Here is a 141,201-nt window from a genome sequence, read left to right as displayed (position 1 = left end):
GTGTACTGTGTGAGAAAGAGCCAGTCAGTGCTGAAATATCAGACCCAGGTACAGGTGATGTTACAGGTGAGGTGTATGAGATCCGGGGGTGCGGTGTACTGAGTGAGAAAGAGCCAGTCAGTGCTGAAATATCAGACCCAGGTACCGGTGCTGCTACAGGTGAGGTGTCTGAGATCAGGGGTGCGGTGTACTGTGTGAGAAAGAGCCAGCCGGTGCTGAAATATCAGACCCAGGTACCGGTGCTGCTACAGGTGAGGTGTCTGAGATCGGGGTGCGGTGTACTGTGTGAGAAAGAGCCAGTCAGTGCTGAAATATCAGACCCAGGTACAGGTGATGTTACAGGTGAGGTGTATGAGATCCGGGGGTGCGGTGTACTGAGTGAGAAAGAGCCAGTCAGGGCTGAAATATCAGACCCAGGTACCGGCGCTGCTACAGGTGAGGTGTCTGAGATCGGGGTGTGGTGTACTGTGTGAGAAAGAGCCAGCCGGTGCTGAAATATCAGACCCAGGTACAGGTGCTGTGACAGGTGAGGTGTCTGAGATCAGGGGTGCGGAGTACTGAGTGAGAAAGAGCCAGTCAGTGCTGAAATATCAGACTCAGGTACCGGTGCTGCTACAGGTGAGGTGTCTGAGATCAGGGGTGCGGTGTACTGTGTGAGAAAGAGCCAGTCAGTGCTGAAATATCAGACCCAGGTACCGTTGATGCTACAGGTGAGGTGTCTGAGTTCAGGGTTGCTGAGTACTGTGTGAGAAAGAGCCAGTCAGTGCTGAAATATCAGACCCAGGTACCGGTGATGCTACAGGTGAGGTGTCTGAGATCAGAGGGTGCGGTGTACTGTGTGAGAAAGAGCTAGTCAGTGCTGAAATATCAGACCCAGTTAACGGTGATGCTACAGGTGAGGTGTCTGAGATCAGGGGTGCTGAGTACTGTGTGAGAAAGAGCCAGTCAGTGCTGAAATATCAGACCCAGGTACAGGTTATGTTACAGGTGAGGTGTATGAGATCCGGGGGAGCGGTGTACTGAGAGAGAAAGAGCCAGTCAGTGCTGAAATATCAGACCCAGGTACAGGTGCTGCTACAGGTGAGGTGTCTCAGATCATGGGTGCGGTGTACTGTGTGAGAAAGAGCCAGTCAGTGCTGAAATATCAGACCCAGGTACCAGCGCTGCTACAGGTGAGGTGTCTGAGATCGGGGTGTGGTGTACTGTGTGAGAAAGAGCCAGCCGGTGCTGAAATATCAGACCCAGGTACAGGTGCTGTGACTGGTGAGGTGTCTGAGATCCGGGGTGCAGAGTACTGAGTAAGAAAGAACCTGTCAGTGCTGAAATATCAGACCCAGGTACCGGTGCTGCTACAGATGAGGTGTCTGAGATCAGGGGTGCGGTGTACTGTGTGAGAAAGAGCCAGTCAGTGCTGAAATATCAGACCCAGGTACAGGTGCTGCCACAGGTGAGGTGTCTGAGATCCAGGGGTGCGGTGTACTGTGTGAGAAAGAGCCAGTCAGTACTGAAATATCAGACCCAGGTACCGGTGATGCTACAGGTGAGGTGTCTGAGATCAGGGGTGCTGAGTACTGTGTGAGAAAGTGGCAGTCAGTGCTGAAATATCAGACCCAGGTACCGGCGCTGCTACAGGTGAGGTGTCTGAGATCGGGGTGTGGTGTAATGTGTGAGAAAGAGCCAGCCGGGGCTGAAATATCATACCCTGGTACCGGTGCTGCTACAGGTGAGGTGTCTTAGATCGGGGTGCGGTGTACTGTGTGAGAAAGAGCCAGTCAGTGCTGAAATATCAGACCCAGGTACCGGCGCTGCTACAGGTGAGGTGTCTGAGATCGGGGTGTGGTGTACTGTGTGAGAAAGAGCCAGCCGGTGCTGAAATATCAGACCCAGGTACAGGTGTTGTGACAGGTGAGGTTTCTTAGATCGGGGTGCGGAGTACTGAGTGAGAAAGAACCAGTCAGTGCTGAAGTATCAGACCCAGGTACCGGTGCTGCTACAGGTGAGGTGTCTGAGATCGAGGTGCGGTGTACTGTGTGAGAAAGAGCCAGTCAGTGCTGAAATATCAGACCCAGGTACAGGTGATGTTACAGGTGAGGTGTATGAGATCCGGGGGTGCGGTGTACTGAGTGAGAAAGAGCCAGTCAGTGCTGAAATATCAGACCCAGGTACCGGTGCTGCTACAGGTGAGGTGTCTGAGATCAGGGGTGCGGTGTACTGTGTGAGAAAGAGCCAGCCGGTGCTGAAATATTAGACCCAGGTACCCGTGCTGCTACAGGTAAGGTGTCTGAGATCGGGGTGCGGTGTACTGTATGAGAAAGAGCCAGTCAGTGCTGAAATATCAGACCCAGGTACCGGTGCTGCTACAGGTGAGGTGTCTGAGATCAGGGGTGCGGTGTACTGTGTGAGAAAGAGCCAGTCAATGCTGAAATATCAGACCCAGGTACCGGTGCTGCTACAGGTGAGGTGTCTGAGATCGGGGTGCGGTGTACTGTGTGAGAATCAGCCAGTCAGTGCTGAAATATCAGACCCAGGTACAGGTGATGTTACAGGTGAGGTGTATGAGATCCGGGGGTGCGGTGTACTGAGTGAGAAAGAGCCAGTCAGTGCTGAAATATCAGACCCAGGTACCGGCGCTGCTACAGGTGAGGTGTCTGAGATCGGGGTGTGGTGTAATGTGTGAGAAAGAGCCAGCCGGTGCTGAAATATCATACCCTGGTACCGGTGCTGCTACAGGTGAGGTGTCTTAGATCGGGGTGCGGTGTACTGTGTGAGAAAGAGCCAGTCAGTGCTGAAATATCAGACCCTGGTACCGGTGCTGCTACAGGTGAGGTGTCTTAGATCGGGGTGCGGTGTACTGTGTGAGAAAGAGCCAGTCAGTGCTGAAATATCAGACCCAGGTACCGGCGCTGCTACAGGTGAGGTGTCTGAGATCGGGGTGTGGTGTACTGTGTGAGAAAGAGCCAGCCGGTGCTGAAATATCAGACCCAGGTACAGGTGCTGTGACAGGTGAGGTTTCTTAGATCGGGGGTGTGGAGTACTGAGTGAGAAAGAACCAGTCAGTGCTGAAGTATGAGACCCAGGTACCGGTGCTGCTACAGGTGAGGTGTCTGAGATCGAGGTGCGGTGTACTGTGTGAGAAAGAGCCAGTCAGTGCTGAAATATCAGACCCAGGTACAGGTGATGTTACAGGTGAGGTGTATGAGATCCGGGGGTGCGGTGTACTGAGTGAGAAAGAGCCAGTCAGTGCTGAAATATCAGACCCAGGTACCGGTGCTGCTACAGGTGAGGTGTCTGAGATCAGGGGTGCGGTGTACTGTGTGAGAAAGAGCCAGCAGGTGCTGAAATATCAGACCCAGGTACCGGTGCTGCTACAGGTGAGGTGTCTGAGATCGGGGTGCGGTGTACTGTGTGAGAAAGAGCCAGTCAGTGCTGAAATATCAGACCCAGGTACAGGTGATGTTACAGGTGAGGTGTATGAGATCCGGGGGTGCGGTGTACTGAGTGAGAAAGAGCCAGTCAGGGCTGAAATATCAGACCCAGGTACCGGCGCTGCTACAGGTGAGGTGTCTGAGATCGGGGTGTGGTGTACTGTGTGAGAAAGAGCCAGCCGGTGCTGAAATATCAGACCCAGGTACAGGTGCTGTGACAGGTGAGGTGTCTGAGATCAGGGGTGCGGAGTACTGAGTGAGAAAGAGCCAGTCAGTGCTGAAATATCAGACTCAGGTACCGGTGCTGCTACAGGTGAGGTGTCTGAGATCAGGGGTGCGGTGTACTGTGTGAGAAAGAGCCAGTCAGTGCTGAAATATCAGACCCAGGTACCGTTGATGCTACAGGTGAGGTGTCTGAGATCAGGGGTGCTGAGTACTGTGTGAGAAAGAGCCAGTCAGTGCTGAAATATCAGACCCAGGTACCGGTGATGCTACAGGTGAGGTGTCTGAGATCAGAGGGTGCGGTGTACTGTGTGAGAAAGAGCTAGTCAGTGCTGAAATATCAGACCCAGTTAACGGTGATGCTACAGGTGAGGTGTCTGAGATCAGGGGTGATGAGTACTGTGTGAGAAAGAGCCAGTCAGTGCTGAAATTTCAGACCCAGGTACAGGTTATGTTACAGGTGAGGTGTATGAGATCCGGGGGTGCGGTGTACTGAGTGAGAAAGAGCCAGTCAGTGCTGAAATATCAGACCCAGGTACAGGTGCTGCTACAGGTGAGGTGTCTCAGATCATGGGTGCGGTGTACTGTGTGAGAAAGAGCCAGTCAGTGCTGAAATATCAGACCCAGGTACCAGCGCTGCTACAGGTGAGGTGTCTGAGATCGGGGTGTGGTGTACTGTGTGAGAAAGAGCCAGCCGGTGCTGAAATATCAGACCCAGGTACAGGTGCTGTGACTGGTGAGGTGTCTGAGATCCGGGGTGCAGAGTACTGAGTAAGAAAGAGCCAGTCAGTGCTGAAATATCAGACCCAGGTACCGGTGCTGCTACAGATGAGGTGTCTGAGATCAGGGGTGCGGTGTACTGTGTGAGAAAGAGTCAGTCAGTGCTGAAATATCAGACCCAGGTACAGGTGCTGCCACAGGTGAGGTGTCTGAGATCCAGGGGTGCAGTGTACTGTGTGAGAAAGAGCCAGTCAGTACTGAAATATCAGACCCAGGTACCGGTGATGCTACAGGTGAGGTGTCTGAGATCAGGGGTGCTGAGTACTGTGTGAGAAAGTGGCAGTCAGTGCTGAAATATCAGACCCAGGTACCGGCGCTGCTACAGGTGAGGTGTCTGAGATCGGGGTGTGGTGTAATGTGTGAGAAAGAGCCAGCCGGTGCTGAAATATCATACCCTGGTACCGGTGCTGCTACAGGTGAGGTGTCTTAGATCGGGGTGCGGTGTACTGTGTGAGAAAGAGCCAGTCAGTGCTGAAATATCAGACCCAGGTACCGGCGCTGCTACAGGTGAGGTGTCTGAGATCGGGGTGTGGTGTACTGTGTGAGAAAGAGCCAGCCGGTGCTGAAATATCAGACCCAGGTACAGGTGCTGTGACAGGTGAGGTTTCTTAGATCGGGGGTGCGGAGTACTGAGTGAGAAAGAACCAGTCAGTGCTGAAGTATCAGACCCAGGTACCGGTGCTGCTACAGGTGAGGTGTCTGAGATCGAGGTGCGGTGTACTGTGTGAGAAAGAGCCAGTCAGTGCTGAAATATCAGACCCAGGTACCGGTGCTGCTACAGGTGAGGTGTATGAGATCCGGGGGTGCGGTGTACTGAGTGAGAAAGAGCCAGTCAGGGCTGAAATATCAGACCCAGATACCGGCGCTGCTACAGGTGAGGTGTCTGAGATCGGTGTGTGGTGTACTGTGTGAGAAAGAGCCAGCCGGTGCTGAAATATCAGACCCAGGTACAGGTGCTGTGACAGGTGAGGTGTCTGAGATCAGGGGTGCGGAGTACTGAGTGAGAAAGAGCCAGTCAGTGCTGAAATATCAGACTCAGGTACCGGTGCTGCTACAGGTGAGGTGTCTGAGATCAGGGGTGCGGTGTACTGTGTGAGAAAGAGCCAGTCAGTGCTGAAATATCAGACCCAGGTACCGTTGATGCTACAGGTGAGGTGTCTGAGATCAGGGGTGCTGAGTACTGTGTGAGAAAGAGCCAGTCAGTGCTGAAATATCAGACCCAGGTACCGGTGATGCTACAGGTGAGGTGTCTGAGATCAGAGGGTGCGGTGTACTGTGTGAGAAAGAGCTAGTCAGTGCTGAAATATCAGACCCAGTTACCGGTGATGCTACAGGTGAGGTGTCTGATATCAGGGGTGCTGAGTACTGTGTGAGAAAGAGCCAGTCAGTGCTGAAATATCAGACCCAGGTACAGGTTATGTTACAGGTGAGGTGTATGAGATCCGGGGGTGCGGTGTACTGAGTGAGAAAGAGCCAGTCAGTGCTGAAATATCAGACCCAGGTACAGGTGCTGCTACAGGTGAGGTGTCTCAGATCATGGGTGCGGTGTACTGTGTGAGAAAGAGCCAGTTAGTGCTGAAATATCAGACCCAGGTACCAGCGCTGCTACAGGTGAGGTGTCTGAGATCGGGGTGTGGTGTTCTGTGTGAGAAAGAGCCAGCCGGTGCTGAAATATCAGACCCAGGTACAGGTGCTGTGACTGGTGAGGTGTCTGAGATCCGGGGTGCAGAGTACTGAGTAAGAAAGAGCCAGTCAGTGCTGAAATATCAGACCCAGGTACCGGTGCTGCTACAGATGAGGTGTCTGAGATCAGGGGTGCGGTGTACTGTGTGAGAAAGAGCCAGTCAGTGCTGAAATATCAGACCCAGGTACAGGTGCTGCCACAGGTGAGGTGTCTGAGATCCAGGGGTGCGGTGTACTGTGTGAGAAAGAGCCAGTCAGTGCTGAAATATCAGACCCAGGTACCGGTGATGCTACAGGTGAGGTGTCTGAGATCAGGGGTGCTGAGTACTGTGTGAGAAAGAGGCAGTCAGTGCTGAAATATCAGACTCAGGTACAGGTGCTGCTACAGGTGAGGTGTCTGAGATCCGGGGGAGCAGTGTACTGTGTGAGAAAGAGCCAGTCAGTGCTGAAATATCAGACCCAGGTACTGGTGCTGCTACAGGTGAGGTGTCTGAGATCGGGGGGGTGTACTGTGTGAGAAAGAGCCAGTCAGTGCTGAAATATCAGACCCAGGTACCTGTGATGCTACAGGTGAGGTGTCTGAGATCAGGGGGTGCGGTGTACTGTGTGAGAAAGAGCTAGTGAGTGCTGAAATATCAGACCCAGGTACAGGTGCTGCCACAGGTGAGGTGTCTGAGATCCAGGGTGCGGTATACTGTGTGAGAAAGAGCCAGTCAGTGCTGAAATATCAGACCCAGGTACTGGTGCTGCTACAGGTGAGGTGTCTGAGATCCAGGGGTGCGGAGTACTGTCTGACAAAGAGCCAATCACTGCTGAAATATCAGACCCAGGTACAGGTGCTGTGACAGGTGAGGTGTCTGAAATCGGGGTGCGGAGTACTGTGTGAGAAAGAGCCAGTCAGTGCTGAAATATCAGACCCAGGTACCGGTGCTGCTACAGGTGAGGTGTCTGAGATCGGGGTGCGGTGTACTGTGTGAGAAAGAGCCAGTCAGTGCTGAAATATCAGACCCAGGTACAGGTGATGTTACAGGTGAGGTGTATGGGATCCGGGGGTGCGGTGAACTGAGTGAGAAAGAGCCAGTCAGTGCTGAAATATCAGACCCAGGTACCGGTGCTGCTACAGGTGAGGTGTCTGAGATCAGGGGTGAAGATGCGTGAAACGGCGCTCACCCGAAGTCGCACAAAGGAGTCCCACTTCGCCGGAGGACAACTTAGGAAGTCGTGCAATGCAGGTTAGAGTGCCGTGGACCCAGGCTGGACTGTGCACAAAGGATTTCCGCCGGAAGTGCACGGAGGCCGGAGTAGCTGCAAAAGTCGCGGTTCCCAGCAATGCAGTCTGGCGTGGGAAGGCAAGGACTTACCTCCACCAAACTTGGACTGAAGAGTCACTGGACTGTGGGAGTCACTTGGACAGAGTTGCTGGATTCAAGGGACCTCGCTCGTCGTGCTGAGAGGAGACCCAGGGTACCGGTGATGCAGTTCTTTGGTGCCTGCGGTTGCAGGGGGACGATTCCGTCGACCCACGGGAGATTTATTCGGAGCTTCTAGTGCAGAGAGGAGGCAGACTACCCCCACAGCATGCACCACCAGGAAAGCAGTCGAGAAGACGGCAGGATCAGCATTACAGAGTTGCAGTAGTCGTCTTTGCTACTTTGTTGCAGTTTTGCAGGCTTCCAGCGCGGTCAGCAGTCGATTCCTTGGCAGAAGGTGAAGAGAGAGATGCAGAGGAACTCGGATGAGCTCTTGCATTCGTTATCTAAGGAATCCCCAGAGACAGAGACCCTAAATAGCCAGAAAAGAGGGTTTGGCTACCTAGGAGAGAGGATAGGCTAGCAACACCTGAAGGAGCCTATCAGAAGGAGTCTCTGACGTCACCTGGTGGCACTGGCCACTCAGAGCAGTCCAGTGTGCCAGCAGCACCACTGTTTCCAAGATGGCAGAGGTCTGGAGCACACTGGAGGAGCTCTGGACACCTCCCAGGGGAGGTGCAGGTCAGGGGAGTGGTCACTCCCCTTTCCTTTGTCCAGTTTCACGCCAGAGCAGGGCTAAGGGGTCCCTGAACCAGTGTAGACTGGCTTATGCAGAAATGGGCACCATGTGTGCCCATGAAAGCATTTCCAGAGGCTGGGGGAGGCTACTCCTCCCCTGCCTTCACACCATTTTCCAAAGGGAGAGGGTGTAACACCCTCTCTCAGAGGAAGTCCTTTGTTCTGCCATCCTGGGCCAAGCCTGGCTGGACCCCAGGAGGGCAGAAACCTGTCTGAGGGGTTGGCAGCAGCAGCAGCTGCAGTGAAACCCCAGGAAAGGCAGTTTGGCAGTACCAGGGTCTGTGCTACAGACCACTGGGATCATGGGATTGTGCCAACTATGCCAGGATGGCATAGAGGGGGCAATTCCATGATCATAGACATGTTACATGGCCATATTCGGAGTTACCATTGTGAAGCTACATATAGGTAGTGACCTATATGTAGTGCACGCGTGTAATGGTGTCCCCGCACTCACAAAGTCCGGGGAATTGGCCCTGAACAATGTGGGGGCACCTTGGCTAGTGCCAGGGTGGTGCCCTCACACTAAGTAACTTTGCACCTAACCTTTACCAGGTAAAGGTTAGACATATAGGTGACTTATAAGTTACTTAAGTGCAGTGTAAAATGGCTGTGAAATAACGTGGACGTTATTTCACTCAGGCTGCAGTGGCAGGCCTGTGTAAGAATTGTCAGAGCTCCCTATGGGTGGCAAAAGAAATGCTGCAGCCTATAGGGATCTCCTGGAGCCCCAATACCCTGGGTACCTCAGTACCATATACTAGGGAATTATAAGGGTGTTCCAGAAAGCCAATGTAAATTAGTAAAATTGGTCACTAGCCTGTTAGTGACAATTTGAAAGAAATGAGAGGGCATAACCACTGAGGTTCTGGATAGCAGAGTCTCAGTGAGACAGTTAGTCATAACACAGGTAACTCATTCAGGCACACTTATGAGTACTGGGGCCCTGGCTGGCAGGGTCCCAGTGACACATACAACTAAAACAACATATATACAGTGAAAAATGGGGGTAACATGCCAGAGAAGATGGTACTTTCCTACAGTGCTGAAATATCAGACCCCGGTACAGGTGCTGCTACAGGTGAGGTGTCTGAGATCCAGGGGTGCGGTGTACTGTGTGAGAAAGAGCCAGTCAGTGCTGAAATATCAGACCCAGGTAAAGGTGCTGTGACAGGTGAGGTGTCTGAGATCGGGGGAGCGAAGTACTGTGTGAGAAAGAGCCAGTCAGTGCTGAAATATCAGACCCAGGTACAGGTGCTGCTACAGGTGAGGTGTCTGAGATCCGGGAGTTTGCGGTGTACTGTGTGAGAAAGAGCCAGTCAGTGCTGAAATATCAGACCCAGGTACCGGTGCTGCTACAGGTGAGGTGTCTGAGATCACGGGTGCGGTGTACTGTGTGAGAAAGAGCCAGTCAGTGCTGAAATATCAGACCCAGGTACCGACGCTGCTACAGGTGAGGTGTCTGAGATCGGGGTGTGGTGTACTGTGTGAGAAAGAGCCAGCCGGTCCTGAAATATCAGACTCAGGTACAGGTGCTGTGACAGGTGAGGTGTCTGAGATCAGGGGTGCGGAGTACTGGGTGAGAAAGAGCCAGTCAGTGCTGAAATATCAGACCCAGGTACCGGTCCTGCTACAGGTGAGGTGTTTGAGATCAGGGGTGCGGTGTACTGTGTGAGAAAGAGCCAGTCAGTGCTGAAATATCAGACCCATGTAAAGGTGCTGTGACAGGTGAGGTGTCTGAGATCGGGGGAGCGAAGTATTGTGTGAGAAAGAGCCAGTCAGTGCTGAAATATCAGACCCAGGTACAGGTGCTGCTACAGGTGAGGTGTCTGAGATCCGGGAGTTTGCGGTGTACTGTGTGAGAAAGAGCCAGTCAGTGCTGAAATATCAGACCCAGGTACCAGTGCTGCTACAGGTGAGGTGTCTGAGATCAGGGGTGCGGTGTACTGTGTGAGAAAGAGCCAGTCAGTGCTGAAATATCAGACCCAGGTACCGGCGCTGCTACAGGTGAGGTGTCTGAGATCGGGGTGTGGTGTACTGTGTGAGAAAGAGCCAGCTGGTGCAGAAATATCAGACCCAGGTACAGGTGCTGTGACAGGTGAGGTGTCTGAGATCAGGGGTGCGGAGTACAGAGTGAGAAAGAGCCAGTCAGTGCTGAAATATCAGACCCAGGTACCGGGCCTGCTACAGGTGAGGTGTCTGAGATCAGGGGTGCTGTGTACTGTGTGAGAAAGAGCCAGTCAGTGCTGAAATATCAGACCCAGGTACAGGTGCTGCCACAGGTGAGGTGTCTGAGATCCAGGGGTGTGGTGTACTGTGTGAGAAAGAGCCAGTCAGTGCTGAAATATCAGACCCACGTACCGGTGATGCTAGAGGTGAGGTGTCTGTGATCAGGGTGCTGAGTACTATGTGAGAAAGAGGCAGTCAGTGCTGAAATATCAGACTCAGGTACAGGTGCTGCTACAGGTGAGGTGTCTGAGATCCGGGGGTGCTGTGTACTGTGTGAGAAAGAGCCAGTCAGTGCTGAAATATCAGACCCAGGTACCGGTGCTGCTACAGGTGAGGTGTCTGAGATCGGGGGGGGTGCGGTGTACTGTGTGAGAAAGAGCCAGTCAGTGCTGAAATATCAGACCCAGGTACCGGTGATGCTACAGGTGAGGTGTCTGAGATCCGGGGGTGCGGTGTACTGTGTGAGAAAGAGCCAGTCAGTGCTGAAATATCAGACCCAGGTACGGGTGCTGCTACAGGTGAGGTGTCTGAGATCCAGGGGTGCGGAGTACTATCTGAGAAAGAGCCAATCACTGCTGAAATATCAGACCCAGGTACAGGTGAGGTGTCTGAAATCGGGGTGCGGAGAACTGTGTGAGAAAGAGCCAGTCAGTGCTGAAATATCAGATCCAGGTACTGGTGCTGCTACAGGTGAGGTGTCTGAGATCGGGGTGCGGTGTACTGTGTGAGAAAGAGCCAGTCTGTGCTGAAATATCAGACCCAGGTACAGGTGATGTTACAGGTGAGGTGTATGAGATCCGGGGGTGCGGTGTACTGAGTGAGAAAGAGCCAGTCAGTGCTGAAATATCAGACCAAGGTACCGGTGCTGCTACAGGTGAGGTGTCTGAGATCAGGGGTGTGGTGTACTGTGTGAGAAAGAGCCAGTCAGTGCTGAAATATCAGACCAAGGTACCGGCGCTGCTACAGGTGAGGTGTCTGAGATCGGGGTGTGGTGTACTGTGTGAGAAAGAGCCAGCCGGTGCTGAAATATCAGACCCAGGTACAGGTGCTGTGACAGGTGAGGTGTCTGAGATCGGGGGTGCGGAGTACTGAGTGAGAAAGAGCCAGTCAGTGCTGAAATATCAGACCCAGGTACCGACGCTGCTACAGGTGAGGTGTCTGAGATCGGGGTGTGGTGTACTGTGTGAGAAAGAGCCAGCCGGTCCTGAAATATCAGACCCAGGTACAGGTGCTGCCACAGGTGAGGTGTCTGAGATCCAGGGGTTCGGTGTACTGTGTGAGAAAGAGCCAATCAGTGCTGAAATATCAGACCCAGGTACCGGTGATGCTACAGGTGAGGTGTCTGAGATCCAGGGGTGCTGTGTACTGTGTGAGAAAGAGCCAGTCAGTGTTGAAATATCAGACCCAGGTACAGGTGATGCTACAGGTGAGGTGTCTGAGATCCAGGGGGTGCGGTGTACTGTGTGAGAAAAAGCCAGTCAGTGCTGAAATATCAGACCCAGGTACAGGTGCTGCCACAGGTGAGGTGTCTGAGATCCAGGGGTTCGGTGTACTGTGTGAGAAAGAGCCAGTCAGTGCTGAAATATCAGACCCAGGTACCGGTGCTGCTACAGGTGAGGTGTCTAAGATCAGGGGGTGCGCTGTACTGTGTGAGAAAGAGCTAGTCAGTGCAGAAATATCAGACCCAGGTACAGGTGCTGCCACAGGTGAGGTGTCTGAGATCCAGGGTGCGGTGTACTGTGTGGGAAAGAGCCAGTCAGTGCTGAAATATCAGACTCTGGTACAGGTGCTGCTACAGGTGAGGTGTCTGAGATCCGGGGGTGCGGTGTACTGTGTGAGAAAGAGACAGTCAGTGCTGAAATATCAGACCCAGGTACCGGTGCTGCTACAGGTGAGGTGTCTGAGATCGGGGGGGGGGGTGCGGTGTACGGTGTGAGAAAGAGCCAGTCAGTGCTGAAATATCAGACCCAGGTACCGGTGATGCTACAGGTGAGGTGTCTGAGATCCAGGGGTGCTGTGTACTGTGTGAGAAAGAGCCAGTCAGTGTTGAAATATCAGACCCAGGTACAGGTGATGCTACAGGTGAGGTGTCTGAGATCCACGGGGTGCGGTGTACTGTGTGAGAAAAAGCCAGTCAGTGCTGAAATATCAGACCCAGGTACAGGTGCTGCCACAGGTGAGGTGTCTGAGATCCAGGGGTGTGGTGTACTGTGTGAGAAAGAGCCAGTCAGTGCTGAAATATCAGACCCAGGTACCGGTGATGCTACAGGTGAGGTGTTTGAGATAAGGGGTGCTGAGTACTGTGTGAGAAAGAGCCAGTCAGTGCTGAAATATCAGACCCAGGTACCGGTGCTGCTACAGGTGAGGTGTCTGAGATCGGTGGGGATGCGGTGTAGTGTACTGTGTGAGAAAGAGCCAGTCAGTGCTGAAATATCAGACCCAGGTACCGGTGATGCTACAGGTGAGGTGTCTGAGATCCGGGGGTGCTGTGTACTGTGTGAGAAAGAGCCAGTCAGTGTTGAAATATCAGACCCAGGTACAGGTGATGCTACAGGTGAGGTGTCTGAGATCAGGGGTGCGGTGTACTGTGTGAGAAAGAGCCAGTCAGTGCTGAAATATCAGACCCAGGTACAGGTCCTGCCACAGGTGAGGTGTCTGAGATCCAGGGGTGCGGTGTACTGTGTGAGAAAGAGCCAGTCAGTGCTGAAATATCAGACCCAGGTACCGGTGATGCTACAGGTGAGGTGTCTGAGATCAGGGGTGCTGAGTACTGTGTGAGAAAGAGGCAGTCAGTGCTGAAATATCAGACTCTGGTACAGGTGCTGCTACAGGTGAGGTGTCTGAGATCCGGGGGTGCGGTGTACTGTGAGAGAAAGAGACAGTCAGTGCTGAAATATCAGACCCAGGTACCGGTGCTGCTACAGGTGAGGTGTCTGAGATCGGGGGGGGTGCGGTGTACTGTGTGAGAAAGAGCCAGTCAGTGCTGAAATATCAGACCCAGGTACCGGTGATGCTACAGGTGAGGTGTCTGAGAACCAGGGGTGCTGTGTACTGTGTGAGAAAGAGCCAGTCAGTGTTGAAATATCAGACCCAGGTACAGGTGATGCTACAGGTGAGGGGTCTGAGATCCAGGGGGTGCGGTGTACTGTGTGAGAAGAAGCCAGTCAGTGCTGAAATATCAGACCCAGGTACAGGTGCTGCCACAGGTGAGGTGTCTGAGATCCAGGGGTGCGGTGTACTGTGTGAGAAAGAGCCAGTCAGTGCTGAAATATCAGACCCAGGTACCGATGATGCTACAGGTGAGGTGTCTAAGATCAGGGGGTGCGCTGTACTGTGTGAGAAAGAGCTAGTCAGTGCTGAAATATCAGACCCAGGTACAGGTGCTGCCACAGTTGAGGTGTCTGAGATCCAGGGTGCGGTGTACTGTGTGAGAAAGAGCCAGTCAGTGCTGAAATATCAGACTCCGGTACAGGTGCTGCTACAGGTGAGGTGTCTGAGATCAGGGGTGTGGTGTACTGTGTGAGAAAGAGCCAGTCAGTGCTGAAATATCAGACCAAGGTACCGGCGCTGCTACAGGTGAGGTGTCTGAGATCGGGGTGTGGTGTACTGTGTGAGAAAGAGCCAGCCGGTGCTGAAATATCAGACCCAGGTACAGGTGCTGTGACAGGTGAGGTGTCTGAGATCGGGGGTGCGGAGTACTGAGTGAGAAAGAGCCAGTCAGTGCTGAAATATCATACTCCGGTACAGGTGCTGCTACAGGTGAGGTGTCTGAGATCAGGGGTGTGGTGTACTGTGTGAGAAAGAGCCAGTCAGTGCTGAAATATCAGACCAAGGTACCGGCGCTGCTACAGGTGAGGTGTCTGAGATCGGGGTGTGGTGTACTGTGTGAGAAAGAGCCAGCCGGTGCTGAAATATCAGACCCAGGTACAGGTGCTGTGACAGGTGATGTGTCTGAGATCAGGGGTGCGGTGTACTGTGTGAGAAAGAGCCAGTCAGTGCTGAAATATCAGACCCAGGAACCGGTGCTGCCACAGGTGAGGTGTCTAAGATCAGGGGGTGCGCTGTACTGTGTGGGAAAGAGCTAGTCAGTGCTGAACTATCAGACCCAGGTACCGGTGATGCTACAGGTGAGGTGTCTGAGATCAGGGGTGCTGAGTACTGTGTGAGAAAGAGGCAGTCAGTGCTGAAATATCAGACTCTGGTACAGGTGCTGCTACAGGTGAGGTGTCTGAGATCCGGGGGTGCGGTGTACTGTGTGAGAAAGAGACAGTCAGTGCTGAAATATCAGACCCAGGTACCGGTGCTGCTACAGGTGAGGTGTCTGAGATCGGGGGGGGGTGCGGTGTACTGTGTGAGAAAGAGCCAGTCAGTGCTGAAATATCAGACCCAGGTACCGGTGCTGCTACAGGTGAGGTGTCTGAGATCAGGGGTGCGGTGTACTGTGTGAGAAAGAGCCAGTCAGTGTTAAAATATCAGACCCAGGTACAGGTGATGCTACAGGTGAGGTGTCTCAGATCCAGGGGGTGCGGTGTACTGTGTGAGAAAAAGCCAGTCAGTGCTGAAATATCAGACCCAGGTACAGGTGCTGCCACAGGTGAGGTGTCTGAGATCCAGGGGTGTGGTGTACTGTGTGAGAAAGAGCCAGTCAGTGCTGAAATATCAGACCCAGGTACCGGTGATGCTACAGGTGAGGTGTCTGAGATCAGGGGTGCTGAGTACTGTGTGAGAAAGAGGCAGTCAGTGCTGAAATATCAGACTCTGGTACAGGTGCTGCTACAGGTGAGGTGTCTGAGATCCGGGGGTGCGGTGTACTGTGTGAGAAAGAGACAGTCAGTGCTGAAATATCAGACCCAGGTACCGGTGCTGCTACAGGTGAGGTGTCTGAGATCGGGGGGGGGTGCGGTGTACTGTGTGAGAAAGAGCCAGTCAGTGCTGAAATATCAGACCCAGGTACCGGTGCTGCTACAGGTGAGGTGTCTGAGATCAGGGGTGCGGTGTACTGTGTGAGAAAGAGCCAGTCAGTGTTAAAATATCAGACCCAGGTACAGGTGATGCTACAGGTGAGGTGTCTCAGATCCAGGGGGTGCGGTGTACTGTGTGAGAAAAAGCCAGTCAGTGCTGAAATATCAGACCCAGGTACAGGTGCTGCCACAGGTGAGGTGTCTGAGATCCAGGGGTGTGGTGTACTGTGTGAGAAAGAGCCAGTCAGTGTTGAAATATCAGACCCAGGTACAGGTGATGCTACAGGTGAGGTGTCTGAGATCCAGGGGTTGCGCTGTACTGTTTGAGAAAAAGCCAGTCAGTGCTGAAATATCAGACCCAGGTACCGGCGCTGCTACAGGTGAGGTGTCTGAGATCGTGCTGCGGTGTACTGTGTGAGAAAGAGCCAGTCGGTGCTGAAATATCAGACCCAGGTACAGGTGCTGTGACAGGTGAGGTGTCTGAAATCGGGGTGCGGAGTACTGTGTGAGAAAGAGCCAGTCAGTGCTGAAATATCAGACCCAGGTACAGGTGCTGCCACAGGTGAGGTGTCTGAGATCAAGGGTGCAGTGTACTGTGTGAGAAAGAGCCAGTCAGTGCTGAAATATCAGACCCAGGTACGGGTGCTGCTACAGGTGAGGTGTCTGAGATCCAGGGGTGCGGAGTACTATCTGAGAAAGAGCCAATCACTGCTGAAATATCTGACCCAGGTACAGGTGCTGTCACAGGTGAGGTGTCTGAAATCGGGGTGCGGAGTACTGTGTGAGAAAGAGCCAGTCAGTGCTGAAATATCAGATCCAGGTACTGGTGCTGCTACAGGTGAGGTGTCTGAGATCGGGGTGCGGTGTACTGTGTGAGAAAGAGCCAGTCTGTGCTGAAATATCAGACCCAGGTACAGGTGATGTTACAGGTGAGGTGTATGAGATCCGGGGGTGCGGTGTACTGAGTGAGAAAGAGCCAGTCAGTGCTGAAATATCAGACCAAGGTACCGGTGCTGCTACAGGTGAGGTGTCTGAGATCAGGGGTGTGGTGTACTGTGTGAGAAAGAGCCAGTCAGTGCTGAAATATCAGACCAAGGTACCGGCGCTGCTACAGGTGAGGTGTCTGAGATCGGGGTGTGGTGTACTGTGTGAGAAAGAGCCAGCCGGTGCTGAAATATCAGACCCAGGTACAGGTGCTGTGACAGGTGAGGTGTCTGAGATCGGGGGTGCGGAGTACTGAGTGAGAAAGAGCCAGTCAGTGCTGAAATATCAGACTCAGGTACCAGTGCTGCTACAGGTGAGGTGTCTGAGATCAGGGGTGCGGTGTACTGTGTGAGAAAGAGCCAGTCAGTGCTGAAATATCAGACCCAGGTACAGGTGCTGCCACAGGTGAGGTGTCTGAGATCCAGGGGTGCGGTGTACTGTGTGAGAAAGAGCCAGTCAGTGCTGAAATATCAGACCCAGGTACCAGTGATGCTACAGGTGAGGTGTCTGAGATCAGGGGTGCTGAGTACTGTGTGAGAAAGAGGCAGTCAGTGCTGAAATATCAGACTCTGGTACAGGTGCTGCTACAGATGAGGTGTCTGAGATCCGGGGGTGCGGTGTACTGTGTGAGAAAGAGACAGTCAGTGCTGAAATATCAGACCCAGGTACCGGTGATGCTACAGGTGAGGTGTCTGAGATCCAGGGGTGCTGTGTACTGTGTGAGAAAGAGCCAGTCAGTGTTGAAATATCAGACACAGGTACAGGTGATGCTACAGGTGAGGTGTCTGAGATCCAGGGGGTGCGGTGTACTGTGTGAGAAAAAGACAGTCAGTGCTGAAATATCAGACCCAGGTACCGGTGATGCTACAGGTGAGGTGTCTAAGATCAGGGGGTGCGCTGTACTGTGTGAGAAAGAGCTAGTCAGTGCTGAAATATCAGACCCAGGTACAGGTGATGCTACAGGTGAGGTGTCTAAGATCAGGGGGTGCGCTGTACTGTGTGAGAAAGAGCTAGTCAGTGCTGAAATATCAGACCCAGGTACAGGTGCTGCCACAGGTGAGGTGTCTGAGATCCAGGGTGCTGTGTACTGTGTGAGAAAGAGCCAGTCAGTGCTGAAATATCAGACTCTGGTACAGATGCTGCTACAGGTGAGGTGTCTGAGATCCGGGGGTGCGGTGTACTGTGTGAGAAAGAGACAGTCAGTGCTGAAATATCAGACCCAGGTACCGGTGCTGCTACAGGTGAGGTGTCTGAGATCGGGGGGTGCGGTGTACTGTGTGAGAAAGAGCCAGTCAGTGCTGAAATATCAGACCCAGGTACCGGTGATGCTACAGGTGAGGTGTCTGAGATCCAGGGGTGCTGTGTACTGTGTGAGAAAGAGCCAGTCAGTGTTGAAATATCAGACCCAGGTACAGGTGATGCTACAGGTGAGGTGTCTGAGATCCAGGGGGTGCGGTGTACTGTGTGAGAAAAAGCCAGTCAGTGCTGAAATATCAGACCCAGGTACAGGTGCTGCCACAGGTGAGGTGTCTGAGATCCAGGGGTGTGGTGTACTGTGTGAGAAAGAGCCAGTCAGTGCTGAAATATCAGACCCAGGTACCGGTGATGCTACAGGTGAGGTGTCTGAGATCAGGGGTGCTGAGTACTGTGTGAGAAAGAGCCAGTCAGTGCTGAAATATCAGACCCAGGTACCGGTGCTGCTACAGGTGAGGTGTCTGAGATCGGGGGGGTGCGGTGTAGTGTACTGTGTGAGAAAGAGCCAGTCAGTGCTGAAATATCAGACCCAGGTACCGGTGATGCTACAGGTGAGGTGTCTGAGATCCGGGGGTGCTGTGTACTGTGTGAGAAAGAGCCAGTCAGTGTTGAAATATCAGACCCAGGTACCGGTGATGCTACAGGTGAGGTGTCTGAGATCCGGGGGTGCTGTGTACTGTGTGAGAAAGAGCCAGTCAGTGTTGAAATATCAGACCCAGGTACAGGTGATGCTACAGGTGAGGTGTCTAAGATCAGGGGGTGCGCTGTACTGTGTGAGAAAGAGCCAGTCAGTGCTGAAATATCAGACCCAGGTACCGGTGATGCTACAGGTGAGGTGTCTAAGATCAGGGGGTGCGCTGTACTGTGTGAGAAAGAGCTAGTCAGTGCTGAAATATCAGACCCAGGTACAGGTGCTGCCACAGGTGAGGTGTCTGAGATCCAGGGTGCAGTGTACTGTGTGAGAAAGAGCCAGTCAGTGCTGAAATATCAGACTCTGGTACAGATGCTGCTACAGGTGAGGTGTCTGAGATCCGGGGGTGCGGTGTACTGTGTGAGAAAGAGACAGTCAGTGCTGAAATATCAGACCCAGGTACCGGTGCTGCTACAGGTGAGGTGTCTGAGATCGGGGGGTGCGGTGTACTGTGTGAGAAAGAGCCAGTCAGTGCTGAAATATCAGACCCAGGTACCGGTGATGCTACAGGTGAGGTGTCTGAGATCCAGGGGTGCTGTGTACTGTGTGAGAAAGAGCCAGTCAGTGTTGAAATATCAGACCCAGGTACAGGTGATGCTACAGGTGAGGTGTCTGAGATCCAGGGGGTGCGGTGTACTGTGTGAGAAAAAGCCAGTCAGTGCTGAAATATCAGACCCAGGTTCAGGTGCTGCCACAGGTGAGGTGTCTGAGATCCAGGGGTGTGGTGTACTGTGTGAGAAAGAGCCAGTCAGTGCTGAAATATCAGACCCAGGTACCGGTGATGCTACAGGTGAGGTGTCTGAGATCAGGGGTGCTGAGTACTGTGTGAGAAAGAGCCAGTCAGTGCTGAAATATCAGACCCAGGTACCGGTGCTGCTACAGGTGAGGTGTCTGAGATCGGGGGGTGCGGTGTAGTGTACTGTGTGAGAAAGAGCCAGTCAGTGCTGAAATATCAGACCCAGGTACCGGTGATGCTACAGGTGAGGTGTCTGAGATCCGGGGGTGCTGTGTACTGTGTGAGAAAGAGCCAGTCAGTGTTGAAATATCAGACCCAGGTACAGGTGATGCTACAGGTGAGGTGTCTGAGATCAGGGGTGCGGTGTACTGTGTGAGAAAGAGCCAGTCAGTGCTGAAATATCAGACCCAGGTACAGGTGCTGCCACAGGTGAGGTGTCTGAGATCCAGGGATGCGGTGTACTGTGTGAGAAAGAGCCAGTCAGTGCTGAAATATCAGACCCAGGTACCGGTGATGCTACAGGTGAGGTGTCTGAGATCAGGGGTGCGGTGTACAGTGTGAGAAAGAGACAGTCAGTGCTGAAATATCAGACCCAGGTACCGGTGCTGCTACAGGTGAGGTGTCTGAGATCGGGGGGGGGTGCGTTGTACTGTGTGAGAAAGAGCCAGTCAGTGCTGAAATATCAGACCCAGGTACCGGTGATGCTACAGGTGAGGTGTCTGAGATCCAGGGGTGCTGTGTACTGTGTGAGAAAGAGCCAGTCAGTGTTGAAATATCAGACCCAGGTACAGGTGATGCTACAGGTGAGGTGTCTGAGATCCAGGGGGTGCGGTGTACTGTGTGAGAAGAAGCCAGTCAGTGCTGAAATATCAGACCCAGGTACAGGTGCTGCCACAGGTGAGGTGTCTGAGATCCAGGGGTGCGGTGTACTGTGTGAGAAAGAGCCAGTCAGTGCTGAAATATCAGACCCAGGTACCAGTGATGCTACAGGTGAGGTGTCTAAGATCAGGGGGTGCGCTGTACTGTGTGAGAAAGAGCTAGTCAGTGTTGAAATATCAGACCCAGGTACCGGTGCTGCTACAGGTGAGGTGTCTGAGATCGGGGGGGGTGCGGTGTACTGTGTGAGAAAGAGCCAGTCAGTGCTGAAATATAAGACCCAGGTACCGGTGATGCTACAGGTGAGGTGTCTGAGATCCAGGGGTGCTGTGTACTGTGTGAGAAAGAGCCAGTAGGTGTTGAAATATCAGACCCAGGTACAGGTGATGCTACAGGTGAGGTGTCTCAGATCCAGGGGGTGCGGTATACTGTGTGAGAAAAAGCCAGTCAGTGCTGAAATATCAGACCCAGGAACAGGTGCTGCCACAGGTGAGGTGTCTGAGATCCAGGGGTGTGGTGTACTGTGTGAGAAAGAGCCAGTCAGTGCTGAAATATCAGACCCAGGTACCGGTGATGCTACAGGTGAGGTGTCTGAGATCAGGGGTGCTGAGTACTGTGTGAGAAAGAGCCAGTCAGTGCTGAAATATCAGACCCAGGTACCGGTGCTGCTACAGGTGAGGGGTCTGAGATCGGGGGGGGGTGCGGTGTAGTGTACTGTGTGAGAAAGAGCCAGTCAGTGCTGAAATATCAGACCCAGGTACCGGTGATGCTACAGGTGAGGTGTCTGAGATTCGGGGGTGCTGTCTACTGTGTGAGAAAGAGCCAGTCAGTGTTCAAATATCAGACCCAGGTACAGGTGATGCTACAGGTGAGGTGTCTGAGATCCAGGGGGTGCGGTGTACTGTTTGAGAAAAAGCCAGTCAGTGCTGAAATATCAGACCCAGGTACCGGCGCTGCTACAGGTGATGTGTCTGAGATCGTGCTGCGGTGTACTGTGTGAGAAAGAGCCAGTCGGTGCTGAAATATCAGACCCAGGTACAGGTGCTGTGACAGGTGAGGTGTCTAAAATCGGGGTGCGGAGTACTGTGTGAGAAAGAGCCAGTCAGTGCTGAAATATCAGACCCAGGTACCGGTGCTGCTACAGGTGAGGTGTCTGAGATCGGGGTGCGGTGTACTGTGTGAGAAAGAGCCAGTCAGTGCTGAAATATCAGACCCAGGTACAGGTGCTGTGACCAGTGAGGTGTCTGAGATCGGGGGAGCGGAGTACTGTGTGAGAAAGAGCCAGTCAGTGCTTAAATATCAGACCCAGGTACCGGCGCTGCTACAGGTGAGGTGTCTGAGATCCAAGGGTGCGGTGTACTGTGTGAGAAGGAGCCAGTCAGTGCTGAAATATCAGACCCAGGTAAAGGTGCTGTGACAGGTGAGGTGTCTGAGATCGGGGGAGCGAAGTACTGTGTGAGAAAGAGCCAGTCAGTGCTGAAATATCAGACCCAGGTACCGGTGCTGCTACAGGTGAGCTGTCTGAGATCCAGGGGGTGCTGTGTACTGTGTGAGAAAGAGCCAGTCAGTGCTGAAATATCAGACCCAGGTACAGGTACTGCTACAGGTGTGGTGTCTGAGATCCAGGGGTGCAGTGTATTGTGTGAGAAAGATACAGTCAGTGCTGAAATATCAGACCCAGGTGCGGGTGCTGCTACATGTGAGGTGTCTGAGATCAGGGGTGCAGTATACGGTGTGAGAAAGAGCCAGTCAGTGCTGAAATATCAGACCCAGGTACAGGTGCTTACACAGGTGAGGTGTCTGAGATCCGGGGGTGCGGTGTACTGTGTGAGAAAGAGCCAGTCAGTGCTGAAATATCAGACCCAGGTACCGGTGCTGCTACAGGTGAGGTGTCTGAGATCGGGGGGGTGCGGTGTACTGTGTGAGAAAGAGCCAGTCAGTGCTGAAATATCAGACCCAGGTACCGGTGATGCTACAGGTGAGGTGTCTGAGATCAGGGGGTGCGGTGTACTGTGTGAGAAGGAGCTAGTCAGTGCTGAGATATCAGACCCAGGTACAGGTGCTGCCACAGATGAGGTGTCTGAGATCCAGGGTGCAGTGTACTGTGTGAGAAAGAGCGAGTCAGTGCTGAAATATCAGACCCAGGTACAGGTGCTGCCACAGGTGAGGTGTCTGAGATCCAGGGGTGCGGTGTACTGTGTGAGAAAGAGCCAGTCAGTGCTGAAATATCAGACCCAGGTACCGGTTATGCTACAGGTGAGGTGTCTGAGATCAGGGGTGCTGAGTACTGTGTGAGAAAGAGGCAGTCAGTGCTGAAATATCAGACTCAGGTACAGGTGCTGCTACAGGTGAGGTGTCTGAGATCCGGGGGTGCGGTGTACTGTGTGAGAAAGAGCCAGTCAGTGCTGAAATATCAGACCCAGGTACAGGTGCTGCTACAGGTGAGGTGTCTGAGATCGTGCTGCAGTGTACCGTGTGAGAAAGAGATAGTCGGTGCTGAAATATCAGACCCAGGTACAGGTGCTGTGACAGGTGAGGTGTCTGAAATCGGGGTGCGGAGTACTGTGTGAGAAAGAGCCAGTCAGTGCTGAAATATCAGACCCAGGTACCGGTGCTGCTACAGGTGAGGTGTCTGAGATCGGGCTGCAGTGTACTGTGTGAGAAAGAGCCAGTCAATGCTGAAATATCAGACCCAGATACAGGTGCTGTGACCAGTGAGGAGTCTGAGATCGGGGGTCCGGAGTACTGTGTGAGAAAGAGCCAGTCAGTGCTGAAATATCAGACCCAGGTACAGGTGCTGCTACAGGTGAGGTGTCCGAGATCCAGGGGGTGCGGTGTACTGTTTGAGAAAAAGCCAGTCAGTGCTGAAATATCAGACCCAGGTACCGGCGATGCTACAGGTGAGGTGTCTGAGATCGTGCTGCGGTGTACTGTGTGAGAAAGAGCCAGTCGGTGATGAAATATCAGACCCAGGTACAGGTGCTGTGACAGGTGAGGTGTCTGAAATCGGGGTGCGGAGTACTGTGTGAGAAAGAGCCAGTCAGTGCTGAAATATCAGACCCAGGTACCGGTGCTGCTACAGGTGAGGTGTCTGAGATCGGGGTGCGGTGTACTGTGTGAGAAAGAGCCAGTCAGTGCTGAAATATCAGACCCAGGTACAGGTGCTGTGACCAGTGAGGTGTCTGAGATCGGGGGTGCGGAGTACTGTGTGAGAAAGAGCCAGTCAGTGCTTAAATATCAGACCCACGTACCAGCGCTGCTACAGGTGAGGTGTCTGAGATCCAAGGGTGCGGTGTACTGTGTGAGAAGGAGCCAGTCAGTGCTGAAATATCAGACCCAGGTAAAGGTGCTGTGACAGGTGAGGTGTCTGAGATCGGGGGAGCGAAGTACTGTGTGAGAAAGAGCCAGTCAGTGCTGAAATATCAGACCCAGGTACCGGTGCTGCTACAGGTGAGCTGTCTGAGATCCAGGGGGTGCTGTGTACTGTGTGAGAAAGAGCCAGTCAGTGCTGAAATATCAGACCCAGGTACAGGTGCTGCTACAGGTGTGGTGTCTGAGATCCAGGGGTGCAGTGTATTGTGTGAGAAAGATACAGTCAGTGCTGAAATATCAGACCCAGGTGCCGGTGCTGCTACATGTGAGGTGTCTGAGATCAGGGGTGCAGTGTACGGTGTGAGAAAGAGCCAGTCAGTGCTGAAATATCAGACCCAGGTACAGGTGCTTCCACAGGTGAGGTGTCTGAGATCCGGGGGTGCGGTGTACTGTGTGAGAAAGAGCCAGTCAGTGCTGAAATATCAGACCCAGGTACCGGTGCTGCTACAGGTGAGGTGTCTGAGATCGGGGGGGTGCGGTGTACTGTGTGAGAAAGAGCCAGTCAGTGCTGAAATATCAGACCCAGGTACCGGTGATGCTACAGGTGAGGTGTCTGAGATCAGGGGGTGCGGTGTACTGTGTGAGAAGGAGCTAGTCAGTGCTGAGATATCAGACCCAGGTACAGGTGCTGCCACAGATGAGGTGTCTGAGATCCAGGGTGCAGTGTACTGTGTGAGAAAGAGCGAGTCAGTGCTGAAATATCAGACCCATGTACAGGTGCTGCCACAGGTGAGGTGTCTGAGATCCAGGGGTGCGGTGTACTGTGTGAGAAAGAGCCAGTCAGTGCTGAAATATCAGACCCAGGTACCGGTTATGCTACAGGTGAGGTGTCTGAGATCAGGGGTGCTGAGTACTGTGTGAGAAAGAGGCAGTCAGTGCTGAAATATCAGACCCAGGTACCGGCGCTGCTACAGGTGATGTGTCTGAGATCGTGCTGCGGTGTACTGTGTGAGAAAGAGCCAGTCGGTGCTGAAATATCAGACCCAGGTTCAGGTGCTGTGACAGGTGAGGTGTCTGAAATCGGGGTGCGGAGTACTGTGTGAGAAAGAGCCAGTCAGTGCTGAAATATCAGACCCAGGTACCGGTGCTGCTACAGGTGAGGTGTCTGAGATCGGGGTGCGGTGTACTGTGTGAGAAAGAGCCAGTCAGTGCTGAAATATCAGACCCAGGTACAGGTGCTGTGACCAGTGAGGTGTCTGAGATCGGGGGAGCGGAGTACTGTGTGAGAAAGAGCCAGTCAGTGCTTAAATATCAGACCCAGGTACCGGCGCTGCTACAGGTGAGGTGTCTGAGATCCAAGGGTGCGGTGTACTGTGTGAGAAGGAGCCAGTCAGTGCTGAAATATCAGACCCAGGTAAAGGTGCTGTGACAGGTGAGGTGTCTGAGATCGGGGGAGCGAAGTACTGTGTGAGAAAGAGCCAGTCAGTGCTGAAATATCAGACCCAGGTACTGGTGCTGCTACAGGTGAGCTGTCTGAGATCCAGGGGGTGCTGTGTACTGTGTGAGAAAGAGCCAGTCAGTGCTGAAATATCAGACCCAGGTACAGGTGCTGCTACAGGTGTGGTGTCTGAGATCCAGGGGTGCAGTGTATTGTGTGAGAAAGATACAGTCAGAGCTGAAATATCAGACCCAGGTGCGGGTGCTGCTACATGTGAGGTGTCTGAGATCAGGGGTGCAGTATACGGTGTGAGAAAGAGCCAGTCAGTGCTGAAATATCAGACCCAGGTACAGGTGCTTACACAGGTGAGGTGTCTGAGATCCGGGGGTGCGGTGTACTGTGTGAGAAAGAGCCAGTCAGTGCTGAAATATCAGACCCAGGTACCGGTGCTGCTACAGGTGAGGTGTCTGAGATCGGGGGGGTGCGGTGTACTGTGTGAGAAAGAGCCAGTCAGTGCTGAAATATCAGACCCAGGTACCGGTGATGCTACAGGTGAGGTGTCTGAGATCAGGGGGTGCGGTGTACTGTGTGAGAAGGAGCTAGTCAGTGCTGAGATATCAGACCCAGGTACAGGTGCTGCCACAGATGAGGTGTCTGAGATCCAGGGTGCAGTGTACTGTGTGAGAAAGAGCGAGTCAGTGCTGAAATATCAGACCCAGGTACAGGTGCTGCCACAGGTGAGGTGTCTGAGATCCAGGGGTGCGGTGTACTGTGTGAGAAAGAGCCAGTCAGTGCTGAAATATCAGACCCAGGTACCGGTTATGCTACAGGTGAGGTGTCTGAGATCAGGGGTGCTGAGTACTGTGTGAGAAAGAGGCAGTCAGTGCTGAAATATCAGACTCAGGTACAGGTGCTGCTACAGGTGAGGTGTCTGAGATCCGGGGGTGCGGTGTACTGTGTGAGAAAGAGCCAGTCAGTGCTGAAATATCAGCCCCAGGTACAGGTGCTGCTACAGGTGAGGTGTCTGAGATCGTGCTGCAGTGTACCGTGTGAGAAAGAGATAGTCGGTGCTGAAATATCAGACCCAGGTACAGGTGCTGTGACAGGTGAGGTGTCTGAAATCGGGGTGCGGAGTACTGTGTGAGAAAGAGCCAGTCAGTGCTGAAATATCAGACCCAGGTACCGGTGCTGCTACAGGTGAGGTGTCTGAGATCGGGCTGCAGTGTACTGTGTGAGAAAGAGCCAGTCAATGCTGAAATATCAGATCCAGATACAGGTGCTGTGACCAGTGAGGTGTCTGAGATCGGGGGTGCGGAGTACTGTGTGAGAAAGAGCCAGTCAGTGCTGAAATATCAGACCCAGGTACAGGTGCTGCTACAGGTGAGGTGTCCGAGATCCAGGGGGTGCGGTGTACTGTTTGAGAAAAAGCCAGTCAGTGCTGAAATATCAGACCCAGGTACCGGCGCTGCTACATGTGAGGTGTCTGAGATCGTGCTGCGGTGTACTGTGTGAGAAAGAGCGAGTCGGTGCTGAAATATCAGACCCAGGTACAGGTGCTGTGACAGGTGAGGTGTCTGAAATCGGGGTGCGGAGTACTGTGTGAGAAAGAGCCAGTCAGTGCTGAAATATCAGACCCAGGTACCGGTGCTGCTACAGGTGAGGTGTCTGAGATCGGGGTGCGGTGTACTGTGTGAGAAAGAGCCAGTCAGTGCTGAAATATCAGACCCAGGTAAAGGTGCTGTGACCAGTGAGGTGTCTGAGATCGGGGGTGCGGAGTACTGTGTGAGAAAGAGCCAGTCAGTGCTTAAATATCAGACCCACGTACCGGCGCTGCTACAGGTGAGGTGTCTGAGATCCAAGGGTGCGGTGTACTGTGTGAGAAGGAGCCAGTCAGTGCTGAAATATCAGACCCAGGTAAAGGTGCTGTGACAGGTGAGGTGTCTGAGATCGGGGGAGCGAAGTACTGTGTGAGAAAGAGCCAGTCAGTGCTGAAATATCAGACCCAGGTACCGGTGCTGCTACAGGTGAGCTGTCTGAGATCCAGGGGGTGCTGTGTACTGTGTGAGAAAGAGCCAGTCAGTGCTGAAATATCAGACCCAGGTACAGGTGCTGCTACAGGTGTGGTGTCTGAGATCCAGGGGTGCAGTGTATTGTGTGAGAAAGATACAGTCAGTGCTGAAATATCAGACCCAGGTGCCGGTGCTGCTACATGTGAGGTGTCTGAGATCAGGGGTGCAGTGTACGGTGTGAGAAAGAGCCAGTCAGTGCTGAAATATCAGACCCAGGTACAGGTGCTTCCACAGGTGAGGTGTCTGAGATCCGGGGGTGCGGTGTACTGTGTGAAAGAAAGAGCCAGTCAGTGCTGAAATATCAGACCCAGGTACCGGTGATGCTACAGGTGAGGTGTCTGAGATCGGGGGGGTGCGGTGTACTGTGTGAGAAAGAGCCAGTCAGTGCTGAAATATCAGACCCAGGTACCGGTGATGCTACAGGTGAGGTGTCTGAGATCAGGGGGTGCGGTGTACTGTGTGAGAAGGAGCTAGTCAGTGCTGAGATATCAGACCCAGGTACAGGTGCTGCCACAGATGAGGTGTCTGAGATCCAGGGTGCAGTGTACTGTGTGAGAAAGAGCGAGTCAGTGCTGAAATATCAGACCCATGTACAGGTGCTGCCACAGGTGAGGTGTCTGAGATCCAGGGGTGCGGTGTACTGTGTGAGAAAGAGCCAGTCAGTGCTGAAATATCAGACCCAGGTACCGGTTATGCTACAGGTGAGGTGTCTGAGATCAGGGGTGCTAAGTACTGTGTGAGAAAGAGGCAGTCAGTGCTGAAATATCAGACCCAGGTACAGGTGCTGCTACAGGTGAGGTGTCTGAGATCCGGGGGTGCGGTGTACTGTGTGAGAAAGAGCCAGTCAGTGCTGAAATATCAGACCCAGGTACAGGTGCTGCTACAGGTGAGGTGTCTGAGATCGTGCTGCAGTGTACCGTGTGAGAAAGAGATAGTCGGTGCTGAAATATCAGACCCAGGTACAGGTGCTGTGACAGGTGAGGTGTCTGAAATCGGGGTGCGGAGTACTGTGTGAGAAAGAGCCAGTCAGTGCTGAAATATCAGACCCAGGTACCGGTGCTGCTACAGGTGAGGTGTCTGAGATCGGGCTGCAGTGTACTGTGTGAGAAAGAGCCAGTCAATGCTGAAATATCAGACCCAGAAACAGGTGCTGTGACCAGTGAGGTGTCTGAGATCGTGGGTGCGGAGTACTGTGTGAGAAAGAGCCAGTCAGGGCTGAAATATCAGACCCAGGTACAGGTGCTGCTACAGGTGAGGTGTCCGAGATCCGGGAGTTTGCGGTGTACTGTGTGAGAAAGAGCCAGTCAGTGCTGAAATATCAGACCTAGGTACCGGTGCTGCTACAGGTGAGGTGTCTGTGATCCAGGGGGTGCTGTGTACTGTGTGAGAAAGAGCCAGTCAGTGCTGAAATATCAGACCCAGGTACAGGTGCTGCTACAGGGGTGGTGTCTCAGATCCAGGGGTGCGGTGTATTGTGTGAGAAAGATACAGCCAGTGCTGAAATATCAGACCCAGGTGCCGGTGCTGCTACATGTGAAGTGTCTGAGATCAGGGGTGCAGTGTACGGTGTGAGAAAGAGCCAGTCAGTGCTGAAATATCAGACCCAGGTACAGGTGCTTCCACAGGTGAGGTGTCTGAGATCCAGGGGTGCGGTGTACTGTGTGAGAAAGAGCAAGTCAGCGCTGAAATATCAGACCCAGGTACAGGTGCTGCCACAGGTGAGGTGTCTGAGATCCAGGGTGCGGTGTACTGTGTGAGAAAGAGCCAGTCAGTGCTGAAATATCCGACCCAGGTACGGGTGCTGCTACAGGTGAGGTGTCTGAGATCCAGGGGTGCGGAGTGCTGTCTGAGAAAGAGCCAATCACTGGTGAAATATCAGACCCAGGTACAGGTGCTGTCACAGGTGAGGTGTCTGAGATCCGATGTGCAGTGTACTGTGTGAGAAAGAGCCAGTCAGTGCTGAAATATCAGACTCAGGTACCGGTGCTGCTAGAGGTGAGGTGTCTGAGATCCAGGGGTGCGGAGTACTGTGCATGAAAGAGCCAATCACTGCTGAAATATCAGACCCAGGTACCGGTGCTTCTACAGGTGAGGTGTCTGAGATCGTTGGGGTGCGGTGTACTGTGTGAGAAAGAGCCAGTCAGTGTTGAAATATCACACCCAGGTAGAGGTGCTGCTACAGGTGAGGTGTCTGAGATGCAGGGGGGGTGGAGTACTGTGTGAGAAAGAACCAGTCAGTGCTGAAATATCAGACCCAGGTACCGGTGATGCTACAGGTGAGGTGTCTGAGATCAGGGGTGCTGAGTACTGTGTGAGAAAGAGCCAGTCAGTGTTGAAATATCAGACCCAGGTACAGGTGATGCTACAGGTGAGGTGTCTGAGATCCAGGGGGTGCGGTGTACTGTGTGAGAAAGAGACAGTCAGTGCTGAAATATCAGACCCAGGTACCGGCGCTGCTACAGGTGAGGTGTCTGAGATCGTGCTGCGGTGTACTGTGTGAGAAAGAGCCAGTCGGTGCTGAAATATCAGACCCAGGTACAGGTGCTGTGACAGGTGAGGTGTCTGAGATCGGGGTGCGGAGTACTGTGGGAGAAAGAGCCAGTCAGTGCTGAAATATCAGACCCAGGTGCCGGTGCTGCTACAGGTGAGGTGTCTGAGATCGGGGTGCGGTGTACTGTGTGAGAAAGAGCCAGTCAGTGCTGAAATATCAGACCCAGGTACACGTGCTGCCACAGGTGAGGTGTCTGAGATCCAGGGTGCAGTGTACTGTGTGAGAAAGAGCGAGTCAGTGCTGAAATATCAGACCCAGGTACAGGTGCTGCCACAGGTGAGGTGTCTGAGATCCAGGGGTGCAGTGCACTGTGTGAGAAAGAGCCAGTCAGTGCTGAAATATCAGACCCAGGTACCGGTGCTGCTACAGGTGAGGTGTCTGAGATCAGGGGTGCGGTGTACTGTGTGAGAAAGAGCCAGTCAGTGCTGAAATATCAGACCCAGGTACCGGCGCTGCTACAGGTGAGGTGTCTGAGATCGGGGTGTGGTGTACTGTGTGAGAAAGAGCCAGCTGGTGCAGAAACATCAGACCCAAGTACAGGTGCTGTGACAGGTGAGGTGTCTGAGATCAGGGGTGCGGAGTACTGAGTGAGAAAGAGCCAGTCAGTGCTGAAATATCAGACCCAGGTACCTGCCTGCTACAGGTGAGGTGTCTGAGATCAGGGGTGCTGTGTACTGTGTGAGAAAGAGCCAGTCAGTGCTGAAATATCAGACCCAGGTACAGGTGCTGCCACAGGTGAGGTGTCTGAGATCCAGGGGTGTGGTGTACTGAGTGAGAAAGAGCCAGTCAGTGCTGAAATATCAGACCCACGTACCAGTGATGCTACAGGTGAGGTGTCTGTGATCAGGGTGCTGAGTACTATGTGAGAAAGAGGCAGTCAGTGCTGAAATATCAGACTCAGGTACAGGTGCTGCTACAGGTGAGGTGTCTGAGATCCGGGGGTGCTGTGTACTGTGTGAGAAAGAGCCAGTCAGTGCTGAAATATCAGACCCAGGTACCGGTGCTGCTACAGGTGAGGTGTCTGAGATCGGGGGGGGTGCGGTGTACTGTGTGAGAAAGAGCCAGTCAGTGATGAAATATCAGACCCAGGTACCGGTGATGCTACAGGTGAGGTGTCTGAGATCAGGGGGTGCGGTGTACTGTGTGAAAAAGAGCCAGTCAGTGCTGAAATATCAGACCCAGGTACGGGTGCTGCTACAGGTGAGGTGTCTGAGATCCAGGGGTGCGGAGTACTATCTGAGAAAGAGCCAATCACTGCTGAAATATCAGACCCAGGTGCTGTCACAGGTGAGGTGTCTGAAATCGGGGTGCGGAGTACTGTGTGAGAAAGAGCCAGTCAGTGCTGAACTATCAGATCCAGGTACTGGTGCTGCTACAGGTGAGGTGTCTGAGATCGGGGTGCGGTGTACTGTGTGAGAAAGAGCCAGTCTGTGCTGAAATATCAGACCCAGGTACAGGTGATGTTACAGGTGAGGTGAATGAGATCCGGGGGTGCGGTGTACTGAGTGAGAAAGAGCCAGTCAGTGCTGAAATATCAGACCAAGGTACCGGTGCTGCTACAGGTGAGGTGTCTGAGATCAGGGGTGTGGTGTACTGTGTGAGAAAGAGCCAGTCAGTGCTGAAATATCAGACCAAGGTACCGGCGCTGCTACAGGTGAGGTGTCTGAGATCGGGGTGTGGTGTACTGTGTGAGAAAGAGCCAGCCGGTGCTGAAATATCAGACCCAGGTACAGGTGCTGTGACAGCTGAGGTGTCTGAGATCGGGGGTGCGGAGTACTGAGTGAGAAAGAGCCAGTCAGTGCTGAAATATCAGACCCAGGTACCGGTGCTGCTACAGGTGAGGTGTCTGAGATCAGGGGTGCGGTGTACTGTGTGAGAAAGAGCCAGTCAGTGCTGAAATATCAGACCCAGGTACAGGTGCTGCCTCAGGTGAGGTGTCTGAGATCCAGGGGTGCGGTGTACTGTGTGAGAAAGAGCCAGTCAGTGCTGAACTATCAGACCCAGGTACCGGTGATGCTACAGGTGAGGTGTCTGAGATCAGGGGTGCTGAGTACTGTGTGAGAAAGAGGCAGTCTGTGCTGAAATATCAGACTCTGGTACAGGAGCTGCTATAGGTGAGGTGTCTGAGATCCGGGGGTGCGGTGTACTGTGTGAGAAAGAGACAGTCAGTGCTGAAATATGAGACCCAGGTACCGGTGCTGCTACAGGTGAGGTGTCTGAGATCGGGGGGGGGGTGAGGTGTACTGTGTGAGAAAGAGCCAGTCAGTGCTGAAATATCAGACCCAGGTACCGTTGATGCTACAGGTGAGGTGTCTGAGATCCAGGGGTGCTGTGTACTGTGTGAGAAAGAGCCAGTCAGTGCTGAAATATCAGACCCAGGTACCGGTGATGCTACAGGTGAGGTGTCTGAGATCCAGGGGGTGCGGTGTACTGTGTGAGAAAAAGCCAGTCAGTGCTGAAATATCAGACCCAGGTACAGGTGCTGCCACAGGTGAGGTGTCTGAGATCCAGGGGTGCGGTGTACTGTGTGAGAAAGAACCAGTCAGTGCTGAAATATCAGACCCAGGTACCGGTGATGCTACAGGTGAGGTGTCTAAGATCAGGGGGTGCGCTGTACTGTGTGAGAAAGAGCTAGTCAGTGCTGAAATATCAGACCCAGGTACAGGTGCTGCCACAGGTGAGGTGTCTGAGATCCAGGGTGCGGTGTACTGTGTGAGAAAGAGCCAGTCAGTGCTGAAATATCAGACTCTGGTACAGGTGCTGCTACAGGTGAGGTGTCTGAGATACGGGGGTGCGGTGTACTGTGTGAGAAAGAGACAGTCAGTGCTGAAATATCAGACCCAGGAACCGGTGCTGCTACAGGTGAGGTGTCTGAGATCGGGGGGGGGTGCGGTGTACTGTGTGAGAAAGAGCCAGTCAGTGCTGAAATATCAGACCCAGGTACCGGTGATGCTACAGGTGAGGTGTCTGAGATCCAGGGGTGCTGTGTACTGTGTGAGAAAGAGCCAGTCAGTGTTGAAATATCAGACCCAGGTACAGGTGATGCTACAGGTGAGGTGTCTGAGATCCAGGGGGTGCGGTGTACTGTGTGAGAAAAAGCCAGTCAGTGCTGAAATATCAGACCCAGGTACAGGTGCTGCCACAGGTGAGGTGTCTGAGATCCAGGGGTGTGGTGTACTGTGTGAGAAAGAGCCAGTCAGTGCTGAAATATCAGACCCAGGTACCGGTGATGCTACAGGTGAGGTGTTTGAGATCAGGGGTGCTGAGTACTGTGTGAGAAAGAGCCAGTCAGTGCTGAAATATCAGACCAAGGTACCGGTGCTGCTACAGGTGAGGTGTCTGAGATCGGGGGGGGTGCGGTGTAGTGTACTGTGTGAGAAAGAGCCAGTCAGTGCTGAAATATCAGACTCTGGTACAGGTGCTGCTACAGGTGAGGTGTCTGAGATCCGGGGGTGCGGTGTACTGTGTGAGAAAGAGACAGTCAGTGCTGAAATATCAGACCCATGTACCGGTGCTGCTACAGGTGAGGTGTCTGAGATCCAGGGGGTGCGGTGTACTGTGTGAGAAAGAGCCAGTCAGTGCTGAAATATCAGACCCAGGTACAGGTGCTGCTACAGGTGAGGTGTCTGAGATCCGGGGGTGCGGTGTACTGTGTGAGAAAGAGACAGTCAGTGCTGAAATATCAGACCCAGGTACCGGTGCTGCTACAGGTGAGGTGTCTGAGATCGGGGGGGGGTGCGGTGTACTGTGTGAGAAAGAGCCAGTCAGTGCTGAAATATCAGACCCAGGTACCGGTGATGCTACAGGTGAGGTGTCTGAGATCCAGGGGTGCTGTGTACTGTGTGAGAAAGAGCCAGTCAGTGTTGAAATATCAGACCCAGGTACAGGTGATGCTACAGGTGAGGTGTCTGAGATCCAGGGGGTGCGGTGTACTGTGTGAGAAAAAGCCAGTCAGTGCTGAAATATCAGACCCAGGTACAGGTGCTGCCACAGGTGAGGTGTCTGAGATCCAGGGGTGTGGTGTACTGTGTGAGAAAGAGCCAGTCAGTGCTGAAATATCAGACCCAGGTACCGGTGATGCTACAGGTGAGGTGTTTGAGATCAGGGGTGCTGAGTACTGTGTGAGAAAGAGCCAGTCAGTGCTGAAATATCAGACCAAGGTACCGGTGCTGCTACAGGTGAGGTGTCTGAGATCGGGGGGGGTGCGGTGTAGTGTACTGTGTGAGAAAGAGCCAGTCAGTGCTGAAATATCAGACCCAGGTACCGGTGATGCTACAGGTGAGGTGTCTGAGATCCGGGGGTGCTGTGTACTGTGTGAGAAACAGATAGTCGGTGCTGAAATATCAGACCCAGGTACAGGTGCTGTGACAGGTGAGGTGTCTGAGATCGTGCTGCAGTGTACTGTGTGAGAAACAGATAGTCGGTGCTGAAATATCAGACCCAGGTACAGGTGCTGTGACAGGTGAGGTGTCTGAAATCGGGGTGCGGAGTACTGTGTGAGAAAGAGCCAGTCAGTGCTGAAATATCAGACTCTGGTACAGGTGCTGCTACAGGTGAGGTGTCTGAGATCCGGGGGTGCGGTGTACTGTGTGAGAAAGAGACAGTCAGTGCTGAAATATCAGACCCAGGTACCGGTGCTGCTACAGGTGAGGTGTCTGAGATCCAGGGGGTGCGGTGTACTGTGTGAGAAAGAGCCAGTCAGTGCTGAAATATCAGACCTAGGTACAGGTGCTGCTACAGGTGAGGTGTCTGAGATCGTGCTGCAGTGTACTGTGTGAGAAACAGATAGTCGGTGCTGAAATATCAGACCCAGGTACAGGTGCTGTGACAGGTGAGGTGTCTGAAATCGGGGTGCGGAGTACTGTGTGAGAAAGAGCCAGTCAGTGCTGAAATATCAGACCCAGGTACCGGTGCTGCTACATTTGAGGTGTCTGAGATCAGGCTGCAGTGTACTGTGTGAGAAAGAGCCAGTCAATGCTGAAATATCAGACCCAGATACAGGTGCTGTTACCAGTGAGGTGTCTGAGATCGGGGGTGCGGAGTACTGTGTGAGAAAGAGCCAGTCAGTGCTGAAATATCAGACCCAGGTACAGGTGCTGCTACAGGTGAGGTGTCCGAGATCCGGGAGTTTGCGGTGTACTGTGTGAGAAAGAGCCAGTCAGTGCTGAAATATCAGACCCAGGTACCGGTGCTGCTACAGGTGAGGTGTCTGTGATCCAGGGGGTGCTGTGTACTGTATGAGAAAGAGCCAGTCAGTGCTGAAATATCAGACCCAGGTACAGGTGCTGCTACAGGTGTGGTGTCTCAGATCCAGGGGTGCGGTGTATTGTGTGAGAAAGATACAGCCAGTGCTGAAATATCAGACCCAGGTGCCGGTGCTGCTACATGTGAGGTGTCTGAGATCTGGGGTGCAGTGTACGGTGTTAGAAAGAGCCAGTCAGTGCTGAAATATCAGACCCAGGTACAGGTGCTTCCACAGGTGAGGTGTCTGAGATCCAGGGGTGCGGTGTACTGTGTGAGAAAGAGCAAGTCAGTGCTGAAATATCAGACCCAGGTACAGGTGCTGCCACAGGTGAGGTGTCTGAGATCCAGGGTGCGGTGTACTGTGTGAGAAAGAGCCAGTCAGTGCTGAAATATCAGACCCAGGTACGGGTGCTGCTACAGGTGAGGTGTCTGAGATCCAGGGGTGCGGAGTGCTGTCTGAGAAAGAGCCAATCACTGGTGAAATATCAGACCCAGGTACAGGTGCTGTCACAGGTGAGGTGTCTGAGATCCGATGTGCAGTGTACTGTGTGAGAAAGAGCCAGTCAGTGCTGAAATATCAGACTCAGGTACCGGTGCTGCTAGAGGTGAGGTGTCTGAGATCCAGGGGTGCGGAGTACTGTGTATGAAAGAGCCAATCACTGCTGAAATATCAGACCCAGGTACTGGTGCTTCTACAGGTGAGGTGTCTGAGATCGGTGGGGTGCGGTGTACTGTGTGAGAAAGAGCCAGTCAGTGTGGAAATATCAGACCCAGGTAGAGGCGCTGCTACAGGTGAGGTGTCTGAGATGCAGGGGGGGTGGAGTACTGTGTGAGAAAGAACCAGTCAGTGCTGAAATATCAGACCCAGGTACCGGTGATGCTACAGGTGAGGTGTCTGAGATCAGGGGTGCTGAGTACTGTGTGAGAAAGAGCCAGTCAGTGTTGAAATATCAGACCCAGGTACAGGTGATGCTACAGGTGAGGTGTCTGAGATCCAGGGGGTGCGGTGTACTGTGTGAGAAAGAGCCAGTCAGTGCTGAAATATCAGACCCAGGTACCGGCGCTGCTACAGGTGAGGTGTCTGAGATCGTGCTGCGGTGTACTGTGTGAGAAAGAGCCAGTCGGTGCTGAAATATCAGACCCAGGTACAGGTGCTGTGACAGGTGAGGTGTCTGAGATCGGGGTGCGGAGTACTGTGTGAGAAAGAGCCAGTCAGTGCTGAAATATCAGACCCAGGTACCGGTGCTGCTACAGGTGAGGTGTCTGAGATCGGGGTGCGGTGTACTGTGTGAGAAAGAGCCAGTCAGTGCTGAAATATCAGACCCAGGTACAGGTGCTGCCACAGGTGAGGTGTCTGAGATCCAGGGTGCAGTGTACTGTGTGAGAAAGAGCGAGTCAGTGCTGAAATATCAGACCCAGGTACAGGTGCTGCCACAGGTGAGGTGTCTGAGATCCAGGGGTGCGGTGCACTGTGTGAGAAAGAGCCAGTCAGTGCTGAAATATCAGACCCAGGTACCGGTGCTGCTACAGGTGAGGTGTCTGAGATCAGGGGTGCGGTGTACTGTGTGAGAAAGAGCCAGTCCGTGCTGAAATATCAGACCCAGGTACCGGCGCTGCTACAGGTGAGGTGTCTGAGATCGGGGTGTGGTGTACTGTGTGAGAAAGAGCCAGCTGGTGCAGAAATATCAGACCCAGGTACAGGTGCTGTGACAGGTGAGGTGTCTGAGATCAGGGGTGCGGAGTACTGAGTGAGAAAGAGCCAGTCAGTGCTGAAATATCAGACCCAGGTACCGGGCCTGCTGCAGGTGAGGTGTCTGAGATCAGGGGTGCTGTGTACTGTGTGAGAAAGAGCCAGTCAGTGCTGAAATATCAGGCCCAGGTACAGGTGCTGCCACAGGTGAGGTGTCTGAGATCCAGGGGTGTGGTGTACTGTGTGAGAAAGAGCCAGTCAGTGCTGAAATATCAGACCCACGTACCGGTGATGCTACAGGTGAGGTGTCTGTGATCAGGGTGCTGAGTACTATGTGAGAAAGAGGCAGTCAGTGCTGAAATATCAGACTCAGGTACAGGTGCTGCTACAGGTGAGGTGTCTGAGATCCGGGGTGCTGTGTACTGTGTGAGAAAGAGCCAGTCAGTGCTGAAATATCAGACCCAGGTACCGGTGCTGCTACAGGTGAGGTGTCTGAGATCGGGGGGGGGTGCGGTGTACTGTGTGAGAAAGAGCCAGTCAGTGCTGAAATATCAGACCCAGGTACCGGTGATGCTACAGGTGAGGTGTCTGAGATCAGGGGGTGCGGTGTACTGTGTGAGAAAGAGCCAGTCAGTGCTGAAATATCAGACCCAGGTACGGGTGCTGCTACAGGTGAGGTGTCTGAGATCCAGGGGTGCGGAGAACTATCTGAGAAAGAGCCAATCACTGCTGAAATATCAGACCCAGGTACAGGTGCTGTCACAGGTGAGGTGTCTGAAATCGGGGTGCGGAGTACTGTGTGAGAAAGAGCCAGTCAGTGCTGAAATATCAGATCCAGGTACTGGTGCTGCTACAGGTGAGGTGTCTGAGATCGGGGTGCGGTGTACTGTGTGAGAAAGAGCCAGTCTGTGCTGAAATATCAGACCCAGGTAGAGGTGCTGCTACAGGTGAGGTGTCTGAGATGCGGGGGTGTGGAGTACTGTGTGAGAAAGAACCAGTCAGTGCTGAAATATCAGACCCAGGTACCGGTGATGCTACAGGTGAGGTGTCTGAGATCAGGGGTGCTGAGTACTGTGTGAGAAAGAGCCAGTCAGTGTTGAAATATCAGACCCAGGTACAGGTAATGCTACAGGTGAGGTGTCTGAGATCCAGGGGGTGCGGTGTACTGTGTGAGAAAGAGCCAGTCAGTGCTGAAATATCAGACCCAGGTACCGGCGCTGCTACAGGTGAGGTGTCTGAGATCGTGCTGCGGTGTACTGTGTGAGAAAGAGCCAGTCGGTTCTGAAATATCAGACCCAGGTACAGGTGCTGTGACAGGTGAGGTGTCTGAGATCGGGGTGCGGAGTACTGTGTGAGAAAGAGCCAGTCATTGCTGAAATATCAGACCCAGGTACCGGTGCTGCTACAGGTGAGGTGTCTGAGATCGGGGTGCGGAGTACTGTGTGAGAAAGAGCCAGTCAGTGCTGAAATATCAGACCCAGGTACCGGTGGTGCTACAGGTGAGCTGTCTGAGATCGGGGTGCGGTGTACTGTGTGAGAAAGAGCCAGTCAATGCTGAAATATCAGACCCAGATACAGGTGCTGTGACCAGTGAGGTGTCTGAGATCGGGGGTGCGGAGTACTGTGTGAGAAAGAGCCAGTCAGTGCTGAAATATCAGACCCAGGTACCGGTGCTGCTACAGGTGAGGTGTCTGAGATCCAGGGGTGCGGTGTACTGTGTGAGAAAGAGCCAGTCAGTGCTGAAATATCAGACCCAGGTAAAGGTGCTGTGACAGGTGAGGTGTCTGAGATCGGGGTGCGGAGTACTGTGTGAGAAAGAGCCAGTCAGTGCTGAAATATCAGACCCAGGTACAGGTGCTGCTACAGGTGAGGTGTCTGAGATCCAGGAGTTTGCAGTGTACTGTGTGAGAAAGAGCCAGTCAGTGCTGAAATATCAGGCCCAGGTACCGGTGCTGCTACAGGTGAGGTGTCTGTGATCCAGGGGGTGCTGTGTACTGTGTGAGAAAGAGCCAGTCAGTGCTGAAATATCAGACCCAGGTACAGGTGCTGCTACAGGTGTGGTGTCTCAGATCCAGGGGTGCAGTGTATTCTGTGAGAAAGATAAAGCCAGTGCTGAAATATCAGACCCAGGTGCCGGTGCTGCTACAGGTGAGGTGTCTGTGATCCAGGGGGTGCTGTGTACTGTGTGAGAAAGAGCCAGTCAGTGCTGAAATATCAGACCCAGGTACAGGTGCTGCTACAGGTGTTGTGTCTCAGATCCAGGGTTGCGGTGTATTCTGTGAGAAAGATACAGCCAGTGCTGAAATATCAGACCCAGGTGCCGGTGCTGCTACATGTGAGGTGTCTGAGATCAGGGGTGCAGTGTACGGTGTGAGAAAGAGCCAGTCAGTGCTGAAATATAAGACCCAGGTATAGGTGCTTCCACAGGTGAGGTGTCTGAGATCCAGGGGTGCGGTGTACTGTGTGAGAAAGAGCCAGTCAGTGCTGAAATATCAGACCCAGGTACAGGTGATGCTACAGGTGAGGTGTCTGAAATCAGGGGGTGCGGTGTACTGTGTGAGAAAGAGCCAGTCAGTGCTGAAATATCAGACCCAGGTACCGGCGCTGCTACAGGTGAGGTGTCTGAGATCGTGCTGCGGTGTACTGTGTGAGAAAGAGCCAGTCGGTGTCGAAATATCAGACCCAGGTACAGGTGCTGTGACAGGTGAGGTGTCTGAGATCGGGGTGCGGAGTACTGTGTGAGAAAGAGCCAGTCAGTGCTGAAATATCAGACCCAGGTACAGGTGCTGCTACAGGTGAGGTGTCTGAGATCGGGGTGCGGTGTACTGTGTGAGAAAGAGGCAGTCAGTGCTGAAATATCAGATCCAGGTACCGGTGCTGCTACAGGTGAGGTGTCAGAGATCCTTGGGTGTGGTGTACTGTGTGAGAAAGAGCCAGTCAGTGCTTAAATATCAGACCCAAGTACTGGTCCTGCTACAGGTGAGGTGTCTGAGATCGGGGGTGCGGTGTACTGTGTGAGAAAGAGCCAGTCATTGCTGAAATATCAGACCCAGGAACCGGTGATGCTACAGGTGAGGTGTCTGAGATCCAGGGTGCAGTGTACTGTGTGAGAAAGAGCGAGTCAGTGCTGAAATATCAGACCCAGGTACAGGTGCTGCCACAGGTGAGGTGTCTGAGATCCGGGGGTGCGGTGTACTGTGTGAGAAAGAGCCAGTCAGTGCTGAAATATCCGACCCAGGTACCGGTTATGCTACAGGTGAGGTGTCTGAGATCGTGCTGCAGTGTACTGTGTGAGAAAGAGCCAGTCGGTGCTGAAATATCAGACCCAGGTACAGGTGCTGTGACAGGTGAGGTGTCTGAAATCGGGGTGCGGAGTACTGTGTGAGAAAGAGCCAGTCAGTGCTGAAATATCAGACCCAGGTACCGGTGGTGCTACAGGTGAGGTGTCTGAGATCGGGGTGCGGTGTACTGTGTGAGAAAGAGCCAGTCAATGCTGAAATATCAGACCCAGATACAGGTGCTGTGACCAGTGAGGTGTCTGAGATCGGGGGTGCGGAGTACTGTGTGAGAAAGAGCCAGTCAGTGCTGAAATATCAGACCCAGGTACCGGTGCTGCTACAGGTGAGGTGTCTGAGATCCAGGGGTGCGGTGTACTGTGTGAGAAAGAGCCAGTCAGTGCTGAAATATCATACCCAGGTAAAGGTGCTGTGACAGGTGAGGTGTCTGAGATCGGGGTGCGGAGTACTGTGTGAGAAAGAGCCAGTCAGTGCTGAAATATCAGACCCAGGTACAGGTGCTGCTACAGGTGAGTTGTCTGAGATCCAGGAGTTTGCAGTGTACTGTGTGAGAAAGAGCCAGTCAGTGCTGAAATATCAGGCCCAGGTACCGGTGCTGCTACAGGTGAGGTGTCTGTGATCCAGGGGGTGCTGTGTACTGTGTGAGAAAGAGCCAGTCAGTGCTGAAATATCAGACCCAGGTACAGGTGCTGCTACAGGTGTGGTGTCTCAGATCCAGGGGTGCGGTGTATTCTGTGAGAAAGATAAAGCCAGTGCTGAAATATCAGACCCAGGTGCTGGTGCTGCTACATGTGAGGTGTCTGAGATCAGGGGTGCAGTGTACGGTGTGAGAAAGAGCCAGTCAGTGCTGAAATATCAGACCCAGGTACAGGTGCTTCCACAGGTGAGGTGTCTGAGATCCAGGGGTGCGGTGTACTGTGTGAGAAAGAGCCAGTCAGTGCTTTAATATCAGACCCAGGTACCGGTGATGCTACAGGTGAGGTGTCTGAGATCAGGGGGTGCGGTGTACTGTGTAAGAAAGAGCTAGTCAGTGCTGAAATATCAGACCCAGGTACAGGTGCTGCCGCAGGTGAGGTGTCTGAGATCCAGGGTGCGGTGTACTGTCTGAGAAAGAGCCAATCACTGGTGAAATATCAGACCCAGGTATAGATGCTGTCACAGGTGATGTGTCTGAGATCCGATGTGCAGTGTACTGTGTGAGAAAGAGCCAGTCAGTGCTGAAATATCAGACTCAGGTACCGGTGCTGCTAGAGGTGAGGTGTCTGAGATCCAGGGGTGCGGAGTACTGTGTATGAAAGAGCCAATCACTGCTGAAATATCAGACCCAGGTATCGGTGCTTCTACAGGTGAGGTGTCTGAGATCGGTGTGGTGCGGTGTACTGTGTGAGAAAGAGCCAGTCAGTGCTGAAATATCAGACCCAGGTAGAGGTGCTGCTACAGGTGAGGTGTCTGAGATGCGGGGGTGTGGAGTACTGTGTGAGAAAGAACCAGTCAGTGCTGAAATATCAGACCCAGGTACCGGTGATGCTACAGGTGAGGTGTCTGAGATCAGGGGTGCTGAGTACTGTGTGAGAAAGAGCCAGTCAGAGTTGAAATATCAGACCCAGGTACAGGTAATGCTACAGGTGAGGTGTCTGAGATCCAGGGGGTGCGGTGTACTGTGTGAGAAAGAGCCAGTCAGTGCTGAAATATCAGACCCAGGTACCGGCGCTGCTACAGGTGAGGTGTCTGAGATCGTGCTGCGGTGTACTGTGTGAGAAAGAGCCAGTCGGTGCTGAAATATCAGACCCAGGTACAGGTGCTGTGACAGGTGAGGTGTCTGAGATCGGGGTGCGGAGTACTGTGTGAGAAAGAGCCAGTCATTGCTGAAATATCAGACCCAGGTACCGGTGCTGCTACAGGTGAGGTGTCTGAGATCGGGGTGCGGTGTACTGTGTCAGAAAGAGCGAGTCAGTGCTGAAATATCAGACCCAGGTACAGGTGCTGCCACAGGTGAGGTGTCTGAGATCCAGTGGTGCGGTGTACTGTGTGAGAAAGAGCCAGTCAGTGCTGAAATATCAGACCCAGGTACCGGTTATGCTACAGGTGGGGTGTCTGAGATCAGGGGTGCTGAGTACTGTGTGAGAAAGAGGCAGTCAGTGCTGAAATATCAGACTCAGGTACAGGTGCTGCTACAGGTGAGGTGTCTGAGATCCGGGGGTGCGGTGTACTGTGTGAGAAAGAGCCAGTCAGTGCTGAAATATCAGACCCAGGTACAGGTGCTGCTACAGGTGAGGTGTCTGAGATCGTGCTGCAGTGTACTGTGTGAGAAAGAGCCAGTCGGTGCTGAAATATCAGACCCAGGTACAGGTGCTGTGACAGGTGAGGTGTCTGAAATCGGGGTGCGGAGTACTGTGAGAGAAAGAGCCAGTCAGTGCTGAAATATCAGACCCAGATACAGGTGCTGTGACCAGTGAGGTGTCTGAGATCGGGGGTGCGGAGTACTGTGTGAGAAAGAGGCAGTCAGTGCTGAAATATCAGACTCAGGTACAGGTGCTGCTACAGGTGAGGTGTCTGAGATCCGGGGGTGCGGTGTACTGTGTGAGAAAGAGCCAGTCAGTGCTGAAATATCAGACCCAGGTACAGGTGCTGCTACAGGTGAGGTGTCTGAGATCGTGCTGCAGTGTACTGTGTGAGAAAGAGCCAGTCGGTGCTGAAATATCAGACCCAGGTACCGGTGCTGCTACAGGTGAGGTGTCTGAGATCGGGGTGCGGTGTACTGTGTGAGAAAGAGCCAGTCAATGCTGAAATATCAGACCCAGATACAGGTGCTGTGACCAGTGAGGTGTCTGAGATCGGGGGTGCGGAGTACTGTGTGAGAAAGAGCCAGTCAGTGCTGAAATATTAGACCCAGGTACCGGTGCTGCTACAGGTGAGGTGTCTGAGATCCAGGGGTGCGGTGTACTGTGTGAGAAAGAGCCAGTCAGTGCTGAAATATCAGACCCAGGTAAAGGTGCTGTGACAGGTGAGGTGTCTGAGATCGGGGGAGCGAAGTACTGTGTGAGATAGAGCCAGTCAGTGCTGAAATATCAGACCCAGGTACAGGTGCTGCTACAGGTGAGGTGTCTGAGATCCGGGAGTTTGCGGTGTACTGTGTGAGAAAGAGCCAGTCAGTGCTGAAATATCAGACCCAGGTACCGGTGCTGCTACAGGTGAGGTGTCTGTGATCCAGGGGGTGCTGTGTACTGTGTGAGAAAGAGCCAGTCAGTGCTGAAATATCAGACCCAGGTACAGGTGCTGCTGCAGGTGTGGTGTCTCAGATCCAGGGGTGCGGTGTATTGTATGAGAAAGATACAGCCAGTGCTGAAATGTCAGACCTAGGTGCCGGTGCTGCTACATGTGAGGTGTCTGAGATCAGGGGAGCAGTGTACGGTGTGAGAAAGAGCCAGTCAGTGCCGAAATATCAGACCCAGGTACAGGTGCTTCCACAGGTGAGGTGTCTGATATCCAGGGGTGCGATGTACTGTGTGAGAAAGAGCCAGTCAGTGCTGAAATATCAGACCCAGGTACCGGTGATTCTACAGGTGAGGTGTCTGAGATCCAGGGGTGCGGAGTGCTGTCTGAGAAAGAGCCAATCACTGGTGAAATATCAGACCCAGGTACAGGTGCTGTCACAGGTGAGGTGTCTGAGATCCGATGTGCAGTGTACTGTGTGAGAAAGAGCCAGTCAGTGCTGAAATATCAAACTCAGGTACCGGTGCTTCTACAGGTGAGGTGTCTGAGATCGGGGGTGCGGAGTACTGTGTGAGAAAGAGCCAGTCAGTGCTGAAATATCAGACCCAGGTACCGGTGCTGCTACAGGTGAGGTGTCTGAGATCCAGGGGTGCGGTGTACTGTGTGAGAAAGAGCCAATCAGTGCTGAAATATCAGACCCAGGTAAAGGTGCTGTGACAGGTGAGGTGTCTGAGATCGGGGGAGCGAAGTACTGTGTGAGAAAGAGCCAGTCAGTGCTGAAATATCAGACCCAGGTACAGGTGCTGCTACAGGTGAGGTGTCTGAGATCCAGGGGGTGCTGTGTACTGTGTGAGAAAGAGCCAGTCAGTGCTGAAATATCAGACCCAGGTACAGGTGCTGCTACAGGTGTGGTGTCTCAGATCCAGGGTTGCGGTGTATTCTGTGAGAAAGATACAGCCAGTGCTGAAATATCAGACCCAGGTGCCGGTGCTGCTACATGTGAGGTGTCTGAGATCAGGGGTGCAGTGTACGGTGTGAGAAAGAGCCAGTCAGTGCTGAAATATAAGACCCAGGTATAGGTGCTTCCACAGGTGAGGTGTCTGAGATCAGGGGTGCAGTGTACGGTGTGAGAAAGAGCCAGTCAGTGCTGAAATATAAGACCCAGGTATAGGTGCTTCCACAGGTGAGGTGTCTGAGATCCAGGGGTGCGGTGTACTGTGTGAGAAAGAGCCAGTCAGTGCTGAAATATCAGACCCAGGTACAGGTGATGCTACAGGTGAGGTGTCTGAGATCAGGGGGTGCGGTGTACTGTGTGAGAATGAGCCAGTCAGTGCTGAAATATCAGACCCAGGTTCCGGTGCTGCTACAGGTGAGGTGTCTGTGATCCAGGGGGTGCTGTGTACTGTGTGAGAAAGAGCCAGTCAGTGCTGAAATATCAGACCCAGGTACAGGTGCTGCTACAGGTGTGGTGTCTCAGATCCAGGGGTGCGGTGTATTCTGTGAGAAAGATACAGCCAGTGCTGAAATATCAGACCCAGGTGCCGGTGCTGCTACATGTGAGGTGTCTGAGATCAGGGGTGCAGTGTACGGTGAGAGAAAGAGCCAGTCAGTGCTGAAATATAAGACCCAGGTATAGGTGCTTCCACAGGTGAGGTGTCTGAGATCCAGGGGTGCGGTGTACTGTGTGAGAAAGAGCCAGTCAGTGCTGAAATATCAGACCCAGGTACAGGTGATGCTACAGGTGAGGTGTCTGAGATCAGGGGGTGCGGTGTACTGTGTGAGAAAGAGCCAGTCAGTGCTGAAATATCAGACCCAGGTACCGGCGCTGCTACAGGTGAGGTGTCTGAGATCGTGCTGCGGTGTAATGTGTGAGAAAGAGCCAGTCGGTGCTGAAATATCAGACCCAGGTACAGGTGCTGTGACAGGTGAGGTGTCTGAGATCGGGGTGCGGAGTACTGTGTGAGAAAGAGCCAGTCAGTGCTGAAATATCAGACCCAGGTACAGGTGCTGCTACAGGTGAGGTGTCTGAGATCGGGGTGCGGTGTACTGTGTGAGAAAGAGCCAGTCAGTGCTGAAATATCAGACCCAGTTACAGGTGATGCTACAGGTGAGGTGTCTGAGATCGGGGTGCGGTGTACTGTGTGAGAAAGAGGCAGTCAGTGCTGACATATCAGATCCAGGTACCGGTGCTGCTACAGGTGAGGTGTCAGAGATCCTTGGGTGTGGTGTACTGTGTGAGAAAGAGCCAGTCAGTGCTTAAATATCAGACCCAAGTACTGGTCCTGCTACAGGTGAGGTGTCTGAGATCCAGGGTGCAGTGTACTGTGTGAGAAAGAGCGAGTCAGTGCTGAAATATCAGACCCAGGTACAGGTGCTGCCACAGGTGAGGTGTCTGAGATCCGGGGGTGCGGTGTACTGTGTGAGAAAGAGCCAGACAGTGCTGAAATATCAGACCCAGGTACCGGTTATGCTACAGGTGAGGTGTCTGAGATCGTGCTGCAGTGTACTGTGTGAGAAAGAGCCAGTCGGTGCTGAAATATCAGACCCAGGTACAGGTGCTGTGACAGGTGAGGTGTCTGAAATCGGGGTGCGGAGTACTGTGTGAGAAAGAGCCAGTCAGTGCTGAAATATCAGACCCAGGTACCGGTGGTGCTACAGGTGAGGTGTCTGAGATCGGGGTGCGGTGTACTGTGTGAGAAAGAGCCAGTCAATGCTGAAATATCAGACCCAGATACAGGTGCTGTGACCAGTGAGGTGTCTGAGATCGGGGGTGCGGAGTACTGTGTGAGAAAGAGCCAGTCAGTGCTGAAATATCAGACCCAGGTACCGGTGCGGCTACAGGTGAGGTGTCTGAGATCCAGGGGTGCGGTGTACTGTGTGAGAAAGAGCCAGTCAGTGCTGAAATATCAGACCCAGGTAAAGGTGCTGTGACAGGTGAGGTGTCTGAGATCGGGGTGCGGAGTACTGTGTGAGAAAGAGCCAGTCAGTGCTGAAATATCAGACCCAGGTACAGGTGCTGCTACAGGTGAGGTGTCTGAGATCCAGGAGTTTGCAGTGTACTGTGTGAGAAAGAGCCAGTCAGTGCTGAAATATCAGGCCCAGGTACCGGTGCTGCTACAGGTGAGGTGTCTGTGATCCAGGGGGTGCTGTGTACTGTGTGAGAAAGAGCCAGTCAGTGCTGAAATATCAGACCCAGGTACAGGTGCTGCTACAGGTGTGGTGTCTCAGATCCAGGGGTGCGGTGTATACTGTGAGAAAGATAAAGCCAGTGCTGAAATATCAGACCCAGGTGCCGGTGCTGCTACAGGTGAGGTGTCTGTGATCCAGGGGGTGCTGTGTACTGTGTGAGAAAGAGCCAGTCAGTGCTGAAATATCAGACCCAGGTACAGGTGCTGCTACAGGTGTGGTGTCTCAGATCCAGGGGTGCGGTGTATTCTGTGAGAAAGATACAGCCAGTGCTGAAATATCAGACCCAGGTACAGGTTCTGCTACAGGTGAGGTGTCTGAGATCCGGGAGTTTGCGGTGTACTGTGTGAGAAAGAGCCAGTCAGTGCTGAAATATCAGACCCAGGTACTGGTGCTGCTACAGGTGAGGTGTCTGAGATCCAGGGGGTGCTGTGTACTGTGTGAGAAAGAGCCAGTCAGTGCTGAAATATCAGACCCAGGTACAGGTGCTGCTACAGGTGTGGTGTCTGAGATCCAGGGGTGCGGTGTATTGTGTGAGAAAGATACAGTCAGTGTTGAAATATCAGACCCAGGTGCCAGTGCTGCTACATGTGAGGTGTCTGAGATCAGGGGTGCAGTGTACGGTGTGAGAAAGAGCCAGTCAGTGCTGAAATATCAGACCCAAGTACAGGTGCTTCCACAGGTGAGGTGTCTGAGATCCAGGGGTGCGGTGTACTGTGTGAAAAAGAGCCAGTCAGTGCTGAAATATCAGACCCAGGTACCGGTGATGCTACAGGTGAGGTTCTGAGATCAGGGGTGCTGAGTACTGTGTGAGAAAGAGGCAGTCAGTGCTGAAATATCAGACTCAGGTACAGGTGCTGCTACAGGTGAGGTGTCTGAGATCCGGGGGTGCAGTGTACTGTGTGAGAAAGAGCCAGTCAGTGCTGAAATATCAGACCCAGACAGGTGCTGCTACAGGTGAGGTGTCTGAGATCCGGGGGTGCGGTGTACTGTGTGAGAAAGAGCCAGTCAGTGCTGAAATATCAGACCCATGTACAGGTGGTGCTACAGGTGAGGTGTCTGAGATCCGGGGGTGCGGTGTACTGAGTGAGAAAGAGCCAGTCAGTGCTGAAAAATCAGACCCTGGTACCGGTGCTGCTACAGGTGAGGTGCCTGAGATCCAGGGGGTGCGGAGTACTGTGTGAGAAAGAGCCAGTCAATGCTGAAATATCATTCCCAGGTACAGATGATGCTACAGGTGAGGTGGCTGAGATCCGGGGTGAGGAGTACTGAGTGAGAAAGAGCCAGTAAGTGCTGAAATATCAGACCCAGGTACAGGTGCTGCTACAGGTGAGGTGTCTGAGATCGGGGTGCGGTGTACTGTGTGAGAAAGAGCCAGTCAGTGCTGAAATATCAGACCCAGTTACAGGTGATGCTACAGGTGAGTTGTCTGAGATCGGGGTGCGGTGTACTGTGTGAGAAAGAGGCAGTCAGTGCTGAAATATCAGATCCAGGTACCGGTGCTGCTACAGGTGAGGTGTCAGAGATCCTTGGGTGTGGTGTACTGTGTGAGAAAGAGCCAGTCAGTGCTTAAATATCAGACCCAAGTACTGGTCCTGCTACAGGTGAGGTGTCTGAGATCGGGGGGGGCGGTGTACTGTGTGAGAAAGAGCCAGTCAGTGCTGAAATATCAGACCCAGGTACCGGTGATGCTACAGGTGAGGTGTCTGAGATCAGGGGGTGCGGTGTACTGTGTGAGAAAGAGCTAGTCAGTGCTGAGATATCAGACCCAGGTACAGGTGCTGCCACAGGTGAGGTGTCTGAGATCCAGGGTGCAGTGTACTGTGTGAGAAAGAGCGAGTCAGTGCTGAAATATCAGACCCATGTACAGGTGCTGCCACAGGTGAGGTGTCTGAGATCCAGGGGTGCGGTGTACTGTGTGAGAAAGAGCCAGTCAGTGCTGAAATATCAGACCCAGGTACCGGTTATGCTACAGGTGAGGTGTCTGAGATCAGGGGTGCTGAGTACTGTGTGAGAAAGAGGCAGCCAGTGCTGAAATATCAGACTCAGGTACAGGTGCTGCTACAGGTGAGGTGTCTGAGATCCGGGGGTGCGGTGTACTGTGTGAGAAAGAGCCAGTCAGTGCTGAAATATCAGACCCAGGTACAGGTGCTGCTACAGGTGAGGTGTCTGAGATCGTGCTGCAGTGTACTGTGTGAGAAAGAGCCAGTCGGTGCTGAAATATCAGACCCAGGTACAGGTGCTGTGACAGGTGAGGTGTCTGAAATCGGGGTGCGGAGTACTGTGTGAGAAAGAGCCAGTCAGTGCTGAAATATCAGACCCAGGTACCGGTGGTGCTACAGGTGAGGTGTCTGAGATCGGGGTGCGGTGTACTGTGTGAGAAAGAGCCAGTCAATGCTGAAATATCAGACCCAGATACAGGTGCTGTGACTAGTGAGGTGTCTGAGATCGGGGGTGCGGAGTACTGTGTGAGAAAGAGCCAGTCAGTGCTGAAATATCAGACCCAGGTACCGGTGCTGCTACAGGTGAGGTGTCTGAGATCCAGGGGTGCGGTGTACTGTGTGAGAAAGAGCCAATCAGTGCTGAAATATCAAACCCAGGTAAAGGTACTGTGACAGGTGAGGTGTCTGAGATCGGGGGAGCGAAGTACTGTGTGAGAAAGAGCCAGTCAGTGCTGAAATATCAGACCCAGGTACAGGTGCTGCTACAGGTGAGGTGTCTGAGATCCAGGGGGTGCTGTGTACTGTGTGAGAAAGAGCCAGTCAGTGCTGAAATATCAGACCCAGGTACAGGTGCTGCTACAGGTGTGGTGTCTCAGATCCAGGGGTGCAGTGTATTCTGTGAGAAAGATACAGCCAGTGCTGAAATATCAGACCCAGGTGCCGGTGCTGCTACATGTGAGGTGTCTGAGATCAGGGGTGCAGTGTACGGTGTGAGAAAGAGCCAGTCAGTGCTGAAATATAAGACCCAGGTATAGGTGCTTCCACAGGTGAGGTGTCTGAGATCAGGGGTGCAGTGTACGGTGTGAGAAAGAGCCAGTCAGTGCTGAAATATAAGACCCAGGTATAGGTGCTTCCACAGGTGAGGTGTCTGAGATCCAGGGGTGCGGTGTACTGTGTGAGAAAGAGCCAGTCAGTGCTGAAATATCAGACCCAGGTACAGGTGATGCTACAGGTGAGGTGTCTGAGATCAGGGGGTGCGGTGTACTGTGTGAGAATGAGCCAGTCAGTGCTGAAATATCAGACCCAGGTTCCGGTGCTGCTACAGGTGAGGTGTCTGTGATCCAGGGGGTGCTGTGTACTGTGTGAGAAAGAGCCAGTCAGTGCTGAAATATCAGACCCAGGTACAGGTGCTGCTACAGGTGTGGTGTCTCAGATCCAGGGGTGCGGTGTATTCTGTGAGAAAGATACAGCCAGTGCTGAAATATCAGACCCAGGTGCCGGTGCTGCTACATGTGAGGTGTCTGAGATCAGGGGTGCAGTGTACGGTGAGAGAAAGAGCCAGTCAGTGCTGAAATATAAGACCCAGGTATAGGTGCTTCCACAGGTGAGGTGTCTGAGATCCAGGGGTGCGGTGTACTGTGTGAGAAAGAGCCAGTCAGTGCTGAAATATCAGACCCAGGTACAGGTGATGCTACAGGTGAGGTGTCTGAGATCAGGGGGTGCGGTGTACTGTGTGAGAAAGAGCCAGTCAGTGCTGAAATATCAGACCCAGGTACCGGCGCTGCTACAGGTGAGGTGTCTGAGATCGTGCTGCGGTGTACTGTGTGAGAAAGAGCCAGTCGGTGCTGAAATATCAGACCCAGGTACAGGTGCTGTGACAGGTGAGGTGTCTGAGATCGGGGTGCGGAGTACTGTGTGAGAAAGAGCCAGTCAGTGCTGAAATATCAGACCCAGGTACAGGTGCTGCTACAGGTGAGGTGTCTGAGATCGGGGTGCGGTGTACTGTGTGAGAAAGAGCCAGTCAATGCTGAAATATCAGACCCAGATACAGGTGCTGTGACTAGTGAGGTGTCTGAGATCGGGGGTGCGGAGTACTGTGTGAGAAAGAGCCAGTCAGTGCTGAAATATCAGACCCAGGTACCGGTGCTGCTACAGGTGAGGTGTCTGAGATCCAGGGGTGCGGTGTACTGTGTGAGAAAGAGCCAATCAGTGCTGAAATATCAGACCCAGGTAAAGGTACTGTGACAGGTGAGGTGTCTGAGATCGGGGGAGCGAAGTACTGTGTGAGAAAGAGCCAGTCAGTGCTGAAATATCAGACCCAGGTACAGGTGCTGCTACAGGTGAGGTGTCTGAGATCCAGGGGGTGCTGTGTACTGTGTGAGAAAGAGCCAGTCAGTGCTGAAATATCAGACCCAGGTACAGGTGCTGCTACAGGTGTGGTGTCTCAGATCCAGGGGTGCGGTGTATTCTGTGAGAAAGATACAGCCAGTGCTGAAATATCAGACCCAGGTGCCGGTGCTGCTACATGTGAGGTGTCTGAGATCAGGGGTGCAGTGTACGGTGTGAGAAAGAGCCAGTCAGTGCTGAAATATAAGACCCAGGTATAGGTGCTTCCACAGGTGAGGTGTCTGAGATCAGGGGTGCAGTGTACGGTGTGAGAAAGAGCCAGTCAGTGCTGAAATATCAGACCCAGGTAAAGGTGCTGTGACAGGTGAGGTGTCTGAGATCGGGGTGCGGAGTACTGTGTGAGAAAGAGCCAGTCAGTGCTGAAATATCAGACCCAGGTACAGGTGCTGCTACAGGTGAGGTGTCTGAGATCCAGGAGTTTGCAGTGTACTGTGTGAGAAAGAGCCAGTCAGTGCTGAAATATCAGGCCCAGGTACCGGTGCTGCTACAGGTGAGGTGTCTGTGATCCAGGGGGTGCTGTGTACTGTGTGAGAAAGAGCCAGTCAGTGCTGAAATATCAGACCCAGGTACAGGTGCTGCTACAGGTGTGGTGTCTCAGATCCAGGGGTGCGGTGTATTCTGTGAGAAAGATAAAGCCAGAGCTGAAATATCAGACCCAGGTGCCGGTGCTGCTACAGGTGAGGTGTCTGTGATCCAGGGGGTGCTGTGTACTGTGTGAGAAAGAGCCAGTCAGTGCTGAAATATCAGACCCAGGTACAGGAGCTGCTACAGGTGTGGTGTCTCAGATCCAGGGGTGCGGTGTATTCTGTGAGAAAGATACAGCCAGTGCTGAAATATCAGACCCAGGTGCCGGTGCTGCTACATGTGAGGTGTCTGAGATCAGGGGTGCAGTGTACGGTGTGAGAAAGAGCCAGTCAGTGCTGAAATATAAGACCCAGGTAAAGGTGCTTCCACAGGTGAGGTGTCTGAGATCCAGGGGTGCGGTGTACTGTGTGAGAAAGAGCCAGTCAGTGCTGAAATATCAGACCCAGGTACAGGTGATGCTACAGGTGAGGTGTCTGAGATCAGGGGGTGCGGTGTACTGTGTGAGAAAGAGCCAGTCAGTGCTGAAATATCAGACCCAGTTACCGGCGCTGCTACAGGTGAGGTGTCTGAGATCGTGCTGCGGTGTACTGTGTGAGAAAGAGCCAGTCGTTGCTGAAATATCAGACCCAGGTACAGGTGCTGTGACAGGTGAGGTGTCTGAGATCGGGGTGCGGAGTACTGTGTGAGAAAGAGCCAGTCAGTGCTGAAATATCAGACCCAGGTACAGGTGCTGCTACAGGTGAGGTGTCTGAGATCGGGGTGCAGTGTACTGTGTGAGAAAGAGTCAGTCAGTGCTGAAATATCAGACCCAGTTACAGGTCATGCTACAGGTGAGGTGTCTGAGAACGGGGTGCGGTGTACTGTGTGAGAAAGAGGCAGTCAGTGCTGAAATATCAGATCCAGGTACCGGTGCTGCTACAGGTGAGGTGTCAGAGATCCTTGGGTGTGGTGTACTGTGTGAGAAAGAGCCAGTCAGTGCTTAAATATCAGACCCAAGTACTGGTCCTGCTACAGGTGAGGTGTCTGAGATCGGGGGGTGCGGTGTACTGTGTGAGAAAGAGCCAGTCAGTGCTGAAATATCAGACCCAGGTACCGGTGATGCTACAGGTGAGGTGTCTGAGATCCAGGGTGCAGTGTACTGTGTGAGAAAGAGCGAGTCAGTGCTGAAATATCAGACCCAGGTACAGGTGCTGCCACAGGTGAGGTGTCTGAGATCCGGGGGTGCGGTGTACTGTGTGAGAAAGAGCCAGTCAGTGCTGAAATATCAGACCCAGGTACCGGTTATGCTACAGGTGAGGTGTCTGAGATCGTGCTGCAGTGTACTGTGTGAGAAAGAGCCAGTCTGTGCTGAAATATCAGACCCAGGTACAGGTGCTGTGACAGGTGAGGTGTCTGAAATCGGGGTGCGGAGTACTGTGTGAGAAAGAGCCAGTCAGTGCTGAAATATCAGACCCAGGTACCGGTGGTGCTACAGGTGAGGTGTCTGAGATCGGTGTGCGGTGTACTGTGTGAGAAAGAGCCAGTCAATGCTGAAATATCAGACCCAGATACAGGTGCTGTGACCAGTGAGGTGTCTGAGATCGGGGGTGCGGAGTACTGTGTGAGAAAGAGCCAGTCAGTGCTGAAATATCAGGCCCAGGTACCGGTGCTGCTACAGGTGAGGTGTCTGTGATCCAGGGGGTGCTGTGTACTGTGTGAGAAAGAGCCAGTCAGTGCTGAAATATCAGACCCAGGTACAGGTGCTGCTACAGGTGTGGTGTCTCAGATCCAGGGGTGCGGTGTATTCTGTGAGAAAGATAAAGCCAGTGCTGAAATATCAGACCCAGGTGCTGGTGCTGCTACATGTGAGGTGTCTGAGATCAGGGGTGCAGTGTACGGTGTGAGAAAGAGCCTGTCAGTGCTGAAATATCAGACCCAGGTACAGGTGCTTCCACAGGTGAGGTGTCTGAGATCCAGGGGTGCGGTGTACTGTGTGAAAAAGAGCCAGTCAGTGCTTTAATATCAGACCCAGGTACCGGTGATGCTACAGGTGAGGTGTCTGAGATCAGGGGGTGCAAGAAAGTGTAAGAAAGAGCTAGTCAGTGCTGAAATATCAGACCCAGGTACAGGTGCTGCCACAGGTGAGGTGTCTGAGATCCAGGGTGCGGTGTACTGTCTGAGAAAGAGCCAATCACTGGTGAAATATCAGACCCAGGTATAGATGCTGTCACAGGTGATGTGTCTGAGATCCGATGTGCAGTGTACTGTGTGAGAAAGAGCCAGTCAGTGCTGAAATATCAGACTCAGGTACCGGTGCTGCTAGAGGTGAGGTGTCTGAGATCCAGGGGTGCGGAGTACTGTGTATGAAAGAGCCAATCACTGCTGAAATATCAGACCCAGGTACCGGTGCTTCTACAGGTGAGGTGTCTGAGATCGGTGGGGTGCGGTGTACTGTGTGAGAAAGAGCCAGTCAGTGCTGAAATATCAGACCCAGGTAGAGGTGCTGCTACAGGTGAGGTGTCTGAGATGCGGGGGTGTGGAGTACTGTGTGAGAAAGAACCAGTCAGTGCTGAAATATCAGACCCAGGTACCGGTGATGCTACAGGTGAGATGTCTGAGATCCAGGGGGTGCGGTGTACTGTGTGAGAAAGAGCCAGTCAGTGCTGAAATATCAGACCCAGGTACCGGCGCTGCTACAGGTGAGGTGTCTGAGATCGTGCTGCGGTGTACTGTGTGAGAAAGAGCCAGTCGGTGCTGAAATATCAGACCCAGGTACAGGTGCTGTGACAGGTGAGGTGTCTGAGATCGGGGTGCGGAGTACTGTGTGAGAAAGAGCCAGTCATTGCTGAAATATCAGACCCAGGTACCGGTGCTGCTACAGGTGAGGTGTCTGAGATCGGGGTGCGGTGTACTGTGTGAGAAAGAGCCAGTCAGTGCTGAAATATCAGACCCAGGTACAGGTGCTGCCACAGGTGAGGTGTCTGAGATCCAGGGTGCAGTGTACTGTGTCAGAAAGAGCGAGTCAGTGCTGAAATATCAGACCCAGGTACAGGTGCTGCAACAGGTGAGGTGTCTGAGATCCAGTGGTGCGGTGTACTGTGTGAGAAAGAGCCAGTCAGTGCTGAAATATCAGACCCAGGTACCGGTTATGCTACAGGTGGGGTGTCTGAGATCAGGGGTGCTGAGTACTGTGTGAGAAAGAGGCAGTCAGTGCTGAAATATCAGACTCAGGTACAGGTGCTGCTAGAGGTGAGGTGTCTGAGATCCGGGGGAACGGTGTACTGTGTGAGAAAGAGCCACTCAGTGCTGAAATATCAGACCCAGGTACAGGTGCTGCTACAGGTGAGGTGTCTGAGATCGTGCTGCAGTGTACTGTGTGAGAAAGAGCCAGTCGGTGCTGAAATATCAGACCCAGGTACAGGTGCTGTGACAGGTGAGGTGTCTGAAATCGGGGTGCGGAGTACTGTGTGAGAAAGAGCCAGTCAGTGCTGAAATATCAGACCCAGGTACCGGTGCTGCTACAGGTGAGGTGCCTGAGATCGGGGTGCGGTGTACTGTGTGAGAAAGAGCCAGTCAATGCTGAAATATCAGACCCAGATACAGGTGCTGTGACCAGTGAGGTGTCTGAGATCGGGGGTGCGGAGTACTGTGTGAGAAAGAGCCAGTCAGTGCTGAAATATTAGACCCAGGTACCGGTGCTGCTACAGGTGAGGTGTCTGAGATCCAGGGGTGTGGTGTACTGTGTGAGAAAGAGCCAGTCAGTGCTGAAATTTCAGACCCAGGTAAAGGTGCTGTGACAGGTGAGGTTTCTGAGATAGGGGGAGCGAAGTACTGTGTGAGAAAGAGCCAGTCAGTGCTGAAATATCAGACCCAGGTACAGGTGCTGCTACAGGTGATGTGTCTGAGATCCGGGAGTTTGCGGTGTACTGTGTGAGAAAGAGCCAGTCAGTGCTGAAATATCAGACCCAGGTACCGGTGCTGCTACATGTGAGGTGTCTGAGATCAGGGGTGCAGTGTACGGTGTGAGAAAGAGCCAGTCAGTGCCAAAATATCAGACCCAGGTACCGGTGATTCTACAGGTGAGGTGTCTGAGATCCAGGGGTGCGGAGTGCTGTCTGATAAAGAGCCAATCACTGGTGAAATATCAGACCCAGGTACAGGTGCTGTCACAGGTGAGGTGTCTGAGATCCGATGTGCAGTGTACTGTGTGAGAAAGAGCCAGTCAGTGCTGAAATATCAGACTTAGGTACCGGTGCTGCTAGAGGTGAGGTGTCTGAGATCCAGGGGTGCGGAGTACTGTGTATGAAAGAGCCAATGACTGCTGAAATATCAGACCCAGGTACCGGTGCTTCTACAGGTGAGGTGTCTGAGATCGGTGGGTTGCGGTGTACTGTGTGAGAAAGAGCCAGTCAGTGCTGAAATATCAGACCAGGTAGAGGTGCTGCTACAGGTGAGGTGTCTGAGATGCAGGGGTGTGGAGTACTGTGTGAGAAAGAACCAGTCAGTGCTGAAATATCAGACCCAGGTACCGGTGATGCTACAGGTGAGGTGTCTGAGATCAGGGGTGCTGAGTACTGTGTGAGAAAGAGCCAGTCAGTGTTGAAATATCAGACCCAGGTACAGGTGATGCTACAGGTGAGGTGTCTGAGATCCGATGTGCAGTGTACTGTGTGAGAAAGAGCCAGTCAGTGCTGAAATATCAGACCCAGGTAGAGGTGCTGCTACAGGTGAGGTGTCTGAGATGCGGGGGTTTGGAGTACTGTGTGAGAAAGAACCAGTCAGTGCTGAAATATCAGACCCAGGTACCGGTGATTCTACAGGTGAGGTGTCTGAGATCAGGGGTGCTGAGTACTGTGTGAGAAAGAGCCAGTCAGTGTTGAAATATCAGACCCAGGTACAGGTGATGCTACAGGTGAGGTGTCTGAGATCCAGGGGGTGCGGTGTACTGTGTGAGAAAGAGCCAGTCAGTGCTGAAATATCAGACGCAGGTACCGGCGCTGCTACAGGTGAGGTGTCTGAGATCGTGCTGCGGTGTACTGTGTGAGAAAGAGCCAGTCGGTGCTGAAATATCAGACCCAGGTACCGGTGCTGCTACAGGTGAGGTGTCTGAGATAGGGGTGCGGTGTACTGTGTGAGAAAGAGCCAGTCAGTGCTGAAATATCAGACCCAGGTAAAGGTGCTGTGACAGGTGAGGTGTCTGAGATCGGGGGAGCGAAGTACTGTGTGAGAAAGAGACAGTCAGTGCTGAAATATCAGACCCAGGTACAGGTTCTGCTACAGGTGAGGTGTCTGAGATCCGTGAGTTTGCGTTGTACTGTGTGAGAAAGAGCCAGTCAGTGCTGAAATATCAGACCCAGGTACCGGTGCTGCTACAGGTGAGGTGTCTGAGATCCAGGGGGTGCTGTGTACTGTGTGAGAAAGAGCCAGTCAGTGCTGAAATATCAGACCCAGGTACAGGTGCTGCTACAGGTGTGGTGTCTGAGATCCAGGGGTGCGGTGTATTGTGTGAGAAAGATACAGTCAGTGCTGAAATATCAGACCCAGGTGCCGGTGCTGCTACATGTGAGGTGTCTGAGATCAGGGGTGTAGTGTACGGTGTGAGAAAGAGCCAGTCAGTGCTGAAATATCAGACCCAGGTACAGGTGCTTCCACAGGTGAGGTGTCTGAGATCCAGGGGTGTGGTGTACTGTGTGAGAAAGAGCCAGTCAGTGCTGAAATATCAGACCCAGGTACCGGTGCTGCTACAGGTGAGGTGTCTGAGATCGGGGGGGTGCGGTGTACTGTGTGAGAAAGAGCCAGTCAGTGCTGAAATATCAGACCCAGGTACCGGTGATGCTACAGATGAGGTGTCTGAGATCAGGGGGTGCGGTGTACTGTGTGAGAAAGAGGTAGTCAGTGCTGAAATATCAGACCCAGGTACAGGTGCTGCCACAGGTGAGGTGTCTGAGATCCAGGGGTGCGGTGTACTGTTTGAGAAAGAGCCAGTCGGTGCTGAAATATCAGACCCAGGTACCGGTTATGCTACAGGTGAGGTGTCTGAGATCAGGGGTGCTTAGTACTGTGTGAGAAAGAGGCAGTCAGTGCTGAAATATCAGACTCAGGTACAGGTGCTGCTACAGGTGAGGTGTCTGAGATCCGGGGGTGCGGTGTACTGTGTGAGAAATAGCCAGTCAGTGCTGAAATATCAGACCCAGGTACAGGTGCTGCTACAGGTGAGGTGTCTGAGATCGTGCTGCAGTGTACTGTGTGAGAAAGAGCCAGTCGGTGCTGAAATATCAGACCCAGGTACAGGTGCTGTGACAGGTGAGGTGTCTGAGATCGGGGTGCGGAGTACTGTGTGAGAAAGAGCCAGTCAGTGCTGAAATATCAGACCCAGGTACCGGTGCTGCTACAGGTGAGGTGTCTGAGATCGGGGTGCGGTGTACTGTGTGAGAAAGAGCCAGTCAGTGCTGAAATATCAGACCCAGGTACAGGTGCTGCCACAGGTGAGGTGTCTGAGATCCAGGGTGCAGTGTACTGTGTCAGAAAGAGCGAGTCAGTGCTGACATATCAGACCCAGGTACAGGTGCTGCCACAGGTGAGGTGTCTGAGATCCAGTGGTGCGGTGTACTGTGTGAGAAAGAGCCAGTCAGTGCTGAAATATCAGACCCAGGTACCGGTTATGCTACAGGTCGGGTGTCTGAGATCAGGGGTGCTGAGTACTGTGTGAGAAAGAGGCAGTCAGTGCTGAAATATCAGACTCAGGTACAGGTGCTGCTACAGGTGAGGTGTCTGAGATCTGGGGGAACGGTGTACTGTGTGAGAAAGAGCCAGTCAGTGCTGAAATATCAGACCCAGGTACAGGTGCTGCTACAGGTGAGGTGTCTGAGATCGTGCTGCAGTGTACTGTGTGAGAAAGAGCCAGTCGGTGCTGAAATATCAGACCCAGGTACAGGTGCTGTGACAGGTGAGGTGTCTGAAATGGGGGTGCGGAGTACTGTGAGAGAATGAGCCAGTCAGTGCTGAAATATCAGACCCAGGTACCGGTGCTGCTACAGGTGTGGTGTCTGAGATCGGGGTGCGGTGTACTGTGTGAGAAAGAGCCAGTCAATGCTGAAATATCAGACCCAGATACAGGTGCTGTGACAGTGAGGTGTCTGAGATCGGGGGTGCGGAGTACTGTGTGAGAAAGAGCCAGTCAGTGCTGAAATATTAGACCCAGGTACCGGTGCTGCTACAGGTGAGGTGTCTGAGATCCAGGGGTGCGGTGTACTGTGTGAGAAAGAGCCAGTCAGTGCTGAAATTTCAGACCCAGGTAAAGGTGCTGTGACAGGTGAGGTGTCTGAGATCGGGGGAGCGAAGTACTGTGTGAGATAGAGCCAGTCAGTGCTGAAATATCAGACCCAGGTACAGGTGCTGCTACAGGTGATGTGTCTGAGATCCGGGAGTTTGCGGTGTACTGTGTGAGAAAGAGCCAGTCAGTGCTGAAATATCAGACCCAGGTACCGGTGCTGCTACATGTGAGGTGTCTGAGATCAGGGGTGCAGTGTACGGTGTGAGAAAGAGCCAGTCAGTGCCAAAATATCAGACCCAGGTACAGGTGCTTCCACAGGTGAGGTGTCTGATATCCAGGGGTGCGGTGTACTGTGTGAGAAAGAGCCAGTCAGTGCTGAAATATCAGACCCAGGTACCGGTCATTCTACAGGTGAGGTGTCTGAGATCCAGGGGTGCGGAGTGCTGTCTGATAAAGAGCCAATCACTGGTGAAATATCAGACCCAGGAACAGGTGCTGTCACAGGTGAGGTGTCTGAGATCCGATGTGCAGTGTACTGTGTGAGAAAGAGCCAGTCAGTGCTGAAATATCAGACTCAGGTACCGGTGCTGCTAGAGGTGAGGTGTCTGAGATCCAGGGGTGCGGAGTACTGTGTATGAAAGAGCCAATGACTGCTGAAAAATCAGACCCAGTTACCGGTGCTTCTACAGGTGAGGTGTCTGAGATCGGTGGGTTGCGGTGTACTGTGTGAGAAAGAGCCAGTCAGTGCTGAAATATTAGACCAGGTAGAGGTGCTGCTACAGGTGAGGTGTCTGAGATGCAGGGGTGTGGAGTACTGTGTGAGAAAGAACCAGTCAGTGCTGAAATATCAGACCCAGGTACCGGTGATGCTACAGGTGAGGTGTCTGAGATCAGGGGTGCTGAGTACTGTGTGAGAAAGAGCCAGTCAGTGTTGAAATATCAGACCCAGGTACAGGTGATGCTACAGGTGAAGTGTCTGAGATCCGATGTGCAGTGTACTGTGTGAGAAAGAGCCAGTCAGTGCTGAAATATCAGAGTCAGGTACCGGTGCTGCTAGAGGTGAGGTGTCTGAGGTCCAGGGGTGCGGAGTACTGTGTATGAAAGAGGCAATCACTGCTGAAATATCAGACCCAGGTACCGGTGCTTCTACAGGTGAGGTGTCTGAGATCGGTGGGGTGCGGTGTACTGTGTGAGAAAGAGCCAGTCAGTGCTGAAATATCAGACCCAGGTAGAGATGCTGCTACAGGTGAGGTGTCTGAGATGCGGGGGTTTGGAGGACTGTGTGAGAAAGAACCAGTCAGTGCTGAAATATCAGACCCAGGTACCGGTGATGCTACAGGTGAGGTGTCTGAGATCAGGGGTGCTGAGTACTGTGTGAGAAAGAGCCAGTCAGTGTTGAAATATCAGACCCAGGTACAGGTGATGCTACAGGTGAGGTGTCTGAGATCCAGGGGGTGCGGTGTACTGTGTGAGAAAGAGCCAGTCAGTGCTGAAATATCAGACCCAGGTACCGGCGCTGCTACAGGTGAGGTGTCTGAGATCGTGCTGCGGTGTACTGTGTGAGAAAGAGCCAGTCGGTGCTGAAATATCAGACCCAGGTACAGGTGCTGTGACAGGTGAGGTGTCTGAGATCGGGGTGCGGAGTACTGTGTGAGAAAGTGCCAGTCAGTGCTGAAATATCAGACCCAGGTACCGGTGCTGCTACAGGTGAGGTGTCTGAGATCGGAGTGAGGTGTACTGTGTGAGAAAGAGACAGTCAGTGCTGAAATATCAGACCCAGGTACAGGTGCTGTGACCACTGAGGTGTCTGAGATCGGGGGTGCGGAGTAATGTGTGAGAAAGAGCCAGTCAGTGCTGAAATATCAGACCCAGGTACCGATGCTGCTACAGGTGAGGTGTCTGAGATCCAGGGGTGTGGTGTACTGTGTGAGAAAGAGCCAGTCAGTGCTGAAATATCAGACCCAGGTAAAGGTGCTGTGACAGGTGAGGTGTCTGAGATCGGGGGAGCGAAGTACTGTGTGAGAAAGAGACAGTCAGTGCTGAAATATCAGACCCAGGTACAGGTTCTGCTACAGGTGAGGTGTCTGAGATCCGGGAGTTTGCGTTGTACTGTGTGAGAAAGAGCCAGTCAGTGCTGAAATATCAGACCCAGGTACCGGTGCTGCTACAGGTGAGGTGTCTGAGATCCAGGGGATGCTGTGTACTGTGTGAGAAAGAGCCAGTCAGTGCTGAAATATCAGACCCAGGTACAGGTGCTGCTACAGGTGTGGTGTCTGAGATCCAGGGGTGCGGTGTATTGTGTGAGAAAGATACAGACAGTGCTGAAATATCAGACCCAGGTGCCGGTGCTGCTACATGTGAGGTGTCTGAGTTCAGGGGTGCAGTGTACGGTGTGAGAAAGAGCCAGTCAGTGCTGAAATATCAGACCCAGGTACAGGTGCTTCCACAGGTGAGGTGTCTGAGATCCAGGGGTGTGGTGTACTGTGTGAGAAAGAGCCAGTCAGTGCTGAAATATCAGACCCAGGTACCGGTGCTGCTACAGGTGAGGTGTCTGAGATCGGGGTGCGGTGTACTGTGTGAGAAAGAGCCAGTCAGTGCTGAAATATCAGACCCAGGTACAGGTGCTGTGACTACTGAGGTGTCTGAGATCGGGGGTGCGGAGTAATGTGGGAGAAAGAGCCAGTCAGTGCTGAAATATCAGACCCAGGTACCGGTGCTGCTACAGGTGAGGTGTCTGAGATCCAGGGGTGCGGTGTACTGTGTGAGAAAGAGCCAGTCAGTGCTGAAATATCAGACCCAGGTAAAGGTGCTGTGACAGGTGAGGTGTCTGAGATCGGGGGAGCGAAGTACTGTGTGAGAAAGAGACAGTCAGTGCTGAAATATCAGACCCAGGTACCAGTGCTGCTACAGGTGAGGTGTCTGAGATCCAGGGGGTGCTGTGTACTGTGTGAGAAAGAGCCAGTCAGTGCTGAAATATCAGACCCAGGTACAGGTGCTGCTACAGGTGAGGTGTCTGAGATCGAGGTGCGGTGTACTGTGTGAGAAAGAGCCAGTGAATGCTGAAATATCAGACCCAGATACAGGTGCTGTGACCAGTGAGGTGTCTGAGATCGGGGGTGCGGAGTACTGTGTGAGAAAGAGCCAGTCAGTGCTGAAATATCAGACCCAGGTACCAGTGCTGCTACAGGTGAGGTGTCTGAGATCCAGGGGTGCGGTGTACTGTGTGAGAAAGAGCCAGTCAGTGCTGAAATATCAGACCCAGGTACAGGTGCTGCTACAGGTGAGGTGTCTGAGATCCGGGACTTTGCGGTGTACTGTGTGAGAATGAGCCAGTCAGTGCTGAAATATCAGACCCAGGTACCGGTGCTGCTACAGGTGAGGTGTCTGTGATCCAGGGGGTGCTGTGTACTGTGTGAGAAAGAGCCAGTCAGTGCTGAAATATCAGACCAAGGTACAGGTGCTGCTACAGGTGTGGTGTCTCAGATCTAGGGGTGCGGTGTATTCTGTGAGAAAGATACAGCCAGTGCTTAAATATCAGACCCAGGTGCCGGTGCTGCTACATGTGAGGTGTCTGAGATCAGGGGTGCAGTGTACGGTGTGAGAAAGAGCCAGTCAGTGCTGAAATATAAGACCCAGCTATAGGTGCTTCCACAGGTGAGGTGTCTGAGATCCAGGGGTGCGGTGTACTGTGTGAGAAAGAGCCAGTCAGTGCTGAAATATCAGACCCAGGTACCGGTGATGCTTCAGGTGAGGTGTCTGAGATCAGGGGGTGCGGTGTACTGTGTGAGAAAGAGCTAGTCAGTGCTGAAATATCAGACCCAGGTACAGGTGCTGCCACAGGTGAGGTGTCTGAGATCCAGGGTGCGGTGTACTGTGTGAGAAAGAGCCAGTAAGTGCTGAAATATCAGACCCAGGTACAGGTGCTGCTACAGGTGAGGTGTCTGAGATCCAGGGGTGTGGAGTGCTGTCTGAGAAAGAGCCAATCACTGGTGAAATATCAGACCCAGGTATAGGTGCTGTCACAGATGAGGTGTCTGAGATCCGATGTGCAGTGTACTGTGTGAGAAAGAGCCAGTCAGTGCTGAAATATCAGACTCAGGTACCGGTGCTGCTAGAGGTGAGGTGTCTGAGATCCAGGGGTGCGGAGTACTGTGTATGAAAGAGCCAATCACTGCTGAAATATCAGACCCAGGTACCGGTGCTTCTACAGGTGAGGTGTCTGAGATCGGTGGGGAGCGGTGTACTGTGTGAGAAAGAGCCAGTCAGTGCTGAAATATCAGACCCAGGTAGAGGTGCTGCTACAGGTGAGGTGTCTGAGATCCAGGGGGTGCGGTGTACTGTGTGAGAAAGAGCCAGTCAGTGCTGAAATATCAGACCCAGGTACCGGCGCTGCTACAGGTGAGGTGTCTGAGATCGTGCTGCGGTGTACTGTGTGAGAAAGAGCCAGTCGGTGCTGAAATATTTGACCCAGGTACAGGTGCTGTGACAGGTGAAGTGTCTGAGATCGGGGTGCGGAGTACTGTGTGAGAAAGAGCCAGTCAGTGCTGAAATATCAGACCCAGGTACCGGTGCTGCTACAGGTGAGGTGTCTGAGATCAGGGGGTGCAGTGTACTGTGTGAGAAAGAGCTAGTCAGTGCTGAGATATCAGACCCAGGTACAGGTGCTGCCACAGGTGAGGTGTCTGAGATCCAGGGGTGCGGTGTACTGTGTGAGAAAGAGCCAGTCAGTGCTGAAATATCAGAGCCAGGTACCGGTTATGCTACAGGTGAGGTGTCTGAGATCAGGGGTGCTGAGTACTGTCTGAGAAAGAGGCAGTCAGTGCTTAAATATCAGACTCAGGTACAGGTGCTGCTACAGGTGAGGTGTCTGAGATCCGGGGGTGCGGTATACTGTGTGAGAAAGAGCCAGTCAGTGCTGAAATATCAGACCCAGGTACAGGTGCTGCTACAGGTGAGGTGTCTGAGATCGTACTGCAGTGTACTGTGTGAGAAAGAGCCAGTCGGTGCTGAAATATCAGACCAAGGTACAGGTGCTGCTACAGGTGAGGTGTCTGAGATCGGGGTGCGGTGTACTGTGTGAGAAAGAGCCAGTCAATGCTGAAATATCAGACCCAGATACAGGTGCTGTGACCAGTGAGGTGTCTGACATCGGGGGTGCGGAGTACTGTGTGAGAAAGAGACAGTCAGTGCTGAAATATCAGACCCAGGTACCAGTGCTGCTACAGGTGAGGTGTCTGAGATCCAGGGGTGCGGTGTACTGTGTGAGAAAGAGCCAGTCAGTGCTGAAATATCAGACCCAGGTAAAGGTGCTGAGACAGGTGAGGTGTCTGAGATCGGGGAGCGAAGTACTGTGTGAGAAAGAGCCAGTCAGTGCTGAAATATCAGACCCAGGTACAGGTGCTGCTACAGGTGAGGTGTCTGAGATCCGGGAGTTTGCAGTGTACTGTGTGAGAAAGAGCCAGTCAGTGCTGAAATATCAGAACTAGGTACCGGTGCTTCTACAGGTGAGGTGTCTGTGATCCAGGAGGTGCTGTGTACTGTGTGAGAAAGAGCCAGTCAGTGCTGATATATCAGACCCAGGTACAGGTGCTGCTACAGGTGTGGTGTCTCAGATCCAGGGGTGCGGTGTATTCTGTGAGAAAGATACAGCCAGTGATGAAATATCAGACCCAGGTGCCGGTGCTGCTACATGTGAGGTGTCTGAGATCAGGGGTGCAGTGTACGGTGTGAGAAAGAGCCAGTCAGTGCTGAAATATCAGACCCAGGTACAGGTGCTTCCACAGGTGAGGTGTCTGAGATCCAGGGGTGCGGTGTACTGTGTGAGAAAGAGCCAGTCAGTGCTTTAATATCATACCCAGGTACCGGTGATGCTACAGGTGAGGTGTCTGAGATCAGGGGTTGCGGTGAACTGTGTGAGAAAGAGCTAGTCAGTGCTGAAATATCAGACCCAGGTACAGGTGCTGCCACAGGTGAGGTGTCTGAGATCCAGGGTGCGGTGTACTGTGTGAGAAAGAGCCAGTCAGTGCTGAAATATCAGACCCAGGTACAGGTGCTGCTACAGGTGAGGTGTCTGAGATCCAGGGGTGCGGAGTGCTGTCTGAGAAAGAGCCAATCACTGGTGAAATATCAGACCCAGGTATAGGTGCTGTCACAGGTGAGGTGTCTGAGATCCGATGTGCAGTGTACTGTGTGAGAAAGAGCCAGTCAGTGCTGAAATATCAGACTCAGGTACCGGTGCTGCTAGAGGTGAGGTGTCTGAGATCCAGGGGTGCAGAGTACTGTGTATGAAAGAGCCAATCCCTGCTGAAATATCAGACCCAGGTACCGGTGCTTCTACAGGTGAGGTGTCTGAGATCGGTGGGGTGCGGTGTACTGTGTGAGAAAGAGCCAGTCAGTGCTGAAATATTAGACCCAGGTAGAGGTGCTGCTACAGGTGAGGTGTCTGAGATGCGGGGGTGTGGAGTACTGTGGAGAAAGAACCAGTCAGTGCTGAAATATCAGACCCAGGTACCGGTGATGCTACAGGTGAGGTGTCTGAGATCAGGGGTGCTGAGTACTGTGTGAGAAAGAGCCAGTCAGTGTTGAAATATCAGACCCAGGTACAGGTGATGCTACAGGTGAGGTGTCTGAGATCCATGGGGTGCAGTGTACTGTGTGAGAAAGAGCCAGTCAGTGCTGAAATATCAGACCCAGGTACCGGCGCTGCTACAGGTGAGGTGTCTGAGATCGTGCTGCGGTGTACTGTGAGAGAAAGAGCCAGTCGGTGCTGAAATATCAGACCCAGGTACAGGTGCTGTGACAGGTGAGGTGTCTGAGATCGGGGTGCGGAGTACTGTGTGAGAAAGAGACAGTCAGTGCTGAAATATCAGACCCAGGTACCGGTGCTGCTACAGGTGAGGTGTCTGAGATCGTGGTGCGGTGTACTGTGTGAGAAAGAGCCAGTCAGTGCTGAAATATCAGACCCAGGTACAGGTGCTGTGACCAGTGAGGTGTCTGAGATCGGGGGTGCGGAGTACTGTGTGAGAAAGAGCCAGTCAGTGCTTAAATATCAGACCCAGGTACCGGCGCTGCTACAGGTGAGGTGTCTGAGATCCAAGGGTGCGGTGTACTGTGTGAGAAGGAGCCAGTCAGTGCTGAAATATCAGACCCAGGTAAAGGTGCTGTGACAGGTGAGGTGTCTGAGATCGGGGGAGCGAAGTACTGTGTGAGAAAGAGCCAGTCAGTGCTGAAATATCAGACCCAGGTACCGGTGCTGCTACAGGTGAGCTGTCTGAGATCCAGGGGGTGCTGTGTACTGTGTGAGAAAGAGCCAGTCAGTGCTGAAATATCAGACCCAGGTACAGGTGCTGCTACAGGTGAGGTGTCTGAGATCGTGCTGCAGTGTACTGTGTGAGAAAGAGCCAGTCAGTGCTGAAATATCAGACCCAGGTAAAGGTGCTGTGACAGTTGAGGTGTCTGAGATCGGGGGAGCGAAGTACTGTGTGAGAAAGAGCCAGTCAGTGCTGAAATATCAGACCCAGGTACAGGTGCTGCTACAGGTGAGGTGTCTGAGATCCAGGGGGTGCGGTGTACTGTGTGAGAAAGAGCCAGTCAGTGCTGAAATATCAGACCCAGGTACCGGCGCTGCTACAGGTGAGGTGTCTGAGATCGTGCTGCGGTGTACTGTGTGAGAAAGAGCCAGTCGCTGCTGAAATATCAGACCCAGGTACAGGTGCTGTGACAGGTGAGGTGTCTGAGATCGGGGTGCGGAGTACTGTGTGAGAAAGAGCCAGTCAGTGCTGAAATATCAGACCCAGGTACCGGTGCTGCTACAGGTGAGGTGTCTGAGATCGGGGTGAGGTGTACTGTGTGAGAAAGAGCCAGTCAGTGCTGAAATATCAGACCCAGGTACAGGTGCTGCCACAGGTGAGGTGTCTGAGATCCAGGGTGCAGTGTACTGTGTGAGAAAGAGCGAGTCAGTGCTGAAATATCAGACCCAGGTACAGGTGCTGCCACAGGTGAGGTGTCTGAGATCCAGGGGTGCGGTGTACTGTGTGAGAAAGAGCCAGTCAGTGCTGAAATATCAGACCCAGGTACCGGTTATGCTACAGGTGGGGTGTCTGAGATCTGGGGTGCTGAGTACTGTGTGAGAAAGAGGCAGTCAGTGCTGAAATATCAGACTCAGATACAGGTGCTGCTACAGGTGAGGTGTCTGAGATCCGGGGGTGCGGTGTACTGTGTGAGAAAGAGCCAGTCAGTGCTGAAATATCAGACCCAGGTACAGGTGCTGCTACAGGTGAGGTGTCTGAGATCGTGCTGCAGTGTACTGTGTGAGAAGGAGCCAGTCGGTGCTGAAATATCAGACCCAGGTACAGGTGCTGTGACAGGTGAGGTGTCTGAAATCGGGGTGCGGTGTACTGTGTGAGAAAGAGCCAGTCAGTGCTGAAATATCAGACCCAGGTACCGGTGCTGCTACAGGTGAGGTGTCTGAGATCGGGGTGCGGTGTACTGTGTGAGAAAGAGCCAGTCAATGCTGAAATATCAGACCCAGATACAGGTGCTGTGACCAGTGAGGTGTCTGAGATCGGGGGTGCGGAGTACTGTGTGAGAAAGAGCCAGTCAGTGCTGAAATATCAGACCCAGGTACCGGTGCTGCTACAGGTGAGGTGTCTGAGATCCAGGGGTGCGGTGTACTGTGTGAGAAAGAGCGAGTCAGTGCTGAAATATCAGACCCAGGTAAAGGTGCTGTGACAGGTGAGGTGTCTGAGATCGGGGGAGCGAAGTACTGTGTGAGAAAGAGCCAGTCAGTGCTGAAATATCAGACCCAGGTACCGGTGCTGCTACAGGTGAGGTGTCTGTGATCCGGGAGTTTGCTGTGTACTGTGTGAGAAAGAGCCAGTCAGTGCTGAAATATCAGACCCAGGTACCGGTGATGCTACAGGTGAGGTGTCTGAGATCCAGGGGTGCGGAGTGCTGTCTGATAAAGAGCCAATCACTGGTGAAATATCAGACAAAGGTACAGGTGCTGTCACAGGTGAGGTGTCTGAGATCCGATGTGCAGTGTACTGTGTGAGAAAGAGCCAGTCAGTGCTGAAATATCAGACTCAGGTACCGGTGCTGCTAGAGGTGAGGTGTCTGAGATCCAGGGGTGCTGAGTACTGTGTATGAAAGAGCCAATCACTGCTGAAATATCAGACCCAGGTACCGGTGCTTCTACAGGTGAGGTGTCTGAGATCGGTGGTGTGCGGTGTACTGTGTGAGAAAGAGCCAGTCAGTGCTGAAATATCAGACCCAGGTAGAGGTGCTGCTACAGGTGAGGTGTTTGAGATCCAGGGGGTGCGGTGTACTGTGTGAGAAAGAGCCAGTCAGTGCTGAAATATCAGACCCAGGTACCGGCGCTGCTACAGGTGAGGTGTCTGAGATCGTGCTGCGGTGTACTGTGTGAGAAAGAGCCAGTCGGTGCTGAAATATTAGACCCAGGTACAGGTGCTGTGACAGGTGAAGTGTCTGAGATCGGGGTGCGGAGTACTGTGTGAGAAAGAGCCAGTCAGTGCTGAAATATCAGACCCAGGTACCGGTGCTGCTACAGGTGAGGTGTCTGAGATCGGGGTGCGGTGTACTGTGTGAGGAAGAGCCAGTCAGTGCTGAAATATCAGACCCAGGTACAGGTGCTGTGACCACTGAGGTGTCTGAGATCGGGGGTGCGGAGTAATGTGTGAGAAAGAGCCAGTCAGTGCTGAAATATCAGACCCAGGTACCGGCGCTGCTACAGGTGAGGTGTCTGAGATCGTGCTGCGGTGTACTGTGAGAGAAAGAGCCAGTCGGTGCTGAAATATCAGACCCAGGTACAGGTGCTGTGACAGGTGAGGTGTCTGAGATCCGGGAGTTTGCGGTGTACTGTGTGAGAAAGAGCCAGTCAGTGCTGAAATATCAGACCCAGATACCGGTGCTGCTACAGGTGAGGTGTCTGAGATCGGGGGAGCGAAGTACTGTGTGAGAAAGAGCCAGTCAGTGCTGAAATATCAGACCCAGGTACAGGTTCTGCTACAGGTGAGGTGTCTGAGATCCGGGAGTTTGCGGTGTACTGTGTGAGAAAGAGCCAATCAGTGCTGAAATATCAGACCCAGATACCGGTGCTGCTACAGGTGAGGTGTCTGAGATCCACGGGGTGCTGTGTACTGTGTGAGAAAGAGCCAGTCAGTGCTGAAATATCAGACCCAGGTACAGGTGCTGCTACAGGTGTGGTGTCTGAGATCCAGGGGTGCGGTTTATTGTGTGAGAAAGATACAGTGAGTGCTGAAATATCATACCCAGGTGCCGGTGCTGCTACATGTGAGGTGTCTGAGATCAAGGGTGCAATGTACGGTGTGAGAAAGAGCCAGTCAGTGCTGAAATATCAGACCCAGGTACAGGGGCTTCCACAGGTGAGGTGTCTGAGATCCAGGGGTGCGGTGTACTGTGTGAGAAAGAGCCAGTCAGTGCTGAAATATCAGACCCAGGTACAGGTGCTGTGACCACTGAGGTGTCTGAGATCGGGGGTGCGGAGTAATGTGTGAGAAAGAGCCAGTCAGTGCTGAAATATCAGACCCAGGTACCGGTGCTGCTACAGGTGAGGTGTCTGAGATCCAGGGGTGCGGTGTACTGTGTGAGAAAGAGCCAGTCAGTGCTGAAATATCAGACCCAGGTAAAGGTGCTGTGACAGGTGAGGTGTCTGAGATCGGGGGAGCGAAGTACTGTGTGAGAAAGAGCCAGTCAGTGCTGAAATATCAGACCCAGGTACAGGTTCTGCTACAGGTGAGGTGTCTGAGATCCGGGAGTTTGCGGTGTACTGTGTGAGAAAGAGCCAGTCAGTGCTGAAATATCAGACCCAGGTACCGGTGCTGCTACAGGTGAGGTGTCTGAGATCCAGGGGGTGCTGTTTGCTGTGTGAGAAAGAGCCAGTCAGTGCTGAAATATCAGACCCAGGTACAGGTGCTGCTACAGGAGTGGTGTCTGAGATCCAGGGGTGCGGTGTATTGTGTGAGAAAGATACAGTCAGTGCTGAAATATCAGACCCAGGTGCCGGTGCTGCTACATGTGAGGTGTCTGAGATCAGGGGTGCAGTGTACGGTGTGAGAAAAGCCAGTCAGTGCTGAAATATCAGACCCAGGTACAGGTGCTTCCACAGGTGAGGTGTCTGAGATCCAGGGGTGCGGTGTACTGTGTGAGAAAGAGCCAGTCAGTGCTGAAATATCAGACCCAGGTACCGGTGCTGCTACAGGTGAGGTGTCTGAGATCGGGGGGTGCGGTGTACTGTGTGACAAAGAGCCAGTCAGTGCTGAAATATCAGACCCAGGTACCGGTGATGCTACAGGTGAGGTGTCTGAGATCAGGGGGTGCGGTGTACTGTGTGAGAACGAGGTAGTCAGTGCTGAGATATCACACCCAGGTACAGGTGCTGCCACAGGTGGGGTGTCTGAGATCCAGGGTGCAGTGTACTGTGTGAGAAAGAGCGAGTCAGTGCTGAAATATCAGACCCAGGTACAGGTGCTGCCAGAGGTGAGGTGTCTGAGATCCAGGGGTGCGGTGTACTGTGTGAGAAAGAGCCAGTTGGTGCTGAAATATCAGACCCAGGTACCGGTTATGCTACAGGTGAGGTGTCTGAGATCAGGGGTGCTGAGTACTGTGTGAGAAAGAGGCAGTCAGTGCTGAAATATCAGACTCAGGTACAGGTGCTGCTACAGGTGAGGTGTCTGAGATCCGGGGGTGCGGTGTACTGTGTGAGAAATAGCCAGTCAGTGCTGAAATATCAGACCCAGGTACAGGTGCTGCTACAGGTGAGGTGTCTGAGATCGTGCTGCAGTGTTCTGTGTGAGAAAGAGCCAGTCGGTGCTGAAATATCAGACCCAGGTACAGGTGCTGTGACAGGTGAGGTGTCTGAAATTGGGGTACGGAGTACTGTGTGAGAAAGAGCCAGTCAGAGCTGAAATATCAGACCCAGTTACCGGTGCTGCTACAGGTGAGGTGTCTGAGATCGAGGTGCGGTGTACTGTGTGAGAAAGAGGCAGTCAATGCTGAAATATCAGACCCAGATACAGGTGCTGTGACCAGTGAGGTGTCTGAGATCGGGGGTGCGGAGTACTGTGTGAGAAAGAGCCAGTCAGTGCTGAAATATCAGACCCAGGTACTGGTGCTGCTACAGGTGAGGTGTCTGAGATCCAGGGGTGCGGTGTACTGTGTGAGAGAGAGCCAGTCAGTGCTGAAATTTCAGACCCAGGTAAAGGTGCTGTGACAGGTGAGGTGTCTGAGATCGGGGGAGAGAAGTACTGTGTGAGAAAGAGCCAGTCAGTGCTGAAATATCAGACCCAGGTACAGGTGCTACTACAGGTGAGGTGTCTGAGATCCAGGGGGTGCTGTGAACTGTGTGAGAATGAGCCAGTCAGTGCTGAAATATCAGACCCAGGTACCGGTGCTGCTACAGGTGAGGTGTCTGTGATCCAGGGGGTGCTGTGTACTGTGTGAGAAAGAGCCAGTCAGTGCTGAAATATCAGACCAAGGTACAGGTGCTGCTACAGGTGTGGTGTCTCAGATCCAGGGGTGCGTTTTATTCTGTGAGAAAGATACAGCCAGTGCTGAAATATCAGACCCAGGTGCCGGTGCTGCTACATGTGAGGTGTCTGAGATCAGGGGTGCAGTGTACGGTGTGAGAAAGAGCCAGTCAGTGCTGAAATATAAGACCCAGGTATAGGTGCTTCCACAGGTGAGGTGTCTGAGATCCAGGGGTGCGGTGTACTGTGTGAGAAAGAGCCAGTCAGTGCTGAAATATCAGACCCAGGTACCGGCGATGCTACATGTGAGGTGTCTGAGATCAGGGGGTGCGGTGTACTGTGTGAGAAAGAGCTAGTCAGTGCTGAAATATCAGACCCAGGCACAGGTGCTGCCACAGGTGAGGTGTCTGAGATCCAGGGTGCGGTGTACTGTGTGAGAAAGAGCCAGTCAGTGCTGAAATATCAGACCCAGGTACAGGTGCTGCTACAGGTGAGGTGTCTGAGATCCAGGGGTGTGGAGCGCTGTCTGAGAAAGAGCCAATCACTGGTGAAATATCAGACCCAGGTATAGGTGCTGTCACAGGTGAGGTGTCTGAGATCCGATGTGCAGTGTACTGTGTGAGAAAGAGCCAGTCAGTGCTGAAATATCAGACTCAGGTACCGGTGCTGCTACAGGTGAGGTGTCTGAGATCCAGGGGTGCGGAGTACTGTGTATGAAAGAGCCAATCACTGCTGAAATATCAGACCCAGGTACCGGTGCTTCTACAGGTGAGATGTCTGAGATCGGTGCGGTGTGGTGTACTGTGAGAGAAAGAGCCAGTCAGTGCTGAAATATCAGACCCAGGTAGAGGTGCTGCTACAGGTGAGGTGTCTGAGATGCGGGGGTGTGGAGTACTGTGTGAGAAAGAACCAGTCAGTGCTGAAATATCAGACCCAGGTACTGGTGCTGCTACAGGTGAGGTGTCTGAGATCCAGGGGTGCGGTGTACTGTGTGAGAGAGAGCCAGTCAGTGCTGAAATTTCAGACCCAGGTAAAGGTGCTGTGACAGGTGAGGTGTCTGAGATCGGGGGAGAGAAGTACTGTGTGAGAAAGAGCCAGTCAGTGCTGAAATATCAGACCCAGGTACAGGTGCTACTACAGGTGAGGTGTCTGAGATCCAGGGGGTGCTGTGAACTGTGTGAGAATGAGCCAGTCAGTGCTGAAATATCAGACCCAGGTACCGGTGCTGCTACAGGTGAGGTGTCTGTGATCCAGGGGGTGCTGTGTACTGTGTGAGAAAGAGCCAGTCAGTGCTGAAATATCAGACCAAGGTACAGGTGCTGCTACAGGTGTGGTGTCTCAGATCCAGGGGTGCGTTTTATTCTGTGAGAAAGATACAGCCAGTGCTGAAATATCAGACCCAGGTGCCGGTGCTGCTACATGTGAGGTGTCTGAGATCAGGGGTGCAGTGTACGGTGTGAGAAAGAGCCAGTCAGTGCTGAAATATAAGACCCAGGTATAGGTGCTTCCACAGGTGAGGTGTCTGAGATCCAGGGGTGCGGTGTACTGTGTGAGAAAGAGCCAGTCAGTGCTGAAATATCAGACCCAGGTACCGGTGATGCTACATGTGTGGTGTCTGAGATCAGGGGGTGCGGTGTACTGTGTGAGAAAGAGCTAGTCAGTGCTGAAATATCAGACCCAGGTACAGGTGCTGCCACAGGTGAGGTGTCTGAGATCCAGGGTGCGGTGTACTGTGTGAGAAAGAGCCAGTCAGTGCTGAAATATCAGACCCAGGTACAGGTGCTGCTACAGGTGAGGTGTCTGAGATCCAGGGGTGTGGAGTGCTGTCTGAGAAAGAGCCAATCACTGGTGAAATATCAGACCCAGGTATAGGTGCTGTCACAGGTGAGGTGTCTGAGATCCGATGTGCAGTGTACTGTGTGAGAAAGAGCCAGTCAGTGCTGAAATATCAGACTCAGGTACCGGTGCTGCTACAGGTGAGGTGTCTGAGATCCAGGGGTGCGGAGTACTGTGTATGAAAGAGCCAATCACTGCTGAAATATCAGACCCAGGTACCGGTGCTTCTACAGGTGAGATGTCTGAGATCGGTGCGGTGTGGTGTACTGTGTGAGAAAGAGCCAGTCAGTGCTGAAATATCAGACCCAGGTAGAGGTGCTGCTACAGGTGAGGTGTCTGAGATGCGGGGGTGTGGAGTACTGTGTGAGAAAGAACCAGTCAGTGCTGAAATATCAGACCCAGGTACCGGTGATGCTACAGGTGAGGTGTCTGAGATCAGGGGTGCTGAGTACTGTGTGAGAAAGAGCCAGTCAGTGTTGAAATATCAGACCCAGGTACAGGTGATGCTACAGGTGAGGTGTCTGAGATCCAGGGGGTGCGGTGTACTGTGTGAGAAAGAGCCAGTCAGTGCTGAAATATCAGACCCAGGTACCGGCGCTGCTAAGGTGAGGTGTCTGAGATCGTGCTGCGGTGTACTGTGTGAGAAAGAGCCAGTCGGTGCTGAAATATCAGACCCAGGAACAGGTGCTGTCACAGGTGAGGTGTCTGAGATCGGGGTGCGGAGTACTGTGTGAGAAAGAGCCAGTCAGTGCTGAAATATCAGACCCACGTACCAGTGCTGCTACAGGTGAGGTGTCTGAGATCGGGGTGCGGTGTACTGTGTGAGAAAGAGCCAGTCAGTGCTGAAATATCAGACCCAGGAACAGGTGCTGTGACAGGTGAGGTGTCTGAGATTGGGGTGCGGAGTACTGTGTGAGAAAGAGCCAGTCAGTGCTGAAATATCAGACCCAGGTACCGGTGCTGCTACAGGTGAGGTGTCTGAGATCGGGGTGCGGTGTACTGTGTGAGAAAGAGCCAGTCAGTGCTGAAATATCAGACCCAGGTACAGGTGCTGCCACAAGTGAGGTGTCTGAGATCCAGGGTGCAGTGTACTGTGTGAGAAACAGCGAGTCAGTGCTGAAATATCAGACCCAGGTACAGGTGCTGCCACAGGTGAGGTGTCGGAGATCCAGGGGTGCGGTGTACTGTGTGAGAAAGAGCCAGTCAGTGCTGAAATATCAGACCCAGGTACAGGTGCTGCTACAGGTGTGGTGTCTCAGATCCAGGGGTGCAGTGTATTGTGTGAGAAAGATACAGCCAGTGCTGAAATATCAGACCTAGGTGCCGGTGCTGCTACATGTGAGGTGTCTGAGATCAGGGGTGCAGTGTACGGTGTGAGAAAGAGCCAGTCAGTGCCGAAATATCAGACCCAGGTACAGGTGCTTCCACAGGTGAGGTGTCTGAGATCCAGGGGTGCGGTGTACTGTGTGAGAAAGAGCCAGTCAGTGCTGAAATATCAGACCGAGGTACCGGTGATGCTACAGGTGAGGTGTCTGAGATCCAGGGGTGCGGAGTGCTGTCTGATAAAGAGCCAATCACTGGTGAAATATCAGACCCAGGTACAGGTGCTGTCACAGGTGAGGTGTCTGAGATCCGATGTGCAGTGTACTGTGTGAGAAAGAGCCAGTCAGTGCTGAAATATCAGACTCAGGTACCGGTGCTGCTAGAGGTGAGGTGTCTGAGATCCAGGGGTGCGGAGTACTGTGTATGAAAGAGCCAATCACTGCTGAAATATCAGACCCAGGTACCGGTGCTTCTACAGGTGAGGTGTCTGAGATCGGTGGGGTGCGGTGTACTGTGTGAGAAAGAGCCAGTCAGTGGTGAAATATCAGACCAAGGTAGAGGTGCTGCTACAGGTGAGGTGTCTGAGATGCAGGGGTGTGGAGTACTGTGTGAGAAAGAACCAGTCAGTGCTGAAATATCAGACCCAGGTACCGGTGATGCTACAGGTGAGGTGTCTGAGATCAGGGGTGCTGAGTACTGTGTGAGAAAGAGCCAGTCAGTGTTGAAATATCAGACCCAGGTACAGGTGATGCTACAGGTGAGGTGTCTGAGATCCAGGGGGTGCGGTGTACTGTGTGAGAAAGAGCCAGTCAGTGCTGAAATATCAGACCCAGGTACCGGCGCTGCTACAGGTGAGGTGTCTGAGATCGTGCTGCGATGTACTGTGTGAGAAAGAGCCTGTCGGTGCTGAAATATCAGACCCAGGTACAGGTGCTCTGACAGGTGAGGTGTCTGAGATCGGGGTTCGGAGTACTGTGTGAGAAAGAGCCAGTCAGTGCTGAAATATCAGACCCAGGTACCGGTGCTGCTACAGGTGAGGTGTCTGAGATCGAATGATGATTGAGATCGGGGTGCGGTGTACTGTGTGAGAAAGAGCCAGTCAGTGCTGAAATATCAGACCCAGGTACAGGTGCTGTGACCACTGAGGTGTCTGAGATCGGGGGTGCGGAGTAATGTGTGAGAAAGAGCCAGTCAGTGCTGAAATATCAGACCCAGGTACCGGTGCTGCTACAGGTGAGGTGTCTGAGATCCAGGGGTGCGGTGTACTGTGTGAGAAAGAGCCAGTCAGTGCTGAAATATCAGACCCAGGTAAAGGTGCTGTGACAGGTGAGGTGTCTGAGATCGGGGGAGCGAAGTACTGTGTGAGAAAGAGCCAGTCAGTGCTGAAATATCAGACCCAGGTACAGGTTCTGCTACAGGTGAGGTGTCTGAGATCCGGGAGTTTGCGGTGTACTGTGTGAGAAAGAGCCAGTCAGTGCTGAAATATCAGACCCAGGTACCGGTGCTGCTACAGGTGAGGTGTCTGAGATCCAGGGGGTGCTGTTTGCTGTGTGAGAAAGAGCCAGTCAGTGCTGAAATATCAGACCCAGGTACAGGTGCTGCTACAGGAGTGGTGTCTGAGATCCAGGGGTGCGGTGTATTGTGTGAGAAAGATACAGTCAGTGCTGAAATATCAGACCCAGGTGCCGGTGCTGCTACATGTGAGGTGTCTGAGATCAGGGGTGCAGTGTACGGTGTGAGAAAAGCCAGTCAGTGCTGAAATATCAGACCCAGGTACAGGTGCTTCCACAGGTGAGGTGTCTGAGATCCAGGGGTGCGGTGTACTGTGTGAGAAAGAGCCAGTCAGTGCTGAAATATCAGACCCAGGTACCGGTGCTGCTACAGGTGAGGTGTCTGAGATCGGGGGGTGCGGTGTACTGTGTGACAAAGAGCCAGTCAGTGCTGAAATATCAGACCCAGGTACCGGTGATGCTACAGGTGAGGTGTCTGAGATCAGGGGGTGCGGTGTACTGTGTGAGAACGAGGTAGTCAGTGCTGAGATATCACACCCAGGTACAGGTGCTGCCACAGGTGGGGTGTCTGAGATCCAGGGTGCAGTGTACTGTGTGAGAAAGAGCGAGTCAGTGCTGAAATATCAGACCCAGGTACAGGTGCTGCCACAGGTGAGGTGTCTGAGATCCAGGGGTGCGGTGTACTGTGTGAGAAAGAGCCAGTCGGTGCTGAAATATCAGACCCAGGTACCGGTTATGCTACAGGTGAGGTGTCTGAGATCAGGGGTGCTGAGTACTGTGTGAGAAAGAGGCATTCAGTGCTGAAATATCAGACTCAGGTACAGGTGCTGCTACAGGTGAGGTGTCTGAGATCCGGGGGTGCGGTGTACTGTGTGAGAAAGAGCCAGTCAGTGCTGAAATATCAGACGCAGGTAGAGGTGCTGCTACAGGTGAGGTGTCTGAGATGCGGGGGTGTGGAGTACTGTGTGAGAAAGAACCAGTCAGTGCTGAAATATCAGACCCAGGTACCGGTGATGCTACAGGTGAGGTGTCTGAGATCAGGGGTGCTGAGTACTGTGTGAGAAAGAGCCAGTCAGAGTTGAAATATCAGACCCAGGTACAGGTGATGCTACAGGTGAGGTGTCTGAGATCCAGGGGGTGCGGTGTACTGTGTGAGAAAGAGCCAGTCAGTGCTGAAATATCAGACCCAGGTACCGGAGCTGCTAAGGTGAGGTGTCTGAGATCGTGCTGCGGTGTACTGTGTGAGAAAGAGCCAGTCGGTGCTGAAATATCAGACCCAGGTACAGGTGCTGTCACAGGTGAGGTGTCTGAGATCGGGGTGCGGAGTACTGTGTGAGAAAGAGCCAGTCAGTGCTGAAATATCAGACCCACGTACCAGTGCTGCTACAGGTGAGGTGTCTGAGATCGGGGTGCGGTGTACTGTGTGAGAAAGAGCCAGTCAGTGCTGAAATATCAGACCCAGGTACCGGTGCTGCTACAGGTGAGGTGTCTGAGATCGGGGTGCGGTGTACTGTGTGAGAAAGAGCCAGTCAGTGCTGAAATATCAGACCCAGGTACAGGTGCTGCCACAAGTGAGGTGTCTGAGATCCAGGGTGCAGTGTACTGTGTGAGAAACAGCGAGTCAGTGCTGAAATATCAGACCCAGGTACAGGTGCTGCCACAGGTGAGGTGTCGGAGATCCAGGGGTGCGGTGTACTGTGTGAGAAAGAGCCAGTCAGTGCTGAAATATCAGACCCATGTACCGGTTATGCTACAGGTGGGGTGTCTGAGATCAGGGGTGCTGAGTACTGTGTGAGAAAGAGGCAGTCAGTGCTGAAATATTAGACTCAGGTGCAAGTGCTGCTACAGGTGAGGTGTCTGAGATCCGGGGGTGCGGTGTACTGTGTGAGAAAGAGCCAGTCAGTGCTGAAATATCAGACCCAGGTACAGGTGCTGCCACAGGTGAGGTGTCGGAGATCCAGGGGTGCGGTGTACTGTGTGAGAAAGAGCCAGTCAGTGCTGAAATATCTGACCCATGTACCGGTTATGCTACAGGTGGGGTGTCTGAGATCAGGGGTGCTGAGTACTGTGTGAGAAAGAGGCAGTCAGTGCTGAAATATCAGACTCAGGTGCAAGTGCTGCTACAGGTGAGGTGTCTGAGATCCGGGGGTGCGGTGTACTGTGTGAGAAAGAGCCAGTCAGTGCTGAAATATCAGACCCAGGTACAGGTGCTGCTACAGGTGAGGTGTCTGAGATCGTGCTGCAGTGTACTGTGTGAGAAAGAGCCAGTCAGTGCTGAAATATCAGACCCAGGTACCGGTGCTGCTACAGGTGAGGTGTCTGAGATCGGGGTGCGGTGTACTGTGTGAGAAAGAGCCAGTCAATGCTGAAATATCAGACCCAGATACAGGTGCTTTGACCAGTGAGGTGTCTGAGATCGGGGGTGCGGAGTACTGTGTGAGAAAGAGCCAGTCAGTGCTGAAATATCAGACCCAGGTACAGGTGCTGCTACAGGGGAGGTGTCTGAGATCGGGGGTGTGGAGTACTGTGTGAGAAAGAGCCAGTCACTGCTGAAATATCAGACCCAGGTACCGGTGCGGCTACAGGTGAGGTGTCTGTGATCCAGGGGGTGCTGTGTACTGTGTGAGAAAGAGCCAGTCAGTGCTGAAATATCAGACCCAGGTACAGGTGCTGCTACAGGTGTGGTGTCTCAGATCCAGGGGTGCAGTGTATTGTGTGAGAAAGATACAGCCAGTGCTGAAATATCAGACCCAGGTACAGGTGCTTCCACAGGTGAGGTGTCTGAGATCCAGGGGTGCGGTGTACTGTGTGAGAAAGAGCCAGTCAGTGCTGAAATATCAGACCGAGGTACCGGTGATGCTACAGGTGAGGTGTCTGAGATCCAGGGGTGCGGAGTGCTGTCTGATAAAGAGCCAATCACTGGTGAAATATCAGACCCAGGTACAGGTGCTGTCACAGGTGAGGTGTCTGAGATCCGATGTGCAGTGTACTGTGTGAGAAAGAGCCAGTCAGTGCTGAAATATCAGACTCAGGTACCGGTGCTGCTAGAGGTGAGGTGTCTGAGATCCAGGGGTGCGGAGTACTGTGTATGAAAGAGCCAATCACTGCTGAAATATCAGACCCAGGTACCGGTGCTTCTACAGGTGAGGTGTCTGAGATCGGTGGGGTGCGGAGTACTGTGTGAGAAAGAGCCAGTCAGTGCTGAAATATCAGACCCAGGTACCGGTGCTGCTACAGGTGAGGTGTCTGAGATCGAATGATGATTGAGATCGGGGTGCGGTGTACTGTGTGAGAAAGAGCCAGTCAGTGCTGAAATATCAGACCCAGGTACAGGTGCTGTGACCACTGAGGTGTCTGAGATCGGGGGTGCGGAGTAATGTGTGAGAAAGAGCCAGTCAGTGCTGAAATATCAGACCCAGGTACCGGTGCTGCTACAGGTGAGGTGTCTGAGATCCAGGGGTGCGGTGTACTGTGTGAGAAAGAGCCAGTCAGTGCTGAAATATCAGACCCAGGTAAAGGTGCTGTGACAGGTGAGGTGTCTGAGATCGGGGGAGCGAAGTACTGTGTGAGAAAGAGCCAGTCAGTGCTGAAATATCAGACCCAGGTACAGGTTCTGCTACAGGTGAGGTGTCTGAGATCCGGGAGTTTGCGGTGTACTGTGTGAGAAAGAGCCAGTCAGTGCTGAAATATCAGACCCAGGTACCGGTGCTGCTACAGGTGAGGTGTCTGAGATCCAGGGGGTGCTGTGTACTGTGTGAGAAAGAGCCAGTCAGTGCTGAAATATCAGACCCAGGTACAGGTGCTGCTACAGGTGTGGTGTCTGAGATCCAGGGGTGCAGTGTATTGTGTGAGAAAGATACAGTCAGTGCTGAAATATCAGACCCAGGTGCCAGTGCTGCTACATGTGAGGTGTCTGAGATCAGGGGTGCAGTGTACGGTGTGAGAAAAGCCAGTCAGTGCTGAAATATCAGACCCAGGTACAGGAGCTTCCACAGGTGAGGTGTCTGAGATCCAGGGGTGCGGTGTACTGTGTGAGAAAGAGCCAGTCAGTGCTGAAATATCAGACCCAGGTACCGGTGCTGCTACAGGTGAGGTGTCTGAGATCGGGGGGTGCGGTGTACTGTGTGACAAAGAGCCAGTCAGTGCTGAAATATCAGACCCAGGTACCGGTGATGCTACAGGTGAGGTGTCTGAGATCAGGGGGTGCGGTGTACTGTGTGAGAACGAGGTAGTCAGTGCTGAGATATCAGACCCAGGTACAGGTGCTGCCACAGGTGGGGTGTCTGAGATCCAGGGTGCAGTGTACTGTGTGAGAAAGAGCGAGTCAGTGCTGAAATATCAGACCCAGGTACAGGTGCTGCCACAGGTGAGGTGTCTGAGATCCAGGGGTGCGGTGTACTGTGTGAGAAAGAGCCAGTCGGTGCTGAAATATCAGACCCAGGTACCGGTTATGCTACAGGTGAGGTGTCTGAGATCAGGGGTGCTGAGTACTGTGTGAGAAAGAGGCATTCAGTGCTGAAATATCAGACTCAGGTACAGGTGCTGCTACAGGTGAGGTGTCTGAGATCCGGGGGTGCGGTGTACTGTGTGAGAAAAAGCCAGTCAGTGCTGAAATATCAGACGCAGGTAGAGGTGCTGCTACAGGTGAGGTGTCTGAGATGCGGGGGTGTGGAGTACTGTGTGAGAAAGAACCAGTCAGTGCTGAAATATCAGACCCAGGTACCGGTGATGCTACAGGTGAGGTGTCTGAGATCAGGGGTGCTGAGTACTGTGTGAGAAAGAGCCAGTCAGTGTTGAAATATCAGACCCAGGTACAGGTGATGCTACAGGTGCGGTGTCTGAGATCCAGGGGGTGCGGTGTACTGTGTGAGAAAGAGCCAGTCAGTGCTGAAATATCAGACCCAGGTACCGGCGCTGCTAAGGTGAGGTGTCTGAGATCGTGCTGCGGTGTACTGTGTGAGAAAGAGCCAGTCGGTGCTGAAATATCAGACCCAGGTACAGGTGCTGTCACAGGTGAGGTGTCTGAGATCGGGGTGCGGAGTACTGTGTGAGAAAGAGCCAGTCAGTGCTGAAATATCAGACCCACGTACCAGTGCTGCTACAGGTGAGGTGTCTGAGATCGGGGTGCGGTGTACTGTGTGAGAAAGAGCCAGTCAGTGCTGAAATATCAGACCCAGGTACAGGTGCTGTGACAGGTGAGGTGTCTGAGATTGGGGTGCGGAGTACTGTGTGAGAAAGAGCCAGTCAGTGTTGAAATATCAGACCCAGGTACCGGTGCTGCTACAGGTGAGGTGTCTGAGATCGGGGTGCGGTGTACTGTGTGAGAAAGAGCCAGTCAGTGCTGAAATATCAGGCCCAGGTACAGGTGCTGCCACAAGTGAGGTGTCTGAGATCCAGGGTGCAGTGTACTGTGTGAGAAACTGCGAGTCAGTGCTGAAATATCAGACCCAGGTACAGGTGCTGCCACAGGTGAGGTGTCGGAGATCCAGGGGTGCGGTGTACTGTGTGAGAAAGAGCCAGTCAGTGCTGAAATATCAGACCCATGTACCGGTTATGCTACAGGTGGGGTGTCTGAGATCAGGGGTGCTGAGTACTGTGTGAGAAAGAGGCAGTCAGTGCTGAAATATCAGACTCAGGTGCAAGTGCTGCTACAGGTGAGGTGTCTGAGATCCAGGGGTGCGGTGTACTGTGTGAGAAAGAGCCAGTCAGTGCTGAAATATCAGACCCAGGTACAGGTGCTGCTACAGGTGAGGTGTCTGAGATCGTGCTGCAGTGTACTGTGTGAGAAAGAGCCAGTCGGTGCTGAAATATCAGACCCTGGTACAGGTGCTGTGACAGGTGAGGTGTCTGAAATCGGGGTGCGGAGTACTGTGTGAGAAAGAGCCAGTCAGTGCTGAAATATCAGACCCAGGTACCGGTGCTGCTACAGGTGAGGTGTCTGAGATCGGGGTGCGGTGTACTGTGTGAGAAAGAGCCAGTCAATGCTGAAATATCAGACCCAGATACAGGTGCTTTGACCAGTGAGGTGTCTGAGATCGGGGGTGCGGAGTACTGTGTGAGAAAGAGCCAGTCAGTGCTGAAATATCAGACCCAGGTACAGGTGCTGCTACAGGTGAGGTGTCTGAGATCGGGGGTGCGGAGTACTGTGTGAGAAAGAGCCAGTCACTGCTGAAATATCAGACCCAGGTACCGGTGCGGCTACAGGTGTGGTGTCTGTGATCCAGGGGGTGCTGTGTACTGTGTGAGAAAGAGCCAGTCAGTGCTGAAATATCAGACCCAGGTACAGGTGCTGCTACAGGTGTGGTGTCTCAGATCCAGGGGTGCAGTGTATTGTGTGAGAAAGATACAGCCAGTGCTGAAATATCAGACCTAGGTGCCGGTGCTGCTACATGTGAGGTGTCTGAGATCAGGGGTGCAGTGTACGGTGTGAGAAAGAGCCAGTCAGTGCCGAAATATCAGACCCAGGTACAGGTGCTTCCACAGGTGAGGTGTCTGAGATCCAGGGGTGCGGTGTACTGTGTGAGAAAGAGCCAGTCAGTGCTGAAATATCAGACCGAGGTACCGGTGATGCTACAGGTGAGGTGTCTGAGATCCAGGGGTGCGGAGTGCTGTCTGATAAAGAGCCAATCACTGGTGAAATATCAGACCCAGGTACAGGTGCTGTCACAGGTGAGGTGTCTGAGATCCGATGTGCAGTGTACTGTGTGAGAAAGAGCCAGTCAGTGCTGAAATATCAGACTCAGGTACCGGTGCTGCTAGAGGTGAGGTGTCTGAGATCCAGGGGTGCGGAGTACTGTGTATGAAAGAGCCAATCACTGCTGAAATATCAGACCCAGGTACCGGTGCTTCTACAGGTGAGGTGTCTGAGATCGGTGGGGTGCGGTGTACTGTGTGAGAAAGAGCCAGTCTGTGCTGAAATATCAGACCAAGGTAGAGGTGCTGCTACAGGTGAGGTGTCTGAGATGCAGGGGTGTGGAGTACTGTGTGAGAAAGAACCAGTCAGTGCTGAAATATCAGACCCAGGTACCGGTGATGCTACAGGTGAGGTGTCTGAGATCAGGGGTGCTGAGTACTGTGTGAGAAAGAGCCAGTCAGTGTTGAAATATCAGACCCAGGTACAGGTGATGCTACAGGTGAGGTGTCTGAGATCCAGGGGGTGCGGTGTACTGTGTGAGAAAGAGCCAGTCAGTGCTGAAATATCAGACCCAGGTACCGGCGCTGCTACAGGTGAGGTGTCTGAGATCGTGCTGCGATGTACTGTGTGAGAAAGAGCCAGTCGGTGCTGAAATATCAGACCCAGGTACAGGTGCTCTGACAGGTGAGGTGTCTGAGATCGGGGTGCGGAGTACTGTGTGAGAAAGAGCCAGTCAATGCTGAAATATCAGACCCAGGTACCGGTGCTGCTACAGGTGAGGTGTCTGAGATCGAATGATGATTGAGATCGGGGTGCGGTGTACTGTGTGAGAAAGAGCCAGTCAGTGCTGAAATATCAGACCCAGGTACAGGTGCTGTGACCACTGAGGTGTCTGAGATCGGGGGTGCGGAGTAATGTGTGAGAAAGAGCCAGTCAGTGCTGAAATATCAGACCCAGGTACCGGTGCTGCTACAGGTGAGGTGTCTGAGATCCAGGGGTGCGGTGTACTGTGTGAGAAAGAGCCAGTCAGTGCTGAAATATGAGACCCAGGTAAAGGTGCTGTGACAGGTGAGGTGTCTGAGATCGGGGGAGCGAAGTACTGTGTGAGAAAGAGCCAGTCAGTGCTGAAATATCAGACCCAGGTACAGGTTCTGCTACAGGTGAGGTGTCTGAGATCCGGGAGTTTGCGGTGTACTGTGTGAGAAAGAGCCAGTCAGTGCTGAAATATCAGACCCAGGTACCGGTGCTGCTACAGGTGAGGTGTCTGAGATCCAGGGGGTGCTGTGTACTGTGTGAGAAAGAGCCAGTCAGTGCTGAAATATCAGACCCAGGTACAGGTGCTGCTACAGGTGTGGTGTCTGAGATCCAGGGGTGCGGTGTATTGTGTGAGAAAGATACAGTCAGTGCTAAAATATCAGACCCAGGTGCCGGTGCTGCTACATGTGAGGTGTCTGAGATCAGGGGTGCAGTGTACGGTGTGAGAAAAGCCAGTCAGTGCTGAAATATCAGACCCAGGTACAGGTGCTTCCACAGGTGAGGTGTCTGAGATCCAGGGGTGCGGTGTACTGTGTGAGAAAGAGCCAGTCAGTGCTGAAATATCAGACCCAGGTACCGGTGCTGCTACAGGTGAGGTGTCTGAGATCGGGGGGGTGCGGTGTACTGTGTGACAAAGAGCCAGTCAGTGCTGAAATATCAGACCCAGGTACCGGTGATGCTACAGGTGAGGTGTCTGAGATCAGGGGGTGCGGTGTACTGTGTGAGAACGAGGTAGTCAGTGCTGAGATATCAGACCCAGGTACAGGTGCTGCCACAGGTGGGGTGTCTGAGATCCAGGGTGCAGTGTACTGTGTGAGAAAGAGCGAGTCAGTGCTGAAATATCAGACCCAGGTACAGGTGCTGCCACAGGTGAGGTGTCTGAGATCCAGGGGTGCGGTGTACTGTGTGAGAAAGAGCCAGTCGGTGCTGAAATATCAGACCCAGTTACCGGTTATGCTACAGGTGAGGTGTCTGAGATCAGGGGTGCTGAGTACTGTGTGAGAAAGAGGCATTCAGTGCTGAAATATCAGACTCAGGTACAGGTGCTGCTACAGGTGAGGTGTCTGAGATCCGGGGGTGCGGTGTACTGTGTGAGAAAGAGCCAGTCAGTGCTCAAATATCAGACCCAGGTACCGGTGATGCTACAGGTGAGGTGTCTGAGATCAGGGGGTGCGGTGTACTGTGTGAGAACGAGGTAGTCAGTGCGGAGATATCAGACCCAGGTACAGGTGCTGCCACAGGTGGGGTGTCTGAGATCCAGGGTGCAGTGTACTGTGTGAGAAAGAGCGAGTCAGTGCTGAAATATCAGACCCAGGTACAGGTGCTGCCACAGGTGAGGTGTCTGAGATCCAGGGGTGCGGTGTACTGTGTGAGAAAGAGCCAGTCGGTGCTGAAATATCAGACCCAGGTACCGGTTATGCTACAGGTGAGGTGTCTGAGATCAGGGGTGCTGAGTACTGTGTGAGAAAGAGGCAGTCAGTGCTGAAATATCAGACTCAGGTACAGGTGCTGCTACAGGTGAGGTGTCTGAGATCCGGGGGTGCGGTGTACTGTGTGAGAAAGAGCCAGTCAGTGCTGAAATATCAGACCCAGGTACCGGTGCTGCTACAGGTGAGGTGTCTGAGATCCAGGGGGTGCTGTGTACTGTGTGAGAAAGAGCCAGTCAGTGCTGAAATATCAGACCCAGGTACAGGTGCTGTGACAGGTGAGGTGTCTGAAATCGGGGTGCGGAGTACTGTGTGAGAAAGAGCCAGTCAGTGCTGAAATATCAGACCCAGGTACCGGTGCTGCTACAGGTGAGGTGTCTGAGATCGAGGTGCGGTGTACTGTGTGAGAAAGAGCCAGTCAATGCTGAAATATCAGACCCAGATACAGGTGCTGTGACCAGTGAGGTGTCTGAGATCGGGGGTGCGGAGTACTGTGTGAGAAAGAGCCAGTCAGTGCTGAAATATCAGACCCAGGTACCGGTGCTGCTACAGGTGAGGTGTCTGAGATCCAGGGGTGCGGTGTACTGTGTGAGAAAGAGCCAGTCAGAGCTGAAATATCAGACCCAGGAAAAGGTGCTGTGACAGGTGAGGTGTCTGAGATCGGGGGAGCGAAGTACTGTGTGAGAAAGAGCCAGTCAGTGCTGAAATATCAGACCCAGGTACAGGTGCTGCTACAGGTGAGGTGTCTGAGATCCGGGAGTTTGCGGTGTACTGTGTGAGAATGAGCCAGTCAGTGCTGAAATATCAGACCCAGGTACCGGTGCTGCTACAGGTGAGGTGTCTGTGATCCAGGGGGTGGTGTGTACTGTGTGAGAAAGAGCCAGTCAGTGCTGAAATATCAGACCAAGGTACAGGTGCTGCTACAGGTGTGGTGTCTCAGATCCAGGGGTGCGGTGTATTCTGTGAGAAAGATACAGCCAGTGCTGAAATATCAGACCCAGGTGCCGGTGCTGCTACATGTGAGGTGTCTGAGATCAGGGGTGCAGTGTACGGTGTGAGAAAGAGCCAGTCAGTGCTGAAATATAAGACCCAGGTATAGGTGCTTCCACAGGTGAGGTGTCTGAGATCCAGGGGTGCGGTGTACTGTGTGAGAAAGAGCCAGTCAGTGCTGAAATATCAGACCCAGGTACCGGTGATGCTACAGGTGAGGTGTCTGAGATCAGGGGGTGCGGTGTACTGTGTGAGAAAGAGCTAGTCAGTGCTGAAATATCAGACACAGGTACAGGTGCTGCCACAGGTGAGGTGTCTGAGATCCAGGGTGCGGTGTACTGTGTGAGAAAGAGCCAGTCAGTGCTGAAATATCAGACCCAGGAACAGGTGCTGCTACAGGTGAGGTGTCTGAGATCCAGGGGTGTGGAGTGCTGTCTGAGAAAGAGCCAATCACTGGTGAAATATCAGACCCAGGTATAGGTGCTGTCACAGGTGATGTGTCTGAGATCCGATGTGCAGTGTACTGTGTGAGAAAGAGCCAGTCAGTGCTGAAATATCAGACTCAGGTACCGGTGCTGCTAGAGGTGAGGTGTCTGAGATCCAGGGGTGCGGAGTACTGTGTATGAAAGAGCCAATCACTGCTGAAATATCAGACCCAGGTACCGGTTCTTCTACAGGTGAGGTGTCTGAGATCGGTGGGGTGCGGTGTACTGTGTGAGAAAGAGCCAGTCAGTGCTGAAATATCAGACCCAGGTACCGGTGCTGCTACAGGTGAGGTGTCTGAGATCGTGCTGCGGTGTACTGTGTGAGAAAGAGCCAGTCGGTGCTGAAATATCAGACCCAGGTACAGGTGCTGTGACAGGTGAGGTGTCTGAGATCGGGGTGCGGAGTACTGTGTGAGAAAGAGCCAGTCAGTGCTGAAATATCAGACCCAGGTACCGGTGCTGCTACAGGTGAGGTGTCTGAGATCGGGGTGCTGTGTACTGTGTGAGAAAGAGCCAGTCAGTGCTGAAATATCAGACCCAGGTACAGGTGCTGCCACAGGTGAGGTTTCTGAGATCCAGGGTGCAGTGTACTGTGTGAGAAAGAGCGAGTCAGTGCTGAAATATCAGACCCAGGTACAGGTGCTGCCACAGGTGAGGTGTCTGAGATCCAGGGGTGCGGTGTACTGTGTGAGAAAGAGCCAGTCAGTGCTGAAATATCAGACCCAGGTACCGGTGATGCTACAGGTGAGGTGTCTGAGATCAGGGGTGCTGAGTACTGTGTGAGGAAGAGGCAGTCAGTGCTGAAATATCAGACTCAGGTACAGGTGCTGCTACAGGTGAGGTGGCTGAGATCCGGGGGTGCGGTGTACTGTGTGAGAAAGAGCCAGTCAGTGCTGAAATATCAGACCCAGGTACAGGTGCTGCTACAGGTGAGGTGTCTGAGATCGTGCTGCAGTGTACTGTGTGAGAAAGAGCCAGTCGGTGCTGAAATATCAGACCCAGGTACAGGTGCTGTGACAGGTGAGGTGTCTGAAATCCGGGTGCAGAGTACTGTGTGAGAAAGAGCCAGTCAGTGCTGAAATATCAGACCCAGATACAGGTCCTGTGACCAGTGAGGTGTCTGAGATCGGGGGTGCGGAGTACTGTGTGAGAAAGAGCTAGTCAGTGCTGAAATATCAGACCCAGGTACCGGTGCTGCTACAGGTGAGGTGTCTGAGATCCAGGGGTGCGGTGTACTGTGTGAGAAAGAGCCAGTCAGTGCTGAAATATCAGACCCAGGTAAAGGTGCTGTGACAGGTGAGGTGTCTGAGATCGGGGGAGCGAAGTACTGTGTGAGAAAGATCCAGTCAGTGCTGAAATATCAGACCCAGGTACAGGTGCTGCTACAGGTGAGGTGTCTGAGATCCGGGAGCTTGCGGTGTACTGTGTGAGAAAGAGCCAGTCAGTGCTGAAATATCAGACCCATGTACCGGTGCTGCTACAGGTGAGGTGTCTGTGATCCAGGGGGTGCTGTGTACTGTGTGAGAAAGAGCCAGTCAGTGCTGAAATACCAGACCCAGGTACAGGTGCTGCTACAGGTGTGGTGTCTCAGATCCAGGGGTGCGGTGTATTGTGTGAGAAAGATACAGCCAGTGCTGAAATATCAGACCCAGGTGCCGGTGCTGCTACATGTGAGGTGTCTGAGATCAGGGGTGCAGTGTACGGTGTGAGAAAGAGCCAGTCAGTGCCGAAATATCAGACCCAGGTACAGGTGCTTCCACAGGTGAGGTGTCTGAGATCCAGGGGTGCGGTGAACTGTGTGAGAAAGAGCCAGTCAGTGCTGAAGTATCAGACCCAGGTACTGGTGATGCTACAGGTGAGGTGTCTGAGATCAGGGGGTGCGGTGTACTGTGTGAGAAAGAGCTAGTCAGTGCTGAAATATCAGACCCAGGTACAGGTGCTGCCACAGGTGAGGTGTCTGAGATCCAGGGTGCGGTGTACTGTGTGAGAAAGAGCCAGTCAGTGCTGAAATATCAGACCCAGGTACGGGTGCTGCTACAGGTGAGGTGTCTGAGATCCAGGGGTGCGGAGTGCTGTCTGAGAAAGAGCCAATCACTGGTGAAATATCAGACCCAGGTACAGGTGCTGTCACAGGTGAGGTGTCTGAGATCCGATGTGCAGTGTACTGTGTGAGAAAGAGCCAGTCAGTGCTGAAATATCAGACCCAGGTACAGGTGCTGCTACAGGTGAGGTGTCTGAGATCCAGGGGTGCGGAGTGCTGTCTGAGAAAGAGCCAATCACTGGTGGAATATCAGACCCAGGTATAGGTGCTGTCACAGGTGAGGTGTCTGAGGTCCGATTTGCAGTGTACTGTGTGAGAAAGAGCCAGTCAGTGCTGAAATATCAGACTCAGGTACCGGTGCTGCTAGAGGTGAGGTGTCTGAGATCCAGGGGTGCGGAGTACTGTGTATGAAAGAGCCAATCACTGCTGAAATATCAGACCCAGGTACCGGTGCTTCTACAGGTGAGGTGTCTGAGATCGTTGGGGTGCGGTGTACTGTGTGAGAAAGAGCCAGTCAGTGCTGAAATATCAGACCCAGGTAGAGGTGCTGCTACAGGTGAGGTGTCTGAGATGCGGGGGTGTGGAGTACTGTGTGAGAAAGAACCAGTCAGTGCTGAAATATCAGACCCAGGTACCGGTGATGCTACAGGTGAGGTGTCTGAGATCAGGGGTGCTGAGTACTGTGTGAGAAAGAGCCAGTCAGTGTTGAAATATCAGACCCAGGTACAGGTGATGCTACAGGTGAGGTGTCTGAGATCCAGGGGGTGCGGTGTACTGTGTGAGAAAGAGCCAGTCAGTGCTGAAATATCAGACCCAGGTACCGGCACTGCTACAGGTGAGGTGTCTGAGATTGTGCTGCGGTGTACTGTGTGAGAAAGAGCCAGTCGGTGCTGAAATATCAGACCCAGGTACAGGTGCTGTGACAGTTGAGGTGTCTGAGATCGGGGTGCGGAGTACTGTGTGAGAAAGAGCCAGTCAGTGTTGAAATATCAGACCCAGGTACAGGTGCTGCTACAGGTGAGGTGTCTGAGATCGGGGTGCGGTGTACTGTGGGAGAAAGAGCCAGTCAGTGCTGAAATATTAGACCCAGGTACAGGTGCTCTGACCACTGAGGTGTCTGAGATCGGGGCTGCGGAGTACTGTGTGAGAAAGAGACAGTCAGTGCTGAAATATCAGACCCCGGTACCGGTGCTGCTACAGGTGAGGTGTCTGAGATCCAGGGGTGCGGTGTACTGTGTGAGAAAGAGCCAGTCAGTGCTGAAATATCAGACCCAGGTAAAGGTGCTGTGACAGGTGAGGTGTCTGAGATCGGGGGAGCGAAGTACTGTGTGAGAAAGAGCCAGTCAGTGCTGAAATATCAGACCCAGGTACAGGTGCTGCTACAGGTGAGGTGTCTGAGATCCAGGGGTGCAGTGTACTGTGTGAGAAAGAGCCAGTCAGTGCTGAAATATCAGACCCAGGTACAGGTGCTACTACAGATGAGGTGTCTGAGATCCGGGGATGCGGTGTACTGTGTGAGAAAGAGCCAGTCAGTGCTGAAATATCAGACCCATGTACAGGTGGTGCTACAGGTGAAGTGTCTGATATCCGGGGGTGCGGTGTACTGAGTGAGAAAGAGCCAGTCAGTGCTGAAAAATCAGACCCTGGTACCGGTGCTGCTACAGGTGAGGTGTCTGAGATCCAGAGGGTGTGGAGTACTGTGTGAGAAAGAGCCAGTCAATGCTGAAATATCATTCCCAGGTACAGATGATGCTACAGGTGAGGTGGCTGAGATCCGGGGTGAGGAGTACTGAGAGAGAAAGAGCCAGTAAGTGCTGAAATATCAGACCCAGGTACAGGTGCTGTGACAGGTGAGGTGTCTGAGATCGGGGTGCTGTGTACTGTGTGAGAAAGAGCCAGTCAGTGCTGAAATATCAGACCCAGTTACAGGTGATGCTACAGGTGAGGTGTCTGAGATCGGGGTGCGGTGTACTGTGTGAGAAAGAGGCAGTCAGTGCTGAAATATCAGATCCAGGTACCGGTGCTGCTACAGGTGAGGTGTCAGAGATCCTTGGGTGTGGTGTACTGTGTGAGAAAGAGCCAGTCAGTGCTTAAATATCAGACCCAAGTACTGGTCCTGCTACAGGTGAGGTGTCTGAGATCGGGGGGGTGCGGTGTACTGTGTGAGAAAGAGCCAGTCAGTGCTGAAATATCAGACCCAGGTACCGGTGATGCTACAGGTGAGGTGTCTGAGATCAGGGGGTGCGATGTACTGTGTGAGAAAGAGCTAGTCAGTGCTGAGATATCAGACCCAGGTACAGGTGCTGCCACAAGTGAGGTGTCTGAGATCCAGGGTGCAGTGTACTGTGTGAGAAAGAGCGAGTAAGTGCTGAAATATCAGACCCAGGTACAGGTGCTGCCACAGGTGAGGTGTCTGAGATCCAGGGGTGCGGTGTACTGTGTGAGAAAGAGCCAGTCAGTGCTGAAATATCAGACCCAGGTACCGGTTATGCTACAGGTGAGGTGTCTGAGATCAGGGGTGCTGAGTACTGTGTGAGAAAGAGGCAGTCAGTGCTGAAATATCAGACCCAGGTAAAGGTGCTGAGACAGCTGAGGTGTCTGAGATCGGGGAGCGAAGTACTGTGTGAGAAAGAGCCAGTCAGTGCTGAAATATCAGACCCAGGTACAGGTGGTGCTACAGGTGAGGTGTCTGAGATCCGGGAGTTTGCAATGTACTGTGTGAGAAAGAGCCAGTCAGTGCTGAAATATCAGACCCAGGTACCGGTGCTTCTACAGGTGAGGTGTCTGTGATCCAGGAGGTGCTGTGTACTGTGTGAGAAAGAGCCAGTCAGTGCTGAAATATCAGACCCAGGTAAAGGTGCTGTGACAGGTGAGGTGTCTGAGATCGGGGGAGCGAAGTACTGTGTGAGAAAGAGCCAGTCAGTGCTGAAATATCAGACCCAGGTACAGGTTCTGCTACAGGTGAGGTGTCTGAGATCCGGGAGTTTGCGGTGTACTGTGTGAGAAAGAGCCAGTCAGTGCTGAAATATCAGACCCAGGTACCGGTGCTGCTACAGGTGAGGTGTCTGAGATCCAGGGGGTGCTGTGTACTGTGTGAGAAAGAGCCAGTCAGTGCTGAAATATCAGACCCAGGTACAGGTGCTGCTACAGGTGTGGTGTCTGAGATCCAGGGGTGCGGTGTATTGTGTGAGAAAGATACAGTCAGTGCTAAAATATCAGACCCAGGTGCCGGTGCTGCTACATGTGAGGTGTCTGAGATCAGGGGTGCAGTGTACGGTGTGAGAAAAGCCAGTCAGTGCTGAAATATCAGACCCAGGTACAGGTGCTTCCACAGGTGAGGTGTCTGAGATCCAGGGGTGCGGTGTACTGTGTGAGAAAGAGCCAGTCAGTGCTGAAATATCAGACCCAGGTACCGGTGCTGCTACAGGTGAGGTGTCTGAGATCGGGGGGGTGCGGTGTACTGTGTGACAAAGAGCCAGTCAGTGCTGAAATATCAGACCCAGGTACCGGTGATGCTACAGGTGAGGTGTCTGAGATCAGGGGGTGCGGTGTACTGTGTGAGAACGAGGTAGTCAGTGCTGAGATATCAGACCCAGGTACAGGTGCTGCCACAGGTGGGGTGTCTGAGATCCAGGGTGCAGTGTACTGTGTGAGAAAGAGCGAGTCAGTGCTGAAATATCAGACCCAGGTACAGGTGCTGCCACAGGTGAGGTGTCTGAGATCCAGGGGTGCGGTGTACTGTGTGAGAAAGAGCCAGTCGGTGCTGAAATATCAGACCCAGGTACCGGTTATGCTACAGGTGAGGTGTCTGAGATCAGGGGTGCTGAGTACTGTGTGAGAAAGAGGCATTCAGTGCTGAAATATCAGACTCAGGTACAGGTGCTGCTACAGGTGAGGTGTCTGAGATCCGGTGGTGCGGTGTACTGTGTGAGAAAGAGCCAGTCAGTGCTCAAATATCAGACCCAGGTACCGGTGATGCTACAGGTGAGGTGTCTGAGATCAGGGGGTGCGGTGTACTGTGTGAGAACGAGTTAGTCAGTGCGGAGATATCAGACCCAGGTACAGGTGCTGCCACAGGTGGGGTGTCTGAGATCCAGGGTGCAGTGTACTGTGTGAGAAAGAGCGAGTCAGTGCTGAAATATCAGACCCAGCTACAGGTGCTGCCACAGGTGAGGTGTCTGAGATCCAGGGGTGCGGTGTACTGTGTGAGAAAGAGCCAGTCGGTGCTGAAATATCAGACCCAGGTACCGGTTATGCTACAGGTGAGGTGTCTGAGATCAGGGGTGCTGAGTACTGTGTGAGAAAGAGGCAGTCAGTGCTGAAATATCAGACTCAGGTACAGGTGCTGCTACAGGTGAGGTGTCTGAGATCCGGGGGTGCGGTGTACTGTGTGAGAAAGAGCCAGTCAGTGCTGAAATATCAGACCCAGGTACCGGTGCTGCTACAGGTGAGGTGTCTGAGATCCAGGGGGTGCTGTGTACTGTGTGAGAAAGAGCCAGTCAGTGCTGAAATATCAGACCCAGGTACAGGTGCTGTGACAGGTGAGGTGTCTGAAATCGGGGTGCGGAGTACTGTGTGAGAAAGAGCCAGTCAGTGCTGAAATATCAGACCCAGGTACCGGTGCTGCTACAGGTGAGGTGTCTGAGATCGAGGTGCGGTGTACTGTGTGAGAAAGAGCCAGTCAATGCTGAAATATCAGACCCAGATACAGGTGCTGTGACCAGTGAGGTGTCTGAGATCGGGGGTGCGGAGTACTGTGTGAGAAAGAGCCAGTCAGTGCTGAAATATCAGACCCAGGTACCGGTGCTGCTACAGGTGAGGTGTCTGAGATCCAGGGGTGCGGTGTACTGTGTGAGAAAGAGCCAGTCAGTGCTGAAATATCAGACCCAGGAAAAGGTGCTGTGACAGGTGAGGTGTCTGAGATCGGGGGAGCGAAGTACTGTGTGAGAAAGAGCCAGTCAGTGCTGAAATATCAGACCCAGGTACAGGTGCTGCTACAGGTGAGGTGTCTGAGATCCGGGAGTTTGCGGTGTACTGTGTGAGAATGAGCCAGTCAGTGCTGAAATATCAGACCCAGGTACCGGTGCTGCTACAGGTGAGGTGTCTGTGATCCAGGGGGTGGTGTGTACTGTGTGAGAAAGAGCCAGTCAGTGCTGAAATATCAGACCAAGGTACAGGTGCTGCTACAGGTGTGGTGTCTCAGATCCAGGGGTGCGGTGTATTCTGTGAGAAAGATACAGCCAGTGCTGAAATATCAGACCCAGGTGCCGGTGCTGCTACATGTGAGGTGTCTGAGATCAGGGGTGCAGTGTACGGTGTGAGAAAGAGCCAGTCAGTGCTGAAATATAAGACCCAGGTATAGGTGCTTCCACAGGTGAGGTGTCTGAGATCCAGGGGTGCGGTGTACTGTGTGAGAAAGAGCCAGTCAGTGCTGAAATATCAGACCCAGGTACCGGTGATGCTACAGGTGAGGTGTCTGAGATCAGGGGGTGCGGTGTACTGTGTGAGAAAGAGCTAGTCAGTGCTGAAATATCAGACCCAGGTACAGGTGCTGCCACAGGTGAGGTGTCTGAGATCCAGGGTGCGGTGTACTGTGTGAGAAAGAGCCAGTCAGTGCTGAAATATCAGACCCAGGTACAGGTGCTGCTACAGGTGAGGTGTCTGAGATCCAGGGGTGTGGAGTGCTGTCTGAGAAAGAGCCAATCACTGGTGAAATATCAGACCCAGGTATAGGTGCTGTCACAGGTGATGTGTCTGAGATCCGATGTGCAGTGTACTGTGTGAGAAAGAGCCAGTCAGTGCTGAAATATCAGACTCAGGTACCGGTGCTGCTAGAGGTGAGGTGTCTGAGATCCAGGGGTGCGGAGTACTGTGTATGAAAGAGCCAATCACTGCTGAAATATCAGACACAGGTACCGGTTCTTCTACAGGTGAGGTGTCTGAGATCGGTGGGGTGCGGTGTACTCTGTGAGAAAGAGCCAGTCAGTGCTGAAATATCAGACCCAGGTACCGGTGCTGCTACAGGTGAGGTGTCTGAGATCGTGCTGCGGTGTACTGTGTGAGAAAGAGCCAGTCGGTGCTGAAATATCAGACCCAGGTACAGGTGCTGTGACGGGTGAGGTGTCTGAGATCGGGGTGCGGAGTACTGTGTGAGAAAGAGCCAGTCAGTGCTGAAATATCAGACCCAGGTACCGGTGCTGCTACAGGTGAGGTGTCTGAGATCGGGGTGCTGAGTACTGTGTGAGAAAGAGCCAGTCAGTGCTGAAATATCAGACCCAGGTACAGGTGCTGCCACAGGTGAGGTTTCTGAGATCCAGGGTGCAGTGTACTGTGTGAGAAAGAGCGAGTCAGTGCTGAAATATCAGACCCAGGTACAGGTGCTGCCACAGGTGAGGTGTCTGAGATCCAGGGGTGCGGTGTACTGTGTGAGAAAGAGCCAGTCAGTGCTGAAATATCAGACCCAGGTACCGGTGATGCTACAGGTGAGGTGTCTGAGATCAGGGGTGCTGAGTACTGTGTGAGGAAGAGGCAGTCAGTGCTGAAATATCAGACTCAGGTACAGGTGCTGCTACAGGTGAGGTGGCTGAGATCCGGGGGTGCGGTGTACTGTGTGAGAAAGAGCCAGTCAGTGCTGAAATATCAGACCCAGGTACAGGTGCTGCTACAGGTGAGGTGTCTGAGATCGTGCTGCAGTGTACTGTGTGAGAAAGAGCCAGTCGGTGCAGAAATATCAGACCCAGGTACAGGTGCTGTGACAGGTGAGGTGTCTGAAATCCGGGTGCAGAGTACTGTGTGAGAAAGAGCCAGTCAGTGCTGAAATATCAGACCCAGATACAGGTCCTGTGACCAGTGAGGTGTCTGAGATCGGGGGTGCGGAGTACTGTGTGAGAAAGAGCTAGTCAGTGCTGAAATATCAGACCCAGGTACCGGTGCTGCTACAGGTGAGGTGTCTGAGATCCAGGGGTGCGGTGTACTGTGTGAGAAAGAGCCAGTCAGTGCTGAAATATCAGACCCAGGTAAAGGTGATGTGACAGGTGAGGTGTCTGAGATCGGGGGAGCGAAGTACTGTGTGAGAAAGATCCAGTCAGTGCTGAAATATCAGACCCAGGTACAGGTGCTGCTACAGGTGAGGTGTCTGAGATCCGGGAGCTTGCGGTGTACTGTGTGAGAAAGAGCCAGTCAGTGCTGAAATATCAGACCCATGTACCGGTGCTGCTACAGGTGAGGTGTCTGTGATCCAGGGGGTGCTGTGTACTGTGTGAGAAAGAGCCAGTCAGTGCTGAAATACCAGACCCAGGTACAGGTGCTGCTACAGGTGTGGTGTCTCAGATCCAGGGGTGCGGTGTATTGTGTGAGAAAGATACAGCCAGTGCTGAAATATCAGACCCAGGTGCCGGTGCTGCTACATGTGAGGTGTCTGAGATCAGGGGTGCAGTGTACGGTGTGAGAAAGAGCCAGTCAGTGCCGAAATATCAGACCCAGGTACAGGTGCTTCCACAGGTGAGGTGTCTGAGATCCAGGGGTGCGGTGAACTGTGTGAGAAAGAGCCAGTCAGTGCTGAAGTATCAGACCCAGGTACTGGTGATGCTACAGGTGAGGTGTCTGAGATCAGGGGGTGCGGTGTACTGTGTGAGAAAGAGCTAGTCAGTGCTGAAATATCAGACCCAGGTACAGGTGCTGCCACAGGTGAGGTGTCTGAGATCCAGGGTGCGGTGTACTGTGTGAGAAAGAGCCAGTCAGTGCTGAAATATCAGACCCAGGTACGGGTGCTGCTACAGGTGAGGTGTCTGAGATCCAGGGGTGCGGAGTGCTGTCTGAGAAAGAGCCAATCACTGGTGAAATATCAGACCCAGGTACAGGTGCTGTCACAGGTGAGGTGTCTGAGATCCGATGTGCAGTGTACTGTGTGAGAAAGAGCCAGTCAGTGCTGAAATATCAGACCCAGGTACAGGTGCTGCTACAGGTGAGGTGTCTGAGATCCAGGGGTGCGGAGTGCTGTCTGAGAAAGAGCCAATCACTGGTGGAATATCAGACCCAGGTATAGGTGCTGTCACAGGTGAGGTGTCTGAGGTCCGATTTGCAGTGTACTGTGTGAGAAAGAGCCAGTCAGTGCTGAAATATCAGACTCAGGTACCGGTGCTGCTAGAGGTGAGGTGTCTGAGATCCAGGGGTGCGGAGTACTGTGTATGAAAGAGCCAATCACTGCTGAAATATCAGACCCAGGTACCGGTGCTTCTACAGGTGAGGTGTCTGAGATCGGTGGGGTGCGGTGTACTGTGTGAGAAAGAGCCAGTCAGTGCTGAAATATCAGACCCAGGTAGAGGTGCTGCTACAGGTGAGGTGTCTGAGATGCGGGGGTGTGGAGTACTGTGTGAGAAAGAACCAGTCAGTGCTGAAATATCAGACCCAGGTACCGGTGATGCTACAGGTGAGGTGTCTGAGATCAGGGGTGCTGAGTACTGTGTGAGAAAGAGCCAGTCAGTGTTGAAATATCAGACCCAGGTACAGGTGATGCTACAGGTGAGGTGTCTGAGATCCAGGGGGTGCGGTGTACTGTGTGAGAAAGAGCCAGTCAGTGCTGAAATATCAGACCCAGGTACCGGCACTGCTACAGGTGAGGTGTCTGAGATCGTGCTGCGGTGTACTGTGTGAGAAAGAGCCAGTCGGTGCTGAAATATCAGACCCAGGTACAGGTGCTGTGACAGGTGAGGTGTCTGAGATCGGGGTGCGGAGTACTGTGTGAGAAAGAGCCAGTCAGTGCTGAAATATCAGACCCAGGTACCGGTGCTGCTACAGGTGAGGTGTCTGAGATCGGGGTGCGGTGTACTGTGTGAGAAAGAGCCAGTCAGTGCTGAAATATTAGACCCAGGTACAGGTGCTCTGACCACTGAGGTGTCTGAGATCGGGGCTGCGGAGTACTGTGTGAGAAAGAGACAGTCAGTGCTGAAATATCAGACCCCGGTACCGGTGCTGCTACAGGTGAGGTGTCTGAGATCCAGGGGTGCGGTGTACTGTGTGAGAAAGAGCCAGTCAGTGCTGAAATATCAGACCCAGGTAAAGGTGCTGTGACAGGTGAGGTGTCTGAGATCGGGGGAGCGAAGTACTGTGTGAGAAAGAGCCAGTCAGTGCTGAAATATCAGACCCAGGTACAGGTGCTGCTACAGGTGAGGTGTCTGAGATCCAGGGGTGCAGTGTACTGTGTGAGAAAGAGCCAGTCAGTGCTGAAATATCAGACCCAGGTACAGGTGCTGCTACAGGTGAGGTGTCTGAGATCCGGGGATGCGGTGTACTGTGTGAGAAAGAGCCAGTCAGTGCTGAAATATCAGACCCATGTACAGGTGGTGCTACAGGTGAAGTGTCTGATATCCGGGGGTGCGGTGTACTGAGTGAGAAAGAGCCAGTCAGTGCTGAAAAATCAGACCCTGGTACCGGTGCTGCTACAGGTGAGGTGTCTGAGATCCAGGGGGTGTGGAGTACTGTGTGAGAAAGAGCCAGTCAATGCTGAAATATCATTCCCAGGTACAGATGATGCTACAGGTGAGGTGGCTGAGATCCGGGGTGAGGAGTACTGAGAGAGAAAGAGCCAGTAAGTGCTGAAATATCAGACCCAGGTACAGGTGCTGTGACAGGTGAGGTGTCTGAGATCGGGGTGCTGTGTACTGTGTGAGAAAGAGCCAGTCAGTGCTGAAATATCAGACCCAGTTACAGGTGATGCTACAGGTGAGGTGTCTGAGATCGGGGTGCGGTGTACTGTGTGAGAAAGAGGCAGTCAGTGCTGAAATATCAGATCCAGGTACCGGTGCTGCTACAGGTGAGGTGTCAGAGATCCTTGGGTGTGGTGTACTGTGTGAGAAAGAGCCAGTCAGTGCTTAAATATCAGACCCAAGTACTGGTCCTGCTACAGGTGAGGTGTCTGAGATCGTGGGGGTGCGGTGTACTGTGTGAGAAAGAGCCAGTCAGTGCTGAAATATCAGACCCAGGTACCGGTGATGCTACAGGTGAGGTGTCTGAGATCAGGGGGTGCGGTGTACTGTGTGAGAAAGAGCTAGTCAGTGCTGAGATATCAGACCCAGGTACAGGTGCTGCCACAAGTGAGGTGTCTGAGATCCAGGGTGCAGTGTACTGTGTGAGAAAGAGCGAGTAAGTGCTGAAATATCAGACCCAGGTACAGGTGCTGCCACAGGTGAGGTGTCTGAGATCCAGGGGTGCGGTGTACTGTGTGAGAAAGAGCCAGTCAGTGCTGAAATATCAGACCCAGGTACCGGTTATGCTACAGGTGAGGTGTCTGAGATCAGGGGTGCTGAGTACTGTGTGAGAAAGAGGCAGTCAGTGCTGAAATATCAGACCCAGGTAAAGGTGCTGAGACAGGTGAGGTGTCTGAGATCGGGGAGCGAAGTACTGTGTGAGAAAGAGCCAGTCAGTGCTGAAATATCAGACCCAGGTACAGGTGGTGCTACAGGTGAGGTGTCTGAGATCCGGGAGTTTGCAATGTACTGTGTGAGAAAGAGCCAGTCAGTGCTGAAATATCAGACCCAGGTACCGGTGCTTCTACAGGTGAGGTGTCTGTGATCCAGGAGGTGCTGTGTACTGTGTGAGAAAGAGCCAGTCAGTGCTGAAATATCAGACCCAGGTAAAGGTGCTGTGACAGGTGAGGTGTCTGAGATCGGGGGAGCGAAGTACTGTGTGAGAAAGAGCCAGTCAGTGCTGAAATATCAGACCCAGGTACAGGTTCTGCTACAGGTGAGGTGTCTGAGATCCGGGAGTTTGCGGTGTACTGTGTGAGAAAGAGCCAGTCAGTGCTGAAATATCAGACCCAGGTACCGGTGCTGCTACAGGTGAGGTGTCTGAGATCCAGGGGGTGCTGTGTACTGTGTGAGAAAGAGCCAGTCAGTGCTGAAATATCAGACCCAGGTTCAGGTGCAGCTACAGGTGTGGTGTCTGAGATCCAGGGGTGCGGTGTATTGTGTGAGAAAGATACAGTCAGTGCTAAAATATCAGACCCAGGTGCCGGTGCTGCTACATGTGAGGTGTCTGAGATCAGGGGTGCAGTGTACGGTGTGAGAAAAGCCAGTCAGTGCTGAAATATCAGACCCAGGTACAGGTGCTTCCACAGGTGAGGTGTCTGAGATCCAGGGGTGCGGTGTACTGTGTGAGAAAGAGCCAGTCAGTGCTGAAATATCAGACCCAGGTACCGGTGCTGCTACAGGTGAGGTGTCTGAGATCGGGGGGGTGCGGTGTACTGTGTGACAAAGAGCCAGTCAGTGCTGAAATATCAGACCCAGGTACCGGTGATGCTACAGGTGAGGTGTCTGAGATCAGGGGGTGCGGTGTACTGTGTGAGAACGAGGTAGTCAGTGCTGAGATATCAGACCCAGGTACAGGTGCTGCCACAGGTGGGGTGTCTGAGATCCAGGGTGCAGTGTACTGTGTGAGAAAGAGCGAGTCAGTGCTGAAATATCAGACCCAGGTACAGGTGCTGCCACAGGTGAGGTGTCTGAGATCCAGGGGTGCGGTGTACTGTGTGAGAAAGAGCCAGTCGGTGCTGAAATATCAGACCCAGGTACCGGTTATGCTACAGGTGAGGTGTCTGAGATCAGGGGTGCTGAGTACTGTGTGAGAAAGAGGCATTCAGTGCTGAAATATCAGACTCAGGTACAGGTGCTGCTACAGGTGAGGTGTCTGAGATCCGGTGGTGCGGTGTACTGTGTGAGAAAGAGCCAGTCAGTGCTCAAATATCAGACCCAGGTACCGGTGATGCTACAGGTGAGGTGTCTGAGATCAGGGGGTGCGGTGTACTGTGTGAGAACGAGTTAGTCAGTGCGGAGATATCAGACCCAGGTACAGGTGCTGCCACAGGTGGGGTGTCTGAGATCCAGGGTGCAGTGTACTGTGTGAGAAAGAGCGAGTCAGTGCTGAAATATCAGACCCAGCTACAGGTGCTGCCACAGGTGAGGTGTCTGAGATCCAGGGGTGCGGTGTACTGTGTGAGAAAGAGCCAGTCGGTGCTGAAATATCAGACCCAGGTACCGGTTATGCTACAGGTGAGGTGTCTGAGATCAGGGGTGCTGAGTACTGTGTGAGAAAGAGGCAGTCAGTGCTGAAATATCAGACTCAGGTACAGGTGCTGCTACAGGTGAGGTGTCTGAGATCCGGGGGTGCGGTGTACTGTGTGAGAAAGAGCCAGTCAGTGCTGAAATATCAGACCCAGGTACCGGTGCTGCTACAGGTGAGGTGTCTGAGATCCAGGGGGTGCTGTGTACTGTGTGAGAAAGAGCCAGTCAGTGCTGAAATATCAGACCCAGGTACAGGTGCTGTGACAGGTGAGGTGTGTGAAATCGGGGTGCGGAGTACTTTGTGAGAAAGAGCCAGTCAGTGCTGAAATATCAGACCCAGGTACCGGTGCTGCTACAGGTGAGGTGTCTGAGATCGAGGTGCGGTGTACTGTGTGAGAAAGAGCCAGTCAATGCTGAAATATCAGACCCAGATACAGGTGCTGTGACCAGTGAGGTGTCTGAGATCGGGGGTGCGGAGTACTGTGTGAGAAAGAGCCAGTCAGTGCTGAAATATCAGACCCAGGTACCGGTGCTGCTACAGGTGAGGTGTCTGAGATCCAGGGGTGCGGTGTACTGTGTGAGAAAGAGCCAGTCAGTGCTGAAATATCAGACCCAGGAAAAGGTGCTGTGACAGGTGAGGTGTCTGAGATCGGGGGAGCGAAGTACTGTGTGAGAAAGAGCCAGTCAGTGCTGAAATATCAGACCCAGGTACAGGTGCTGCTACAGGTGAGGTGTCTGAGATCCGGGAGTTTGCGGTGTACTGTGTGAGAATGAGCCAGTCAGTGCTGAAATATCAGACCCAGGTACCGGTGCTGCTACAGGTGAGGTGTCTGTGATCCAGGGGGTGGTGTGTACTGTGTGAGAAAGAGCCAGTCAGTGCTGAAATATCAGACCAAGGTACAGATGCTGCTACAGGTGTGGTGTCTCAGATCCAGGGGTGCGGTGTATTCTGTGAGAAAGATACAGCCAGTGCTGAAATATCAGACCCAGGTGCCGGTGCTGCTACATGTGAGGTGTCTGAGATCAGGGGTGCAGTGTACGGTGTGAGAAAGAGCCAGTCAGTGCTGAAATATAAGACCCAGGTATAGGTGCTTCCACAGGTGAGGTGTCTGAGATCCAGGGGTGCGGTGTACTGTGTGAGAAAGAGCCAGTCAGTGCTGAAATATCAGACCCAGGTACCGGTGATGCTACAGGTGAGGTGTCTGAGATCAGGGGGTGCGGTGTACTGTGTGAGAAAGAGCTAGTCAGTGCTGAAATATCAGACCCAGGTACAGGTGCTGCCACAGGTGAGGTGTCTGAGATCCAGGGTGCGGAGTACTGTGTGAGAAAGAGCCAGTCAGTGCTGAAATATCAGACCCAGGTACAGGTGCTGCTACAGGTGAGGTGTCTGAGATCCAGGGGTGTGGAGTGCTGTCTGAGAAAGAGCCAATCACTGGTGAAATATCAGACCCAGGTATAGGTGCTGTCACAGGTGATGTGTCTGAGATCCGATGTGCAGTGTACTGTGTGAGAAAGAGCCAGTCAGTGCTGAAATATCAGACTCAGGTACCGGTGCTGCTAGAGGTGAGGTGTCTGAGATCCAGGGGGTGCGGTGTACTGTGTGAGAACGAGGTAGTCAGTGCTGAGATATCAGACCCAGGTACAGGTGCTGCCACAGGTGGGGTGTCTGAGATCCAGGGTGCAGTGTACTGTGTGAGAAAGAGCGAGTCAGTGCTGAAATATCAGACCCAGGTACAGGTGCTGCCACAGGTGAGGTGTCTGAGATCCAGGGGTGCGGTGTACTGTGTGAGAAAGAGCCAGTCGGTGCAGAAATATCAGACCCGGGTACCGGTTATGCTACAGGTGAGGTGTCTGAGATCAGGGGTGCTGAGTACTGTGTGAGAAAGAGGCATTCAGTGCTGAAATATCAGACTCAGGTACAGGTGCTGCTACAGGTGAGGTGTCTGAGATCCGGTGGTGCGGTGTACTGTGTGAGAAAGAGCCAGTCAGTGCTCAAATATCAGACCCAGGTACCGGTGATGCTACAGGTGAGGTGTCTGAGATCAGGGGGTGCGGTGTACTGTGTGAGAACGAGTTAGTCAGTGCGGAGATATCAGACCCAGGTACAGGTGCTGCCACAGGTGGGGTGTCTGAGATCCAGGGTGCAGTGTACTGTGTGAGAAAGAGCGAGTCAGTGCTGAAATATCAGACCCAGCTACAGGTGCTGCCACAGGTGAGGTGTCTGAGATCCAGGGGTGCGGTGTACTGTGTGAGAAAGAGCCAGTCGGTGCAGAAATATCAGACCCAGGTACCGGTTATGCTACAGGTGAGGTGTCTGAGATCAGGGGTGCTGAGTACTGTGTGAGAAAGAGGCAGTCAGTGCTGAAATATCAGACTCAGGTACAGGTGCTGCTACAGGTGAGGTGTCTGAGATCCGGGGGTGCGGTGTACTGTGTGAGAAAGAGCCAGTCAGTGCTGAAATATCAGACCCAGGTACCGGTGCTGCTACAGGTGAGGTGTCTGAGATCCAGGGGGTGCTGTGTACTGTGTGAGAAAGAGCCAGTCAGTGCTGAAATATCAGACCCAGGTACAGGTGCTGTGACAGGTGAGGTGTGTGAAATCGGGGTGCGGAGTACTGTGTGAGAAAGAGCCAGTCAGTGCTGAAATATCAGACCCAGGTACCGGTGCTGCTACAGGTGAGGTGTCTGAGATCGAGGTGCGGTGTACTGTGTGAGAAAGAGCCAGTCAATGCTGAAATATCAGACCCAGATACAGGTGCTGTGACCAGTGAGGTGTCTGAGATCGGGGGTGCGGAGTACTGTGTGAGAAAGAGCCAGTCAGTGCTGAAATATCAGACCCAGGTACCGGTGCTGCTACAGGTGAGGTGTCTGAGATCCAGGGGTGCGGTGTACTGTGTGAGATAGAGCCAGTCAGTGCTGAAATATCAGACCCAGGAAAAGGTGCTGTGACAGGTGAGGTGTCTGAGATCGGGGGAGCGAAGTACTGTGTGAGAAAGAGCCAGTCAGTGCTGAAATATCAGACCCAGGTACAGGTGCTGCTACAGGTGAGGTGTCTGAGATCCGGGAGTTTGCGGTGTACTGTGTGAGAATGAGCCAGTCAGTGCTGAAATATCAGACCCAGGTACCGGTGTTTCTACAGGTGAGGTGTCTGTGATCCAGGGGGTGGTGTGTACTGTGTGAGAAAGAGCCAGTCAGTGCTGAAATATCAGACCAAGGTACAGATGCTGCTACAGGTGTGGTGTCTCAGATCCAGGGGTGCGGTGTATTCTGTGAGAAAGATACAGCCAGTGCTGAAATATCAGACCCAGGTGCCGGTGCTGCTACATGTGAGGTGTCTGAGATCAGGGGTGCAGTGTACGGTGTGAGAAAGAGCCAGTCAGTGCTGAAATATAAGACCCAGGTATAGGTGCTTCCACAGGTGAGGTGTCTGAGATCCAGGGGTGCGGTGTACTGTGTGAGAAAGAGCCAGTCAGTGCTGAAATATCAGACCCAGGTACCGGTGATGCTACAGGTGAGGTGTCTGAGATCAGGGGGTGCGGTGTACTGTGTGAGAAAGAGCTAGTCAGTGCTGAAATATCAGACCCAGGTACAGGTGCTGCCACAGGTGAGGTGTCTGAGATCCAGGGTGCGGTGTACTGTGTGAGAAAGAGCCAGTCAGTGCTGAAATATCAGACCCAGGTACAGGTGCTGCTACAGGTGAGGTGTCTGAGATCCAGGGGTGTGGAGTGCTGTCTGAGAAAGAGCCAATCACTGGTGAAATATCAGACCCAGGTATAGGTGCTGTCACAGGTGATGTGTCTGAGATCCGATGTGCAGTGTACTGTGTGAGAAAGAGCCAGTCAGTGCTGAAATATCAGACTCAGGTACCGGTGCTGCTAGAGGTGAGGTGTCTGAGATCCAGGGGTGCGGAGTACTGTGTATGAAAGAGCCAATCACTGCTGAAATATCAGACCCAGGTACCGGTTCTTCTACAGGTGAGGTGTCTGAGATCGGTGGGGTGCGGTGTACTGTGTGAGAAAGAGCCAGTCAGAGCTGAAATATCAGACCCAGGTACCGGTGCTGCTACAGGTGAGGTGTCTGAGATCGTGCTGCGGTGTACTGTGTGAGAAAGAGCCAGTCGGTGCTGAAATATCAGACCCAGGTACAGGTGCTGTGACAGGTGAGGTGTCTGAGATCGGGGTGCGGAGTACTGTGTGAGAAAGAGCCAGTCAGTGCTGAAATATCAGACCCAGGTACCGGTGCTGCTACAGGTGAGGTGTCTGAGATCGGGGTGCTGTGTACTGTGTGAGAAAGAGCCAGTCAGTGCTGAAATATCAGACCCAGGTACAGGTGCTGCCACAGGTGAGGTTTCTGAGATCCAGGGTGCAGTGTACTGTGTGAGAAAGAGCGAGTCAGTGCTGAAATATCAGACCCAGGTACAGGTGCTGCCACAGGTGAGGTGTCTGAGATCCAGGGGTGCGGTGTACTGTGTGAGAAAGAGCCAGTCAGTGCTGAAATATCAGACCCAGGTACCGGTGATGCTACAGGTGAGGTGTCTGAGATCAGGGGTGCTGAGTACTGTGTGAGGAAGAGGCAGTCAGTGCTGAAATATCAGACTCAGGTACAGGTGCTGCTACAGGTGAGGTGGCTGAGATCCGGGGGTGCGGTGTACTGTGTGAGAAAGAGCCAGTCAGTGCTGAAATATCAGACCCAGGTACAGGTGCTGCTACAGGTGAGGTGTCTGAGATCGTGCTGCAGTGTACTGTGTGAGAAAGAGCCAGTCGGTGCTGAAATATCAGACCCAGATACAGGTCCTGTGACCAGTGAGGTGTCTGAGATCGGGGGTGCGGAGTACTGTGTGAGAAAGAGCTAGTCAGTGCTGAAATATCAGACCCAGGTACCGGTGCTGCTACAGGTGAGGTGTCTGAGATCCAGGGGTGCGGTGTACTGTGTGAGAAAGAGCCAGTCAGTGCTGAAATATCAGACCCAGGTAAAGGTGCTGTGACAGGTGAGGTGTCTGAGATCGGGGGAGCGAAGTACTGTGTGAGAAAGATCCAGTCAGTGCTGAAATATCAGACCCAAGTACAGGTGCTGCTACAGGTGAGGTGTCTGAGATCCGGGAGCTTGCGGTGTACTGTGTGAGAAAGAGCCAGTCAGTGCTGAAATATCAGACCCATGTACCGGTGCTGCTACAGGTGAGGTGTCTGTGATCCAGGGGGTGCTGTGTACTGTGTGAGAAAGAGCCAGTCAGTGCTGAAATACCAGACCCAGGTACAGGTGCTGCTACAGGTGTGGTGTCTCAGATCCAGGGGTGCGGTGTATTGTGTGAGAAAGATACAGCCAGTGCTGAAATATCAGACCCAGGTGCCGGTGCTGCTACATGTGAGGTGTCTGAGATCAGGGGTGCAGTGTACGGTGTGAGAAAGAGCCAGTCAGTGCCGAAATATCAGACCCAGGTACAGGTGCTTCCACAGGTGAGGTGTCTGAGATCCAGGGGTGCGGTGAACTGTGTGAGAAAGAGCCAGTCAGTGCTGAAGTATCAGACCCAGGTACTGGTGATGCTACAGGTGAGGTGTCTGAGATCAGGGGGTGCGGTGTACTGTGTGAGAAAGAGCTAGTCAGTGCTGAAATATCAGACCCAGGTACAGGTGCTGCCACAGGTGAGGTGTCTGAGATCCAGGGTGCGGTGTACTGTGTGAGAAAGAGCCAGTCAGTGCTGAAATATCAGACCCAGGTACGGGTGCTGCTACAGGTGAGGTGTCTGAGATCCAGGGGTGCGGAGTGCTGTCTGAGAAAGAGCCAATCACTGGTGAAATATCAGACCCAGGTACAGGTGCTGTCACAGGTGAGGTGTCTGAGATCCGATGTGCAGTGTACTGTGTGAGAAAGAGCCAGTCAGTGCTGAAATATCAGACCCAGGTACAGGTGCTGCTACAGGTGAGGTGTCTGAGATCCAGGGGTGCGGAGTGCTGTCTGAGAAAGAGCCAATCACTGGTGGAATATCAGACCCAGGTATAGGTGCTGTCACATGTGAGGTGTCTGAGGTCCGATGTGCAGTGTACTGTGTGAGAAAGAGCCAGTCAGTGCTGAAATATCAGACTCAGGTACCGGTGCTGCTAGAGGTGAGGTGTCTGAGATCCAGGGGTGCGGAGTACTGTGTATGAAAGAGCCAATCACTGCTGAAATATCAGACCCAGGTACCGGTGATGCTACAGGTGAGGTGTCTGAGATCAGGGGTGCTGAGTACTGTGTGAGAAAGAGCCAGTCAGTGTTGAAATATCAGACCCAGGTACAGGTGATGCTACAGGTGAGGTGTCTGAGATCCAGGGGGTGCGGTGTACTGTGTGAGAAAGAGCCAGTCAGTGCTGAAATATCAGACCCAGGTACAGGTTCTGCTACAGGTGAGGTGTCTGAGATCCGGGAGTTTGCGGTGTACTGTGTGAGAAAGAGCCAGTCAGTGCTGAAATATCAGACCCAGGTACCGGTGCTGCTACAGGTGAGGTGTCTGAGATCCAGGGGGTGCTGTGTACTGTGTGAGAAAGAGCCAGTCAGTGCTGAAATATCAGACCCAGGTTCAGGTGCAGCTACAGGTGTGGTGTCTGAGATCCAGGGGTGCGGTGTATTGTGTGAGAAAGATACAGTCAGTGCTAAAATATCAGACCCAGGTGCCGGTGCTGCTACATGTGAGGTGTCTGAGATCAGGGGTGCAGTGTACGGTGTGAGAAAAGCCAGTCAGTGCTGAAATATCAGACCCAGGTACAGGTGCTTCCACAGGTGAGGTGTCTGAGATCCAGGGGTGCGGTGTACTGTGTGAGAAAGAGCCAGTCAGTGCTGAAATATCAGACCCAGGTACCGGTGCTGCTACAGGTGAGGTGTCTGAGATCGGGGGGGTGCGGTGTACTGTGTGACAAAGAGCCAGTCAGTGCTGAAATATCAGACCCAGGTACCGGTGATGCTACAGGTGAGGTGTCTGAGATCAGGGGGTGCGGTGTACTGTGTGAGAACGAGGTAGTCAGTGCTGAGATATCAGACCCAGGTACAGGTGCTGCCACAGGTGGGGTGTCTGAGATCCAGGGTGCAGTGTACTGTGTGAGAAAGAGCGAGTCAGTGCTGAAATATCAGACCCAGGTACAGGTGCTGCCACAGGTGAGGTGTCTGAGATCCAGGGGTGCGGTGTACTGTGTGAGAAAGAGCCAGTCGGTGCTGAAATATCAGACCCAGGTACCGGTTATGCTACAGGTGAGGTGTCTGAGATCAGGGGTGCTGAGTACTGTGTGAGAAAGAGGCATTCAGTGCTGAAATATCAGACTCAGGTACAGGTGCTGCTACAGGTGAGGTGTCTGAGATCCGGTGGTGCGGTGTACTGTGTGAGAAAGAGCCAGTCAGTGCTCAAATATCAGACCCAGGTACCGGTGATGCTACAGGTGAGGTGTCTGAGATCAGGGGGTGCGGTGTACTGTGTGAGAACGAGTTAGTCAGTGCGGAGATATCAGACCCAGGTACAGGTGCTGCCACAGGTGGGGTGTCTGAGATCCAGGGTGCAGTGTACTGTGTGAGAAAGAGCGAGTCAGTGCTGAAATATCAGACCCAGCTACAGGTGCTGCCACAGGTGAGGTGTCTGAGATCCAGGGGTGCGGTGTACTGTGTGAGAAAGAGCCAGTCGGTGCTGAAATATCAGACCCAGGTACCGGTTATGCTACAGGTGAGGTGTCTGAGATCAGGGGTGCTGAGTACTGTGTGAGAAAGAGGCAGTCAGTGCTGAAATATCAGACTCAGGTACAGGTGCTGCTACAGGTGAGGTGTCTGAGATCCGGGGGTGCGGTGTACTGTGTGAGAAAGAGCCAGTCAGTGCTGAAATATCAGACCCAGGTACCGGTGCTGCTACAGGTGAGGTGTCTGAGATCCAGGGGGTGCTGTGTACTGTGTGAGAAAGAGCCAGTCAGTGCTGAAATATCAGACCCAGGTACAGGTGCTGTGACAGGTGAGGTGTGTGAAATCGGGGTGCGGAGTACTGTGTGAGAAAGAGCCAGTCAGTGCTGAAATATCAGACCCAGGTACCGGTGCTGCTACAGGTGAGGTGTCTGAGATCGAGGTGCGGTGTACTGTGTGAGAAAGAGCCAGTCAATGCTGAAATATCAGACCCAGATACAGGTGCTGTGACCAGTGAGGTGTCTGAGATCGGGGGTGCGGAGTACTGTGTGAGAAAGAGCCAGTCAGTGCTGAAATATCAGACCCAGGTACCGGTGCTGCTACAGGTGAGGTGTCTGAGATCCAGGGGTGCGGTGTACTGTGTGAGAAAGAGCCAGTCAGTGCTGAAATATCAGACCCAGGAAAAGGTGCTGTGACAGGTGAGGTGTCTGAGATCGGGGGAGCGAAGTACTGTGTGAGAAAGAGCCAGTCAGTGCTGAAATATCAGACCCAGGTACAGGTGCTGCTACAGGTGAGGTGTCTGAGATCCGGGAGTTTGCGGTGTACTGTGTGAGAATGAGCCAGTCAGTGCTGAAATATCAGACCCAGGTACCGGTGCTGCTACAGGTGAGGTGTCTGTGATCCAGGGGGTGGTGTGTACTGTGTGAGAAAGAGCCAGTCAGTGCTGAAATATCAGACCAAGGTACAGATGCTGCTACAGGTGTGGTGTCTCAGATCCAGGGGTGCGGTGTATTCTGTGAGAAAGATACAGCCAGTGCTGAAATATCAGACCCAGGTGCCGGTGCTGCTACATGTGAGGTGTCTGAGATCAGGGGTGCAGTGTACGGTGTGAGAAAGAGCCAGTCAGTGCTGAAATATAAGACCCAGGTATAGGTGCTTCCACAGGTGAGGTGTCTGAGATCCAGGGGTGCGGTGTACTGTGTGAGAAAGAGCCAGTCAGTGCTGAAATATCAGACCCAGGTACCGGTGATGCTACAGGTGAGGTGTCTGAGATCAGGGGGTGCGGTGTACTGTGTGAGAAAGAGCTAGTCAGTGCTGAAATATCAGACCCAGGTACAGGTGCTGCCACAGGTGAGGTGTCTGAGATCCAGGGTGCGGAGTACTGTGTGAGAAAGAGCCAGTCAGTGCTGAAATATCAGACCCAGGTACAGGTGCTGCTACAGGTGAGGTGTCTGAGATCCAGGGGTGTGGAGTGCTGTCTGAGAAAGAGCCAATCACTGGTGAAATATCAGACCCAGGTATAGGTGCTGTCACAGGTGATGTGTCTGAGATCCGATGTGCAGTGTACTGTGTGAGAAAGAGCCAGTCAGTGCTGAAATATCAGACTCAGGTACCGGTGCTGCTAGAGGTGAGGTGTCTGAGATCCAGGGGGTGCGGTGTACTGTGTGAGAACGAGGTAGTCAGTGCTGAGATATCAGACCCAGGTACAGGTGCTGCCACAGGTGGGGTGTCTGAGATCCAGGGTGCAGTGTACTGTGTGAGAAAGAGCGAGTCAGTGCTGAAATATCAGACCCAGGTACAGGTGCTGCCACAGGTGAGGTGTCTGAGATCCAGGGGTGCGGTGTACTGTGTGAGAAAGAGCCAGTCGGTGCAGAAATATCAGACCCGGGTACCGGTTATGCTACAGGTGAGGTGTCTGAGATCAGGGGTGCTGAGTACTGTGTGAGAAAGAGGCATTCAGTGCTGAAATATCAGACTCAGGTACAGGTGCTGCTACAGGTGAGGTGTCTGAGATCCGGTGGTGCGGTGTACTGTGTGAGAAAGAGCCAGTCAGTGCTCAAATATCAGACCCAGGTACCGGTGATGCTACAGGTGAGGTGTCTGAGATCAGGGGGTGCGGTGTACTGTGTGAGAACGAGTTAGTCAGTGCGGAGATATCAGACCCAGGTACAGGTGCTGCCACAGGTGGGGTGTCTGAGATCCAGGGTGCAGTGTACTGTGTGAGAAAGAGCGAGTCAGTGCTGAAATATCAGACCCAGCTACAGGTGCTGCCACAGGTGAGGTGTCTGAGATCCAGGGGTGCGGTGTACTGTGTGAGAAAGAGCCAGTCGGTGCAGAAATATCAGACCCAGGTACCGGTTATGCTACAGGTGAGGTGTCTGAGATCAGGGGTGCTGAGTACTGTGTGAGAAAGAGGCAGTCAGTGCTGAAATATCAGACTCAGGTACAGGTGCTGCTACAGGTGAGGTGTCTGAGATCCGGGGGTGCGGTGTACTGTGTGAGAAAGAGCCAGTCAGTGCTGAAATATCAGACCCAGGTACCGGTGCTGCTACAGGTGAGGTGTCTGAGATCCAGGGGGTGCTGTGTACTGTGTGAGAAAGAGCCAGTCAGTGCTGAAATATCAGACCCAGGTACAGGTGCTGTGACAGGTGAGGTGTGTGAAATCGGGGTGCGGAGTACTGTGTGAGAAAGAGCCAGTCAGTGCTGAAATATCAGACCCAGGTACCGGTGCTGCTACAGGTGAGGTGTCTGAGATCGAGGTGCGGTGTACTGTGTGAGAAAGAGCCAGTCAATGCTGAAATATCAGACCCAGATACAGGTGCTGTGACCAGTGAGGTGTCTGAGATCGGGGGTGCGGAGTACTGTGTGAGAAAGAGCCAGTCAGTGCTGAAATATCAGACCCAGGTACCGGTGCTGCTACAGGTGAGGTGTCTGAGATCCAGGGGTGCGGTGTACTGTGTGAGATAGAGCCAGTCAGTGCTGAAATATCAGACCCAGGAAAAGGTGCTGTGACAGGTGAGGTGTCTGAGATCGGGGGAGCGAAGTACTGTGTGAGAAAGAGCCAGTCAGTGCTGAAATATCAGACCCAGGTACAGGTGCTGCTACAGGTGAGGTGTCTGAGATCCGGGAGTTTGCGGTGTACTGTGTGAGAATGAGCCAGTCAGTGCTGAAATATCAGACCCAGGTACCGGTGTTTCTACAGGTGAGGTGTCTGTGATCCAGGGGGTGGTGTGTACTGTGTGAGAAAGAGCCAGTCAGTGCTGAAATATCAGACCAAGGTACAGATGCTGCTACAGGTGTGGTGTCTCAGATCCAGGGGTGCGGTGTATTCTGTGAGAAAGATACAGCCAGTGCTGAAATATCAGACCCAGGTGCCGGTGCTGCTACATGTGAGGTGTCTGAGATCAGGGGTGCAGTGTACGGTGTGAGAAAGAGCCAGTCAGTGCTGAAATATAAGACCCAGGTATAGGTGCTTCCACAGGTGAGGTGTCTGAGATCCAGGGGTGCGGTGTACTGTGTGAGAAAGAGCCAGTCAGTGCTGAAATATCAGACCCAGGTACCGGTGATGCTACAGGTGAGGTGTCTGAGATCAGGGGGTGCGGTGTACTGTGTGAGAAAGAGCTAGTCAGTGCTGAAATATCAGACCCAGGTACAGGTGCTGCCACAGGTGAGGTGTCTGAGATCCAGGGTGCGGTGTACTGTGTGAGAAAGAGCCAGTCAGTGCTGAAATATCAGACCCAGGTACAGGTGCTGCTACAGGTGAGGTGTCTGAGATCCAGGGGTGTGGAGTGCTGTCTGAGAAAGAGCCAATCACTGGTGAAATATCAGACCCAGGTATAGGTGCTGTCACAGGTGATGTGTCTGAGATCCGATGTGCAGTGTACTGTGTGAGAAAGAGCCAGTCAGTGCTGAAATATCAGACTCAGGTACCGGTGCTGCTAGAGGTGAGGTGTCTGAGATCCAGGGGTGCGGAGTACTGTGTATGAAAGAGCCAATCACTGCTGAAATATCAGACCCAGGTACCGGTTCTTCTACAGGTGAGGTGTCTGAGATCGGTGGGGTGCGGTGTACTGTGTGAGAAAGAGCCAGTCAGAGCTGAAATATCAGACCCAGGTACCGGTGCTGCTACAGGTGAGGTGTCTGAGATCGTGCTGCGGTGTACTGTGTGAGAAAGAGCCAGTCGGTGCTGAAATATCAGACCCAGGTACAGGTGCTGTGACAGGTGAGGTGTCTGAGATCGGGGTGCGGAGTACTGTGTGAGAAAGAGCCAGTCAGTGCTGAAATATCAGACCCAGGTACCGGTGCTGCTACAGGTGAGGTGTCTGAGATCGGGGTGCTGTGTACTGTGTGAGAAAGAGCCAGTCAGTGCTGAAATATCAGACCCAGGTACAGGTGCTGCCACAGGTGAGGTTTCTGAGATCCAGGGTGCAGTGTACTGTGTGAGAAAGAGCGAGTCAGTGCTGAAATATCAGACCCAGGTACAGGTGCTGCCACAGGTGAGGTGTCTGAGATCCAGGGGTGCGGTGTACTGTGTGAGAAAGAGCCAGTCAGTGCTGAAATATCAGACCCAGGTACCGGTGATGCTACAGGTGAGGTGTCTGAGATCAGGGGTGCTGAGTACTGTGTGAGGAAGAGGCAGTCAGTGCTGAAATATCAGACTCAGGTACAGGTGCTGCTACAGGTGAGGTGGCTGAGATCCGGGGGTGCGGTGTACTGTGTGAGAAAGAGCCAGTCAGTGCTGAAATATCAGACCCAGGTACAGGTGCTGCTACAGGTGAGGTGTCTGAGATCGTGCTGCAGTGTACTGTGTGAGAAAGAGCCAGTCGGTGCTGAAATATCAGACCCAGATACAGGTCCTGTGACCAGTGAGGTGTCTGAGATCGGGGGTGCGGAGTACTGTGTGAGAAAGAGCTAGTCAGTGCTGAAATATCAGACCCAGGTACCGGTGCTGCTACAGGTGAGGTGTCTGAGATCCAGGGGTGCGGTGTACTGTGTGAGAAAGAGCCAGTCAGTGCTGAAATATCAGACCCAGGTAAAGGTGCTGTGACAGGTGAGGTGTCTGAGATCGGGGGAGCGAAGTACTGTGTGAGAAAGATCCAGTCAGTGCTGAAATATCAGACCCAAGTACAGGTGCTGCTACAGGTGAGGTGTCTGAGATCCGGGAGCTTGCGGTGTACTGTGTGAGAAAGAGCCAGTCAGTGCTGAAATATCAGACCCATGTACCGGTGCTGCTACAGGTGAGGTGTCTGTGATCCAGGGGGTGCTGTGTACTGTGTGAGAAAGAGCCAGTCAGTGCTGAAATACCAGACCCAGGTACAGGTGCTGCTACAGGTGTGGTGTCTCAGATCCAGGGGTGCGGTGTATTGTGTGAGAAAGATACAGCCAGTGCTGAAATATCAGACCCAGGTGCCGGTGCTGCTACATGTGAGGTGTCTGAGATCAGGGGTGCAGTGTACGGTGTGAGAAAGAGCCAGTCAGTGCCGAAATATCAGACCCAGGTACAGGTGCTTCCACAGGTGAGGTGTCTGAGATCCAGGGGTGCGGTGAACTGTGTGAGAAAGAGCCAGTCAGTGCTGAAGTATCAGACCCAGGTACTGGTGATGCTACAGGTGAGGTGTCTGAGATCAGGGGGTGCGGTGTACTGTGTGAGAAAGAGCTAGTCAGTGCTGAAATATCAGACCCAGGTACAGGTGCTGCCACAGGTGAGGTGTCTGAGATCCAGGGTGCGGTGTACTGTGTGAGAAAGAGCCAGTCAGTGCTGAAATATCAGACCCAGGTACGGGTGCTGCTACAGGTGAGGTGTCTGAGATCCAGGGGTGCGGAGTGCTGTCTGAGAAAGAGCCAATCACTGGTGAAATATCAGACCCAGGTACAGGTGCTGTCACAGGTGAGGTGTCTGAGATCCGATGTGCAGTGTACTGTGTGAGAAAGAGCCAGTCAGTGCTGAAATATCAGACCCAGGTACAGGTGCTGCTACAGGTGAGGTGTCTGAGATCCAGGGGTGCGGAGTGCTGTCTGAGAAAGAGCCAATCACTGGTGGAATATCAGACCCAGGTATAGGTGCTGTCACATGTGAGGTGTCTGAGGTCCGATGTGCAGTGTACTGTGTGAGAAAGAGCCAGTCAGTGCTGAAATATCAGACTCAGGTACCGGTGCTGCTAGAGGTGAGGTGTCTGAGATCCAGGGGTGCGGAGTACTGTGTATGAAAGAGCCAATCACTGCTGAAATATCAGACCCAGGTACCGGTGATGCTACAGGTGAGGTGTCTGAGATCAGGGGTGCTGAGTACTGTGTGAGAAAGAGCCAGTCAGTGTTGAAATATCAGACCCAGGTACAGGTGATGCTACAGGTGAGGTGTCTGAGATCCAGGGGGTGCGGTGTACTGTGTGAGAAAGAGCCAGTCAGTGCTGAAATATCAGACCCAGGTACCGGCACTGCTACAGGTGAGGTGTCTGAGATCGTGCTGCGGTGTACTGTGTGAGAAAGAGCCAGTCGGTGCTGAAATATCAGACCCAGGTACAGGTGCTGTGACAGGTGAGGTGTCTGAGATCGGGGTGCGGAGTACTGTGTGAGAAAGAGCCAGTCAGTGCTGAAATATCAGACCCAGGTACCGGTGCTGCTACAGGTGAGGTGTCTGAGATCCGGGAGTTTGCAATGTACTGTGTGAGAAAGAGCCAGTCAGTGCTGAAATATCAGACCCAGGTACCGGTGCTTCTACAGGTGAGGTGTCTGTGATCCAGGAGGTGCTGTGTACTGTGTGAGAAAGAGCCAGTCAGTGCTGAAATATCAGACCCAGGTACAGGTGCTGTAACAGGTGTGGTGTCTCAGATCCAGGGGTGCGGTGTATTCTGTGAGAAAGATACAGCCAGTGATGAAATATCAGACCCAGGTGCCGGTGCTGCTACATGTGAGGTGTCTGAGATCAGGGGTGCAGTGTACTGTGTGAGAAAGAGCCAGTCAGTGCTGAAATATCAGACCCAGGTACAGGTGCTTCCACAGGTGAGGTGTCTGAGATCCAGGGGTGCGGTGTACTGTGTGAGAAAGAGCCAGTCAGTGCTTTAATATCAGACCCAGGTACCGGTGATGCTACAGGTGAGGTGTCTGAGATCAGGGGTTGCGGTGTACTGTGTGAGAAAGAGCTAGTCAGTGCTGAAATATCAGACCCAGGTACAGGTGCTGCCACAGGTGAGGTGTCTGAGATCCAGGGTGCGGTGTACTGTGTGAGAAAGAGCCAGTCAGTGCTGAAATATCAGACCCAGGTACAGGTGCTGCTACAGGTGAGGTGTCTGAGATCCAGGGGTGCGGAGTGCTGTCTGAGAAAGAGCCAATCACTGGTGAAATATCAGACCCAGGTATAGGTGCTGTCACAGGTGAGGTGTCTGAGATCCGATGTGCAGTGTACTGTGTGAGAAAGAGCCAGTCAGTGCTGAAATATCAGACTCAGGTACCGGTGCTGCTAGAGGTGAGGTGTCTGAGATCCAGGGGTGCAGAGTACTGTGTATGAAAGAGCCAATCCCTGCTGAAATATCAGACCCAGGTACCGGTGCTTCTACAGGTGAGGTGTCTGAGATCGGTGGGGTGCGGTGTACTGTGTGAGAAAGAGCCAGTCAGTGCTGAAATATTAGACCCAGGTAGAGGTGCTGCTACAGGTGAGGTGTCTGAGATGCGGGGGTGTGGAGTACTGTGTGAGAAAGAACCAGTCAGTGCTGAAATATCAGACCCAGGTACCGGTGATGCTACAGGTGAGGTGTCTGAGATCAGGGGTGCTGAGTACTGTGTGAGAAAGAGCCAGTCAGTGTTGAAATATCAGACCCAGGTACAGGTGATGCTACAGGTGATGTGTCTGAGATCCAGGGGGTGCAGTGTACTGCGTGAGAAAGAGCCAGTCAGTGCTGAAATATCAGACCCAGGTACCGGCGCTGCTACAGGTGAGGTGTCTGAGATCGTGCTGCGGTGTACTGTGAGAGAAAGAGCCAGTCGGTGCTGAAATTTCAGACCCAGGTACAGGTGCTGTGACAGGTGAGGTGTCTGAGATCGGGGTGCGGAGTACTGTGTGAGAAAGAGACAGTCAGTGCTGAAATATCAGACCCAGGTACCGGTGCTGCTACAGGTGAGGTGTCTGAGATCGGGGTGCGGTGTACTGTGTGAGAAAGAGATAGTCAGTGCTGAAATATCAGACCCAGGTACAGGTGCTGTGACCAGTGAGGTGTCTGAGATCGGGGGTGCGGAGTACTGTGTGAGAAAGAGCCAGTCAGTGCTTAATTATCAGACCCAGGTACCGGCGCTGCTACAGGTGAGGTGTCTGAGATCCAAGGGTGCGGTGTACTGCGTGAGAAGGAGCCAGTCAGTGCTGAAATATCAGACCCAGGTAAAGGTGCTGTGACAGATGAGGTGTCTGAGATCGGGGGAGCGAAGTACTGTGTGAGAAAGAGCCAGTCAGTGCTGAAATATCAGACCCAGGTACCGGTGCTGCTACAGGTGAGCTGTCTGAGATCCAGGGGGTGCTGTGTACTGTGTGAGAAAGAGCCAGTCAGTGCTGAAATATCAGACCCAGGTACAGGTGCTGCTACAGGTGAGGTGTCTGAGATCGTGCTGCAGTGTACTGTGTGAGAAAGAGCCAGTCAGTGCTGAAATATCAGACCCAGGTAAAGGTGCTGTGACAGGTGAGGTGTCTGAGATCGGGGGAGCGAAGTACTGTGTGAGAAAGAGCCAGTCAGTGCTGAAATATCAGACCCAGGTACAGGTGCTGCTACAGGTGAGGTGTCTGAGATCCGGGAGCTTGCGGTGTACTGTATGAGAAAGAGCCAGTCAGTGCTGAAATATCAGACCCAGGTACCGGTGCTGCTACAGGTGAGGTGTCTGTGATCCAGGGGGTGCTTTGTACTGTGTGCGAAAGAGCCAGTCAGTGCTGAAATATCAGACCCAGGTACAGGTGCTGCTACAGGTGTGGTGTCTCAGATCCAGGGGTTCGGTGTATTGTGTGAGAAAGATACAGCCAGTGCTGAAATATCAGACCCAGGTGCCGGTGCTGCTACATGTGAGGTGTCTGAGATCGGGGTGCGGTGTACTGTGTGAGAAAGAGCCAGTCAGTGCTGAAATATCAGACCCAGGTACAGGTGCTGTGACCACTGAGGTGTCTGAGATCGGGGGTGCTTTGTACTGTGTGCGAAAGAGCCAGTCAGTGCTGAAATATCAGACCCAGGTACAGGTGCTGCTACAGGTGTGGTGTCTCAGATCCAGGGGTGCAGTGTACGGTATGAGAAAGAACAAGTCAGTGCTGAAATATCAGACCCAGGTACCGGTGCTGCTACAGGTGAGGTGTCTGAGATCGGGGTGCGGTGTACTGTGTGAGAAAGAGCCAGTCAGTGCTGAAATATCAGACCCAGGTACAGGTGCTGTGACCACTGAGGTGTCTGAGATCGGGGGTGTGGAGTACTGTGTGAGAAAGAGCCAGTCAGTGCTGAAATATCAGACCCAGGTACCGGTGCTGCTACAGGTGAGGTGTCTGAGATCCAGGGGTGCGGTGTACTGTGTGAGAAAGAGCCAGTCAGTGCTGAAATATCAGACCAAGGTAAAGGTGCTGTGACAGGTGAGGTGTCTGAGATCGGGGGACCGAAGTACTGTGTGAGAAAGAGCCAGTCAGTGCTGAAATATCAGACCCAGGTACAGGTTCTGCTACAGGTGTGGTGTCTGGGATCCAGGGGTGCGGTGTATTGTGTGAGAAAGATACAGTCAGTGCTGAAATATCAGACCCAGGTGCCGGTGCTGCTACATGTGAGTTGTCTGAGATCAGGGGTGCAGTGTACGGTGTGAGAAAGAGCCAGTCAGTGCTGAAATATCAGACCCAGGTACAGGTGCTGCTACAGGTGAGGTGTCTGAGATCCGGGGGTGCAGTGTACTGTGTGAGAAAGAGCCAGTCAGTGCTGAAATATCAGACCCAGAAACAGGTGCTGCTACAGGTGAGGTGTCTGAGATCCGGGGGTGCGGTGTACTGTGTGAGAAAGAGCCAGTCAGTGCTGAAATATCAGACCCATGTACAGGTGGTGCTACAGGTGAGGTGTCTGAGATCCGGGGGTGCGGTGTACTGAGAGAGAAAGAGCCAGTCAGTGCTGAAAAATCAGACCCTGGTACCGGTGCTGCTACAGGTGAGGTGTCTGAGATCCAGGGGGTGCGGAGTACTTTGTGAGAAAGAGCCAGTCAATGCTGAAATATCATTCCCAGGTACAGATGATGCTACAGGTGAGGTGGCTGAGATCCGGGGTGAGGAGTACTGAGTGAGAAAGAGCCAGTAAGTGCTGAAATATCAGACCCAGGTACAGGTGCTGCTACAGGTGAGGTGTCTGAGATCGGGGTGTGGTGTACTGTGTGAGAAAGAGCCAGTCAGTGCTGATATATCAGACCCAGTTACACATGATGCTGCAGGTGAGGTGTCTGAGATCGGGGTGCGGTGTACTGTGTGAGAAAGAGGCAGTCAGTGCTGAAATATCAGACCCAGTTACCGGTGCTGCTACAGGTGAGGTGTCAGAGATCCTTGGGTGTGGTGTACTATGTGAGAAAGAGCCAGTCAGTGCTTAAATATCAGACCCAAGTACTGGTCCTGCTACAGGTGAGGTGTCTGAGATCCAGGGGGTGCGGTGTACTGTGTGAGAAAGAGCCAGTCAGTGCTGAAATATCAGACCCAGGTAGATGTGATGCTACAGGTGAGGTGTCTGAGATCAGGGGGAGCGGTGTACTGTGTGAGAAGGAGCCAGTCAGTGCAGAAATAGCAGACCCAGGTACAGGTGATGTTACAGGTGAGGTGTATGAGATCCGGGGTTTCGGTGTACTGAGTGAGAAAGAGCCAGTCAGTGCTGAAATATCAGACCCAGGTACCGGTGCTGCTACAGGTGAGGTGTCTGAAATCCAGGGACGCGGTGTACTGTGTGAGAAAGAGCCAGTTAGTGCTGAAATATCAGACCCAGGTACAGGTGCTGCTACAGGTGAGGTGTCTGAGATCCAGGGGTGCGGTGTACTGTGCAAGAAAGAGGCAGTCAGTGCTGAAATATCAGACCAGGTACAGGTGCTGCCACAGGTGAGGTGTCTGAGATCCAGGGTGCAGTGTACTGTGTGAGAAAGAGCGAGTCAGTGCTGAAATATCAGACCCAGGTACAGGTGCTGCCACAGGTGAGGTGTCTGAGATCCAGGGGTGCGGTGTACTGTGTGAGAAAGAGCCAGTCAGTGCTGAAATATCAGAACCAGGTACCGGTGATGCTACAGGTGAGGTGTCTTAGATTAGGGGTGCTGAGTACTGTGTGAGAAAGAGGCAGTCGGTGCTGAAATATCAGACTCAGGTACAGGTGCTGCTACAGGTGAGGTGTCTGAGATCCGGGGGTGCGGTGTACTGTGTGAGAAAGAGCCAGTCAGTGCTGAAATATCAGACCCAGGTACAGGTGCTGCTACAGGTGAGGTGTCTGAGATCGTGCTGCAGTGAACTGTGTGAGAAAGAGCCAGTCGGTGCTGAAATATCAGACCCAGGTACAGGTGCTGTGACAGGTGAGGTGTCTGAGATCGGGGGAGCGAAGTACTGTGTGAGAAAGAGCCAGTCAGTGCTGAAATATCAGACCCAGGTACAGGTGCTGCTACAGGTGAGGTGTCTGAGATCCGGGAGTTTGCGGTGTACTGTGTGAGAAAGAGCCAGTCAGTGCTGAAATATCAGACCCAGGTACCGGTGCTGCTACAGGTGAGGTGTCTGTGATCCAGGGGGTGCTGTGTACTGTGTGAGAAAGAGCCAGTCAGTGCTGAAATATCAGACCCAGGTACAGGAGCTGCTACAGGTGTGGTGTCTCAGATCCAGGGGTGCGGTGTATTGTGTGAAAAAGATACAGCCAGTGCTGAAATATCAGACCCAGGTGCCGGTGCTGCTACATGTGAGGTGTCTGAGATCCAGGGATGCGGTGTACTGTGTGAGAAAGAGCCAGTCAGTACTGAAATATCAGACCCAGGTACCGGTGATGCTACAGGTGAGGTTTCTGAGATCAGGGGGTGCAGTGTACTGTGTGAGAAAGAGCTAGTCAGTGCTGAAATATCAGACCCAGGTACAGGTGCTGCCACAGGTGAGGTGTCTGAGATCCAGGGTGCGGTGTACTGTGTGAGAAAGAGCCAGTCAGTGCTGAAATATCAGACCCAGGTACGGGTGCTGCTACAGGTGAGGTGTCTGAGATCCAGGGGTGCGGAGTGCTGTCTGTGAAAGAGCCAATCACTGGTGAAATATCAGACCCAGGTACAGGTGCTGCCACAGGTGAGGTGTCTGAGATCCAGGGTGCAGTGTACTGTGTGAGAAAGAGCCAGTCAGTGCTGAAATATCAGACCCAGGTAGATGTGATGCTACAGGTGAGGTGTCTGAGATCAGGGGGAGCGGTGTACTGTGTGAGAAGGAGCCAGTCAGTGCAGAAATAGCAGACCCAGGTACAGGTGATGTTACAGGTGAGGTGTATGAGATCCGGGGTTTCGGTGTACTGAGTGAGAAAGAGCCAGTCAGTGCTGAAATATCAGACCCAGGTACCGGTGCTGCTACAGGTGAGGTGTCTGAAATCCAGGGACGCGGTGTACTGTGTGAGAAAGAGCCAGTTAGTGCTGAAATATCAGACCCAGGTACAGGTGCTGCTACAGGTGAGGTGTCTGAGATCCAGGGGTGCGGTGTACTGTGCAAGAAAGAGGCAGTCAGTGCTGAAATATCAGACCAGGTACAGGTGCTGCCACAGGTGAGGTGTCTGAGATCCAGGGTGCAGTGTACTGTGTGAGAAAGAGCGAGTCAGTGCTGAAATATCAGACCCAGGTACAGGTGCTGCCACAGGTGAGGTGTCTGAGATCCAGGGGTGCGGTGTACTGTGTGAGAAAGAGCCAGTCAGTGCTGAAATATCAGAACCAGGTACCGGTGATGCTACAGGTGAGGTGTCTTAGATTAGGGGTGCTGAGTACTGTGTGAGAAAGAGGCAGTCGGTGCTGAAATATCAGACTCAGGAACAGGTGCTGCTACAGGTGAGGTGTCTGAGATCCGGGGGTGCGGTGTACTGTGTGAGAAAGAGCCAGTCAGTGCTGAACTATCAGACCCAGGTACAGGTGCTGCTACAGGTGAGGTGTCTGAGATCGTGCTGCAGTGTACTGTGTGAGAAAGAGCCAGTCGGTGCTGAAATATCAGACCCAGGTACAGGTGCTGTGACAGGTGAGGTGTCTGAGATCGGGGGAGCGAAGTACTGTGTGAGAAAGAGCCAGTCAGTGCTGAAATATCAGACCCAGGTACAGGTGCTGCTACAGGTGAGGTGTCTGAGATCCCGGAGTTTGCGGTGTACTGTGTGAGAAAGAGCCAGTCAGTGCTGAAATATCAGACCCAGGTACCGGTGCTGCTACAGGTGAGGTGTCTGTGATCCAGGGGGTGCTGTGTACTGTGTGAGAAAGAGCCAGTCAGTGCTGAAATATCAGACCCAGGTACAGGTGCTGCTACAGGTGTGGTGTCTCAGATCCAGGGGTGCGGTGTATTGTGTGAAAAAGATACAGCCAGTGCTGAAATATCAGACCCAGGTGCCGGTGCTGCTACATGTGAGGTGTCTGAGATCCAGGGATGCGGTGTACTGTGTGAGAAAGAGCCAGTCAGAACTGAAATATCAGACCCAGGTACCGGTGATGCTACAGGTGAGGTTTCTGAGATCAGGGGGTGCGGTGTACTGTGTGAGAAAGAGCTAGTCAGTGCTGAAATATCAGACCCAGGTACAGGTGCTGCCACAGGTGAGGTGTCTGAGATCCAGGGTGCGGTGTACTGTGTGAGAAAGAGCCAGTCAGTGCTGAAATATCAGACCCAGGTACGGGTGCTGCTACAGGTGAGGTGTCTGAGATCCAGGGGTGCGGAGTGCTGTCTGTGAAAGAGCCAATCACTGGTGAAATATCAGACCCAGGTACAGGTGCTGCCACAGGTGAGGTGTCTGAGATCCAGGGTGCAGTGTACTGTGTGAGAAAGAGCCAGTCAGTGCTGAAATATCAGACTCAGGTACCGGTGCTGCTAGAGGTGAGGTGTCTGAGATACAGGGGTGCGGAGTACTGTGTATGAAAGAGCCAATCACTGCTGAAATATCAGACCCAGGTAATGGTGCTTCTACAGGTGAGGTGTCTGAGATCGGTGGGGTGCGGTGTACTGTGTGAGAAAGAGCCAGTCGGTGCTGAAATATCAGACCCAGGTACAGGTGCTGTGACAGGTGAGGTGTCTGAAATCGGGGTGCGGAGTACTGTGTGAGAAAGAGCCAGTCAGTGCTGAAATATCAGACCCAGATACAGGTGCTGTGACCCGTGAGGTGTCTGAGATCGGGGGTGCGGAGTACTGTGTGGGAAAGAGCCAGTCAGTGCTGAAATATCAGACCCAGGTACCGGTGCTGCTACAGGTGAGGTGTCTGTGATCCAGGGGGTGCTGTGTACTGTGTGAGAAAGAGCCAGTCAGTGCTGAAATATCAGACCCAGGTACAGGTGCTGCTACAGGTGTGGTGTCTCAGATCCAGGGGTGCGGTGTATTGTGTGAAAAAGATACAGCCAGTGCTGAAATATCAGACCCAGGTGCCGGTCCTGCTACATGTGAGGTGTCTGAGATCCAGGGGTGCGGTGTACTGTGTGAGAAAGAGCCAGTCAGTACTGAAATATCAGAGCCAGGTACCGGTGATGCTACAGGTGAGGTTTCTGAGATCAGGGGGTGCGGTGTACTGTGTGAGAAAGAGCTAGTCAGTGCTGAAATATCAGACCCAGGTACAGGTGCTGCCACAGGTGAGGTGTCTGAGATCCAGGGTGCGGTGTACTGTGTGAGAAAGAGCCAGTCAGTGCTGAAATATCAGACCCAGGTACGGGTGCTGCTACAGGTGAGGTGTCTGAGATCCAGGGGTGCGGAGTGCTGTCTGTGAAAGAGCCAATCACTGGTGAAATATCAGACCCAGGTACAGGTGCTGCCACAGGTGAGGTGTCTGAGATCCAGGGTGCAGTGTACTGTGTGAGAAAGAGCCAGTCAGTGCAGAAATATCAGACTCAGGTACCGGTGCTGCTAGAGGTGAGGTGTCTGAGATACAGGGGTGCGGAGTACTGTGTATGAAAGAGCCAATCACTGCTGAAATATCAGACCCAGGTAACGGTGCTTCTACAGGTGAGGTGTCTGAGATCGGTGGGGTGCGGTGTACTGTGTGAGAAAGAGCCAGTCGGTGCTGAAATATCAGACCCAGGTACAGGTGCTGTGACAGGTGAGGTGTCTGAAATCGGGGTGCGGAGTACTCTGTGAGAAAGAGCCAGTCAGTGCTGAAATATCAGACCCAGGTACCGGTGCTGCTACAGGTGAGGTGTCTGAGATCGGGGTGCGGTGTACTGTGTGAGAAAGAGCCAGTCAATGCTGAAATATCAGACCCAGATACAGGTGCTGTGACCCGTGAGGTGTCTGAGATCGGGGGTGCGGAGTTCTGTGTGGGAAAGAGCCAGTCAGTGCTGAAATATCAGACCCAGGTAGCGGTGCTGCTACAGGTGAGGTGTCTGAGATCCAGGGGTGCGGTGTACTGTGTGAGAAAGAGCCAGTCAGTGCTGAAATATCAGACCCAGGTAAAGGTGCTGTGACAGGTGAGGTGTCTGAGATCGGGGGAGCGAAGTACTGTGTGAGAAAGAGCCAGTCAGTGCTGAAATATCAGACCCAGGTACAGGTGCTGCTACAGGTGAGGTGTCTGAGATCCGGGAGTTTGCGAAGTACTGTGTGAGAAAGAGCCAGTCAGTGCTGAAATATCAGACCCAGGTACCGGTGCTGCTACAGGTGAGGTGTCTGTGATCCAGGGGGTGCTGTGTACTGTGTGAGAAAGAGCCAGTCAGTGCTGAAATATCAGACCCAGGTACAGGTGCTGCTACAGGTGTGGTGTCTCAGATCCAGGGGTGCGGTGTATTGTGTGAGAAAGATACAGCCAGTGCTGAAATATCAGACCCATGTGCCGGTGCTGCTACATGTGAGGTGTCTGAGATCAGGGGTGCAGTGTACGGTGTGAGAAAGAGCCAGTCAGTGCTGAAATATCAGACCCAGGTACAGGTGCTTCCACAGGTGAGGTGTCTGAGATCCAGGGGTGCGGTGTACTGTGTGAGAAAGAGCCAGTCAGTACTGAAATATCAGACCGAGGTACCGGTGATGCTAAAGGTGAGGTGTCTGAGATCAGGGGGTGCGGTGTACTGTGTGAGAAAGAGCTATTCAGTGCTGAAATATCAGACCCAGGTACAGATGCTGCCACAGGTGAGGTGTCTGAGATCCAGGGTGCGGTGTACTGTGCGAGAAAGAGCCAGTCAGTGCTGAAATATCAAACCCAGGTACGGGTGCTGCCTCAGGTGAGGTGTCTGAGATCCAGGGGTGCGGAGTGCTGTCTGAGAAAGAGCCAATCACTGGTGAAATATCAGACCCAGGTACAGGTGCTGTCACAGGTGAGGTGTCTGAGATCTGATGTGCAGTGTACTGTGTGAGAAAGAGCCAGTCAGTGCTGAAATATCAGACTCAGGTACCGGTGCTGCTAGAGGTGAGGTGTCTGAGATACAGGGGTGCGGAGTGCTGTGTATGAAAGAGCCAATCACTGCTGAAATATCAAACCCAGGTACCGGTGCTTCTACAGGTGAGGTGTCTGTGATCGGTGGGGTGCGGTGTACTGTGTGAGAAAGAGCCAGTCAGTGCTGAAATATCAGACCCAGGTAGAGGTGCTGCTACAGGTGAGGTGTCTGAGATGCGGGGGTGTGGAATACTGTGTGAGAATGAACCAGTCAGTGCTGAAATATCAGACCCAGGTACCGGTGATGCTACAGGTGAGGTGTCTGAGATCAGGGGTGCTGAGTACTGTGTGAGAAAGAGCCAGTCAGTGTTGAAATATCAGACCCAGGTACAGGTGATGCTACAGATGAGGTGTCTGAGATCCAGGGGGTGCGGTGTACTGTGTGAGAAAGAGCCAGTCAGTGCTGAAATATCAGACCCAGGTACCGGCACTGCTATAGGTGAGGTGTCTGAGATCGTGCTGCGGTGTACTGTGTGAGAAAGAGCCAGTCGGTGCTGAAATATCAGACCCAGGTACAGTTGCTGTGACATGTGAGGTGTCTGAGATCGGGGTGCGGAGTACTGTGTGAGAAAGAGCCAGTCAGTGCTGAAATATCAGACCCAGGTACCGGTGCTGCTACAGGTGAGGTGTCTGAGATCGGGGTGCGGTGTACTGTGTGAGAAAGAGCCAGTCAGTGCTGAAATATCAGACCCAGGTACAGGTGCTGTGACCACTGAGGTGTCTGAGATCGTGGGTGCGGAGTACTGTGTGAGAAAGAGCCAGTCAGTGCTAAAATATCAGACCCAGGTACCGGTGCTGCTACAGGTGAGGTGTCTGAGATCCAGGGGGTGCGGTGTACTGTGTGAGAAAGAGCCAGTCAGTGCTGAAATATCAGACCCAGGTACCGGCGCTGCTATAGGTGAGGTGTCTGAGATCGTGCTGCGGTGTACTGTGTGAGAAAGAGCCAGTCGGTGCTGAAATATCAGACCCCGGTACCGGTGATGCTACAGGTGAGGTGTCTGAGATCAGGGGTGCTGAGTACTGTGTGAGAAAGAGCCAGTCAGTGTTGAAATATCAGACCCAGGTACAGGTGATGCTACAGGTGAGGTGTCTGAGATCCAGGGGGTGCGGTGTACTGTGTGAGAAAGAGCCAGTCAGTGCTGAAATATCAGACCCAGGTACCGGCGCTGCTATAGGTGAGGTGTCTGATATCGTGCTGCGGTGAACTGTGTGAGAAAGAGCCAGTCGGTGCTGAAATATCAGACCCAGGTACAGGTGCTGTGACATGTGAGGTGTCTGAGATCGGGGTGCGGAGTACTGTGTGAGAAAGAGCCAGTCAGTGCTGAAATATCAGACCCAGGTACCGGTGCTGCTACAGGTGAGGTGTCTGAGATCGGGGTGCGGTGTACTGTGTGAGAAAGAGCCAGTCAGTGCTGAAATATCAGACCCAGGTACAGGTGCTGTGACCACTGAGGTGTCTGAGATCGTGGGTGCAGAGTACTGTGTGAGAAAGAGCCAGTCAGTGCTAAAATATCAGACCCAGGTACCGGTGCTGCTACAGGTGAGGTGTCTGAGATCCAGGGGTGCGGTGTACTGTGTGAGAAAGAGCCAGTCAGTGCTGAAATATCAGACCCAGGTAAAGGTGCTGTGACAGGTGAGGTGTCTGAGATCGGGGGAGCGAAGTACTGTGTGAGAAAGAGCCAGTCAGTGCTGAAATATCAGACCCAGGTACCGGTGCTGCTACAGGTGAGGTGTCTGAGATCCAGGGGTGCGGTGTATTGTGTGAGAAAGATACAGTCAGTGCTGAAATATCAGACCCAGGTGCCGGTGCTGCTACATGTGAGGTGTCTGAGATCAGGGGTGCAGTGTGCGGTGTGAGAAAGAGCCAGTCAGTGCTGAAATATCAGACCCAGGTACAGGTGCTTCCACAGGTGAGGTGTCTGAGATCCAGGGGGTGCTGTGTACTGTGTGAGAAAGAGCCAGTCAGTGCTGAAATATCAGACCCAGGTACAGGTGCTGCTACAGGTGTGGTGTCTGAGATCCAGGGGTGCGGTGTATTGTGTGAGAAAGATACAGTCAGTGCTGAAATATCAGACCCAGGTGCCGGTGCTGCTACATGTGAGGTGTCTGAGATCAGGGGTGCAGTGTGCGGTGTGAGAAAGAGCCAGTCAGTGCTGAAATATCAGACCCAGGTACAGGTGCTTCCACAGGTGAGGTGTCTGAGATCCAGGGGTGCGGTGTACTGTGTGAGAAAGAGCCAGTCAGTGCTGAAATATCAGACCCAGGTACCGGTGATGCTACAGGTGAGGTGTCTGATATCAGGGGTGCTGAGTACTGTGTGAGAAAGAGGCAGTCAGTGCTGAAATATCAGACTCAGGTACAGGTGCTGCTACAGGTGAGGTGTCTGATATCCGGGGGTGCAGTGTACTGTGTGAGAAAGAGCCAGTCAGTGCTGAAATATCAGACCCAGGTACAGGTGCTGCTACAGGTGAGGTGTCTGAGATCCGGGGGTGCGGTGTACTGTGTGAGAAAGAGCCAATCAGTGCTGAAATATCAGACCCATGTACAGGTGCTGCTACAGGTGAGGTGTCTGAGATCCGGGGGTGCGGTGTACTGAGTGAGAAAGAGCCAGTCAGTGCTGAAAAATCAGACCCTGGTACCGGTGCTGCTACAGGTGAGGTGTCTGAGATCCAGGGGGTGCGGAGTACTGTGTGAGAAAGAGCCAGTCAATGCTGAAATATCATTCCCAGGTACAGATGATGCTACAGGTGAGGTGGCTGAGATCCGGGGTGAGGAGTACTGAGTGAGAAAGAGCCAGTAAGTGCTGAAATATCAGACCCAGGTACAGGTGCTGCTACAGGTGAGGTGTCTGAGATCGGGGTGCGGTGTACTTTGTGAGAAAGAGCCAGTCAGTGCTGAAATATCACACCCAGTTACAGGTGATGCTACAGGTGAGGTGTCTGAGATCGGGGTGCGGTGTACTGTGTGAGAAAGAGGCAGTCAGTGATGAAATATCAGACCCAGGTACCGGTGCTGCTACAGGTGAGGTGTCAGAGATCCTTGGGTGTGGTGTACTGTGTGAGAAAGAGCCAGTCAGTGCTTAAATATCAGACCCAAGTACTGGTCCTGCTACAGGTGTGGTGTCTGAGATCCAGTGGGTGCGGTGTACTGTGTGAGAAAGAGCCAGTCAGTGCTGAAATATCAGACCCAGGTACAGGTGATGTTACAGGTGAGGTGTATGAGATCCGGGGGTGCGGTGTACTGAGTGAGAAAGAGCCAGTCAGTGCTGAAATATCAGACCCAGGTACCGGTGCTGCTACAGGTGAGGTGTCTGAGATCCAGGGGCGCGGTGTACTGTGTGAGAAAGAGCCAGTTAGTGCTGAAATATCAGACCCAGGTACAGGTTCTGCTACAGGTGAGGTGTCTGAGATCCAGGGGTGCGGTGTACTGTGCAAGAAAGAGGCAGTCAGTGCTGAAATATCAGACCAGGTATCAGTGCTGCTACAGATGAGGTGTCTGAGATTCGGGGGTGCAGTGTACTGTGTGAGAAAGAGCCAGTCAGTGCTGAAATATCAGACCCAGGTACCGGTGCTGTACAGGTGAGATGTCTGAGATCCAGCGGTGCGGTGTACGGAGTGAGAAAGAGGCAGTAAGTGCTGAAATATCAGACCCAGGTACCGGTGCTGCTACAGTTGAGGTGTCTGATATCCGGGGGTGTGGAGTACTGTGTGAGAAAGAGCCAGTCAGGGCTGAAATATCAGACCCAGGTGCAGGTGCTGCTACAGGGGAGGTGACTGAGATCCGGGGTGCGGTGTACTGTGTCAGAAAGAGCCAGTCAGGGCTGAAATATCAGACCCAGGTACCGGTGCTGCTACAGGTGAGGTGTCTGAGATCCAGGGGATGCGGTGTACTGTTTGAGAAAGAGCCAGTCAGTGCTGAAATATCTGACCCAGGTACCGGTGCTGCTACAGGTGAGGTGTCTGAGATCAGGATGCAGTGTACTGAGTGAGAAAGAGCCAGTCAGTGCTGAAATATCAGACCCAGGTACCGGTGCTTCTACAGGTGAGATGTCTGAGATCGGGGGGGGTGCGTTGTACTGTGTGAGAAAGAGCCAGTCAGTGCTGAAATATCAGACCCAGGTACCGGTGCTACTACAGGTGAGGGGTCGGAGATCCGGGGGTGCAGTGTACTTTGTGAGAAAGAGCCAATCAGTGCTGAAGTATCAGACCCAGGTACCGGTGCTGCTACAGGTGAGGTGTCTGAGATCAGGGGGTGTGGACTACTGGGTGAGAAAGAGCCAGTCAGTGCTATATGACTCTCTCTCGTTCTCTTCCTACCCCTGTTCCTCCTCCATCACTGTCCTTCCACTCTGTCATCTCTCCCATCCCTCCTTCCTGCACTCATGCAGAAACCCTCCTTAAAGCGCGTTGGGTGCTTTATTCTCCTTCCCTACCTAAGGCGCTGGAGCTCAGATTATTATAATTTTCTGTCCACTTCTGATTTCGACCCTTGGGCTCCAGGGATTGGCAAAGTGGTGGGATGGGTGGCAGGAACAAGAATGTAACACAGATGGGGAGCTGGCAGGGGTGAGCAGGGTGGCACACACTGGTATCTGGCAGAGGCTGGGATGGTGTAAAGGACAGTGACAGGGACTGGGAGTGTGACGGATTGGAATGGTGGAAGGAAAGGAGGGGGTCGAAGGGGCTGGGAGTGTGACGGATTGGAATGGCGGCAGGGATGGAGGGGGTGGTAGGGGCTGGGAGTGTGACGGATTGGAATGGCGGCAGGGATGGAGGGGTGGAATGGGCTGGGAGTGTGACGGATTGGAATGGCGGCAGGGATGGAGGGGGTGGAAGGGGCTGGGAGTGTGACGGATTGGAATGGCGGCAGGGATGGAGAAGGTGGAAGGGGCTGGGAGTGTGACGGAATGCAATGGTGGCAGGAAAGCAGGGGGTGGGAGAGTGACAGGGAGGGTCTAAGGAGCAGTAAACAGGAAAGGGATATTGACAGGGATGGGGAATGTGTAAAGTATAGGAAGGGTGCAGGGATTGGGAAGTTGCCAGGGCCTGCAAGTGTGACTGGGGGATGGAGATCAAAAGCAACTGAGATAGTGGTATAGAGGGATCGAGAGGGGGATGAGTTGGGTTGTTGACCGGGAATCGGAGTGACATGTAGAGAGTTTCAGGAATTGGTAATGTGACAGGAATTGGAGTAATGCAGCGTCAGTCTGTCCTTAAGGGTGGATGGGCAGTGCTTCCCACCTTTTTCCCAATGTGAAGACCAACCTGACAGACAATCTTCTTGTTCAGGTCAAGCACCCAGGTGCTATACATGGGATAAATGTGCCGGTGCCTGACTGCCTGAGCTGAACTTTGGCACGCTGAAGATGTCACACTTATTCACAGCCCAGCAAAGCACTTGGTGGTCCTGCCCCTCATGCTGGGAGAGTCTTTCATAGCTTTAGACCTGGGCTCTTCAGTTTTGCACCCTGAAGAGTCCAGAGCTGAGTGTCAATCAGTGACACCTCATCACAGAGTATGGTGGGGTCAGCAGCCTCACTGAACCCATCCACTCTGTGAAGGGTAAAGGACTGCCACCTCCGCTCATTGGCTGACTTCTAGCATGGCTGACTTCTAGCAACGTCAGCCAATGAGACCTCCTCTCATTGGCTGACTTCTAGCAAGGTCAGCCAATGAGAGGTGGCTGCAATCTCAGTCATCAGGAACCACTGATGCTTCCCCTTGAGTCACCACTGCAACCTGGTAAGTGTTATTTGTTTTAATGTTTGGTTCATGCGTGCATGTGTGTATGCTTGAATGTATGTGTATTTGTGAGTGTGTGCTGTGAATGGGTATGTGTTTTCGTGTTTGAGTTTGAATGCATGAGTGTCAGTTAGTGCGCATGCGTGCATGTGTGTACTGTCCGTCCCCTCCCTTCTGGAATTTCCAGCTGCCACTGGAGTGGTGACAGCCATCAGAGTGGGTGAGAGTGACTGGGGGAGTGATAGAGACAGAGTGGCATGGAATGGAAGTTTGACAGGGGCAGAGAGTGTGACGAGTTGGGATGTTGACACAGATGGGGTTGATAGATACAAGGAGGGTGTCAGGATTTGGGATTATGACAGGGATTGGAATGGTGGTAGGGGCTGGTAATGTGACAGAGTAGGAGGTCGTCCTGTACCGTCAACCTCTGTGCCCCATGCCAGACTCCCCGTTTGCTGAATGTCAACTCATCTCTAGGAAGAAGAAATCCAGTGCTCATTTTGGGGAGAGGCAGTGGGTTCAGGAACAGTCATGGCCCCCACAGATGCCATATAACCCTTACCCTGTCACTAGGTTGCCTGTCCACATCTCTGTCACTAGTTCATTTACAACCCACCCACCCCTACACTGCTGCTCACACCTCATACACTACCCATTCACCCATGGTTCTGCACCCTTTCGCATTCATAATCCACCCACCCCCATGTCTCTACCCCACCTTAGCCACCCCACCTCCCCCATCTCTGTCACTATCCGCCTAAACACCACACACCCTATCCAATTGTACACCACCCACCTGACAGCCATCCCTGCTACACTCCACATACACAGAGCTTCCAACTTACACTGCATCACCTTGGGTCACATGATATCAGATATCCTCCCACAGTCACCCAGTGAAGGCTCAATGTCATATGGTGGGCACTAGGTGAGCTGGAGATTCCCACTCTGAGGGGTTTCCAGATTGTTTGTGGAGGCTCTGCAGAAGTTCAGCACAATTCCTGTGTTTCTGGAGCGGGTGGGAGAAAATAACTTGCCAGTGACCGGAACAAGGCCCTGTCCCTCTTTCATGGCCATGCCGCCTCTAAAATCCATCCAGGATGACGCAGGCATTTACAATTCCTAAGCTCCACAACTACTCAAATGATTTATTGTCCTCAGCACCATCCACCCCTGTGCCAGTTTAGCCACCATTCACCTGCCCATCTGTTGCTACTGACCTGTTAGAACACCCCTTTCCTCATCTGTCACCACCAGCATGACAACTATATACCTGACTCAATTCAGTCCACATCCCACCTGTTCCATCTCAGTCATTACCACCTTATCTCACCCACACCTGTTCCTCACCTGTCACTACTCACCTAACTGTTGCACCTGCCCCCATCTCAGTCACAGGGCATGTGCCCCCGGCGCTCTGAATAAGTCCTCACCACCCACCTAACCCCACCACAACAAGAGAAGGACACATTAGGAGTCTTATGGGGAGACCTTGTAAAGGTTTCTGCTCCTCAGACCCGTCGTCTGATTAGCCTGACAAGAGACCCACCTTCCGCCTACAGTGGGGCCCCCAACTGCTCCCCCACTACAAGTAGAGAGGTTGACAACCAGCAAACCACATCACTTATTTCGACAGTCAATTGATTTTGGAGCCCAAAGACTGTTCCACCACCAGCAGCATATGGGCTGCATCCTTTGTCACACTGGATTCCAGGGATGAGGTGCCACAACATTGTTGTCAGAACACCATCTGGCATAAATACTGTGCCCTAAGTGTGGTGCATGCAAATATTGCCTCATAGACGTTAAAAATACAATTAGGAAAAAGTCTACTGTCAAGGGGACAATATTTTTGTGAATTAAATTCCAATGTTTTTGTCAGATGATATTCCTCTGTGTAATATTCTGGCATACAACCCCCAGGCTCCTTGTTACCTTTACCGCCTGGCTCGCAAGTCTACTAGGGTTCAGAGCACCAGTGTGTTTGCACCCTGGAGGCAAGCAATCTTCTATCAGCTTTACCCTCCATCATCAAAGTGTCTTTGTCTGTGGTGCTTCTTTGTGCCTTTGTCTGTGGTGTTTCTGTGGTAGACTGTAGGTACCTGCACCACACTCCACCAGGGGAAGGCAAGTGAGTCAACAAGCATCATTGTCCAGAGTTTACAGCTCAGGACAACCTACCATGAACTGTGCTTTGATGGGGCCAATTACTGATTGATGTCAGCATGAGTTATACAACCTAACCAGACATCATCAGGCAAAGGGACATTCTGGAAGGATGTATGTCGGAATATTATATACAGAAATATCATCCAACATAAACATTGTATCTTAAATATTACTTTAAAATAATGTCCCTTTGGGTGAACATTTTCTTTTTTTTTTGTAAATCTTTTAATTTAACACTGCATAGCATACATACATGTAAACAAATGGAAATTTGACATGATAGTTAGTGAATGGGTGTGACAGAGTGCAAAGTTTTTTCAGGACCTTTTGCCCACGTAACCCTTCTAGTTCGCTTCTACCTTCCCTCTTCCCACCAAGAGTAAGAAACGCAATCTCTACCTCCCTTATGGCCATTTCCCTTTTCCTTGAGCCCTCCTCCTCCTCACATGCCCTGGTTTGCATTCCATTGTCCCCATATCTTGTCCCATTTTGCTGGATCCCCCCTGCTTTTGTAGACCACTCTCTCGGACACACAGCACCAGTCCATGTCCGCCACCCAGTCCGCCCCCCTCAGTCAGTTTGGAGCACCCCATACCCTGGAAACATTCCTCTTAGCAACTCCTGCCACCAACCTCACCCATACCATTTGGGGTTTTTTCTGCCCCATTTCTCCTGGGATTGACAAGAGTAACAACCTAGGGTCCATCGGGATCGGGCCTCCCACCACTCGGGACATCTCGTCCATCACTTCTGTCCAAAACAACTGTATCTGAGGGCAGGACTATAGGATGTGATAGAATGCCCCCAGCATCTCACATCCTCTCAAACAAAGATCTGATTGGGTGCTGCCCATCTGCTGCAGTCTCACCCTGGAAAGATAGGACATGTGCAGTATCCAAAGCTGCACCAATCTAAAGCCAGTCCGAATTGCAGTTTCTCTAGCGCTTTTCAACATATCTGCCCATTCATCCTCATCCATGGGATATACGTCCTCCTCCCATGCCACCAGCATTGTTCATGTGGATTGGGGGAGTTGTCAGATAGTTTCTTATAAATTATGGAAACTTCCTGTTTCGGCAGCAGCTCAGCAAGGATCCTGTCTTCAAGTAGCGTAGTGTCTTGGATTTGTTCCCCAGTGTGTATGTGGCTACGAAGCGTGTGACGCAGTCGCAAGTATTTATATCTTTCCACCTCCTGCAAGGCAAATTCCGTCTGCAGGTCCTCAGAAGATATCATAGTATTGTTCCTCCAATGGTCTCCCAGGTGTTCTATCCCATCCCAGGCCCATCTAGAGAATCCCTGTAGCGCACTCAGTTCCTTCAGGAAGTCGCCATTCCTTAGTGGGTTACGAGCTGACACCACCACCTCCTCCCCAAGGCAGTGATTTGCCTCCCTCCAGCCTGCACCACAGTCAGGGTGTGAGTCGGTAAGTCCTGGGCCCTCCGTCAGCAATATAGGACCCTCTCATAGCCCAGGGCACCCATCGCTGCCCTATCAACCCTGTAAGCTGGCTCCTCAGGTCCTGTGAAGGTCCATTCATCAATCACCACCAGCTGGGATGCCCAGTAGTACATCTGGGCATCGGGAATAGCCAGTCCTCCATCATAGACCCCCCTCTGAAGCTTCCTCAGCACTATACGAGGGCATCCCCTCCCCACAACAGCGATCTAAGGGCCTGATCGATTTTTCGAAAGACCCCCTTGGGGATCGCCACCAGGGGGTTCTGAAACACGTATAGCAGTCGGGCAGTGTCATCATCTTGTACAAGGCTGCCCTACCCATTAGTGTCGTTGGTAGTTGTTGCCAATGATCTACATCCCTCTCCAGCCTGTCCACCTGTGGGGTCAGGTTCGCTCAGAGGAATTCTTGCTGATCTCTGGTAATGTATATCCCCAAATATTTTAAACCATCCACAGGAATGTCTTCTCGGTGGGGCATCGGCGCTTTCTCCCCCGCCAGGGGGTACAGTAGGGATTTGCCCCAGTTAATGGTATACCCGGAGTAATCTCTGAAGGTGTGGAAGATTTGTAGTAGCCTGTCAATGGAGCGAGCCGGATCCGTGATGTATAGTAATATGTAATCTGCGTATAGAGAGATACACTACTCCCACCCCTCCCCACCCGGTATTCCCTGGACCAAAGGGTCCTGCCGGATCCAGGCTGCCAGCGGCTCCAGGGCCAGTGCAAACAGCATAGGGAAAAGTGGGCATCTCTGCTGTGTACCCCTCTGCAGCTTAAAAGTGCAGGAGTTCACACCATTTACTCTCGCCAGTCGTTTCTAGTAAAGCAGCCTAACCCAGGCACAGAACCACGGACCCAGTACCAGTCTACGAAGAGTCTGCGAACATATAACCCCACTCTAAACTGTTGAATACTTTCCGGGCACCTAGGGCCAACAATGCTGCCTGGGTGCCCCCCAGCGACCGTGTCATGTGGAGCACCCCATACAGTTGAAGGATGTTGAGCTGGGTGCTTCTCCGGGGCATAAACCCTGATTGATTGGGATGTACAACGGAGGTGATCACCAATTGCAGCCGGGTGGCCAGCACCTTGGCCAGTACCCTCGCCTCCATGTTCAATAGAGATATGGGCCTATATGACGCACATTGAGTTGCTGGCTTTCCCTCCTTAGGAATGACCACTATAGTTGCTGTCCTTTGATCTTCTGGCAGTTGCTGCGCATTTAGCACTGCGTGGTAAATTTTTGTTAGATGTGAGGCTACCCTGCTTTTCAACCCATCGTAGAGCTCCAATGGGAGCCTGTTCAGGCCTACTACCTTTCTCACCTGTAGGCCACCAAATACCCTTCATATCTCCTCAGCCGTCAGCTCTCCCTCCAGTGACTCCCTTTCTACCTCAGTGAGAGACACCAGAGCCACGCCCTTGAGGAGGTCTTCACAGTCATCATCTGTCATACGAGTCTTTGTGGAGTATAGCTTCTCGAAAGTAGTAGGCGAAAAACCCAGCTATTTCTGGGCTCGATCTTTTGGGCCCACCCAATTCGTCCATTATCTTATTTACCTCTCTTTGTTTTTGGTCTCTGTGGTCTGGCCACGCTGGCAGTTTACTTGACTTATCCCCAATATCATATAACCTTCTTTGTGTCTCCTGGGCATATTTCCTAGCCTTGTCCTCCGTCAGCTCACGTAATTCAGTTTTCTTCGCTATTAAACGCCGGAAGAGTTCTTCTGATCTATTGCCTGGCGGCTGGGCCTCTAATGCTCCTACTTACCTCTCTAAGGTTTCGATTTGAATCTTGTTCTCCTTTTTCTTTCCCCTATGAACGCCTGGGCCTGTCCACGAAGGACCGCCTTAAATGCCTCCCATAATATGCATCTGGAGGACACTGACCCCACATTCAAGAGGTCCGTCCCCTCCCCTAACTGTTCCCCAATTACCTGGTTCCTCAAGTACAATGGATCTATTTTGGGCATGGTGGCATAGTCACGCTTCTGTCCCTTTAGAGTTATCATCACTGGCGGGTGGTATAAATTCCTTGTGTTCCATGCCCGGTTTCCCCAAAGTGACCTATGTATCGGCTATGTGTGTAGATGTGGTCTATCCTGGAAAAACTGCCATGTGGGGCAGAGTAGTACATGTATGCCCTCTCCTGTGGGTGCAGCGCCTTCCAGATGTCCACAAGACCCATCGCCTCTACAAACGATTTCAGTGGTCCCCCCACAAGGGGAGGGAGATCTAGTCTGTCTGTCTGCCTCTGTGTCTGTCACCGCATTCATATCTTCCCCTATGATGAGGATCCCAGCTGGCAGCTCCAGCATCTGAGTTCCAATGGCCGGCAACGTAACCCCGTGCATGCGCGGCAGGATTTACACTAAGCATATATTTAACATGAGCCCCTTCCATTGTCTCATGATCGTGGTAAATCTGCCCATGGGATCTGCCCAGGAGCGTACTGGTGTGAAGGGAAGTGTTTTCCTAAGCAGGATGCCCACCCCCCTGGCATCTGAGGAGTATACCATGTGTACCACCAAGATGTATCCTAATCTGTTTAGTGCCTTACAATTATTCCCTCTAAGGTTGTCTCTTGCACCAGGACTACGTCTGGAGCCGTGCGTCTGAGGTGTTGTAAAACTAATGTCCTCTTAATTTTACCCCCCAGCCCATTAACATTCCAGGTCATGATGCTCAGTCCATTATACGAATCACTAGCCATCGTATGCAGTTGGGCTGGACGTTATATCTCACTCTCCCCAGTCATCGGCTCTCTGCCACTGCGGTTGGGTGTCCTCTGTGGGCCCTGTCTCCCCAATCTTAACTTTTGTATGCACACTCTGAACACTTAAACTTGCATGCTGCCTCTGTTGAACTTCCCTCCCCCCAACAACAGCCCTCCCTCCCTGCTGCCCTGCCCACAAGACCCCCAACACCCCGCTTCACAACTTGGCTGAGTGCCTGTCACCCTAAACCCTTCAAACCAATTTGTGGGTGCAGTCTGCAAACCATTGCAGATGGCCAGCCATAAGTCCCTGGCTCCTATCTGACCCTGCTCATTGATTGCTGTATAACCAGACTGATGACAGGGTTCAACACTTAGACCCTCATTATGACCCTGGCGGTCTGCGGTAATTTGGGGAAAGGTACTGCCAACGGGCTGGCGGTACCTTTTCCCAAATTATGACATTGGCGGTTTGGCTCAAGCCAAACCGCCAATGTACCACTCTGTCTGCCAGGGTGGTAATGGCCGCTGGGCTGGAGATTTCAGTCTCCAGCCAAGCAGCCATCACAATCCCACCCTCGGGATTATGACCCCGCCTACCGCCATGGTTTTCGTGACAAGCCTACCGCCACGGAATTCCTTCCCTGGCACTGAGAGGGGTCTCCCCTGCCCCCCTCCCCCTCCCCAGAGTTCTCCCCCACCCTCCCCTACCTCTTCTGCCCCCTGCACGTTTACACACCCACACGTGCACACATACACACTCATACACACACGCATACTCACATCTACCCATGCAGGCACACATACAAACCCACACACCGCAACACACACCAACATACATTGTCGCACCCACGCATACAACAAACACGTGCACTCATATTCAGTCATTCACACACTCATTCAATGTGACCTACACGCGCATGCATGCATACAAAAACAGACACCCTCCCCACACACACACACACACACAAAACACCCCCACACAACACCTCCACACACACACACACCATCCCCTCTCCTGCTGCAGAACCCGACTTACCTGCTTGCAGGGGGTCCTCCGGCAAGAGACGGTATGCGGCGCTGCTGCCATGACCATCAAAGGAATACCGCCAGCCTTCTGGCGGTATTCCGTCTACGGTCATAGTGTGGTTGGCAGCTGGTAGCCACGGCTACGGTATGTTGGTGGCTGTTGCCGCGGCAGTAGGAGGCATTTACCGCCAATTTTGTATTGAGGGCCTTAGTTTCACCCAAGGTCCCAGGCCGTTGTCCCGACACCGACCTCAGGCGCAATCCATCTCTCCTCCTGCTGCTTACCTCAAGTCCAGAACCCCATGGTCTGATGCACCCTCCGGGCTAGGCGTAGATAGGTCCCGCAGTCCTCTCCGTGCATTCGGACTGCCCTGGGGTTCCGCTGTGGACTGGACTTGCATCTCGGAGTCCCTCTCTCTCGATCTCTCTCGCCACTTACGGGCCCCAGGGCTGCACCCTTTCGTCTTGCGCCAGACCTCCAGCCAGTCCCATGTTTCCTCTGACCGGAGACTGTAAGAACCAGGACTTGCCATCTTGCACTATCTTTAGTTTGGCCGGGAAGATCATCATATACTTGATGTCCTTGGCCCAAAGGGCCCGTTCGACCTCCTCAAATTAGCATCTCTGCTTCTGGACCTGAAGGGTAAAGTCCAGAAAGAAACAGATCAATGCATTTTCCATTTCAGATCACCTCTTACTCTGGCTGTCTGGAGAATTGTGTTTCCGTCTCTGAAGTTGAACACTCTAGCGATTATTGTTCGGGGGCACTGTGGGTCCTATAACACCTATCTATGTCCTACCACTAGGTACTGCATGTGCCTATTGTTTCTGATGTATGGTGTGCCCTCTTACAACTACATCATGTCTGTAGGCACAGGATATCTATATTTTATAGTATAATGTGGGTCCTCTTACAGCAGTCCGTGTCATAACTGTACATAAAATATGCATTTTTATGTTGTGATATATGGCTGGTCTTGTTATAACTGTCTGCTCTATGTCTGTAAGTAGAAGAGATCTCTGTGTTGTGGAATAACATGAGTCATCCTCTTACATCAGTCTATGCCATAGCTGTACGTAAAACATATATCTTTATTTTGTGATAGAATAAAGTGGGTCTTCTTACCACTGTCTATGTCATTTCTGCAAGTAAAGTGTATCTAGATTATGTAGTGAATGGTGGTCTTCTTACAACACAGAGTGCCTCTAAGTACAGAATACCTGTATTTTGTGGTGTTTTATAGGTGCCCTCACACCATTCTATACCATAGCTATAAGTGCAGGTTATATCTGTACTTTTAGTGTTTGGTGGTCCTCTAACCTGGCCTGTCTTCATGGGGTACAGTGGCCTTGAAGGGCCAGCTGACAGCCATATATATCAGGCCTGAAAGGGCGGTATGCCTCCATAGAACTGGTGGTTCTTAATGCAGCTGTCAGGGCTGTTTGCACAGCAGGATTTATCAGTATTCTATAGTTTAAAAAAGGAAGAGTTTTTCAACAGAGTGCCTCACTGGTGTAACCTTAGTTCTTCCACCGCACACCCGCCATTTCCGCAGAAGATGCTGACACAGGTGCTGAATAATTCAAGCAAGACGAGCTGGCAGATTCACTGTAGCAGCTCTGAATGGGTCTCATGAATGACTTGTTAATAGTTAATGGGAGAGGAGGATTCCCTGCTCCTCTGACGGCAGCAGTCTCACCTTCACAGACGTCAGCTCACCAGGTCAGACCTTCAGCCTTTGCACCACATGCTCCTGCCTGGGAGTGGGTTATGGAACATGTATGTCAGGTTCAGATCCATGCAGAGGGTGCAGTCCCCACCGTGCTGAAGGTTGGCTGCACAATCTGCAGAGTTGGAAAACTAGTATTCTGTCTAGTCATTGTGGAAGTAACGAAGGGAGTGTGTAGGATTCTCTGATTATTGCGGTGGTAAGGAAGGGATTGTGTAGTATTCTTTTTGATGATTGTGTTGGTAAGAAAGGAAATGTGTAGTGTCCTGTTGGATAATTGTTGTGATAAGGAAGGAGGGTGTATAGTATTCTGACTCCCCATTGCGTCAGTAAGAAAAGGAAATGTGTATAATCCTGACTGATGATTGTGGTGGTAAGCAATGGAGTGACAGATCATTGTGGTGGCATGGAACGACTCTTGGATCATTGTGGAGGTAAGGAAGGGAGTGTGCAGTATTCTCTCTGATTGTTGTGTAAGGAAGGGAATGTGCAGTATTCTGTCTGATCATTGTGGTAAGGAAGGGAATGTACAGTTTTCTCTCTGATTGCTGTGGTGGTAAGGAAGGGAATGTGCAGTATTCTCTCTGATTGCTGTGGTGGTAAGGAAGGGAATGTGCAGTATTCTGTCTGATCATTGTGGTGGTAAGGAAGGGAGTGTGCAGTATTCTCACTGATTGTTGGGGTGGTGAGGAAGGGAATGTGCAGTTTTCTGTCTTCTCATTATGGTGGTAAGGTAGGGAATGTGCAGTAGTCTCTCTGATTGCGGTGATGGTAAGGAAGGGAATGTGCAGTATTCTCTCTGATTGCTGTGGTGGTAAGGAAGGGAATGTGCAGTATTCTGTCTGATCATTGTGGTGGAAAGGAAAGGAACGTGCCTTTTTCTGTTGGATCATTGTGGCAGTGTGGAAAGGGGTATTTAGTATTCTGTCACACTATTGTGTCAGTAAGGAAAGCAATGTATAGGATCCTGGTTGATGATTGTGGTGGTAAGGAAGGGAATGTGCAGTATTCTCTCTGATTGCTGTGGTGCTAAGGAAGGGAATGTACAGTATTCTGTCTGATCATTGTGGGGGTAAGGAAGGGAGTGTGCAGTATTCTCTCTGATTTTTGTGGTGGTAAGGAAGAGAATGTGCAGTATTCTGTGTTATCATTGTGGTGGTAAGGAAGGGAGTGTGCAGTATTCTCTCTGATTGCTGTGGTGGTACGGAAGGGAATGTGCAGTATTCTGTCTGATTATTGTGATGGTAAGGAAGGGAGTGTGCAGTATTCTCTCTGATTGTTGTGGTGGTAAGGAAGGGAATGTGCAGTTTTCTGTCTGATCATTTTGGTGGTAAGGTAGGGAATGTGCAGTATTCTCTCTGATTGCTGTGGTGGTAAGGATGGGAATGTGCAGTATTCTCTCATTGTGGTGGTAAGGAAAGAAAAATGCAGTTTTCTGTTGGATCATTGTGGTAGTGTGTAAAGGGGTATATAGTATTCTGTCACACCATTGTGTCAGTAAGGAAAACAATGTATAGGATCCTGGTTGATGATTGTGGTGGTAAGGAAGGGAATGTGCAGTATTCTGTCTGACCATTTTAGAGGTAAGGAAGGGAGTGTGCAGTATTCTCTCTGACTGCTGTGGTGGTACAGAAGGGAATGTGCAATATTCTGTCTGATCATTGTGGTGGTAAGGAAGGGAACATGCAGTTTTCTGTTGGATCATTGTGGTAGTGCGGAAAGGGGTATATAGTATTCTGTCACACCATTGTGTCAGTAAGGAAAGCAATGTATAGGATCCTGGTTGATGATTGTGGTGTAAGGAAGGGAATGTGTAGTATTCTGCCCAACATTGTAGTGGCAAGGATGTATAATATTGAGTCTCACCATTGTGTCGGTAAGGAGGGCAAATGTGTAGTATCCTGGCTGATTATTGTGGTGGTAAGGGAGGGGGTTGTCTAGTATTCAGCCTCACCACTGTGCCAATAATGAAGGGGAAGTGTAGAATTCTGTCTAATCATTGTGTTGTTATGGACTTTGGATGTGTAGTATTCTTTCTCATCACTCTGTTGCTAAGGAGGAAAGATGTGTAATATGTTCGAGGGTCATTGGGTTAGTAATGATAGAGGCTATATGGTATTTGATATGGTAAGGCAAGGGGATACAGAATATTTTGTATGGTCATAGAGTTGATCGGGAGAGGGATCATATAGTAATTCATATGGTGTCAATATTAGTAAGGAAAGGGGATGTGCATGGATGTCAT

Source organism: Pleurodeles waltl, chromosome 10, assembly GCF_031143425.1.
Source record: "Pleurodeles waltl isolate 20211129_DDA chromosome 10, aPleWal1.hap1.20221129, whole genome shotgun sequence".
In the NCBI taxonomy this organism is placed as follows: Eukaryota; Metazoa; Chordata; class Amphibia; order Caudata; family Salamandridae; genus Pleurodeles; species Pleurodeles waltl.
This window is presented reverse-complemented; position numbering follows the sequence as displayed.